This window comes from Crotalus tigris, unplaced genomic scaffold (genome assembly GCF_016545835.1).
Source record: "Crotalus tigris isolate CLP2741 ecotype Arizona unplaced genomic scaffold, ASM1654583v1 scf7180000018485.2372832, whole genome shotgun sequence".
In the NCBI taxonomy this organism is placed as follows: Eukaryota; Metazoa; Chordata; class Lepidosauria; order Squamata; family Viperidae; genus Crotalus; species Crotalus tigris.
This window is the reverse complement of record NW_024097033.1, coordinates 784061-909134: the sequence shown is the minus strand read 5'-3', so window position 1 is coordinate 909134 and position 125074 is coordinate 784061. Positions and strand designations below refer to the sequence as shown.

At 39.4% G+C, this 125074-nt stretch overlaps 1 protein-coding gene and 1 long non-coding RNA gene across 7 annotated transcripts; one reads left to right on the top strand and one right to left on the bottom strand.

Annotated features, from left to right (window-relative positions):
- Positions 1 to 4211: 4211 nt before the first annotated feature.
- CREB1 (cAMP responsive element binding protein 1) lies at positions 4212 to 54201 on the bottom strand. 6 transcript variants are annotated; one of them, XM_039352880.1, is made up of 9 exons: positions 54070 to 54201; positions 39220 to 39341; positions 36790 to 36936; positions 30511 to 30611; positions 21174 to 21316; positions 20294 to 20344; positions 18964 to 19146; positions 15054 to 15204; positions 4212 to 7975 (listed from the first exon to the last, which is right to left on the bottom strand). In XM_039352880.1, exons 2-9 carry the CDS (start codon positions 39331 to 39333, stop codon positions 7831 to 7833), a joined length of 1035 nt encoding a protein of 344 aa, XP_039208814.1. In that variant the 5' UTR covers positions 39334 to 39341; positions 54070 to 54201; the 3' UTR covers positions 4212 to 7830. The 6 variants fall into 6 exon arrangements, with proteins under 6 accessions (XP_039208814.1, XP_039208813.1, XP_039208817.1 ...); XM_039352879.1 differs by having other exon boundaries at positions 53956 to 54164; XM_039352883.1 differs by lacking the exon at positions 30511 to 30611.
- Positions 54202 to 54299: 98 nt separating this feature from the next.
- LOC120312319 lies at positions 54300 to 59651 on the top strand. Its single transcript, XR_005557858.1, has 2 exons — positions 54300 to 54533; positions 55217 to 59651. It is a non-coding gene; the product is annotated as an uncharacterized LOC120312319 (long non-coding RNA).
- Positions 59652 to 125074: the final 65423 nt, after the last annotated feature.

The following is a 125074-nucleotide window of genomic DNA, read 5'->3' as shown; positions in this document are numbered from 1 at the left end:
ATTGCAGAAGACAGCTTTACCTGGAACAGCTTTGACATCCTCCAGCAAAAATATCTGCCTATCCCAAGTTCTTAGGAAGGACTCGATAGGTGGATAAAAATGCCAAATCCAATTTAAACTATGCAATGAACCATAATAACACAAGTGCCATACCAAAACATCTTGGGCAATACTTACAAAATCTGCACATTGACAAAATTTCCATCTGTCAATTGCAAAAGGCACATTGCTTGTGTCTGCACAATACGTTACAACTTCCTAGGTTCTTGGGAAAAACTTGATGCACGTGAAGCCAACACCAACTAAACAACTGGCAGTTGTGACTCCAGATTGCCAGAAAATAATAATAATTTACGATATAATTTATAAGGAATGAAACTACTCCATCAGCTCAACTGATATTCCTGCCCAAGTCTGGGGAAAGAGCCAGGTCTTCACATCTCTTTGAAACTTCTCCATGAGAGAGTACCATGACCAGCAAGACATACTTTCTGGGTCCCACAAGGTGACATTGCCTCATGGATGGGTTCTGGAGCAGGTCCACTCAGTCTCATCTAGTGGGATAGGCAGAAAAACTATTGGAGATAGGCAGTCTTGCAAAAATCCTGGTTTCCTGCATGCAGGCCTTTAAAGGTACAATTTGCATCTTCAACCGTATTGCTATAGTCCAGTTAGGAAGTGACTTAAGGCATGAGAGGTATGAAGTAGTGCTTCTTGATTTGGAAATAGGCACAACTATAGTGCACAACATATAATTGTGCAAATGCCCTCCTGGATAATTGTCCCTGCTCCCCAAGTATATGCTGTGAATCTAGAACTTTCAGACTGTGCATTAACTCTACCCTTGGGAGCAGGACCTTACTCAAGAGATATCCTTAGAAAATCACTGGATACTGGGACTCTAAACCCTATACTCACTTAGTTTTGTCAGGGCTGAACCAAAGCTGATTCTTTCCCTACCAGACCTGCACAGCATTAATAAAGCACTTCTGTGGCATCGCAGATGATTTTGGCTTATCTAGCACTCCATTTGTAAAGACTTTTGAGCAGCTTACATATAATATGAATGTATTGTCCAAAAAACTATTTTGAGAATGTGGATCTTAAAATCAAATTGCTCTTTTGTGGGATAATAAGCACATTTCTCCAATCTTAAGGACTCCATATGCAGAGGTATTACTTGCACGCAGGGGATTATGGGGTTCATTCTAGAAGGCAAACGTATTTTGAACTGAAATTCAGAGTCCTTTCATAGCACCAAAACACTTAAAAACTGATGAAATATTGTTTTGGGACTGCCTATTTCATAATAAAGATCTATCCAGTGCACAATTTCATGGATTTTTATATTTAGCACAGCACCTTATATTTGTATATTCTAGGTAGACATGGATTCAGTTTTTTGAGCATCCCATAATAATTGTATTATTTTGATTAGAAACATTGTTATTTTTCTTGTGTAATAGAAACAATAAAGATATGGTCCAGACCAAGGGTGTACAAATTCCAACAGGCTGAGATCATATATTTTTGAGGGCTATTATATTACATTTTAAAAAAGCTAAAGAGACATATTCATATGGACTAAAGCTCATGCATACACACATACACATATAATATGCACATACATGCACTCAAAATCTATGCACATTCAAACGAGCGTGGCAAGGAGTCAAAGGGAAGGAAGTGAAATTTGCCGTGGAAAGGATGGTGGGTGCAAGAAAGGATAGCAGCGTGGCAGGGAAAGAACAGGGTGGAAAATCAAGTTAGCGAAAGAAGAAGATAAGAGAGTTAAAAGATGCAATTATGAAATAGCCGAATATGAGCCAAATGTTTGGAGCTCTGCACATAATCTGTGCCAATTGCATTCCTGCTTGAAGAAATACATGCTTAATCTTTTTATATTTTAGTTTCAACTGACTAGTTGACAAACATAGGGGAAGTGATTCCATTTAAATATATTATCCCATCTGAAAAAAGAGACTTCAAAAAGATTTTAAAAGCAGGTTTATGTATCTGCACATAGATGTGTAAAAAGGGTTTTATGACAGTTTATACCACAAACTTTACAGTAAGAAAAAAGCACTTTTATGACAGTATTTCACAAATTCACAAAGATCACTTTAATATACAAAGCAATTACTAGCTTCTGAAACACAAAGCAGTTAGTATGTACATAATGTTAATAAAATGCAATATAACCCAGTACATTAAAAAAAAAAACCAAAAAACAAAATACAACTGGATAAATTACAAAATTAAAACTGGGATATTTCAAAATAATAAGGAATTCTCAATTTAACTTAATCCATTTCTAGTTCATATTTCTCTGCCTAGTAATTTAATTCGCAATAAAAACATTTTAAAAAGTTCGGTACCCTGTTTTTTTGCTGATTGTTTTGGATAAAGAATCAGTTACAGGGAGAATACATTTTATTAAATAAAACTAGCACAGCTGTCCCTCCTCCCACAATATTCTAAAGTAAGTTCACATTCATGTGAACCTGAGATCCAAACAAAACAAGAATAAACTGATCAGAAGTTACACAACTTTCCCATTCCCTGGTGCTCCTCAAATTAGAGCATGAAGCATTCTTGAACAGTAAAATCTTAAATGGAATTAAAGATCTAACGTTTCATTTATTGTTTCACAAATAACCCCATGACCCAAAAATGGAGTGGCACCTGGATAATGTACAACTTATAGAAAGCATTTCAAAAATATCCTTTAGCTTTTGTTATGAACTTTTTCATTACAACCAACTTGTTTTATTTTTGAAGCCTGTTTTTCAGAATGTCAGTAATGCATCTGGCTAAGTCTGAGACTCAGGTAACAATGTGATAACAATACTCCCTTGAAGTACAGCAAATACTTGTTTTGAAACACTTAGGCATGCACCAACATTTTATTTGCTACATGATCAACAGGTCAATTAATAGATGGCATTCAAATTAGGAGACTCCACAGATACATAAGAGTGTTGACGTGCCCTGGGTTCATTGTGGGTTTAAAAGAAAGTACCTGTAAACACTCAATTATGTTCTGTGCATATACAGAACTAAAATGTTCTTGTTGAGAATGCACTACAATTCCAAAAATTCTTGATTTTTTTCAGCCATGTATTCTGAAACATGGTACTGAGATAAGCTGTTATATTCTTTATAATTTAGCATTGCAAAAATAAATTATATATATATATATATATATATATATATATATATATATATATATATATATATATATATATATATATATATATATATATAAAACAATGCTACAGAGTAGCAATGTTAAAATATACAATAACCCTGAAAAAATGGGCAAGTGGATGCAAAAAGATGTATGAGGTTCTTTGCAGATGTAACAATGTATTCATAATAACAATCCTGAATTAACCTCAAGAATTTCTAACTGTAGAGACAAATTTTTAAAAGGCTTGAAATGGCTAGTAGGAACCTGTACCTGCAATACCAAAATACACTTATATTACTTGTTTTGGACTACAGTTGCATTTTTTAAAAATTATATGTGAGTTTGCAATATTTATAATTCAATTCTAATTACTGACCATGTTCATGCTATATTCAAAATGAAAATTGTTATTACAAACCTGTAGACTGCTAAAGTATTCAGCACCATTTCTTTATTTAACAGTCCAAAGGTGGCTGTGCTCAGTACGTTGTACATGTATCAATAGGCATAACATCCGCAAACATGGATTTAAACAACATAAGAAATCTCAAAGTATGTTATAAACACTACATGTGGTAACTAATACAATCCCCTCTTAATTGGCACTGGGAAATATTGTGCTTTTAAAAATATATATCTATTGCTCATTCCCTAGAATTTCTTTCTCTTTCAAATATTCTAACAATTAAATATTAGCCTCTCTTATTGGAATTCCCCTTAACTTGAGATCTCAGTCTTTGGTATTGCCTTGTGCAGATGCCTCTAAAAAATAGCTGTCTCTTAGCAATATCGTGAGAGTCCATTGAGTAATAACATGCAGGCACAGAGATATTAAGCCCACCATAAGCAGGAGCACATTAAAGTCACATCAATACACTCAGATGTATCTGCTGCTGAGCCATTCCTCTGCAGGCTGTTAAGTAGAAAAATGAACATTTGCATCTTTGTGTAAAAAGAATATTCTCACACATTAAAACTATGTCAGGAATAGAAAGCATCTTTCTCATTTAACATGCTATTTTTTTTTTTAAATGTGCAGGAACAAACATTCATCCCTGAAGTATCTTAAATGGTACATATCCACAATAAAACACATATCTGCTGATCACATATTTCAGTTCCTAGTTATAATTATGATGACAGCTCTTCTCTTTTATAAAATTATATAGCTGTCATTGTGTAATTTTATAATTGCTTAATTCTGCAGAACATGGTAGATTCCACAACAGACATACTGTGCAATTACCAAACTTATCTGAGCTTAAGTATGCTTTCAAATTCTAGTTACAATGCTTTCCATTAGTCAAGTATAGGGTAAAATTATGCAAATAAAATATTGAGCAACCCCTCTTTTCTCTTTTGTTCCCTCCATATAACTCAAATGTTTTCCAATTGTTTTTGCCTTAAATGAATAGCTGCCCAACAGACAAAGCACAAAATGAATAACTTGGGAACAAAAGGAACTTTAAGGAGTTGCTATCACTTCATAATTCACCTTCATAACAAATATAAACTGCAGTGAAATAAAGTAACTGAAAATGGATAAGAAAATAACAAAACATATCAATAAGCGCCAGAATAATATAGTTCAAAATTTGGGGGGTGAGGGTGGAAGAGAGAAGAAACAATAAGCATGTATCTGCACACATACATACTATTTTTTTCTGACCTCAATATACTATAATATTCAGCATTCCTGACTTAAAAGCTCTCAGAGCTATAGATTATATACTGTGTATATATATTTTATATATGTACATACTTTATACATAAACCTTTCCAAGAATATCTTTTAGAAGAACACCTCAGACAATATTTGTACTGCCTGAATGTTTTTTTTCTTTTGTAAAATATAGAAACTACTTCAAATCAATTCTATGTATGATGACTATAATGGAACTAGCCCTTTCCATGCCAGTTGTTTTAGTTAAATCTGTCAATAAATTCAACAAAATTTCTGTTGTGCAGCAAAGGGGCCAAGTGTATAATAGAGACTAACTATTCAATAAGTTTATTAACTCAATAAATTAGTAATATACAAATTGAGGGTTGGTTTTTCAGTACTATCCCATTCATTTTGACTGTATCTTGCAAAACACATTGGCACCAACCTGCTCTATACTTGGGATAATTAAAACATAATTCAAAGTATATATGGAATGCCAGATAAATAACTAAATAACTCAGTACAGGATAAATAAAGTGGGCTGAAATGTTGCGTTATTGCTGGTGAAAAATCTCAGAATGTAAATTTTACGTTTACTATAGAACCAGTACAATAGATCCTGTGATACTACAAGTGATCGAGATTTAGCCTTTCAGAGAGCACTTAAAAGCACTAGCCCCACCCCCAATAGCCCACTCAGCTGGTGGCTTATCTGCTAAAATACAATCATACCCAATAATTACAAATGATGCCAAAATAATGGAGAGAGTTATGGTGGTTGCTTTTCCAGTACTTAAGTCTTCAAAACAAATCTTACATTATTGCATAATTTTTATACAGGTTAACCCATTTATGTGATCCCAGCCAGCTTTATGAGATACTTTTTCAAAAATTATCCAAACAAAAAGATACCACATACCATGACAGCAGTGTTACAAAACTGACTTCTGCAAAATCAACGAGTTCATGATTCTACTATATTATTCAGGGAAAAGAAGACAAATTTCACAATGCAGCTACAGATTGTGGATTTCAGCTCTCTATAGCATATATTCCCAAATCATTGCTAAAGTCCTTGTTTTTTAAAGATACAGAGAATGAAAATTTCAGAATAGCAGCACTTAATTATTAATTTATATGCTTTCATTCTGTTTCATCAAATTTATGAAAGATCACAATCCATATATAAATAAGTTACACAGATGTTCAGGTTATCTATTTTCTATGCCAGTAGGAGAATAAACAAGTTTGTCTAGCAAACTAAAAGGAGAGTGAAAAAAATACTCTTTTTCAAATCTAGAATTTTGACGTACTCTATAAACAAAGAAAAAAAGTTTATCTATTCCTATATAAAAAATATTTAATTTTCACGGAAATATGTTTTTAAAAATGATTTAATCCCTATTGTCACACTGTGAAATGCACCTGACAAATTCTCCCTAATATACCCTGGTATTTTATCTTTCAGAACAGCTACTGTGTATTTTAGTAGTGTGTGTGTGCGCGCGCACATGTGTGCACACAAGCTATTAAAATAAAATAAATATACATACACTGAAATAATGACTAGGCTTAGACAATTGTCTCCATGCAATCCCATTCTGGCCCTAATAGATCCTCAGCTCCATTCAACTCCAGGATATGTTTTTTTTTCACCACATAAATTCTAATGGTTTCAAAAGTTTTGCTATGTTCATGGCTGCTGGATTCTTTTATTTGTTCCTGCAAAATCTGATTAAAATCTTTGCATATGGCAATTTTATATATATAATTAAAACCTTAAATTACATGGCAGCCTATTCATATTAGTCAGTTTAAATGAATTGTAGACTGCATTAAATGTGTCCACTGGACAAGTGTAAACAGCATCTGAATATACAATAGGTAGGATTTTAGCAAAAAAAAAATAAATTTTTTAATCATATCCACATTATACATGCAGATGATGTAACAGAGAACGAATTTACTTCTTTTTAAAAATATATCAAAGGAAGTTTTAAGCAAAACAGAAGAGTCAAAAATGTTTCCAGGCAAAGTTTTAAAATTATTACTTGCATGATACAATTAGGACAGCTATAAGTTTTCTTTCCCCAAAGTGTGTATTATGCTAACTATGCTTCTAATTGTTACCTTGGATAATCTTGCTTTTGTATATGGAAAAAGGAAAGAGTAGTGAATGTACTATGATGTTTCCATCTTAAACATATACTACACTACTGCTTCCTACCAGTCCACATCCCAATCAAGTATAAAGTGATAGTTATCATTTGAATTTGGAAGTCTGACTACATAAAGCTTATTAAAACATTATAGAAAATAAGTGATTTTTTTTGTTGTTGTACAAAAATTGGATTAGGTTCATAATTGTCCAACTTGTCTCCTCCTCAATTTCTTCAGCTTCCTCCGATTCCTCTATGGTGAGTATACCTGAAATGCATCTCCTTTGGCATTATCCCACCAAATAGATGTTAACTGTACAATTGCTAACGTATATTTGAAATTATGCAATAACTTGGCAACCACAGCCACTTCAGAGCATCATACCTTGATTATATATATGGCCCATTGAGTATTTCAGGGCAAAAGTCCAGGGTGACTCTCACTAAGGCATTCAGATGAGATTATGCTGACTCTTGAAATTATTGTAAGAAACCTCCAACTCTTGTAACTTCACAAATGAAGATTATTATTTTTTGAAGAGGAAGTTTGCTTTTTTTTCTTCAGAATCAGGGTGTATTGTGATGAAATCAATTTCAGGAGGGGAAGAAGTGAAGGCAGATGTGCAACATTCACAGTTTAATGCCAAGCACAGATGAATCAAATTCCTTAGTTGCTTTCAGATAGTTGTGTATGTAGAAAAAAAAAAAAAAAGAAAAAAAATTCTTAGAAAATAAAAAGTTCATTTTGTCTGTTTGACTATCACCAAACCAGTCTTTTCCCCCATTAACAAACAAAAACCGGGGAATTAAAATTAATCTGATTTGTGGCAATACAGGTCCTTAAGTGCTTTTAATTCTTCAATTAATGTCTTGTTTTGGTTTTCAAGGACAGCTACTCTGTTTTCTAGACATTTGACATATTCTTTTTTCTTCCTGCGGCATTCACGTGCTGCTTCCCTGTGGGCAAAATAAGAGAAAATATTCAGACTTAAGACAATTTTCAACATTCATAGCTGATTTTAACTTCAATAATGTAGTAATTTTAAAGCTAGAGCTTTAAAAAGAGTTCTCCTTCCCATTCATTTAAGCAGTAAGCTACCACATTGAAGGGCTACAAGTTTAGAAACCACCAGGGATCAACAGGCCAAAAAGTATAGTAACACCTATTATCAAATCACTTGTTAGTATGCAATAACTCTAATTCTTAAAGCATTAAAACAATCATATCCTCTGCAAGGCTGAGTACAATTACTTACAAGGTTTTTGTGTCTACATATTGTGCCCCATGACCCCATTAATGTGCATTCTTCTATTCTTGAGCTGGGATTTTCAGCATAAGCTGTGGTGCCCTCCACAAACTAGGTTTACATTTCAGTAGTAAGGTCAGGCAGTACTGCTGCACTTGCACAATTTAATAAGAGATAATTTCAGAGCAGTGGTTGAGATTGATGATTCTCTGCTCTCTATTCTCCTCCCACCATCCCTCTCAGCAAGAAAGCCACACTCTCCTGAATACACAGTGGGGCAAAGTTAGGGTTTCAAGACTTAATTTTTTATTATATATTTAGCTTTAATTTATTATTTATTGGATGCTTCTTCTGACAAGGTTTATTGTTCTTCATGTCCTATAAAACCATTTTACTGATGCTGTTATTAGTCCAGATTATAAAAAGACTATGTCTAGATGGCATCGTCTATGAACGTGTTTACAGGACTCCTCTCCCTCCTCTCAGGAATTTGACTGTTTTGTTTGAGAAAGAGATCAATATATAGTTCGGGCTTTTCTTGTATTCCAAATCTGAGAGACTGGGAGAGAGAGAGATAGATATAGATATATATCAAACATCTCCCTCTCTCCCAGTCTCTCAGATTTGGAATAGCCCAAACTAGAGAGCTCTTAGAATTTAAACAATTGTGTCGGTAATTCACTGCTGCCGATTTCTCTACTTTATCAGAGAATAGTTCTGCTTCCTCTCTGGCCCATAGTAACAGGGGTAAAAATGAGAAATGGAATCAAGGAAGTCTACTTCTATTAAATACAATCATTCTAAATTAAAAATAACTCACTTGTTCTTGAATACTGTACCACTGCTTTCATCGTAATAAAGCTTGATAAGAGAGACTCCAAGGTTTCTGCTTGTAAAACAATCACTCTCAGTCTAGTCAGCTACCAAAGCTCCAATTGGTGCCTCTGGATTTCCCCCCCCCCTTTCTCCCTCCCGAAGCTAATTTTCCTCATAAAGCTCTTTGTCAGGCAAAGAGTGTCTTCTCATATCTCTCATCATTCCACATCTGCGTGTCTCTTACATTCTCCATGTTTTACTATTTCCCCTATGCAAGGGTGCATGCATACATACACACCACTAAGTAACAGTTTAAACTGCTTCTGCTTTGTCAGAATAGAATAATTTGCATTTTCCACTGCCTTGTCTATACAGAAGCACTATCTGGCATCTGAATGCAGCTGCACTTTGATTGTATGGTGACACCAATTGCTATTTCTGATTAATCTTTTCACTCTAGGAAATAAAACCCTTCTATTAAGAAAGCATTTAATTTTAATGTGGACGAGTATAGTGAGGCTGCGTTTTGCCAATGATAGTATTCAATATTTTGATTTCTTAAAACTTGAAGACCAATAGTCACTGCCATTTTGAAAGTATTCGATTTTATTATGAGCTACTAAGTTGATATTGACTTTTAATAATCACATAGAGCAGATAATTTCTTAAGGAAGTATGTTGTCTCCCAGGTGCAGACTAAAAATGTGTCACATAGGTTCACTAAAATAATCCAGCCCACCAATTATTATTCCTTTCTCCACTTTCATGTTAGGATGAATAATACAACTAAGAGCCTGAAATCAATATCAAAGGAGCAACTAGGCAAAAAAAGCAAAGGACCTGGGTGCTCAGATTGCTTTATCATCAGCAATCCCAATGATAAGTCAATGACCAATGAGAGATCAGATGTTTTAGAAGTAAACTGCTGGCTCAAAGAATGGTGAGAACTTTGACTTTCTGAATCATGTATACACTACCTACAGCAGTGGTTCTCAACCTTTCTAATGCCGTGACCCCATAATACAGTTCCCCATGTTGTGGTGACCCCCAAGTGGGTGTGGCCACCAATAAGAGGGAGTAGGTCAGCTAGGGAAAAGGGAAAAAAATGGCGGACAACGTGGTTTGGCGACCCCCGTGAAATGGTCGTTCGACCCCAAATGGGGTCCCGACCCACAGGTTGAGAACCACTGACCTACAGGAAAGGCTTCTAGCAAGAGATAGACAAAATTTGGCAAGAATGTGTTTGGGAAGCAAGTGAAGGGCTTTAAACTAAAGGGCTTTAAACTAAAACTGGAGGTGGAAGGAAACAAACCTGTAGGGCTAAACCCAAAGCATATAGGTCAACACAACAAATTAGACAGAAAGGAAGTGGTGAAGAAGGGGCACACAAGTACAACTCAGGATACGCAGGAAACAAAACTAAGGTCAACGATAAAGAGTTCAAATGCCAATATACCAATGCTCATAGTATAGGGAACAGAGAGAGCTTGAAATCCTAGTATATGATCCTTGTATGATATTGTTAACTTCCCAGGGAAAATCCTTGAAAAGATAATCAAGTGGAGAAGTTGTGAACAGCTAGAAATGAACAAAGTGATTATAGTACTAGAAGCCAGTATGGGTTTGTTAAAAATAGATCATGCCAGACAAACCATATATCCTTCTTTGATAAAATGACTAAATTAGTGGATCAGAGAAATGCTGTGGACATAGTATACTTGGACTTCAGTAAGGAATTTGACAACCAAGACCACAGTCTGTTTCTTAGTAAGATAAAAAAATGTGGGAATCCACCACCAAATGGATTTGCAATAGCTGACCAACTGTCCCCAGCACGTAGTCCTTAATGGAACTACATCTACATAGAGTGAAGCATGCAGTAGGGTACCTCAAGGTTCTGTCTTGGGCCCAGTACTTTTCAACATCTTCATGAATGATCTATGAGGGGATAGAAGGGGAACTCATCACATCTGCAGATGACACCAAGCTGGGGGGGAATTGCTATCACTTTGGAACATAGGCTCAAGATCCTGATGGATCTTGACAGATCACTTATATAACAAGATGCAGTTCAATGGTGAGAAAAGCAAGGTCCTGTACTTAGATAGGAAAAACCAAATGCAGAGGTACAAAATAGGTGGTACCTGGCTCAACAGTAGTAACTGAGAGATCAAGGTGTACCAATAGGGGAAATATTTGTAGCCTAGGGGTAAAATGAAAGGTCCTTGATGTTCTCTGAGCTTGGTTGTTTTCTTGCACATTCCATTGCTCAAACTAGGTAGCATCATCAGTAGATCTAGGTGGCCTAATGGACCACCACTTAAGTATGAGCCAACAATGTGGTGCAGCTGCCAAATAAGCCCATGCAATTCTCGTGGACTGCATCAACAGAGGGATAACATCAAGATCATGAGAAGTGATAATAACGCTTTACTGCTGCTCTAGTGAGGCTACAATTGGAATACTGCATACATTTCTGGTCATCAGGATACAAAAAAGTTCTGAAACCTTAGAAAGTGAGCAAAGAAGAGCAACAAAAATGATAAAGGGTCTGGAGGCTAAATTGTATGATGATTGGTTGAAGGAAGCTAGGTTTTCTAACCTATTGAAGAAAAGGATTAAGGGGGACATGATTACCGTCTTCCAGTACTTGAGGGGCTGTCACAGAGCAGAGGGGATTGACTTATTCTCCAAAGCACCAGATGGCAAGGCAAGAAATAATGGATGGAAGCTTGTTAAAAATAAATCGAAGCTAGAAGTAAGGAGAAATTTCCTGACAGTGAGAACAATTAGTCAATGGAATAGCTTGCCTCCTGGAGTTTTGGGTGTTCCATCACTGGAAGTTTTAAAAAATGGACTGGACAACCATTTGATTGGGCTGGTATAAGGTCTCCTGACTCTTGAGGTCCCTTCCAGCTCTAAGTTCTATAGAGGTCTCCATATAGAAAATCTGCCTAAAATCTATAGAAAATCTGCCTCCAACCTGGTCCTTTAAAGGTATACTTCATTTCTTTTTAATATACTGAGACGGATCAAGTCTCTGCTATTGGATATCCCATGCTAAACTTGTACAGATTTTTAAGAGTTAATGACTGCCTTCTTTTTGTAGTGGTTGTCCTACAAATCAACTTTCTTGAAAACAGATGCTCCTATTAAGGTGTCCAGGCCAATAAAGTTCAGGAGGAAACTTCTCTATGCAAGTCATGTATAAACACCAAATAAGTGAGTGCAAGGACTAATGTTTATTAGCATTTCTTTGCTGTGCCTCATCACAATATTGTGAATGAAAGAAGATTTGGGAAATATTAGAGGACCAAGCCTTTTAGATTTTTTTTTTTATCTCTAGATAAAAAAAATTCTGATTTTATTCTGTAATACAGAACTGAGGCTCAGGTATTGATTAGAAATACATGGAATCATGTGCCAATGGCAGGAATTATGAATAATATAGGACATACGTTTACAGTGTGGACAAGCATCAGTGCTCAAATTAATACTGGAAGGATCAGAAGACAAGACAATGTTTCCCCTCCTGCTTAGTTGTATTAGTTGCACTGCACAGGTAGTCCTTGACCTACGACCATAATTGAGCCCAATGTTTTTGTTGCTAAGTGAGACATTTGTTAAGTGAGTTTTACCCCATTTTACGACTTTTCTTACCACGGTTGTTAAGTGAATTGTTGCAGTTGAATTAATAACCGAATTGTTAAGTGAATCTGGTTTCCCCATTGACTTTGTTTGTCAGAAGGTTGCAAAAGTTGTTCACATGATATGAGACTCTGCAAGCAACATAAATATGAACCAGTTGCCAAGCATCCAAATATTGGTCATGAGACCATGAGGATGCTGCAATGATCATAAGTGTGAAAAATGGTCATAAGTCATTTTTTTCAATGACGTAACTTCAAATGGTCACTAAATGAACTGTTGTAAGTTGAGGATTACCTGTACAGAACAGTTGTGCATGCAGATGACTACTAAAAGAGCCAGTTTGAGGAGAGTAACCAGATCTTCCAAGTCATTGTTCTACTGTATTTTAATCCCATATTATGGTAAAGATTAATAACAGTTTTAGCCATTTAAAACTCATTTATATTAAGATATTCTGCAATGAATACTTAACTCAATCCCTTGCATATTAATTCAGATATAAATTTCACTATGTTCAAGGTTTTATCCTCTAATAAGATTAAAACTTCAGTCTCATTTACATTAAAACAGGGGGGGTCAAACTTGCCGTGTCACGTGACATGTCGCGACATATTGCGACTTTTTCCCCCTTGCCAGAGCTGGGGTGTGCGGGGCTTCTGTGTGACACATCCGGTCAGTGGGCCGGCAGTTTGACACCCCTGCATTAAAAGGAAAAAATTAATCTACCCATTTTTCTCCTGCAATAGGTTGTTTATTTTCTGTATTTTTATCTAATAGCAAGTCTGAGAGTTTTCTAAATCAAATGCTCATAAGGTTACTGTTTCAGAAATGCTTCAAAAATTATAAATCAGTTGGTCTGAGGAGTAAAATAAAACATTACTGCATGACAGTTTTCATCACTGTTCAGCTATTTTTTAATATTTTACATTTCATATTTTTTATCTTTGAAAGGAACCTAAGAATTAAGTAATATTGATGTAAAAGTAGTATTAATTAAGAATGGCTGTTTTTCTTCTCTCCTGCTAGTAAGTCACTACTGCTTAGCCTAAGGCAGGCATGTCAAACTCGCGACGTCATGTGACGTTGCACGACGTATCGGAGCTTTTTCGCCATTGCTGGCAATGGGGTGGGCGCAGCTCCGGTATGATGAAACCAGCCCGCGGGCTGCCAGTTTGACACCTCTGGCCTAAGGGCTCTTTTGAGGTATTGAATCATTTATTGAGTCAGCTGCATAATAAAACAAGGTAAGTTATGGCTTAATGATCAACTAACAAAGTGCTGTCACATGCTGTGTTTGCTTTTTTTTCCCCAGCAAGAGGGTTTATCTAACAAATTAAAATTCTCCAACTCTGCTTGTTTATAAGAACTTGCCGCAGAAAAGCCCAATTGTTTGTTTCTTATAGCATATTCCAAACAACAACAACAAAAAATACAAATTCCTTCTTCAGACAATAAACTAAAGTGAGGATGCATAATTAAGGACTACCTTAGTTTTCAAAGAACAGGAGCCATGTATGAGTAGAATATCTAAGGAGCTATATGTTGTACACTGACTATGAAACTTCGCACTGAACAAATATTAAAAGAATCATCTATGGTTTTGGTTGATATATTTGCATGGGGAGCCAACAAATATTTTCTTTGATAAACCATAATTGGACTTATCAAATCATTTATAAGTTGACTGAAAAAGTATCATTCTGCTGTCTTGCTTGAAATGATTTATTTCTAGTTGATATTGCAAAGTTGCTTTGCAAATGATATGGTTTTGACTGTTAGCAAGATTAATTCTGGGCTATGCCAAGGAAAAAATACTGGTCCTGCACTTTCTGGCTCTATTAACCACTGCAACACAACATGGGGATTGCAGATCTTTTTCCCAGTTATACAAGTTTTTCAGATAAAGCTAATTGTTTTTGGTACCGTCACTTCCATCTTATATGGTAAAATTTTCTTTAGAATGGGAGTAAAGAAAGTTGTTGTAGTCCTTGACTTACAACCATTCATTTAGTGACTGTTTGAAGTTACAACGACACTGAAAAAGCGACTTTTGTCTGTTTTTCATACTTACAACTATTGCAGCATCCCCATTATCACTTGATCAAAATTCAGAAGTTTAGCAACTAGTTCATATTTATGACAGTGGCAATGTTCTGGGGTTGCGTGATCACCAATTGCAACCTTCTAACAAGGAAAGTCAACCATGGTATTAACTTAACAACTGTGACAGAACAGTCATAAACTCTCTTTTAGGCTCAATTGTTCTAGGTCAAGAACTACCTGTAAAAATATTTTTGGCTGTTAATGAATAGTATACAAACCTGTTCTTCATTAGACGGACTTCTCTTTTTCGTGCTGCTTCTTCTGCTGGTTGAGTGGGAAGAGCTGGGGAAGATGCCATGACGACACCAGGTGCAATGGTGCTTGTGGGTGCTGTGCGAATTTGGTAGGTCTGAACATCTCCCGAAGCAGCTAGAAAGAGTTACAAAATGTTATATTTGACAGTACTGGAAGACAATTCTTAAAAAAATTTGAAAATCTGTTAATACTATCCATTTAGTTGGCAGTTCTCTTCTTCCCTTAGTGTAACTGGTATGGTTGACTGCAACTCTCACTGCAAAAGTACAAAGTTTCTGCTGTTCTGTATTTATAGAAATAACATACAATTCTCAAGCATTTCTTATTGCACTGAAAATCCTCTTTGACATTTTTCTCCTATCCCTCTTTCTTAGTTACTTTGTTCCCTGATCACTTTCCTTCTGAAACTATTTAAAACAAACTCTCCCCCTTACTGTTCACATTTCAAAATATCCTACCCAAACCACCTTTGAGATTCAAAGGATATTTTCATCTGCATACTGCTTTTTTTGGCTTCTTTTGCCCAATCTTATGCCCCTCTTCCCTCTCTCCAACCCCTTCTCCCACAACCATTGCTCTTGTTCTTTATCTTTTCCCCTCACAATGTATCTGCTATCAAGATTCTACCATTTTTCTGCCTTTACATTTCCCACGTTTTCTCCTAAGGTTTCCTGTCTCTCATATGGTATAGATTCAGATATCTTTTGTAACTCAACAAATATGTTCAACTCAACCTGAGCAATATACTGGGCTTTCCAGGAAGCATACAATAGAATTAGTTTATATTGTACTATGATTAACTATGATTAACAAGCATTATCAAGTGATTGAAATAATATAAATCTCAGATGCACAGAGAAAAAAAGATAATAGAAAATACAAACAAGTCTACTAAGATGTAAATAGACAGATACGATAAATGTATCAATTTACCATATATATATATAAATGATCACCATATTATAGTCTACTGCTGTAATGGTAAACCATAAGATCCATACATATTTTATAAAATTGTGGTTCCTGCTGCCAATGTCTCATTCTTTTAAGTTTTTTTCTTTTTAATAAAGAAAAAGATTATTTATAAAATAAAGATATTTATTTCAAAGACAGGGTACTAAAAAACAACAAAAACAGAAAGATAACCCCTGCCCAAATTACAAACACAACAAAAATAAAAAATAATAAATAATGTCTCAAATATAGAAATCTAATCTCTTCTCAATCAGATTGACCTAGTATTTGTTAACTCTAAAAAAAACCCATTAACTAGCGGCCCAAAGAAATAAGCTTATCTTAACATCTTCATTATTACATTAAATTTGCAGAAACTCCATGGATGACTTCCATTCTCTTATAAACATGTCCATAATATTGTCTCTAAGCCATACAGCTAATTTCACCATCTCTGCCAACTCAATCAGTTCCAGTTGATCATCTTTCATCCATTTTATAATTCTGTTATGATTATTTCTTATATTAATATCTTTTTCACATTTTCCAATTTCCGCAGATAGAAACGGACAGCCATTTGTCTGAAATGATATAGGGTTTCCTGCCTAAGCAGGGGGTTGGACTACATGACTTCCAAGGTCCCTTCCATCATCATCATCATCTCCTCTGTCCCCTTTCCCTCATTTTCTGATAGGCCTCTAAATTCTATTTTTATTTTTTTCTAATGTGGCAATTAATGGCTTGTTAATTCATATCCCAATTATTATATATCTAGAGTTTTCCAATATTGGGCAATTAATTATTTTAGCTACTTTAATTATTCTTATTTTTAAGCTTGAGATATGGTGCTGTAAATAAATGCAGGAAGCCTAATTCTGGGGAACATTCAATTCTTTAAGTGATAGTATCTCCTCAAAACTTTTATATCAAAAAGGTATAGCTTTATCAAGTTTGTTTTTGAGAACCCGTGTAATATTTGGAAGAATAATTTTGATTTACACGTGCCAATCTAACTGAAGTCACGTGCTAGCAATACATAAGCTTTCCACTGCAGTTCTTGCATTGAAACAAAGATTAATCCATCCACTTTTCACAGTTTCTTCCAATTTGCCTTATGTATGTAATTACCAAGATCAATATCCTAAACTTCCTTTAAACCAGTGGTTCTCAACCTGTGGGTCGGGACCCCATTTGGGGTCGAACGACCATTTCACGGGGGTCGCCAAACAACGCAGTCCGCCATTTTTTCCCCCCTTTTCCTTAGCTGTGCTACTCCCTTTTATTCTATTGGCTTTTGAAAGCCAATAGAATAGACTCTCTTGAATAGAGTCTAATTCTATTGGCTTTCAAAAGCCAATAGGAATTGTCCAGGCTGTCTCTGCCCTGCTGAGCCCGCCAAAAGTCCCATTCTGCAAATGGTGCTGCACCAGTTGAGTAGTCCTCGACTTATGACCGGTTGAGTAGTTCTCGACTTACGACCAGTTGGGGGGTCGCGGCATTAAAAAGGTTGAGAACCACTGCTTTAAACTATGTGATGGATTTCCTGTCAGCTGCCATCTCACACTTGCAACCATTCAGTATCAGCTGCCATGAACTCTGGGGGGGTGGGTAGAGGGCGGGGCTAATTGGCAGAGGGGATGCTTCAAGGGAAACGAAAGTTCAATGTATCTTTCAGAGAGTAGCTTCAAAGTCAAGCTGTTGGGAACTGAACGCAACTGCATGCCAAACCTAGGCCTGAAAGTGAGATCTTGTTTGAATTTGATTAGACAGGGGGGACCAGTGATGGGAGGCAACTAAGGGAGGGAAAAGTTAGATTTGGGAATTTTGGTGCACAATCTTCAGTTCTGGCTGTGCACTACTGTAGTTCACTTGACTTCTAGTAAACTATACATTTCTCAACAAATGGAGTTAAGGATCATTCTTAATTAGAGGTTCAAGCTGACATCTAGTGTTCCAATATCTCAGGGGCTGCCACAAAGAAGAGGGTGTCAAGCTATTTTCCAAGGTGCCTGAAGGCAGAACAAGAAGCAATGGGTGAAAACTAAGCAAGGAGAGAAGCAACCTAGAACTAAGGAGAAACTTCCTGACATTTAGAACAATTAACCAGTGGAACAACCTGCCTCCAGAAGCGGTGAATGCTCCAACACTGGAGGTTTTTAAGAAGAGACTGGATAGCCATTTGTCCGAAATGGTATAGGGTTTCCTGCCTGAGCAGAGGGTTGGACTAGATGACCTCCAAGGTCCCTTCCAACTTTACTATTATTATTATTATCTCCTAATTGCAATAATAACTTATAGTTCTGATACTATAGTTGCTCCAAAAACTGTTGCTACTAATAAAACTGAAGAGAATTTGGGGAAATCTGAAATAAAACTTTAAAGAAAAGATTAAAGAGATTATTTGCTAAGAGTTTAGAGGGAGGCAATGTGAACTAGCTCAAATGAAATCTTGGGCTAATTTCACATAAACCCATTTGTAATTTCCAATCCTATTGTGTGAGATATCAGCATAAATTGCTGGTAGAAATTATCTGTCCCATTCCTGCAACTGTCTACTTAAAAGGGACAGAAAACTGTAAGAAACAAGGCAGCAAAGGCATGCAGAGCACGGCCTTCAGAATTCTTTCTAACCTCTTTACCAGGAATGGCCTCCAATAGCTTGTGAATTTATTTCCGTATATGTGCATGTTATGTTTGCATTTCTGTTCTCCCTTAAGTTTACATATTTCTGTCAAGACAGAAAAAATGTGTATGATTATAGCTCTTGCTTGTTTCAGCTCTGTTCCTCATATCCTCAGATTTTATTTGAAGAATAGGAAAGAAAAGTCACTTTAACAATTTCACAAATAAAAAGAATGAATAAATGAATAAATAAAGCATCAACCTTGAGTAAATCATTTAAGAATATCCTTATCCTACCTTGTACTACTACTTGGTTGCTGGGTACCAGAATTTGTTGTCCATCAGTAGTCTGTGCATACTGTAAAATGGTGGTACCCGGCTGGGTTGCAGCTGCATTGGTCATAGTTAGAGTCTGCAGGCCCTGGACACCATCCGTGCCATTGTTTGCTAACTGGATGGCACCTCCCTGGGTGATAGCAACTGGAAACAGGCAAAAGCAGGTAAGCAATTAGGATATTAAGAACACTGTAAATAGTCTGAAAATAAGGTTGTTTAAAACATTTAATGTTATGCTGTTTCCTGTGATGACGTTATGACTCTGAATATATTTTATTCATTACAGCTATTAACACAGACGTTTTCCTGATGCAGCAATTTCGGTAAGTGATAGATAAATCACTACACAAAGCACTGCTGGAAACTATTTTGTCAATGGCATATTTTTCTTAAACCTGTTATGGCAGAACAGCTGAAGCATCTCCCCCAAAAAATCATTAGAAAAGTGTACTAATCTAATTCTGAAGAGATATTGAATTTTGTTCACCATATAGGAAAGTGTAATTTATTATATGCATTTTGCAAGACGTGACTTTTTAAAGATTACAATTTGTTTTCTAATTCATTCAATCAATCAATCCAGATACTAGCATTTAATAACAATATGCATTTATTGTGTGATTCCTTAATTTTTTGGTAATGAAAAGTATATGTACTTTGTTAAATTTGTTGGTGATAATTTTTTGCTGTTGATTAATAAAATTAATAAAGTAATAAAAATTAGCAATTTGTTTCTAATAATGGAGCTCTGTTCATGCCAATGGTCTAGTGTTTAAGGCACCAGGGTAGAAAGCGGGAACGAGTGCGAGTTCAGTTCCCGTCTTAGCCATGAAAGTCACCTGGGTAACCTTGGCCCAGTTATTCTCTCAGCCAAACCCCTCTCAGAGGATTGTTGTGGGAAAAATAGGAGGGGGAAGGTGTGTTGGTTATTTTCGCCGCCTTGAGTCATTTGTAAAAGAAATAAAGATAGGACACTAATAAATAAAATAAACAATGGTTTCCCCTCTATATTTTGTTCTTCTTACATATTTTTTATCAGTTTCATCCTTCATCAGTTGCTTTCTTCTCTGTTGCCGCTGTGTTAGTTTCTTTAGCACTTCACATACAATTATTGTTCTTAATTTTTTTCTGTACTTATTTCTGTATCCACTTTCATGAAGCTCCTCAGTCTGCTACACATCACTCAGACTGCAATAAGAATACCATTCACACATGGTCCCTCATTCAATGCTGCCAGCATCAGTTCCTCAGCTCCACCACATATACACCAATCCATTCATGCAGACAATACCTGCATGCACAGCATTGCCATATTGATGATGGATATCAGCAACACCAGTCCCTAAAAGAAAATTAGGACCACACTGGGGACCAGAGCAAATAATAATCATAAAACTCTATGTCCTTCATCCACCCTCCCAGCCTTGATCGCTGAACATGTAAGGGTGATTTCACATGGCAATGCTTCCGTCATGAGATAAACTAGAACACAAATCATGCTTTCATGCAGTAGCTATTGTTGAGCAAGTATTATATATTATAATCATTCTTAATATGAATTAAATGCAACATTTTACTGCCGTGAAACTTTTCACTTCAACTGAAGATGTAAATTGGTCCTTAAAGCCAAGATCGTATGTGAACAGGTGAAGAGTATTCTATCCTTTACAGTGAAGTGGGCAGTGAATTACCTGCTAGGAAAGTAATGGGACTGAACTATATCCATAGCGTTAAGAAGGACACTAGAAGGCACAGGACATGCTAATTTTCTAAGACATGTTTAATCAAAACAAAACACCTGCATAACAATGCTTAACTAATTTTCATTTGCCCTGCTCCTTTGTTGATATGCCACATTTGTATACTATTGGTTCATTTAATAACAAATGTTTTGTTTTGCCAGCAATCACTGGGTTTATCCTTAAGTAACAGCATGACTGCACAAACATTTCTCTTTGGTTCCCATAATCCTTTGGTATGTTTTCATATATTTTATCAGATGTGACACAATTCGAAATCTGAAAGTACAAATATGGAGCTCTGAACATTTTTCAGAGGGGAAATTATAATTATAATTTCAGAGGGGAAATAAAATGCATTTTTTACAATTTAATTAAGACCTTATATACTTTTCCTTTCCTACTACTGTATAAGAAAGAGATATCACGTACTGTATTGCCCACTGCTTGTTTGATAAATTGGAGTTGGCACGGTGACAGTAGTAATAGCAGGTGCTGTTGCTTCTTCTTCAGATTTTTCTTCCTCAATTCTTGGCACTCCTGGGGCATCTGAGGACAAATCATTCAATATTTTCCTAAAAAAAAAATGTTGGAGAAATCTTAACCAATCCGGGAACTACCATGTTTATAATAATCTGACAGTACATAATCTCCACAGCAGACTTGTGGAGAAACTCGAGAGTATTATGAATCCAACCTAATCATGGTCAATTATATTTTTCTTGGAAATATGGCATGAAAGCAATTGTACTTCTGCTCTTGCAAGAATTCAGATATATGCTGAACCAAAGATAATAATCTGTAATATACTTGTCCTTATCCATGAAATATTAATAGCACTGAAATTTAAACACAAGTATTAGGTACTATGAGAAATGAAAAGATATTGAAAATACTTGTAGCTCGGATTTCAGATTTTGGCTGTGGTTTGCTCTCAGAGCTTGTTTTAATATAATTTCTGAACATTTCATTACCAAACTAAGTAACATATACATAGCCAAAAACTAAGTTTCTTTTGTCCTCCAAATCACCTGCGCACAGCAATTTTAACTATATTTCTCTCCCCTCTCATCCCACCTTTTCAGTACTTGTGTACTTTTATTCTGTACTTCTCACAATTATGTATTACAGCTTTTGAGACAGAATAACCAGAATGCTGCATTATATCTTAAAAGTAATCATATTAGAGATTTGTTAGATTCTGCTAGATTGTGCTTAAGGGCCTCTTTTTAATCATAGTAGCACTACTACTACTACTACTACTACTACTGCTTATAATAATAGTTATATACCAGGAAGGCCTACTGATACTGGAGAGACCAAAATGGCCCATAATGAAGAACTGAAAAGTGGCACGGGAAGAGAAAGTATTATGTGGCCAATACATTAAAAACAACAACAACAACAGGTAAAGCAGATAATAATAAGATCTGGCAATGGCTAAAAACAGGAAAGTTGAAGAAAGAGAGACGGGCTAATTCTGGCTGCACAAGACCAAGCCTTAAGAACAAATGCATACAAAGCTAGAACTTGGAACACAGCAACAGGCAGCAAGTATTTCTTCTGGAAAGAAACTGAAGAAACAGTGGACCACCTGGTTAGCTGCTACAAGAAAATCTCACAGACTACAAACAATGGCATGACAAAATAGCAACAACACTGGATTGGAAGATCTGCAAAATTTAGCACTTGCCTGCAAGCAAGAACTGGTGAGATCATAAAATACAGAAAGTAAAATAAAATGAAGAAGATAAAATGCTTTGGAATTTTAGAATTCAAACAGACAGGTATCTGCCACATAACATGCCAGACTTAACACCTGTCAATAAGAAAGACAAAAAAGTCTGGATAGTGGACACCTTGAGACAGTGGAATAGAAGAGAAGGAAATGGAGAAGATAACAAAATACAAAGACTTGCAAATAAAAATAGAACAATTATAACAAAAGAAAACAAAGATAGTACAAATAGTAATAGGTCCCTTGAGTGCAATCCCAAAACAACTGGAGCATTACTTTAACACCCTCTGCATTGACAAATTCACTAATAGTCAATTGCAAAAGGCAGCTTTACTTGGAACAGCTTACATTCTGCAATAATTATACTTTGAACACTCACCATAAAATGTCAACATTTGCCTATCCCAGATCCTTGGAAAGGACTGAATAGGTGGATAAAAATGCCAAATCCAGTCTGAAAATCTGGCTGACTGTGCAATGAACCATAATTATATTTATATTGCCAAGTCACAAGATTTCATGATTAGAGAAATACTTACTGAACTGATAATAAGTACTAAGAAAATGACTTTTAGTAAGCAGGTTAGGAAGTAAAAACTTAAGGGAATAAGCATGAAACTATGATACCAAAGATAAAATGGCTATGGAGCTACAAGATTTCCAGTGAAAGTGGTTAAAATATGTGAGTGGTAAAGATAAAGACAGGTAAGATTAATCAGAGCTGTAAGCAAGTAATTAAGAGAATTAAGAAATTGAGGGCATTTTATGCTGTCTAAAGAACAGAATTTGGAGATAGAATAGCATTTTCCAGCTACAGATCCAAATTTGCTAGAGAGGTGGTGGTGGTGAGGACCAAACTGGCACTGTCAAGGACTTGCTGACAGACCACAAGCTTAGACTGAATCCTAAGCTTTCTCAGATGTTACTTCCTGTTACTTGTAGAAGTTAAAACGCTACAGGAACTCAATGGAGAATCAATACACTTGTTCCTTTCTATAAGTCTTCCATTTCACCCATTTCATAGCAATTAAAATCTTTGAATTTTATTACAATGAAATGAAAAGCAACTGGTCTGATTTTACCATGTATACATTCTAAGAAAATATAAGAAAAATCTGATCTGAACTACTGAGAAAGGGCATATAGTATCTTTTCAGTTAAAATAAACAATATTTCTTACACAACTGGACAAAACTGACTTTAGTAATCTGATTATTTGGTGATCACTGGTTTTCAATAAAAAAAAAATGCCATGGAATTTTTTTTTTTTACAGACTGTGCTTGAAATAATACAGCAAATAACACTGTTAACACTTTACAATTAATGTGACTGATTGTTTCATACACAAAAAGATGCCTAATCATTATTTCTCCAAATGGGAGACTATTCCAAAGAAAGCATCTTATATATTAATAAACAGAAGAATAAATCTATGCCTTTAAATATGAATGTTACAAATTTATGTCTTCCCACTTTGCTTGCAAACAATTGATTAAAGTAACCAATCATCCTACCATAGTATTTCCCTGAAGAAACTTAGCAGCATATACATGCTATGTAAGGGGCGTTGTCTTACCTGAACGCCTTTTCTCAGCATGGAGATGGATAATCCACCAATGGGTTGAGACTGTATTCCTGCCCAATCAGATCAGTCAGCCAAAGTTGCCACGCCCGTCCTGGACCACGAGATTCCCAGTCTTGACACGAGCGAAGCCATTGACTGACAGCAAGACGTTTTGGCTCAAACTATTTACCCCTAACCATCATGGTCTACAAGGGTGGGTGTGGATTATCCATCTCCTTGCTGAGAAAAGGCGTTCAGGTAAGACAACGCCCCTTCTCCAGCACTGGAGATGGATAATCCACCAATGGGACATACCAAAGCCTATTGTCCCTCGGGGTGGGGAATAGACTGGTCCTGTGTGGAACTTTGGTTTAGCACCTGCTGAAGAACCCTCCTACCAAAGGAGGCCTCTGCAGAGGAGTATTTGTCGATTTTGTAGTGGCGAATAAATGGGGAAGGCAAGGCCCAAGTGGCCACCTTGCAAACTTCCTCAATGGAAGCCTGCGTGGCCCATACTGCTGAGGTGGCAGCATTCCTTGTGGAGTGAGCCATGACATGTCTGGGGACCGGCAAAGCTTCCGCCTGGTATGCCCCAGCGATGCATGCCCTGATCCACCTGTCAATGGTGGGGGAAGAGACCTTCTGGCCCCTAGAGAAGGAGTGAAAGGATATAAAGAGAGCCTCTGAACAGCGGAATTCCGCTGTCCGTGAAATGTAGTACCTTAGCGCCCTGCGGACGTCTCATGTATGCCATTGTCGTTCTAGGGCATGAGTTGGATTTGGACAAAAGTCTGGTAGGACTATTTCTTGTGACCTGTGAAAAAGGGAGTTGACCTTTGGGATGAAGGAAGGGTCTAGTCGCAAGACTACCCTGTCCCTGTGAAAGTAATACAGGTCTTTCCTTGTTGAGAGTGAGGCTAACTCAGATATACGACGAGCCAATGTAATTGCTACCAAGAATGCTACCTTGTGGGTTAGGTAGTGGATGTCACATGTTTTGAGTGGTTCAAACGGTGCTCTGGTGAGAGCTCGCAGTACTCGTGGTAGCTCCCATGAGGGGTACTTGTGTACGGTAGGTGGCCTAATGTTCGCAGCCTCTTTGAGGAAGGAGCGGAGTAGGGGATGTTGGCCCAGGGGTTCACCAGCGTTGCCCGACAGTATTGTTGAGAAGGCGGCGATCTGCCTACGCAGTGTGTTTGGCGCTAGGCCTCTCTCTAGGTCACCTAGTAGGAATTCCAGAATGTTGGGAATTGTGAGCTCTCTGAGGGACAGGCTCCGTTCAGAGCACCATGCCTGAAAGCTTTTCCACATGGTTTCATAAATACGGTTCGTGGAAGGGCGTCTGGAGGCCTGGATAACCCTGATTACTCCCTGTGAACAAAGTCCCCTTTTTAAAATTGACCGTTTAAGTGCCAAACGGCTAGTTGTAGCCATTGTGGCTCTGGGTGTAAGATCATCCCATGGCTGAGTGAGACTTTCTCTGGGGGAATTCGCCAGGGATTCGTGTGAGAGAGGCTTCTCAAGTCTGCGAACCAAGGTCTCCTGGGCCAATATGGGGCCACTAGGATTATCTCAGCTCGTTCCTGGAGAAGTTTGTGTATTACGGCTGGGAGGAGAGGCAGGGGGGGGAAGCGTATAGGAGGCCCCTCGGCCATGGACTCCGTAACGCATCCGTCTGCTCCGCTCCCACAGATGGGAATCGGGAGAAGAAGCGAGTCAGCTGGGCATTGGACGGGGAAGCGAATAGGTCTACCTGAGGAAGGCCGAAGCGGTGGCAGATCTCCTTGAAGATCCTCGGGTGGAGGCGCCATTCTGCGTGATCTACTGTTGACCTACTCAATAGATCTGCCTGGGTGTTTGTTTCCCCTGATATATGGTCGGCCTTTATTGAGGCCAGGTTTTGTTCTGCCCATGTCCCCAGTAGGAGTACTTCGGACCATAGGGAGCGGGAGTGCGTTCCCCCTTGCTGATTTATGTGGGCTTTGGCTGTCATGTTGTCTGTTAGGACTAGTACGTGGCGCCGTGTTAGCCTGCTGTGGAAGTGGATGGATGGCTCGAAGTTCGAGCCAGTTTATGTTGTGACGGAGGTCCACTGTGGACCAGCGGCCCTGTGTCCACCTGGTCCCGAGGTGAGCTCCCCAACCGAACAGGCTTGCACTGGTCGTGAGTACTATTCTGTCCGGCTCCCTGAAATTGGAGCTTTGAATAGGGCTGGCGATAGCCGCCATCTGAGGGAACATCGTACCTGTTGTGGTAACCCTACCCTTCTTTGGGATACTCTGAGCTCCTGCTTCTGGAACGGAAGCATGAACCATTGTAATTCCCGTGAATGCAGTCTGGCCCATGGGACAATTGCTATGGTCGAGATCATTTTCCCTAACAGTTGGGAGAGGCTGACCAGCGTTACCGACTGACGTCGGCGTAACTGTGTTATTGCCTCCCTTATGCTGTTGCGGCGTTCCTGGGAGAGGTATACCTTGCACTCCACTGTGTCTATGATGGCCCCGAGGTATAATATTCTCGTTGACGGAACCAGGTGGCTCTTGAGGAAGTTCACCAAGAAGCCATGATCCTGTAGCAGTCTCACTACTAGTTTGAGGTCCGCCTGGGCGGAGCGGGCGGACAATGACTGGATTAATATATTGTCCAGATAGCACTGAACTCTGACTGGTATGGTCCTTAGATGAGCTGCCAGGACCGCCAGTATCTTGGTGAACACCCTGGGGGCTGATGATAGGCCGAATGGGAGAGCCCTGTATTGGAAGTGACGTCCCCCGTAAGCGAACCGTAAGAACTGGCGGTGGGTCAGAGAGATGGGGATATGTAAGTACACCTCCGTGAGGTCAATAGACGTCAGGAGGTCCCCTTTTCTTACGCTTCCCAGTATGGAACGCAACGTTTGCATCTTGAATTTGCGATATGCCAGATGGAAATTTAGGCCTTTGAGATCTAGAATAGCTCTCCATCCTCCTGATGGTTTGGGAACCACAAACAGTATGGAGTAAAATCCCTGACCTCTCTGGTCCAGTGGTACCGGTTCTATGGCTCGGATACTTAGTAGGTGTTGAACGGCTTCGTTCATGAGTTTCTTCTTTTTTTGATTTCTGGGACAAGGACAGGGGAGGAAACGGTTTGGTGGCTTGGAGAGGAATTCCAGATAGAGCCTGTGGCGTGTGGTGTTTCTGACCCATACGTCCATGGTGGTTTCTTCCCACTGATGGGCAAACTGGGCAAGCCTGTCCCCTATGGGAAGGGTTGAGGAGTCATCTGGAGCGACGAAAGGGACGGTTGTTCCCCCAAAAGAGCCGCCTTCCCTGCGCTTGCTGCTTAGGCCTTGGGTTTTGCCTTTCTGTTTGTCTCTCCTGCCTATCCTGTCTAGCCTGAAAGGGCTGTGCTGGCTGGGAGTAGGTGAATCTGTTTTCTGCGTGAAAGGAATGTTTCCTTCCGAAGTAACCTGGTTGTCTCTCCTGTCTCTTGAGAATGTGTTTAAGGACCTTGCGTTTGTCCTTATTCTCCATTAGATAAGGCGTTAGTGCCTCGCCAAATAATTTGGCTCCCTGCTACGGGGCAGATGCCAGTTTCCATTTGGATTTGGCATCGGCCTGCCAGTGTTTTAACCAAAGCAGGCGTCTGCCCATAATGTTGGACGCTATTGCTCTGGCTGAGAACCTGGCCGCTTGGAGTATTGCGTCTGACGCATACTCCGTGGCTGCAACCATTTTGCTGAATTCCTGTTGGATACGGATGTCCTCTACAGGGACTCGGCCTTGCAATTCACGCAGCCAGCAGAGTGCGGCTCTGCTGAAAAAAGAAGCAGAGGTAGTGGCTCTAGTAGCCCATGTTTTTGCTTGGTGTGTTCTCCGGTAGGTGGACTCGCATTTGCGGTCCTCGGCTTTAAGGGCCTCTGAAAAATCTCCTGATATGGCAGTGTCTGATACTAGGGGCCCTAAGGGCTCGTCTACCGTCGGTATCTCCAACGCCTCCTCCAGTTCCTTAGCTACGTTGTATAGCCTCTTATCGGTCTTACCCGGAAGGGGAAGGGAGGCTGGTGAGGTCCATTGTTTCCGGACAGCGTTTAGGAACAGGGCCGGACAAGGAATGCGGTGTTGAGTGGTTACCTTTTCGGCGAACCTGGGGTCTGCCTCCGCGTCGGGAAGGGCTGGTTCTGCTGGAGTTCCCTGCCTGAGATGAGCCGTGTATTCGGCCTTACGAAGTAGGGTGACAAAAAGAGAAGGCACCTCAGGCAGGTTGTCTTCGTTCTCGGACATTTGAACCTCCTGCGATGTGCCTGGTTGGTCAAGGTAAGAGTCATCGGAAAGGGATGACCCAGAAGGGGAGGATGGGTCTTGTTGGTCCTCCGTTTCCTTCTGATGGCCGGATCTGTGTCTGGCCGCTGCCGGCATGATGCTCTGGGCTCTGGCCTCGAGGGCACGCTCAACCGCTTGCCCTATTAAGGCCGCTAGCCGGTCCTCTGATGGAATAAGAGGGGCCGAATTCATTTGTGTCCCCGCTGTCGTGGGTGTGAATGTGGCCTCTGGAGCTCCTTGTGACCTCTCTGGCGAAGAAGATTGGGATAGGGATGAGAATTCACCTGTCCCGCATCTTGCTGAGGACTGGGATGATTCCCCTGTTGACCAGACCTCCAGAAGGGATGATGAGGCCCCCAGAGGTAACTCAGGGGCTAGGTTCCCATTCTGATTCTTCTCTATTCTGACCTTTTTTTGAGCCCTGGCAAATTCTTTTTCTAGGGCTTGGTGTCTCCTGTTTGCTTGTTTGTCTGCCTTCCTGGACAACTTTTTTGTAGATCTGGCCTTAGAGGCCGTTGTATTGTCGGAAGTCTCTGAACCGGGTGCTCCTGACCTGGAAGGCAGGGCTCCTGTAGAGGGCATGAGAGCTTCCTCCATTCTCCAATAGCGCAGGGTCACGAGAGGGAACCCCAGTAATAGGAGAGTATACCAGCTGAGTAAGGACAGACGCACTACAGGGGGCGCCTGGAATCCAGGTACAGCCTCTGTGTCTAGGCCCAAATTGATGGCTGTGCACGGGACAGGCACACTAATGGGGATGCCTGGAACCCGGCCCGGTCTGCTGCAGATAAGGACAGGCACATGATTTGGGGTGCCTGGAATCCAAGCAATAATAACCCAGATACATACAGGTCCACTGATGGCTTACCTGAGGTCCGGGTGGAGCCAGATAATATTTTTTTAAATTTTTTTTTAATTTTTTAAATTAATTAATTGAATTAATTAAATTAATTATTAGCAATTAATTTTGTTTTAATTGATTGTAGTTGGAGAGACACCAAGTCCTGGAAGAGAAGATGCTATTTTTCTATTTACCTTAATGCTCTCTGCTATCTTGCCTATTCTTCTTAAGCTTTCTCTGGTCGGATTTCTCCTTTCTGTGAGTGACGGGGAAATCCCCCCCCCAAAACAGCTGATGCTGCCTGGAAAAAACTCTCCGCATGCGCAGTAGCTCCTTCTTGCTGTGTGATGCCACGTGCACTAGAACAAAGGGACGCGCGTGCGCTGAGCAGCTCCGACAATGGCGGTCCTTTTAAACTGTCGGAGCTCTCCGGTGAAGACGGAAGGCAAATTCTCCTGTTTTCCCTCTGTCAGCTGTTCCGCGCTAGGGCCTGAGCTTTCCCTGCACTTTGCTCTCTCTCTTCCTGCACCTCCCCCCCCCACAAACACCTCCCAAGCGTGCTTCTGCCGTGGAGCTGCAGCCGCAAGCTCCGTCCGCGCTGCTCAGCTGATCCGGCTGAACGGTAAGGGAAGTGAAGGGAGCTAGCTAAAGGGAGAGGAGTAAGGTAGAGGTAAGATAGGTAAGATAGAGAGGAAGGGAATTCCTTCCTCTCTATCAAGGGAGACTTCCCCCGTGGGGTTGTGAATTTTAGGCTCCCTTGAAATTTTAAAATTTAGAAATTTAGTAGGGGCCAATTAAACAGAATTTAATCCTTGCTACCAACTCTCAGCTACTGGGAATAATCCACCAATGGAGAGAAACTGTACCTGCCTAAGAGCCAAGTTGCACATCTGAATGCTGGGTGAGATCAGTCAAGACTGGGAATCTTGTGGTCCAGGACGGGCGTGGCAACTTTGGCTGACTGATCTGATTGGGCAGGAATACAGTCTCAACCTATTGGTGGATTATCCATCTTCAGTGCTGGAGAACTGAATGCTACACCTTACAGTCCAATTATAGTCCATGCTGCCCAGTCATGATCCATACTCCAGATCTGCCTGCTACTATATTCTAATTCAGGGATCTTCAAACTTGGCCCTTTTATGACTTGCGGACTTCAACTCCCAGAATTAGGAATTAGAAATTCTGGGAGTTGAAGTTCACAAGTCATAAAAGGGCCAAGTTTGAAGACTCTTGTTCTAATTATAGGATGGAACATCTAGCAAATTTTTTTTGTGTTGATCTACCGAATGCAGGTATTACAATATTACATTCATACCTGTAAGAAGGTCGCCTAGAAAGAATTTCCCTTCGCTTCTGGGAGTCAGTGACACTGTCCACAGATTCCTGTGAATCTTCACTTTCTGCAATAGTGGAGATCTAGATATAAAAGCATAGTAATGTTATGCTTTTAAACATTATTAACAAGATACTATTTGAAAATCATAAAAAGATCTTTTATGTATGTTTGCAGAATCAAGAAACAGAGATTGCGTATTAAGCAAGATAATATTATTTATTTAATTTAATGAAAGTTTAAGAAAAATTAAGGAACACAAAAATTAAAATGGAAAAACAATGATCTTTTGGGATATGTATCAGTTAAAACAAAACACAGTATCTCTTATGCAACTGCACAAAAACTGGCTTAAGTAATCTGATTCTTTGGTGATCATATTCCAATGTAGCTGCACTTTAAATAACCCAATCTTTAAAAATATTTGCAGGATTTTAGATTTATTAAAATCCTGTCCTGGTAAATATTAATATCAGAACAAAATAGAAAGAAAATTATTTCTGATGTTATAGTTATAACCAAGAGCTATAGTTATGCTATTTGCCTATTTCACTTATTCACATCTTTAAGAATGAAAGTTCCACAAAATTAATTAAGATCTATCTAATCCAGCATCAGGATTTCAATCATGATCAGCCAGATATTTAAGGAAGGCAACCACAAAGCAATTTGTATAGTTCCTGTTTTATACTTATAAATCAACAAAATGATGGAAACTTATTTAGGAAGATACCAGACTTATATTAAATATTTAGATTTTGCCATTTTGGAGAAGTATATAAGATTTTTATTTTAAACCAAAAGTGAAAACAATTTTCTTACTTAGGACATATGAACTAATTTAAATGACTAACTAGTCCTACACAAATATGGAAATACATTATCTCTTTCTTAAAATAATTTTTATGTAAGTTTTATTTTGTTCTTGTTATAGTGATATATTAACTAGATAAATACAATTAATAGAAGCATGTGTGTATGTAGGTTTAACAATACAAAGATATATTATTGTTAGCAGGAATTAATATGGTTACTATTCTTGCGATGGACTACATATTCTATCACAAACATTTTCAACCTGTTATTTCCTCCAGGGAACATTTTGTATATAAAATGAAGATATGATACAACTTGTTCTTAGTATTTTTAATCTGATTCAGAAAGAAAACTTTATTGAGAAAAACTTTGACAGAGGAGACAAACCATTTTAGCGATGAAGCTCCCAAGTCCCATCTGAGCACATTCTGAAGTAACTTTTTACCCTAACTAGTGTGTACAGTATATAGTCTTCTATTAGAGAAGTCACAATTCAAATTTAAGACAAAATAATAATTAAACTTAAGCAGTATGGATTATCTGTGGAATAATAAAAGAGGACTATCACAAGACATTGTTTAGAACTCACATTCATCCTGCTATTTTCAATTTTTTTTATTGAAAATAAACAGAGAAAAAAACAAAGTTATAGTTTGTTTTTTCCTTACAGATAAGGAAAAAAAAACAACTGTCAGAAAAAATAGACTTACAAATAGTTAAGAAAGTTAAATATTTGGGAATATGCTTAATGGCAAGATGTGCAACAATAAAAGAAGATAATTATATAAAATTACTAAATCAAACAAAATTAGATTTGGAAAAATGGAAAAACTTACAACTATCAGTGTTAGGAAGAATAGCTACTGTGAAAATGAATATTTTACCAAAATTCCTTTTTTTATTTCAAACAGTACCTATAAAAATAGAGAAAAACTTTTTTGATGATTTGAATACACTGATCTCAAAATTTATTTGGCAAGGAAGGACAGCCAGAATTAAACTGAAAACATTATAAGAAGCTAAAAAAAATGGAGGATTTGGACTACCAAATTGGGTCTTACATTACCAAACATGTGCTCTAACATGGTTAAAACTTAGACGGTATGAAAAGAATAAAACCCATAGATGTTTCTAAAACCACTACATAGATGTTTCCAAAACCACTACATAAGAAATGCATTATTATTTGTATAGGGAAAGATAAAACCAAAAATCTATACGAAAATCCCTGGATGGCTATCAACGATGGAAGCATTTGTTCACCCAAACTTAGTTAAATTTGAGAAAATTCTAACATACAAGGATACTCTGAATACAGAAGGGAAATTAAAATCTAAACAAGAGTTAGAATTTCAGGGTACCGACTTATCATGGTGGCCTCGACTGCAAATGCAATCAAAGTATGATAAAGATGTTAAAAGATATGGTTTTTATAAAGACCAGACAATGTTTGATCGGGTATTGCTGACTTCTGATGAAAAACTGATTAAGAAATTGTATAACTTTTTATTGAATCTGAAAATGGAAGACGAACAAGTGAAAGAAACAATGATACTATGGGCAATTCTTTTGGATACAATATAGAATATTGTATTGTAAATATAGGTATTTCTAGATGCTGAAAAAGCTTTTGATCAATTGAATTGGCAATTTATGTTAAGATTAATTGAGAAAATGAACTTTGGAGAAAAAATTTTACAAGCTCTTGGTCTTATTTATCAAAAACAAACGGCACAACTTATTGTTAATGGGGGTTTATCAGAGGTTTTTACAATAGAAAAGGGGACTAGACAGGGATGTCCATTGTCACCATTGCTGTTTGTTTTAACTTTGGAAATATTGTTGATTAAAATTCGAGAATCACAGGAAATAAAAGGAATAGAAGTTAATAAAAAAGAATATAAATTAAGAGCTTTTGCAGATGACTTGGTGGTTACCCTGTCCCAACCTACTTATTCTGTAGTAGAGTTATTACAATTGATATACCAATATGGATGGGTTTCGGGTTTTAAAATTAATAACAATAAGACTAAAATATTACCTAAAAATATGACCAATTTGGATAAGCAGACTTTGGTTAAGTTGACAGATTTTGAGGTTGTTGATAAGGTAAAATATTTGGGGGTTACTTTATCTGTTTCTAATGCAAAATTGTACAAAAATAATTATGAAAGGTTATGGGTCAGGATACAAAGAGATTTGAAAAATTGGGAGAAATTGCAATTATCCCTTTTGGGAAGAATTGCGGTGATTAAAATGAATGTTCTGCCAAAGTTCCTTTTTTTATTTCAAATGATACCTATCTTAAAGAATGAGATTAATTTAAATGAATGGCAGAAAGGTATCAATAAATTTATTTGGGCGGGGAAAAAACCAAGAGTAAAGCTTAAAATAATACAAGACACTTGTGAGACAGGTGGACTCAAGGTACCGAATTTGAAATTGTACTATGATGAGGTGGTTTTAACATTAATTAGTGATTGGGTTAATTTAACAAATGTAGAAATACTCCTCTTGGAGGGTTGGGATTTACTTTTTGGATGGCATGCCTATTTAATTTTTAATAAAAAAGTTGATAGGGTTTTTAAATCTCATATTATAAGGATTTCTTTATTTCGGGTTTGGAGGAAATATTATAGAAGTGATTTTAAAATCCCATTATGGGCTATACCTTGGCATGCGATAGAGGGGATAAGGAGAGGAGTTAAGATGGATGGTGTTTCTTATGCACAATTACTTAGATGGGATGGTAAAAACTGGCAGTTAAAATCTTTGGAAAATCTAGCACAAGAAAATATTATATATTCATGGTTTCAGTACAGACAAATAGTGGACAGATGGAAGTTAGATTGCAATGTGGGTTTACTTAGAGAAGATGAAAATTTTCTTAAACAAGTAAAAGACCAAAGACGAACTCATATTAAGAGAATTTATGGGGTGCTAGTAGAATTGAATTCAGAGGCAGAATTAATTAAAGAATGTATGATCAAATGGGCACAAAATTTTGGTGAACCAGTTCTACTAGATACCTGGGAAATTATTTGGGTGAGGAATGTCAAATTTACACAAGCCCAGAATTTAAGGGAGAATTTTTATAAAATGTTTTACAGATGGCACCTTGATCCACAAAAAATGTCTCGTATCTATCCTGACTTACAGCCCAAATGTTGGAGATGTGGTTGTTTGGATGCTACTTACTATCATATTTGGTGGTCGTGTAAAAATATAAAAGCCTTTTGGATTAAGATATGGTGGAATATTCAAAGAATTTTTAGAAGGAGGGTAAAATTTACCCCACAATTGTTTTTATTAGGTATTGTTACTGACTGTGATATTAAAGAGACCACACTGATGTTAAATTTAATTACAGCCGCAAGGCTGCTAGTAGGGCAATGTTGGAAGAAGGAATCTCTGCCTACTTTGCAAGAGTGGTTTTTTAAAGTTTCTTATTTGGCGGAAATGGCAAAGATTTCGGCTTTCTTGAAGGATCAATCGCAGGAGAAGTATTTTGCGGTATGGAAAAAATGGATAGATTTTATACAATATAAGTTGGATATTAAAAAATACTATTTAGTTTTTCAATAACTTATATTTAAAATTTAAAATATTTTATAGATTTTATTCCTTTTTTATTTTTATTTTTTATTTTTATTATACTTTCTTTTATCTTTTTCTTCTTTCTTTTTCTTTATTCTTTTTTCTTTCAAGTATTATTCTTTTGGTATTTATGTTTTCTTATATATATATTATTGTTAATTATCTTATAGTTTGTTTAATTAATGTATTTAGTATTTAGATTTATTCATGGTTTATATTTTCTTTTAGATTATTTGAAGAAATTTTAATTAAGCCTATGTTCAGCTCTGGGAAGGTCGGGGGAGGGAATGGGAGGGTTGGGGAGGTTTGGGGATGGGTTGTTTTGTTTTTGTAAAATTTTAAAAACTTAATAAATATTTACAATAATAAAAAAAAATATAGAATTAGAGAAATGGCAAAATCTTTTGGAAAAAAACTATAAATTGACAATGGCAACTTCATAAAGAAATGTATATAAAATGTTTTATAGATGGCATCTTCCACCTGTCAGATTAGCAAAAATGTTTAAAAATATGTCCAGTACAGCGGTTCTCAACGTTTGTGTGACGGCGACCCCCGTCACACAAATGTTCTGCGCATGCGCGGCGGCGCCCCCATGTGCAGCGCGCATGCGCGACGCCGCCCCCTGAGGGGAGAAAATGGCGGATCGCCTTCTTTGGCGACCCCCGAAAAATGGTCGATCGACCCCAAATGGGGTCGCGACCCATAGGTTGAGAACCGCTAGTCTAGTAAATGCTGGAAATGTAATCCAAATCCTGGTACATATTATCACCTGTGGTGGACATGTATTAAAGCAAAAATATTTTGGACAAAAAAACATACTTGGTTAGAAAAGATGTTAGGGAAACACATAGATTTTAAACCTGAACTTTTTTTATTAGGCATAATAAATAATAAGCCTAGGACTGAAAATCAGGCTTGTCAGATGCTATATTTTTTTCTATCCTGCTCTATGGAGTAGAGAATTGGTCTCTGACAGAAGGCTACCTGAAGAGACTAGAAGCATTTGAAATGTGGATTTATAGGCGACTGTTACGTATAAGCTGGGTTGACAAGATCAGAAATGAGGAGGTGATAAGCCGCCTGGGAAAGCCAAGGGAAATCATCAAAACAATTAAAAAACGAAAATTAGAATATTTTGGACGTGTGATGCGACACCCAGAAAAATATGGCATACTCCATTTAATCCTCCATGGAAAGATTGAAGGCAAACACGGTCCAGGCAGAAGAAGAACATCATGGCTTCAAAATCTAAGGGACTGGTTTGGACAAAACTTAGCAGCACTTTTTCGTGCGGCTGCTGATAAAAACAGGATCGCCAACATGATCGCCAACGTGCGATAATGGATATGGCACAAGAAGAAGATAATTCCAGAAAAATTTGATAAACAAAGTGTATGTTTAACATTACATGTATTAACAGCAGCGAGAACTGTATTTGCATAGCACTGGAAAAATGAAAAAACACCATTGGATGAAGAGATAATCAAGAAAATACTGGACTGTGCTGAAATGGATAGACTTACATTGAGAATCAAAGAAAAAGAAGACACAGAATATTTTCAAACATGGAACTTATTTTATCAATGGCTGGAAAAATGAAATAGAGAGTAAGAACTTAACTTCTATTACTAAGCAAAAAATTAACCCAAACACGTTGTTCATTAAGCACTAATGAATTATAATAACAGAAAATTAATAAAATACTTTTTTTTAAAAAAAGAAGTCACATTCATAAAACTAAATTGGTACATCATAGGTATATATATGGCTAATATAGCTCAGTATAAAGCAATTTTCCAGTAGTTCTATGTTTTTGTGCTAATTTTAAAAATACCTTCAATTTACCTGAACTGTCTGGACTTGCGGAGACTGAATAACCGATGGCTGAGCAGCTTGAATAACACCATGGACTTGAACTGTCTGTCCATTAGGCAACTGCACTAAGGTCACAGTGGGAGCAGATGATGTTGCATGAGCTGCAGGCATGGATACCTAATGAAAGAGTGACACATTTTAAAAACATTTAATGTCAATGTAAGAATAGGAAACTCCCAGTTGGCAGACCATTTGCAACTCCTAAATGACTCTTGTGTGGCTTGCCACAGGTTCCCAGATCTCACCAGCTGCCTATCTTGCACCAACCCTTGTTTCTACCAAAGTTCCTAAGTTAACATTCTATTCCAGTTATATAGTCAGACTTCGTTCAGCAGATATATTTGGATACAATATTTGAATCACTTGGATAAAATTAGCTATGATTAGCTTTTGTAAGAAATCTAGAAATATGTACCTACAATCAGTTATGTAGGCTTTCCTTTGATGCAATTAATATCATTAACTTTATGTAGCTAGATCTATAAAATTATGAAATTTCCAATATGCAAAAAATTACTACCTATTTGTGACATGCTACAGGGATCCTGCAGGAATTGTGAATGTGCACATTGTTCATGATGAATCAGAAGTCATCATTTTAGTTTTTCGTCAGACAGAAACATCCAAGGATGTGAATATTCTTTTGCTTTGTACAGACTTAGTACTAATAAAGCTAATTGCAAACCAGTGAATATTTTATTTTCAAATCCCTAAAAATCTACTATATTTTTCATATAAGTGTTCACTATTAGGTTGTGCAATGTACTTTTGAACAATTTACTATTCTTACATTTGAAGCATTTGCTAGTCATACTCAGTGAGAAGTTATGATCAGTTGATCATATAAAGTGCTATGAAAATATTAGTAATGGTTATTAGAATCAGAATATTTCTCTAACAGAAGGTACAGTAAGTCTAGCAGTTATATAATACTCTCTGCATTTTCCCACTCTAAATTTTCCTTCTATCCCTTGCTAGTCCAATCTATCCCTTGCTAGTCCAATCTATCCCTTGCTAGTCCAATTATACAGGTAGTCCTCAATCTACGACAATTGAGCCCAAAATTTATGTTGTTAAATGAGAAATTTGTTAAGTAAATTTTTGCTCTTTTACAATTTTTCTTGCCACATTTGTTAAGTAAATCATTGCAGTTGTTAAATTAGTAACACAATTGTTAAGTGAATCTAGTTTCCCTATTGACTTTGCTTATCAGGAATTCTCAAAAAGTGATCACATGACTCCAGGACACTGCATCCGTCATAAATGTGAATCAGTTGTCAAGCATCTGAATATAAATCATGTGACCCTGGGGATGCTACAACAGTCATAAGTCTAAAAAATGGTCATAAGTTGCTTTTTTCAGTGCCACTATAACTTCGAACGGTCACTAAACAAACTGTTGTTTAAATTGAGGACTACCTGTATAGGCAAATTTATATAGGTGAATATTGTTCTCGTTGATACAACTATTAAGAAAATAATTATTTTTTGTCTATTCACAATATATTGAAAGGCTGTGTTTGACTTACTGCAATTAATGGGATTTTAAAAGCCTTTAATTGTTTCAATTAAAATACAATATTACAATTCTAAATATTTAAAAAAATAAGGGATGGGTTTTTTTTTGCTTTTTGCTTTGAATGGGAGCCACAAAATTAACTTAATAATTATTACCAAGGCTACTTCTTGAATCTACAATGTGTCATTAAACACTACAGGGCAACTAGCATATTTTTTATTGTACCTGACTTTAAAAAAAAAAGAAAGAATGCAAGTATTCTGTAAAGCAAATTGCCAGTCTCCATGCTCATCTTTATTTCCAAAACTACCTCTTAGTATCAAATAGACCCCATAAAATGGTGAATAGCTTTAATCTGAAATATGCCTACAGAGTTGGAAAAGAATAAAACTATGTAGAAGTAAGGATTACATAGGTTGGCAGAGTGTATTTTGGTATAGTCATGCTTTACACAGATGCATAAAACATTACAAGTTAAAACATTCTCAGATTTATGTGACCATTTTGGACATTTTGAGTTTAAAATATCCTTATGTCTTTTTCCAAAGGAACAAAATAGGGACTTTTACATTATTTTAAGAGTTTTAAGGTTCTAAAATTGACTTATTAAATTTACTGTTTAAAATATTTTTAAAAATATATTAAATAGCTGATGCTATTTTCTACTGATTCTAAAAAAGTATATAAAATGTGTGTAAAATAACTTTAGTGCTTTAAAATGTATTATTTCACTATGGCAGGAATTTTGTAAATGAGTGTCCTTACCACTAGCCTCCTTTGAAAATGCCATAAAAATGTCACAAAATTTCCAATTTGTTCATCAACCCATAAAGTTGCAGATTCCACAGATGGGAAATAAATCAGTCTGTACAAATTTGTACCTGGGCCAATGTTGCAATTTGTGGTTGTGTCTGTACAGTCATCTGTTGATTTTCTGCCTCTGTAACAGTTGCATCTCCACTCTGTTGGTTCTCTGCACCAGATTCCATGGTCATTTAGTTATCTATAATGATCATGATCATCATCATTCACATGTAACAAATAAAAAATATTTATTATAAAAATAATAAACAGATATTTATTAGTTATTATTTTGTTATATTAAAATTTTTCTTCATTTACACAGAAGTAGTCTTGATTTTATGATTGATCGTTTAATGACGTTCAAGCTTACGATGGCCTAAGAAAGGATGCTTTACAGCCTGTAAAGTACTTCTGACCATCGTAAACGGTTGCACCAACCTTTCTCCCCAAATCACATGGTTGTCATCAGGGTTTAACAATCTGTTCACACTTAAGAAGGTAAGTGTCTTGCGATCACTTGACTGTCGTTTTTAATCTTCTCTACCACTTGTCTAGAGCACTCTCTTTGGTTATAGAGGCTGGTTGACGAAAGCTGAACTCGTTCAGTGGGGTGGAGAAACCAACTTAGATCCTAAAGATCTAACTCCATTCCTGCACCCTGCTGAAAACATTCCCTTTCACACTTGGGAGGGGAGCTGATGTACTTTCTGATGATTTATGCTCAGTTTCTGCACCCCATGGAAGGAATTCCCTTCTGTGATAAAGAAGAGCTGATATCCTTCGATAGACAGTTCTTTCAACCAACCCTAGAAATGAGAGGGAGAGAATCTAAAGTGTTTCAGCTCAAGCAGTGAGGCAGCACAGTAACATAAAGGGCGGGGAAGACTACGCATGAGTGTCTCTCCCTCAGGATTTCAGCAGGGAAGATTTTCAGCTCTTGAGCAGAGCCTCCTAAAGTTTCCCTCTGCCAGAGACATCCTGGACTACAGTTTGCTTAATGAACCATGCAATCACTTAAAGACCACAGAGAGGAGTGCGGGGATTGCAGTAATTGAACAAAGCAGTCATGTGAATAGTCACATGTCTCACTTAATGACTGCTTTGCTTAGCAACCAAGACTCCAGTCTCAGTTGTGGCTAAGCGAGGACTGCTTTTGATCATAAATTAATTACTGCAGCTCTGCACACAATTGGATTTAACACTACACAAATAATACACAACTTTGCATTTATTTAGGAGTAAATTCAAATAAAATCAACCGCATGTATTTCCTACAGAAAACCTTATGCAAAGTAACTGATAGAACTTGGCTCCCTGTCCTGCTCCTCCCTTGGCAACCTCCCAATCAGAGTCCTTGGAAGATCAGAGGACTGACTGAGTTAAGTCAGACATGATGCAGGGTGAGAAGGAAGAATCAATTATTTCCAGAAGTTGTCTCTGATGATTTTTCTAATCTTGCTTATATGAGTTATTTTCTATGTTATATGTTTTATCGAAGAGAAGACTTAGCATAACAAGCAATCAAATTAAAGATAGAAGTAGCATAAAAATAAATTATGGAATAATAATTGTGATAAAGGTTTTTGCCAAAAAAGTTGCAACAAAATCTCAACCAAGAGTCATGCTAAGATTTGAAGGGTCTAGTAATTAAAAATATTAAAATTATCCTTTTCTCTTGATGTGGATTTTTAACAGTAATTCTCCTCCAAACAATAACCTAGCTTATGTTAAAACTTGCTATTATTAAAATTTAGAGATTCTACCTTGCATGACAATATGAGCATTCTGGGTTCTGGTTGCACAAGTGACATTTTGGCCAATACACGCCCATATTGGCCACTTCTGTTATAGTTAAGCAGGAAAAACTACATGTGGCACAGCTTCAACTAAAGCTGGCAATCCATTTTACAAAAAACATTATGGAAAACCTTGAGTCTATCATGAAGAGTGAAGGAAACAAATATCTACGGGTTTACCTAGTGCCAACTGTGTATAAAACACTCCTTACTTAAAATGTAAGGAGTAAATGACAGCACATGAATTAAAAAAAGAAATGAAAAATACTTGTATGTTTGGGGAACTAAGAGAAGGAGGAAGATTGTAACAGATATTAACAAACCCAATTTGATCTTGTGATGTATAGTTGATTAGTACATGCAGGGAAGTAAACCTATAAAGGTAGTCCTTGACTTATAACAGTTCATTTGGTAACTGTTCAAAGTTACAACGGCACTGAAAAAGATGATTTATTACTGTTTTTCACCTTACAACCATTGCAGCATCCTCATGATCAAAATTCAGATGCTTAGCAACTAGTTCATATTTATGATGGTTGCAGTGTCCTGGAGTCATGTGATCAGCTTTTGAGACCTCCTGACAAGCAAAATCAATGAGGAATCCAGATTCACTTAACAACCATGTTACTAACTTAACGCAATGATTCATTTAATTGTAACAAGAAAGTTGTAAAATGGGGCAAAACTCACTTAACAAATGTTTCAATTAGCAACATAAATTTTAGGCTCAGTTGTGGTTGTAACCTGAGGACTACCTATAGTGTAATAATGAATGACAGAGCTATAATATAGGTCAGGAAATAGGAATTGTTATTTAGAATGTTATAGCATATGTGAAAATAGAATTAATTGATTGGTGATAGCTGCATATTATACTTCAGTGAAAGGTCATGATGGGAGAAGTTGAGGTGGGTTTGGGGGAAAGTTCTGAACAATTATAACCCAAAGGAAATAATGATTCTGTGACATGAATGGATAAAGACAAGAAAGCAAAGAAGTGACAGGGCCATTTGGGGAGCCTACAGCAAATGAAGATGGTGTTCTGCTTCATGAGTGCTTGCTTATAGTAAGGGCATATCTCAAATTAAATGGAAAAAATGAGAAAAGCTCCTTGAAAGAAGCATAAAATGAAAGAGGCTGCAGAGAAGAAAAAATGCATGTAACAAGATTGATTGCTGCATAGTTAAAAATAATGTAATCAAAGCAACAGTTAAAATTAAGAGACAAATGAAATGCAGAATGATTTTAATGGAAATATGAAATTGTTACAGACATGAGACAAGAGGGATAACAAGACGCCCTTGGAATTATTGAAATTTTAAGGTGATAAAATGATCAGGGATGAAGCTGATGTGAAGGAATGTTGGAGAAACTATTTGGAAATTTGTATAAGAATGTATTGTATCATAGTTATATGATAAAATGATGAAACAAAAATCAATGCTATAAATACTAGTACTGAAGGAAAAAATAACCAATAACCAATGCTGTTAAGAATGTTGAAAAAGGGCAAGAATGCAGGTGCACAAAATCTCAAAATGAAAGAACTGTAAAGTTGGAATAGACCCAAATATCAACTAGTTCAACCTTTTGCAATTTGTGGAGAAAACTAAACTATCTGTGAGAGATGGCACTTTTAAAAAAACCCTCCAAAAATGAAGAATCTACAACTACCATAGGCAGACTTTTTCACAGCTGTTCAGATCTTATTAACAGTAACATTTTCCTTGTATTTGAATTTAAAACTTTATAGCTGCAACTTATAAGCAATATTACTGGTTTTAGTTTCTATGGCAATGGAAAATAGTTTCTTGCTATCTTCTCTACAAGTCCCTTTTATATTACTGAACACAAATACCATGTCTCCCCTTAGTCTTCTTTTCTCTAGATGAAACATCCCAAGTTCCTTTAATCTGTCCCCACAATAGGGCTTATTCTCAATTTTTTTGTATTAAATTTTCTTCTGAACCTATATTATCTAACAATATCTGTTTGGAAATGTGGTGCCCAGAATCATTTATAATATTCCATATGAAAGGAGGGGTGTTCTGATGCACCCCAGAACTGTTAGCAGATGTTGCACAATATGCCTCTTTTTTAGCTTGCTGTCGATGATGGCCAAGTTCTTCTCTGATGTTGTGCCCCAAGCCACCTTGACAGAATTGTTAAGTAATATTTTGTACACTTGCACATCAAATCACAATGCTTTGAAATGGTTACGTTTCAAAGATCAAATGCAAACAAAAAATTTCCATTTGGATGCCAAGGAAAACTATAATTTGCATAGACAACATTGAAATGAAGCTAAAATTCCGGATCGGGTCACTAACTTTATTATCACTGTAGTAGTAATATAATCCAAGCTGCAATACATTCACTGATCATAGATTATGTCTAGGCCCCAATTTAGTATATATCCACAATAATTAAATAAGTAAGATTAATAATTAATCATCCCATAAGCCACCCAGAGTTACCTTGTGATAAGATGAGCTACTAATAAATTTTACAAACAAATAAAATAAATAATACTTCATGTTTCAGATTCCCATCCTCTTTAGAGACAGCTTCTGATCCTCCTATTAAAAACTATTCTTGCAGATTACTGTTCTCTGGGAATTTTAAAGTTGTTAGCCTAACACTTCTTTATATCAATTGTAAATGTACTAAAGAATTGCATTGAAATTATTTTTCACTGTGACAAGTAAAAATTGTGCTTGGCTCATGACGACAAAATCCCCACAGAAGGGATTTAAAGTTTTAATAAGACATTAACCAAGTTTTAAAACACATTTTGGAGCTGAACTTAGCCTGTTCAAATTTTATTTATATAATAGATAGGGAATGTTCCAGCTTTGGAGATAGCCAGAATTCAGCAGCATAGGATATGGTTTATTTTCAGAATACACCATTTAATCTATGCAAGATTAAAATGATCAATTAGTTGGCTTTTATAATAAGCAGTATAGTACTGGATTATAGAAACAAAGTACAACTCTGCATAATTTTTTCTCCCTTTACAATTTCTGACATAATTTTAGTCATAATAGATAAGCTGAATTACCATTTAACTGCCATGATACAGTGTAGTTTTTGCCTTAGTTTCTACCAGGAGAAAGCATTTGTCTACAGATCAGACTAATTTGAGAGAGAGAGAGATCAATTCTTCAAGTGATCACTCTTTGGTCAACTTCCACAAAATTTACACTAGCGACTATAATCAGGGAACCAACCAAGAATTTACACTTGATGTGCAAGACTCAGATCAGCATGGGTTCCACAAAGTAGTCTTCCAGAATGACCCTATTTAGTGTGTTCAAATCAAAGCGATTAGCCAATTTCGTTAAATAAGAAATTGTAAAGCTGCAAGTCCCATCTTTGGCTGAACAGGAAAGAAAGACAAATTTTCCATTACAACTCAGGAAGAAAACTGATGAGAGTTTAAAATTCAATCATTAATGTTCCTTGCCATCACTGAGAGCCTTCTCCAATTAAAAAACATAGCAAAATTAAATTCAGAAAGAAGTGCAATTTTATTTAGAAACTTTGTCTTAGTTACACATACACAAAATAATCTCACAACATATTCCGTACCAGTATGATATAGATGCTAGACTGAGATTCAGTTTCAAGTCTACTTCAGCCATGTTTAAGTTTACTTTAGTCAAGCACTCTCTTTAAAGCCAATCTACTCAAAGGCTTCTTATGAAGAAAAATTGGAGAGAATAATACACATATAAGCTACCCTGAGTTCTGGTGGAAAGACAAAATATAAATGAAGGAAATAAACATAAATGCTTACACAGTATTTTATAAATGCAACTGGGAATATAGGTCATGGAACAAACCTGCAAACTTTAAATGATCTATCAACTTTCAAATTACTACTATACTTGAACTAATTTTCATTTTCTTTAAAACTATTTTACTACAACCTGACCACATTAAGAAAATACGTCTGCTTTTCCAATTATCAGTGAATAATGCTGTGGACTGAAGATTAAACAATACTCTATGCCTAAAACCTCAATACTGTAACAATGAAAGCCATCTTGACTTTTGATGCAGTAATTGTCTCTCAGAGTTTAATGAAAACACAGCCAAGATCATCTAATGACATTCTTGGCTTAGTTAACATTACAGATAGTCCTCGACTTACAACAGTTCATTTAGTGACACTTCAAAGTTACAATGGCACTGAAAAGTGATTTATGACCATTTTTCACTTACAATTGTTGTGGCATCCCCTTGATCATGTGATCAAAGTTCAGCTGCTTGGCAACTGACTCCTATATATGACAGCTGCAGTGTCCTGTGATCACCTTTTGCCTCCTTCTGACAAGCAAACTCAATGGGGAAGCCAGATTCACTTAACAACCATGTTACTAACTTAACAAGTACACTGATTCACTTAACAACAGTGGCAAGAAAGGTCGTAAAAATGGGCAAAACAAATGTCTCACTTAGCAACAGACATTTTGGGCTCAATTGTAGTTTAAGTTAAAAAATTACCTGTATTAATGTTACCTATAGGTACATGAAACAGGCCTATCCATATATACTGGCTCTAACATGAATTATTGGATAATAATACACTATATTACTTTTTCAGTTTATGTTCATTAGACATGCAAATCAACAGAATGTGCAATACCTTCTTATAAAAAACAAAACTCATGGTGACAAAATCCCTACAGAAGGGATTTAAAGTTTTAATAAGATATTAACTAATTTTTAAAACACATTTGAACATATAGCCTGTTCAAATTTTATTTACATAATAGACGGAATATTCCAGCCTTGGAGATAGACCAGAATTCAGTAACATAGGATATGGTTTATTTTCAGAATTCACCATTTACCTATGCAGATTAAAATGATCAATTAATTGGCTTTTATAATAAGCAGTACAGTATTGGATTATAGAAACAAAGTACGAGTCTGCGTAAGATTTTTGTTTACAGTATTCAGCCAGCTTTTTCTCAGCACGCTTCTATGCTATGAAGAGAATTGGATTTGATTATTCTGAGCACAGACTGTATTTTTATATATGTTAAACAAAACTGACTTTTGCGGTATGTGCAAAAGAATCATTGAAATACTTGCTCAATTAAGCAAGCCTGCAGAACACTGACAGAGAAAGTCAGCATTAAACTGTATCTGTTTTACCAAGAAATTGGGGAGAGGAGGATGAAAACTTGGGATGTTTCTCTCCCATCAAGGACATAAAAATGTTCAGTCTCCTGAATAGTTTATTTCTTAAAAAAAAAAAAGCTAAGACTTATTTAAAATTATTTGGTAAATTTAAATCTTCAAGATGAAATGAATTGTACCTTAATGTACTGATGTCTGATAGCTGAACTCTTATAGATTCTTTGAGAAATTCTACAACTGGCAAAGTGCCAAATGATCAAGAGAGCAGACTTCCCAGTCTTTGAAAAAGTGTGTTTGTATGTGTATGGGGGAGAGAAGTACTGTACTGTATTTCTAGCAAAGCAGACAACAGTTAGCTTAACCCCAATATATGGGAAAATTTCAGAATATATACCTTGAAAGAACTGCAGTAATAACAGAATTCAGCAGTTGAGAACAAATTGAGCCAGATGAAATTTATCTTTTGATTAATTTTCTTTTATGTGTGCGTGCATGTATTCACACATGCTTTCAAGTCATTGTTGATTCCTGATGACTGCCAGTCTCTGCAGTTTTCTTGGCAAGATTTTCAGAAGTGATTTGCCACTGTCTAGGGCTGAGTGAGAGTGACTGGCCTAAGGTCACCCAGTTAATTTTGTTCCTAAGGAAGGCTAGCAGTCACATCTCCTGGTTTCTATTCTGGTGTCTTCAATCATAGAACCAGTTTCTTTAACAGACTGCAGGTGTGCAATAGGCATAATGTATCTTGACATCACCACAGCACTTGACAAAGCAGCCCGTAACAGTACCAGCTTTTAGCAAGTTTGTTAAGTTTGGAGTGGCATGATTAGGTGGATATATAGCTGGCTTAAAAACATACCCAAAGAATACTCATCAGTGGTTCTTCAAATTAGAGATAGAAATGAAAGATCAGTCTCTGCTGTTAAATGTTTTTATTAATGACTTTAATGAAGAGGCTGATGGAATCCTCATCAATTTTGCACTAATACATAATTGGATGGTGTAGCCCATGACCAAGAAGAAAAAAAGTATCCTTAGAATTATCTTGATAGGTTGGGGAAAAAAAGCTGAAAACAGAATGAAATTTAATAGTATAAACATAAATGAACATTTCTTCACTTAGCAAACAAAAATAAAATGCAAGATATAAGATGGAGAATACCCATTCTATACAGTATGCAACTCTAATCTCAAAAGAAAAAGGCACAAACATTTAAAAAATGTGGTACAAATCTATTAAAATACAGTCTTAACTATTTACAAATGTTGAAGGTAGTGATTCAAGTTCATAGTCTATAATCCACAGATGGTTTTTTAAAAAGGATTTTAAAACTTGCATAATTTTATTTCTATATAAACTTATGATATTCTAAATGTAGTGACTACATTCATTTTACATAATCTAGATATAAGGATATAACTAGCTCAATAAATGATGCCTACACTGTATTAATAGTTTTATTTATGATGCAATACCGTCCCAAACTACAGGCTCCTGATGATGCACAATTTTATCAGTCACTGAATCAATATAGGGTTTTCTGTGAAAATGAAAATTTGATCATCTAGAAAACAAAATATTAATAATTTTTAAAAACATGGGCATGTTATTTTGGGGTGCTATATTGTATTTCTCTGAAAATGAACAGATTTTAAAAAAATACTATCTTTATCAAATTAGCAGAATTATATTTGTAATTTCATTAGAGCAATTTACAATTGTAAATGGCCCGTGGTAAATTCTTTAACAACACCAATGTAATAGCATAGGATTAATTACACTATTAATAATAAATATATTACCCATTAATAATAAATATATTACCAAAACAATTTTACTTCCAAAGGAAAATTGTTTGTGTATTCCTTAGCTTTCTATTTCACAGCCTCTATGCTCTAGTACAGAATTGCCCCAACATTATGTATGGAACCCACTCTCCTACAGTTCTAGGTCATTAAGACTTAGCTATTTTCACACGCCTGGGGTTAACATGTTTGTGGAGCCCTTTGTTTAGATGGCTATGTTTTGTTGTGTTTTAATGTATATCTGATATACTGTAACCTTTTTTCAAGAATGCAGAAAGTTAATCTAATAAATATTTTAGCTTTAATTTTAATGGAAGATAATTGCCTTATATTTGCAAACAAAGCACCTGAAGGCAGAACAAACAATGGATTGAAACTAATCAAGGAGAGAACCAACCTAGAACTAAGGAAAAAAATCCTGATGGTAAGACGAATGACCTGCCTCCAGAAGTTGTAGTGCTCCAGCACTGGAGGTTTTTTAAGAAGAGATTGAACTACTTAACTGAAATGGTATAGGGTTTCCTGCTTGAGCAGGGGGCTGAACTAAAAGATCTCCAAGGTTCCTTCTAATTCTGTTATATTAAAATATGGGTATCCAACCTTTTGACTTGACTGGGTAGCACTGAGTGAAGAGAAATTGTCTCGGAACATATATAAAATATTTAATTTGTATAAATCACTTGTTAAAATTTTATGATTTTGTGGGGCAGCATTATTAGATGTCCAAGATTACATGCAGCCTGTGGGTCACAGGTTGGACACCCCTGTATTAAAATACGACATACCTTATTTGGGCGAAAATAAAATTAAAGTTGAGCCTGGACTAAATACACCATTTATCTGCATTTACATCCAGATAAACATCCATTGATTTCATTGCGTTCTTCTTAAAAAAAAATGCAATTTTAAGTTTTTGCATACACATGGTTTCAATGGGCCGCATATAGACCAATGTTTTTATGGAGGCTAGTCTTCCAAAGTTCAGCCTTACTTTCAAGTGATTTGCGTAAGTTTGCAGATTGAGACATGTAACTAGGACACCATAACTGCAGCATAACTGTAAACCTGCATGAATCAGAGAGGAACTCTATGGTTCTTACAATCTTGACAGATGAGTAATGGCAGACATATTTCTCTTAAATTAAGCTATTTGCATTACTTGCTATATGCTAAATAAATATATATTTGCATTACCAATTTTCTTCTGTGTAAAGCTGCAAGTGCTGGGTATGTTCTGGATTGGTGATTCTTAAGTTTGCTGGACTGAATGCTTATAATGGAGACACCTGAGGAGTTCTGTGCACATTTTTAGGAGTTACAGGCTTGGTTCTAACTTTATACAATGTGCTTAAATCAAAATGCATTTATGATTTTGTTTTGCCTTATTTTTTTACGTGACTCTAATCACTTTGCTAATAAACTACCATTTACAGTTAAGCAAATGCACCCAGGCATAAGATCATAAGGCAGACAAGACTTTCTGCTATGATTAGTGAAGTTAAAATGAGATCTTTAGCAGAGACCCATCACTGACAGGCATTAAAATTGTGGGAAAACTTTCCCCACACATTTCCCATCAACTCAAGCCTGAGCCACAAGAGCTGTTAGTTTAAAGTTTCACTTTGCATTTTATGACAAAATCATGATATAGGTTGTGTATTTTCACTGTGTGCAGGACTATTTGTCTGCTATACTATGAAGAACCAATTTGTAGTAGTGATTAAGGCACCAAGCTAGAAATTGGGAGATCCTGCCTTCTAGTCCTACTTTATGCACAAAACCAGTCATTCTTTCTTTGGGCCAGTCATTCTTTCTCAGCCCCAGAAAAAAGCAATGACAAACCACTTTAAAAAAAAAAAAAAAAGTTGCCAAACTGCAGGTACCAGTTCAGGCAGTTGCCAGGAGTCAAGATTGACCTGAAGGCATGAACCAACCCCCCCCCCCCAAAAACCCATGAAGTAATTGGTAGTTAGTTTGGAGATAAATATTAAAGAGAACAAAGTGTGAAAATCATTTGTTTGTCAGCACATGCAGGGTAAAAAGGAGTAACTGGTTTGGGACAGCTTTATGAATTGATTCACATATTGTGCAAGACATTGTCTGTTTGGTGCTTGTTTAGTAATATATGAATCCAGCTATTGATGCATAAACCATGATTTGTGACTTGGTATGATACAAAAGAAGAGTCAACTGTGGTTCATTGAGACAATGGCTTAACAGAAGTCCAGTTGATGATAACTGTTTATCTTCAAATATGATGCTGACACAGGTAAATATATTCCAGAAATTTTGAAATTGGATTAAAAGCTAATTTTCTATAGAATCCACAAGTACATCACACAAATTGTCATACTTTTGATTTTATATTGGATGAACAGCAAATAGATGGAAATATACAAAATCTGGATTTCATAGTTGAGGTTGGGATTCAAGTTGAAATAACAGATCTTAAATAAGGCAATTAAAAGGTATAATATCAATCTTTCCAATGTTAGGCTTGTAACATATGGCTGAAGTACATTTAATTCTTCTGAAATTTTTTTACATATAATGTAGCAATTAGAAATATCCTAATTTTTTTTTTAAAAATGAACATGGAAAAAATTCTGAATTCATTTGAAAACTACAGTAGCCTATTACAGCCTACAGAAAACTAAAGCACTGCAACATTCATTCAGATCTATTTTAAGGCTACTAAATCAGGGTGCAAAAATCTGAATGAGTAGTAGTTGGTAGTAACAACTGGCTGGATGTTTTTGGGCCAGTCCCTCTCTCTTAACCCACCCTATCTCATGGGGTTGTTATTGTGGGGAAAATAGGAGGAAGAAGTATTAGGTGTGCTTATCACCTTTGAATTATTTATCAATAATAAAGGATGGGGGAAAAAATCAAACAAACAAGATACCAAAAGTCTTGCTCCTGTACTTTTGTAGCGTATTTGCAACCAGGTTTATTAGCCCTATTATATTTCCCAAGTTTTTCTTTATGCCAATAATATTTTCAGAGGCATTTTTATGAAGTAAACTTGGCTGTTTAGGCCCTGCAGCATACGCAATCCAATGGAAAGCTCTCCTTACAAGCAACATCTCTTGGAAAGATGAATATTACACACTTTTCTTTAAAATATTCATCTTCTGATGATATTCATATGTAACAGATTATGCAAAAAAGTGTATTTTAACAAAGATGTTTGATCTTTGACTAATATATGGAATTATACAGCTAACAGGTTTACATAAGCTTCTTTTTTATCTCTCTTTAAGAAGCAAACTGAAAAGTTTTATTCGAAGTACAATAGGTGAAAAGCAGTCAATAAATGCATCCCAGATTATTGTGCTTACATTATGAAATACTATCCTACTAATCAAAAGAATCAGGATGAGTGATCTAAATTCTAAAAGATACAGCAATGCAATATAACCCTCAATATATGAAAAAATCCAGAACTTTTTGAATGACTTAAAGCGACCAAACATTTTCCTTTTAGCACTGCAAGGATTTCAGCTTCTACAGTTATGAAGTTTCTCCCATTTATATCTGAGTGAGAAACTTATGACCTCTAAATGTTGCAAAACTACAATCCCCACATCTCTGTGTAGATCAGTGCTACCTGCATACTATCTGCAATAGATAATATATTTGCACTATGCTACATGGAAAAGAATATATGCTTAGAATCTAAAGAGATGACTTTGGGTCATTTCTCTCTCAGCCTAAACTCACATCACAGGGTTGTTGTGTGTAAATAAGCAGCAACAGCATGTACACCTCTCAAGTTAACAAAAAATAAAGATGGGATATAATCAAATAAACTGCTTTAAATCTTGATACAGTAATCCTGATTTTTTTTCAATAACATGAAGTGTTGAAGAACAGTTGAACAGAAAGACATAATTATTAGGGAAGTAAAAAAAAAAGGAATGTGAGCACCTGTGTGTCTTATGTTTCAGCACTTTTAGGCCCAATTTTTATTTTCTGTTAAAGCGTGTAGCTGCCAATTACAGATAGATGACTAAGAATACAATCTGTGAAATCTAACTAAATCAGCTAGCATCAACAAGGACACCCAGTTTACACTAATCTGATTAACTGATGCAAGCCTCTGGTTTTGAGAGAGCCTCTAATCCCCATGAGCACTTTTTCAGAGGTTTGGAAGGGGTCATTCCAGTCTGCACAAGCTGAATAATGTTTTGAAGAATTCAAATTTGTAGTTTTAATATCCAATCTATGTGGGTGTGATAGTTAAATAATGAATTGAAACATATGTTATAGACCAGTGGTTCTCAACCTTTCTAATGCCGCGACCCCATAATACAGTTCCCCATGTTGTGGTGACCCCAACCACTCATACATCACTGGGTGCCAGGAGTGTGGCCAATGAAAAGGGGGGGGGGAAATGGCAGACAGCCTTGTTTGGCGACCCCTGTGAAATGGTTGTTCGACCCCCACAGGTTGAGAACCACTGTTATAGATTAATCTGAAAGTGGAAAAAAATCTCTGCATTTTAAGTGTAAAACTCCCTTACATGCTGTCTCAACTTTTTGAGTACTAACTATATTTCTCTGAAAGCTAACAAACAAGATAGTATATAAATTACATGTTCTTAGGCCTTAGAATATTTTAATTGTGCTGGCAGATTTGGACTGCAAAAGTACAGATAACTACAAGACAGAAGCCCAAATATTGCCTATTGTCATATGTCAATATCATTTGAGGTTTTGCAGCAATTCCAGTAGCTCTAATTCTAGGGTTTCTTTATATTATGTTTAGCACAATATATTGTATCATTACACAAATTATATTACTCCTAATAAATAATTACTTCTTTTAATATAACTCTTATCTTTACTGTGGTCATAATTACTATGCTAGACAGATGTACAAAAAGTGAAACTGGAGAAAAAGCTGATACAAGTTTGTTTCAGATAGGCTCAGCCTTTCACAATATATATAGAGAGAGCCGAGAGGGAAAACAATTTGTTCTAGAATGTAGGTTTGATCCAAAGAACTTTATTACAAAGGGACTCTGAAGGGTTTTTAATCTCCGTGCACATTTTGGGCAGTCATAAAGATTAAAATTTTGAATTAAAAACATCGGGCTATGTGGAACTCTAGAAACAGAGGAAGAACGGCAGAGACTGCAGATCTAACTTGACCAGGCTGTCCCAACCCCGTCCACACTGCCAAGGAACTCCCTGCAGGAGGGGCGGGAAAATCCAAGCGGGTTTTGGGGCTGGGCCGCCAAACTTTCTTACCTAGGGCTAGGTGGCCAAGTTGCGTTGGGGGAGGAAGTTGGAGGGTAAGAGAAGCTGGAAAAAAAACGGGGTTGAGTGCCAGGGCAAACCCCTGCTCCCGAGTCACCACTGCAGCCGAAAGAGATACCCGCGGCCGAAGTTAAACCAGCCGAGGCTAGGCAGGGCCGCGTGAGGCGGCGGTCAACGCCAGGACTCGGAGCCTTCTCACCGCCGGAGAAGAGGAAGGGGCCTCCCGCGCCGCCACGCCAACATGAAGAAGACGGCCGGGAGCGATCGCCCAGGGCCGGTTCTCCCTGCAGGCGCGGAGGTCAAGAGGGCGGCGGTGGCGGGAGAGCAGCGTTCCCGCTACTGCCTCCTCCCCGGAACCCTGGACGGCCGCCGAATCGTCCCCTCCCCGTGGAGAAAGCGTTGCGGCGGCGGCGCCGTTCCCTCCGCTGCCCGCTCGCCGTCTCCATCCGCCATTATTCTTTGTTCCTCGCGCGGGCCGGCGGCGGCTGGGCTCGGCGGGAGAGGAGCGGCTGAGGGGAAAGAGGCGCCTCCATTTTAAATTAAGGCCACCCCGAGGCGGAGGGGGAGACGACCCGGCGCTGCTGGGGTCGCCAGGCCGAAGCTCGGCTCTCCTTCCTTCTCTCTCGCTCTCCCCGACTACCGTCTCCCCCCCGCCCCGAAGCAACCCCGCCTCAACGGCCGCGCCGCTGCTGGTACTGGTGGTGGCGGCGGCCCTGTGGCTGCCGCCCCTCCCTGTTTTTCTTCTCGGGCTGTTAGTCGCCTTCCTTCCTTCTCTTTGCTTTTCTCCTCTTACCGGCTACAGGCTGCTCCGTCACTGCTTTCGTTCGCGCCTAGGCTCTCGCCGCAGTTTTATTCTCTCCCCCACGTAACACACCGCGTCAAACTACACCTCCGCCGCGTCACTCACATAACACACACACGCTCTCTCAGGCTCTCCCAGCCCCGGCGACAGGCAGGCAGCAGCGGCCGACTGAGAGGGAGAGAGAGGAGCCAGCCAGGGAGCAAGCGCCGCAGAGCATGCCTCGGCTCTCCTCCGCCCCCGCCCCGCGCACGCCCCCTCCCTCCTCTCTGTGCACGGAAAGAACCGAACGGCCCCCACGGAAATGCCCGAAGGGGCTGAGCGGCCGCGGCGGAAAAGAACGACCGGCAGACTGCCCGCGGAGGGTGGGGTGGGGGGTAACTCCTGCTGTTACAGCGGAAACGATCGGCAGACATTTTAGTTGCTCAGCCTGACCGAGAAAGCGCAGATCCACGTTCATGATCCAAGAGAAGGGCAGGGCTACGAGGAAGAGCACGCCTCTCGGGCTGCTTGCTTTCTTGGCAGAGAGGAATGGCCCTCGCTTTGCCCAGTAACCCTCCGCCACTTCCGCGGTAAGGGAAACGGAGGTTGTGTGTTAATGCCAGGGGCGCAAATTTCCGAAAGGAAACGAGTACGGCGAATACTGTAAGGGAGCGGCAGGAAGAGCAAAGCCGGGGAGAATCTAGGGTAGAAAGCCAGGCGGGCGGAGGGAGATCGCGATTCTGCCTGGATGGAAATTGGCTGCTTTTGCAAAAGCGCGCCAGGACTTGGAAATGCAAACAGCGACAGAATGCTTGAACGATTTTTTTTTAAAAAAGAAAGATGGTGAGGAAATAGAAAAGATTTTTGATAGGGGGAAAAACGTGTTTGTCTATGGTAGCAAAGAATCAGGTGTCTGGAAGCAACTGTTCCATTTTAATTTTATAAAATGCACCTTTAAAATTTTTATTTTAAAAATGATTACATATTTAGCAAAATGTGCTGGAAAAAGTGCTAATCCATTTCCCTTATTCTTGAATCTGGCCGAAATTAAGACAAAACCCTACTGACCAGTTCAAAAAAAGTATCTCATTGAGAAATTGGGCTTGCACCGATTTCCACCATGAGTGAGTTTCAGAAGGCATTTTTTTGTGATCCCACAATGATTCCTGAAAAAGAATAACTTGTTTTTCCATACGTACCAAACAAGTTATCATTCCATAATAATAAAATTTCATTTCATACAAATAATAAAAATTCATTGCATATGTTGCAGATATTTCCTGCAAGGTATTGAAATGTAGGAGAACAAACCCATCAGGATAAGATTCAGCAGTCCATCTGCATTTGAAAGACAAAAGCCACTCTTGAAGACAGCAATCTGGACAGAGAGGACTGCAAATTGAACAACAGAGGGACACCTATCTGTCTCCTGTTTACAACAGTCCTTTCTGTATTTCCTAAAAGGTTCCACACCCATTTGCACTATTCAGGTGACCTTGAGGGCACAGATAAACTTCCAAGTGGCCTCAACAATTCTCAGAATGCTAGCAACCAGATAACCACAAGGAATATAAATCCTTCCATTTCTCAACATTCAGTCAGAACTGAAGAAGCTTTTTGGATATGAAGCAAAACGTCTTCAAGGAAAATAAAATCCAGTTGCCTCTTAAAAAACACCTTTGGGACAACTACCAGTATGACCTGGATGACTGAGAATCTCCATAAACATGAAGAGTGAGTCTTTGGGGAAGGATATTCCACAAAGCAGGTACAGAAGCAGCAGGTGCAATCCTCCATCCACTTAACCTTTTGAAAATGGACAACCACTAAAATGTCATTTATCTTGAGCAGATTGAATGGTCTGTAGATGCTTCAGAAGAAGTGCTAAGAATGTGGTAAAATATTTTAACATGACTTTCTAGTAATTTTTTGTTTTCAGCCTGCCCCTCTTAAAAAAAACTGAACTTCCCAGTTACTCAGCAGGTTAACCCAGTGGTCTTTCAGTTGCAGTTGCCTGCTTCAATGAAGATTTATTTGGTATTCTGTCACGCTGCTACTTGTTTGTGAGGAACCTCCCTGCCACTTGCATTCTATCACTGCCCCTCTTTCCTCCACTTTCCCATTTGCTCTGTTCTGGTCCAGGGAAGGAGAATGTGAAATGGAATGTATTCTTGCTTTAGGATGCAGAAGGAAATTTTAGAATATTTGATTCACTGAAAAAGGAGTGAATCTGGGAAGTTGTGAGAAGGTGCAACAGATGACCCATGCTCCATGAATTGTACATCACTTTCATCAGAAATTTCTACATGAGCTTAATCCCCACGATCTTTCACAATTATCAATAGACAATGATACAGAGGATTCTCTTATTTCCAGTATAGGGTGATGTGCACAGGAGATTTTCCAATTCTGGCCAATCCTACATGGCAAGATTTACTTCTTGACCTCAGGGATTTGCCCAGCAAGGTGGAGAAGTAAGTCTGATAGGAGAGGTGATAGGGGTATGGACATAAGTTTGAGGAAACAATGCAAGTATGTTTAATTAAAAGCAACTTAGCCCTGAGGAAAAAGAGAGAGAGAAAAAAGTGAAGATTTTTTTTTTTTTGGTATAAGGAAAGACAGAGATAAATTGTTATCAGGTTGACAATCTGTTTTATCTAAGATGTACACCAACCATGACCTCAATAATCTTTAAAAAGGGAAAATTATAGCCTGGGATTTAAGGATGTCTTCTTAGGGAAGGGGCAAACCATAGCTTCTTTCAAAACTGCTCTCATCAATCTCTACCATAGTGAAGTGTTGATTTTGTTGCCATGTATTTTGAGAGCCAGGAAAGTCTGCAGAGTAATCTGACTGCCAACAGTTGCTAGTTCATTTAGTTCATGCTAACCTAGACATTGGTGTCTGAATATAGGTCTTTTTAACATTCATATTTTATTGTATTTTTAAAATCTAGGTGAAATGTTAATATATATTATAAGTCCGTAACAAGTCCATATGGTAAATAAATATAGTGAAGTGTAACTATGTGCTGGATCTCCTTCCCAAGGAGCCTTGGGGAGGAGGGTAAAATCAAGCCTACAAATAATTGGAGACAACCAAAAGAATATCCTGCTACTTCATCAGAATTCATAAGGCAAAAGCATTTCCAGTTAAATTGGCGAGATGCATACAGTACGTCTCACCACAAGTAGATTCTTTCATGCATAGTCAAGAATAAATCTGAGTTCTCTTTTATTCTAATACCTTGTCTCATATTCCATGAGGACAGTACTAAAATGTTATATAATGTTAATGTAATATAAAGTTTAAAATACAGTTACATATAAAGCAAATGTATAAATACATACTACTACAGAATAATTACATTCATTAGTATCCAGTAAGAAGAGATAATCACTTCCCCAAATTAAATTGTCACGAGGTTAGCTAAATGTACATTATAGAATGTTATACATCTATATGTATTGCACTAACCTGCCCACCCCCAAAAAACCTAACCATTCTTACTACCATTGCTCATATCTGAATTGATGGGATCTCCAATTAAAACTCCCTATCTTCAAGCACTGTTCTATCATTACCTCTTTAGAAATCCATACACACCTTGAAATGTGTGGTATTAGGTTTAGAACAACAAATGAAATGGTTGGGTCAGGGAGTGGGAGGAAGTTAGGAAGGGAAATCTTTATGAGGCATCCACAGTTATTGTATCATCCTCTGTAATTTTCTCTACTTCTTCATCTTTTCCATCTCATCTTTATTGAAATTCCAATTTGGGCCTCCACAAGTAGCATTTGCAGCCTCTGCCCACCCCCCATTTCTCCCAAAAGTTTTGATCTTGCACTTTCTGTACCTTTTTCTTCCTATTCCATTTCACTCCTTAATTTGCATCTTTTCCATCTGCTATATATCCATTCTTATTTTTTTGTATGAATTACAGATCAGTCAAATAATGGTCAAGTTTACTTGACCAGGAATCTGCCACTACTTCCTAAAACTATTTCAGTTTGATTGTTTCCAGCTATTTTGCATTCCCATAATCATTACATCTCTCAATCTTCTTGTTCCAGGAGTCCTGCCTCATGTGGTTGAAATTATCTAGCACTTTACAGACTGTCAGCCACAGAGAGTAGGAAGCATGGCAGTAAGTTATACCTCTAGCCAAAAGCAAGGGGACGCATGCAGTGCACACACACACTAAGCAGACAGATGATTCAGCCAATGTCAAGCATGTCATTAAGGGAGGCTGCCAAGAGGAAGCTTTGGCTTGATGGAAGATCAGAATGGGAACAACCTGTTGAGGAATTCCTCTGTGTCTCGTTTCTGCCTGGGCTGTTAGTTTGATTACTCGTAGGAGGAAATAAGACTGCATTGAGAGAGGGAGAAGGGTTCACTCCCCATTGTTTTACCACAAGGCTTCAATTTTTGTTATACCTAGAGGATCAAACTGACTGTTTACTGTGAATAAACCATGCCTGTTTACTGATGTGCAGTCCTACCATCAGAATTAGTCCATCAGTCATCAGATGTTTTGAGATTTTCCTGGATTTTGGGGAGATGAGTTTCTGCCTGTCCTCTTAATCTCTTATTGTTTTCCCCTTCAGTCACTTGGCAGGAGGATTCCCCAAAAATGTTTCTGCAGACCAATTCTAAAAAAGAAAGAGGCTAAAAAGTAACCGACTATTAAAAATAAAATGAAAGAGCTGGGCTCTAAGAATGACATGAGGAACTTCCCACTCTGAGTCATAAAGAACAGCAAAGTGCTTTTCTTCCAGTCAGCTATAGACTTAAACTGGATGTAAACCGAAGGCCTTTTTATTTGCGAAGCCTTGTAACAGCCGTAGTTTTCCAAAACGTAGTTTTTGTTCAGAAGAAAAACAGTTTAGGTCTGTTTAGATATGAACTGCCTCATACATTTGGTACAGTATTTACTATAGAGGAGCTGTTCTTCCTATCCTCCAGTTCCCCAAAGAGATGAGAGATCAGTGATCTTAATCTTAATTTTAATCCTAACCTATTTGCCACTTGAGATCTATCTAGCCCAGGGGTGGGCAGCTATGGCCCCTTTATGACCTTTATGACCATGCTGGCTCGAGAAAACTGGGAGTTGAAGTCCACTGGGTATATAGGGGGCATAGTTGCCTACCCCTGATTTAGGCTATGATAAATTTCATAATCTGATAAGATTTTCCAATACAGTCTAGATCATAATCTTGCAGTCTATTTTGCAGTGCTTATGGATAAAATCTGATTTTCAGGTTCCTGTTAAATGTATGCACTTTTTAAAACAAAGTGCTATAAGTAAGTAAAGCTGGTGCCATCACAACTGGCAAGCACACTGAACTCAATTGCACGAGGAAGCTATTGTTGTCTAGAAGATTTATTATAAAAATGGTTAGAGAAACATAGATTTTTGGAAGAAAAGACATTAGGAGGACAAGTGGGGACATGTGTGGGTGAAGCAGGGGATATGTTAGGGTAGATCTCACCTTTACAGAAGATCTATTATTGACAGACAAAACACAATTGTTTCTTGCAAATTTCTATTGTATGTACAGAGCAGAAAAATCATTCTTTTGTTTATATATCACAGCACCATTCTTTTGTAAATGTTTACCTTTATTCTATTTTTAATTATTTTAAAACTCCTTAGAAATATGATTGTTTATGCTCCTGTGTAAAATAAAGTCTGAAAAGAAACAGCAGCAAGACTCTTTTTGTATTTACTGCTTCCCCTTCATCTGCTGGGTAAAGATAAAATATTGTCACAGCTAGATCAAGACATATAGGAAGAACTGGATAAGAAAGCATACTTGGGACACCTACTGGATGTATTTAAGGAGACCACAAGTAAAAGGAAATCGTGTCTTTCCCCTGCTGTCAGAGAATAATAAATCCATAATATAGTATCACCAGATGGCAGTATACACAGGACGTAGCATATTTATCTTCTACAGCAAATTCACATCCTTCATTTTGTTTAATTACAGCAGTAGACCAGGGCAGTCCTGGTAGAATGAACATTATGCAACATTCAGCAGAAACCTAGAACGGGGAATAGTTTATCACCTATGCCATTAGAAGGACAATCCAGCACTGTACATGGTGAAAAAAGTAGGAGAATCCTCAGATGCAGCAGGGAAATTTACTAAATATTTGTACGTGAAATATTGCAGGTTAAAGAGAAAACGTCTGTAAGATAAGGTTTGGCCACACACAAATTTTAACTTTGGTCACAATGTCTAAACATGACACACCATTGTTGTTTTGATGCTTTTAAATCATAATTGATCCCTTATGACTTCTTGGTGACTGTCTAGCTATCTGAACTAGACCCTGGGGTTTTCTTGCCAAGATTTTCAGAAGTGGCTTGTCTTTGCCTGCCTCCTGGGGATGAGAGGGAGTGACTGGCCCAAAGTGACCCAACTAGTGACCTTTGTGCCATGGTAAGACTACAACATAGACTCCCTGTTTCTAGCTTGGTGCCTTAACTCAGCGGTGGGATTTGGCTGGTTCGCACCAGTTCGGTAGCTAATTTTTTATGGACTTCGGTGAACCGGCTAAAGCCCTAGCCCTTTTTCGCAAGGCCCAGAACAGACCACTAGAAGTGCATGGATGCAACTTCTGGAAGTCTGTTCTGAACCTTGCGGGCCTGGGGGAGGCCTCCCAGGCCCAGAACAGCTCACTGGAAGTACATGGATGCTGCTTCTGGAAGTCTGTTCTGAGCCTCAGAAACCCAGGAGAGGCCTCCCAGCCCCCAAAAGAGCCCACCAGAAGGGTGGACACCATTTCTGGAAGCCTGTTCTGGCCCTCAGAGGCCCAAGCTGCAAATGGATTTCTGGAAGCGGCTGTTCTGTCCCCGTCTACGTCCGTCATCCTTACGTCACAAACCCCTCTTAAACAGTAGGCTGGGAAAACCAACCTCTTTTTATTTTGAAAACAGTCCTGATAAGTTTTTTTCCAAAACAAAAACACAGGATACTTTCCTAACATAATTGGTTACAAAAGCAAACAGAGCAGAAGTTTAAACAAGAAATTCATTGATAAAACAAAACAGACCATGATCCTTGGAAGTTCTTTACAAATGGTTGCCTTCAGCAACCAGCACTGCCCACACCTTCCCTTTTTATAAAGCAGTCCCAAGGCGTGGCTTCTCAATGCCTTCTCCTCCTCCCCTAGAGTTGTCGTATTGACTGCTGCTGATCTGCTCTAGCTAATTGCGTCTATGAGCATCAATCATGTCCATCAGGTGTGAATCCTCCATGTCTGACTCATTCTCCCCACACAACTGAGCTTCATCCGGAACACGACTGGAGGGCCCAGGCTCTTCATCAAACCTTGAGTCTTGTAATTCATCAGAGCCTCCCTCTGACCCCGATGGCCCTCCAAATGCCTCCTTCACCTCCTCGGATTCCCCGGACTCAGCTGTTGGGAACACAGGTTAGCACGGAATCACGACACTATCCCGCACCGCAGGGCCCTTCCCCCGGGTCTGCTGATCTGGATGCGGTCGGGATGGGAATTGTTCATGAAAGGCGGTCATCAAGGCAGGAGCATGAATGGTGGTCGCATCCTCCCAGGTGAACTCCTCCGGTCCGTAGCCTTTCCATTCAATCAGGTACTGAAAGCGACCTTTCACCCAATGGGAGTCCTGAATGCTGGCAATCTCGTACTCGGGAGCACTGTCTCCATCACGTTCTGGTGGGGGAGGTTGGGCTCGGCAAAGTGGACATGCCGGTTGCTAAGGGACCAACAGAGACTGGTGAAAGACCGGATGTACCCGTAGGAAATGTGGCAGAGTTAAGTAATAGGCGACCGGATTGATGACAGCCTCGATTGGGAATGGTCCTAAATATCGGTGGTCTAATTTCTTGGCTGGCCCGCTTGACGGTAGGTTCCTGGTGGACAGCCATACCCGATCTCCCACCATTAGTGGAGGCGTATCCCGCCTCGACCGATCAACAAACCTTTTGTAGTTGGCCTTGGCCTTCTCCAACTGTTGCTGCACCAATCGATGGATCGCCTGTAACTCTGCCATGTAGTCATTCGCTGTTGGTACCGGTGAGTCTAGCGGGGAAAGATATCCCACATTGGCCAAGAACGTGTCATCTGCGTGGAGGTGTGCTGCGAATTATTGAATGAGAACTAGCCACCGCCAGATAGTCCGCCAAATTGTTCTGCTGCTGATTGACATAGCAGTGCAGATATTGCTCGATGATCCCGATGACCTTGGACCCTCCATCAGTTTGGGGATGATGTGCAGACGAGAGGCAGATCTTGACATCCAATACCTGCATCAACCCCTGCCAGAAATGGGCTGTGAGCTGGGCCCCTCTATCAGACACAACCCTATTAGGAAGGCTGTGCAGCCAGAACATCTGCTGGGTGAACATATGATCATTGCTGCGAGCAGATGGCAAGCCACGGCATGAGATGAAATGCGCCATCTTGGTCAACATGTCCACCACCATGAACACCATCGTGAATCCAGAATATAGGGGTAAGTCCATGAGGAAGTCCACGGACACAGTCCCCCAGGGTCTTTTAGGTGTCGGCAAGGGCTGCAGTAGTCCGGGCGGGGGCCCCATCGCTGACTTGGCCTGTCTACATGGGATACAGGATGTGACTTAGGCCTGGACGTCGTGTCGGACTCAGGGCCACCAGAAGATATGGGAGACCAAATTCAGGGTCTTGAACAGGCCAAAATGCCCCGCTGCCGGATTGACGTGACACTGGCTGAGGATGAGTCCCCTGAATGGCCCTCCCGGAACATAGAGCCAGTCATGATAGTGGAGGAGTCCATCTATGACTGTCCTTGGGGAATTGGGCCCCACCTCCTCCTTTCACTGAGCCACCCATCCATCCTGCTGCTCGGCCTCCCAAATCTGAGCCCATACATCTATCGGCTCCTGCACCACAGCAAAAGACTCGATGGGGAGCACTGTCCTGGGCAGAAGCTTGTCTTCTGCTCAGGAATATTCGGGCTTCCTGGACAGAGCATCCACTCTTTGGTTGTGACTGCTGGGTATGTACGTTACACGGAAATTCAACCTTGCAAAGAAGAAAGACCACCGGATCTGGCGTTGGTTCAATTTCCGAGCAGTCTGCAATTCTTGTGGTCCGTCTGGACCTCGATTTGATGTTGCGCCCCTTCCAGATGATGCCTCCAGGCCTCGAACGCCACTTTAATGGCCAGTAGCTCCTTCTCCCAGATGGTATAGTTGCATTCCGCCGTATTCAATTTCCGTGAATAGTATGCGCAAGGGAAGAGGGCATCGCCTGGAGTAACACTGCCCCAATGGCAATGTCGGAGGCATCCGCCTCCACGACAAACAGCCGTTGCGGGTCAGGATGCTTCAGGATGGACTCCTTCATGAAGGCTTCCTTCAAAGCCCAGAAAGCCCATTGTTCTGGAGCGCCCACTGAAACCGAGTCTTTTTCTGCAGGAGCTGAGTAAGGGGGGCTGTCATGGTAGCAAACCCGGGGATGAAAGTCCGATAATAGTTGGCGAACCCAAGAAGTTGCTGGACATCCTTCACACGACGTGGGGGTTGCCAACTCTGCAGAGACTTGACCTTATTCGGCTCCATGGTGATGCCCTCAGGAGAAATGCGGTGACCCTGGAACTCGATAGTCATCTGGTAGAACTGGCACTTCTCCAGTTTGGCATACAGCCGATGTTCTCGGAGCCACTGCAGGACCTGACGGAGATGCTGATGGTGCACCTCTCGCGATGGGGAGTAGATCAGGATGTCATCCAAGTAAATCACGGCAAACTGATCTAACAAGTCCCGGAAAATGTCGTTCATAAAATACTGAAACACGGCAGGAGTGTTGGTCAGGCCAAATGGCATCACTGTGTGCTCAAAGTGCCTGTATCGAGTACCAAACAACGTCTTCCACTCATCACCCGACCAAACTCTGACAAGGTTGTAAGCTCCACGCAAGTCCAGTTTTGTGAAGATCTTTGCCTCCCAGAGCTGGTCCAAGAGTTCAGGGATGAGGGGCAGCAGGTATCGGTTGCACACCATGATGGCATTTAATTTCCTGTAATCACAGCAAAGCCGCAATTCACCGGACTTCTTCTTGACAAAGAGCACGGGTACTGGTGAGGATGAGGGCCGAATAAAACCCCGAGCCAAATTCTTGTCCAAAAAGTCCCACAACGCGGCCAACTTGGGGTCTGACATGGAATACAAATGCCCCACTGGGAGAGGCATGTCAGGGACTAAGTCAATGGGGCAGTCATAGGGCCTGTGCGGGGGCAATTGATCCACCTCAGTCTTGCTGAAAACATCAGCATAATCTGCTAGTTCAGAGGGTAAGGAGACTCCCGTGGGCCCCTCTACCTGGCCGGCACAGATTTGGCGGGTGTGATCCACGTACTGTAAGCTTGGGAAGATGACCAAGTTCTGTGACCAATAAATCTGTGGGTCATGCGCCGGGAGCACGCCAATCTGAAGACCACGGGGAAATGCAGGTCTGCGTGATATAGAACTGGATGGCCTCCTCATGTGAACTGATGGCTATACATAACGGTTGCATGGCGGCCTTAATTGGCCCACACAGGAGCACTCGACCATCAATGGTCTCCACTAACATCAGTGGTTCCACCGGGCATTGGGGAATCGCCCATTTGGCCACAAATGCTGTGTCCATAAAGTTTGTAGTGGCCCCAGAGTCAATCAACGCATGGACTGGAATCCCCTTGGGTAACCCGGGGAGAATCAGGCGCGCCTCCAATATCAACCCCCCTGAACGTCACCTGCTCATCTCTGCCATCGATAGGCGAGATCTGGCAGCACCTAACTCTATTGGTTCCTCCCTCTGGATCGGGAACTCATGCATAATGGGGGCAGTACAGGTCTCTGGAGCGGCACAGCAACTCCTTTGCTGCTGCAGCCGAGCGTCGATCCGCAGACAGATGAATGAGCCCATTGAGGTCTGGGGGAACATCAACACAGGCCAGCTCATCCAACATCTCCTCCGACAATCTATCCTGAAAAGCATCCATGAGCGCAGACTCATTCCAGGCTGAATCCTGGCTAAGCAGCCGAAATTCGCTGATATAGCCCTGCAGGGGGCGTCAGCCCTGCCTCAGAGCTTTCAAACGTTGGGTAGCTATCTGGGTCTTGATGGGGTCCTCGTACATCATCTGCATGTAATCACAAAACCCTACAAAGTTGTTCACCAATGGACTAGGTTGGGCTAGCAGGGGTGTGCTCCAACGAGCTGCAGCACCAGAGAGCAGGCTTATCATAAACTCCACTTTATCCCGGTCAGTGGGGAAATTAGCCACTCTCACACTGATAAATAGCTGGCATTGTCCCATGAAAACAGGAAACATGTCTGGATTGCCATCAAATTTGTCCAGCATTGTAACTTGGCATTTTCTCCTGGGTGGTGGAGCAGCAGTGACGTGTACTTGGAGCTGTGGCACTTGGGCTGATAACAAAGCCAGCTGCTGGGAGAGCTGGGCATTCTCAGCATGTAGCTGCTCCATAATAGTAGGAGGTTAGGCTGAAGACAAACTGTTCTGTCCCAGCCTACGTCCGTCCTTGTTACATCACAAGAACAAACCCCTTTTAAACAGTAGGTTGGGAAAACCAACCTCTTTTTATTTTCAAAACAATCCTGATAAGTTTTTCTCCAAAACAAAAACACAGAATACTTTCCTAACAGATAATTGGTTACAAGAGCAGAAGTTTAAACAAGAAATTCATTGATAAAACAAAACAGACCATGATCCTTGGAAGTTCTTTACAAACGGTTGCCTTCAGCAACCAGCACTGCCCACACCTTCCCTTTTTATAAAGCAGTCCCAAGGCGTGGCTTCTCAATGCCTTCTCCTCCTCCCCTGGAGTTGTCGTATTGACTGCTGCTGATCTGCTCTAGTTAATTGCCTGCATCTATGAGCATTAATTACGTCCATCAGGTGTGAATCCTCCAAGTCTGACTCATTCTCCCCACACAGCTGAGCTTCATCCGGAACACGACTGGAGGGCCCAGGCTCTTCATCAAACCTTGAGTCTTGTAATTCATCAGAGCCTCCCTCTGACCCCAATGGCCCTCCAAATGCCTCCTCCACCTCCTCCTCGGATTCCCCGGACTCAGCTGTTGGGAACACAGGCTGGCACGGAATCACGACAGTGGCATCCATGCAGAGAACCAATTGTTCAGGTATTTGAATCCCACTACTGCCTTAACTGTTATATCACATGGGCTCTCTCCCCATTCTAGAGCCTAGCATTGGATAACTGGGACATTGATCTTATCCAGGGACACAGGCAACTGGAAGAAGCCATGAAGATGTCATACGTATCTTCCATTGTTTGCATGATGTCATGTACATGACATATTTTTTACATAATCGTGTGCAAGTCCTATTTTAATGACCCTTGGATTTCATGCTACCTGTTTCTTTGAACTTGCTGCTTCTGTGCCTAGTTGCACTTTAATTTTACAGATTTTGAAAAATAAAACAGCATCTACAAAAATTGTACAGTTAATTCACTTCTGTGAATACAATCATTCTTGTAGCCCAGAATCAGTGAAACCTGTCAAATTTGCCATTACACCACCTCAGCCTTACTTTTCTTGGATGGCATCCTGCCATAAAAAAGGGGGGAGTGGGAATGGGGGAATATAGGGAGGAAGGATGACAGGAAGCAGAAGTGCCAACCAGAGACAAGGGTTGAAAGATCCAAGGACATAGCTCTGGGAACAGAATGCAAACAACCACCAAAGAGGCACCAAACTTCAGAACTGCTATCAAACATCTAGCTGGAATATCAAGATGACCAAGGAGGGAGGATGTGGGAGAAGGGAAAATCATTGGGTTTATGTGGAAATATTCAGATTTGACTTTGCTTATGCTATAAACACTTGGCTTTAGTAAAAGTACACCTTTTGCTACAAATGGAGTCGAGGGTCTTTCTTTCCTAAATGCTCAAGCTGAGAAAAAGCCTGACAGAAACCATAAATATGTTCTTTTTACAAGGAATTTTAAAAGTGTATCACCAAATTAAAAGGAGAAATGCCTGATGTTATGCAAACAAGGCATCTTCTTCCAGTCAAGACATGACTCATGCAGTCCCCACTAGTCTACTTACCTAGTTCTATTAACAGGGAAGCAACGTGATTTAGTATGAAATGATATATCTTGTGTTCCCTTTCTGGAGCTTATAAATCTTGTCTCGGGGAGGAGGGGAAGCTGGCAACTGACTCCAGTGTGGGAGTTTATTGTTTGGGCTTTTTAAAAATCTAATTGGCTAAAGAGATATGACTGTTTCCAGAGAGGAAATAAGATCTTGATTTTTGTTGGGTGTTCCTGATTTTATCCTTTGTTCTGTCCATTTCCTCATGTTGCAACCAGTTTTCATTAAGACTTCCACCTGCCTGGACTTTATTATGATGGGAAATATATAATCTCGAAATGTCCCTCCCTGCACCTTTGCAACTTTTGATTTCTAAGCCTAGAAACTAAGGGAATAATCAAACAGTAATTAGAACGTTGGATTAGGAACGGCGAGAATCAACTTCATTTGTTTGAATTTGTACAGGTAGTCCTTGATTTATGTCTATTCATTTAGCAATCATTCGAAGTTATGACAGCACTGAAAAAAGTGAGTTGTGACCAGACCTCATACAACTGTTGCAGCATCCCCATGACTTGGCAATCTGCATGTGTTTACGGAGGCTGCAACATCGTGGGGTCACTTGATCTCTTATTTATGACCTTCCCAGCCAATTTCCAAGAAGGAAAGTCAATAGGGGGGGAAACCAAATTTGCTTAATAACCACAGTGACTTGCTTTACAACCCCAGCAAGAAAGATTACAAAACTGGCATGATCATATGACTCATTTAACAATTGCATCACTTAATGACAGACGTTCTTGGACCTAATAGTGGACTGTACTGTGATTTGGATTGTGCTAAACTGTCATTTCAAGAGACCTTTCTAGCTATTTAGAAAGAAAAAGAAGAAGAGATTATGTCTCTGAGAAAGCCTTTTAGAATTGAGAGTTTCATTGCCCTCGCTTTTAGCTGATACTATGCTTTAGAGTTAAAAGTAGTCCTTTGGTTACAATCTTTAATTCAGTGACTGTTCAAAGTTACAACAGCACTTAAAGAATGGTGCTTATGACTGGTCCTTGGAGTTCTGGCCATCACAGTGTCCCTGTGGTCACATGACTGCCATGCGAATGCTTGGTTGAACCGTGGTCATATAATCGGGATTTCTGATGTTCCCTTCTGGATTTCCACAAGTAAACTCAATTGGGTCCCCATTTAGTGACCACAATTCGGACCTTGGTTGTTAAGCAAACCAGTCACTAGGTGAAACCATAATTGCCTTTTTAATCTTTTTTCAGTTTTCATTTGTTTTATAGACCTGCAAAGAATTGAACATAAAGTTACTTTTGGATTATTATTGCTAAACAAGAGAGTTGCTGAACAAGGCAAGCCTACCTTATAGTTAAGTAATGCTATCCCTGTCTACTTATAACTAGAGATATATTTTTGTTTTGGCTCCACAGGAGGAGGGGGAAATCACCTATTAGAGCCCCCCTTTCAGGTTGAGGAGTTGGCATCAGGCTTGCCTAAAATTTAGCAGGGCTGAAGGGACTGTCATTTGGAAGATTAGTAGAATCAGTCATTAGTTATGAAACTGAAAAGGATCGCAAAGATCTAGTCCTCTCCTCTTCAATGCACAGACAAAATATGCTCGAGAGAGGACTAGTCCAGATCTTCTTAAAAACCTGCAAAGATGGACCATAGCCTCCAAGGTGTACAGAATTTACCATCCAGATTTTTTTCTTTATATTTAAATGAAACCTAGCTAATTGGAACTTATACCTGTTATTTCTGGTTCTAATTTATGTGGCAAAGCATCTTTCCTATGGGCCCTATTATGTACCTGAACACTTATATCATGTCTCCTTTCAGTCCTCTTTTGTGTAGACTGAATATTTCAGTTTTTTTCAGCCTGTCCTGGTAGGGCATGTCTTTGAGCACCTTTATAATCTTCCTTGAACTATTCTAACCTTCCAATATCCTCCCAGAACTATACACAGCATTCTTGCTGTGGTTTCACTGATGCTGTGTAGAGGAGAATAATTGCTTTATCTATCTTTGGTATGGTTCTTCAGATGCAGCTCAGAACTTCCTTAGCCCCTGTGCTAGCGTCTTCCACTGCTTGTGGGAGAGAGTGTTGGAAAGCTACAGAAAAGGTAAGAGACAGAAGTGCAATGATAACTCAATCACAGTTAGCAAGGAAGTTGGGAAGAAATGATTCAAATAATTTGAAGGAATCAGTGCTCAGTCATTGCAGGGTGCAAATATGGCCGACAGCCTTCGCAGTGTTTATTGCCTTTTATACAGTGTTCCAAATAGCATAAAGTAAGACGGCATCAGCATAGTAATAGCATTTCTATTGGTGAAACCTCTTGCCAATCCTTAAGAATATACCAGCTAGGAGGCCCCAGCCAGGGAGCAGTTTCTACCACACCCTGTTGATGTAACCTAGCTAATATCATGTGAACCAGGTGATATCATGTACCAGTCCGGGATAGTTTCCCACATTACCATGGTGATGTAAATGGATGAGATCATGTAGAGAGAAGAGGCACACAGGCGTCGGAAGGGCAGTTTGTTGCTCACAACCTCTACCTGGCCCCTATCTCTACAATAATTCAAAGAGGTTTCTTCAGTATAAAGAAATAGCTGGAAATTCTTTTTTTAAAAAAATATATTTTATTGGTTTTATAGTTTTAACAAAAAGTGTTTAAGACACACTGTGGTGTTTGGGTAAACAAAGATTCCAACATAAAATCACACAATAACAGCTCAACTTAATACATTTGCTATCATCTCTCTATTTCCCTCAAGTAACATAGCAAATTTAATATATTTCATTTTTATTCTAAATTTCTATTACTACTAAATCTATTTATTAAAACTTTAAATCAATTTCAATTACCATAATCAGATAGTGTTTTACATCAACATATTATCACTTCAAATACCTCTTGCAAATATATTCAAGTTCTTAATCCCTCTCATCCCTTTTTTATTACCAATCTTATTTATTTCTTCTTCCAATAATAACTAGTTTAGTTAAAAAAACAATATTATCATATCTTATCAAATCGTATTATTATACACAAACATCTCTTAAGTAATTAAATATTACACATGTATATAAAGTTTTCTTACTTCTAAATCTAAATCATTATCCTTAACCTTTCAGCCAATAAGTCCATTTTTGTTACTTATAGTAGTCTTTGACTTAATTCATTTCCATTCATTAAAGAAACCAAATTCCATCCAATTAATTATCATACCATATCAAGATGTATTATTATATACAAAAATCTCCTAATTAATTAAGCATTTCAAAATTCCAGTCTAATTCAATCTATTATTCCAAGGAATGCATTTTAAGTCTCTATAAAGCCAAGTTTCTTTTTTCACTCCACATTTAACTTTCATATTTCCATATCAAATTTCCATAAAACAAAAAAGTCATCAAACTAGATTAAACACACATAAATATAATTGTAGATTTCTTACTTCTAAATCTAAATCATTATCCTTAAAACAATCCACAGAACCAACATTGCCTTTTAATCCATTAAACAGTTTTTACTAATTTAATCACGTATGTATATAATTGCATTTTTCCATTTTAGATCATTATCCTTAAAACAATCCATGAAGTCAACATTGCCTTTTACTCCATTAAAGATTTTTAAATTTGTTTTTCAATCTAATTCTGGGTTTCTTTCTATGCCACACAGGCTTCCATAAAAACACTTCCCTTTCAACCAATAAGTCCATTCTCAATGCTTGTAATAATTTTTGAGCAAAAGTACGTCCCTTTCTCTGCAGTAAACGTCTTTTTTTCTCTTTCAACCAATAGATCAGTTCTTATTGCTTGTAGTAGTCTTTGAGAAAGTATAAATCTCTTCCTCTGCAGTAAACGTTTTTTTCTGTTCTCTTTGTGATATAGTTGCTTTGTATTTTGAAGTCTTAGTCTTTGCTTCTTCTGGTTTTCTAAGTTGCTAAAGAGGGGATTGTCAGATGAAATAAATTCCACTTCTATCTCTGTAGAATCCTCTTCTGGTACATTTTGATTTATGACATGATCAGTTGTAACCAGGACATCAGTTTGAGCAAATGTAGTAGAGTTTCTGGATCTTAATTCTAAAGTACAGTTTTAAAATGTAACACAAATTTCTGCAGTGGCCTCATAAATCTTTCCCAATATAAGTGCACAGTTCAGTTGTATCTGAGGTTTCTCCATTTTAATATTCTTAAAAGGAAATCTCTTTTTCTTTTTTGTAGAGGCTTTGTTTAATGTAAAAACATCCATCCCCACAGCATCACAGGTGCACAGCTTATCTTTAATGTTTGAAGTTCATAAAAAAAGTAAGCAAAGTTACAATATTAAATTTTTGTCACTAGATGTCCTCAGTGAGTTAGGAAAGTCTTTTCCAAAAATCAATTCTTTTTTTCTATCTTTTAAGGCATAATATGTATATATATAAAAAAGTAGAAATAATAACGTTCTTAAAAATAAAGGAAAGAGGAAACATTTTCCTTCTTTTTTTTCCTTTTTTTTCCAGTTTATAGCCTTTCAGTGTTTGTAAAATGCCTTTCTTCCCCCCCCCCCCAAAAAAGCAGAAGCCGCCTTTCCAAACCAGGGAAATAATTTCAAAAGCTCTTTACAGGCACACAAACAAAGAAAAAAGCGGAATAGAGAGAAAAATAAGAAAAAATTCTCACCTGGATTTACCACGGGGGCACTAAAAGCTTAGATGTTTTCTGACTTACGGTCTGAAGCGGCAGGGCGATCAGCCACTTTCATGGCTGATCTTCTTCTCCGTCAGCCCTCAGAGATTCATCCGGACAGCTGGAGGAGCCACTGCTCCTCCACAGCCGGACCGCAGACTCCTCGACAGAAGTCACACCCTCCAGGGCGACTTTGGACCCGTATAAGGGTCCACCGATGAAGGGAAACCTAGTCGACGAGACAAGGAGTCTCCCCGTGCGACTAGTGACGCCGCGAACCGGAACCGGAAGTCTGGAAATTCTTTTCATGGTTTCCAAGATGCTGTATTTTCCAATCTTTGCTATTAAAGATACCTTACAGGTGTCTGTGTAATTCTTGCTTCCTTGAACTTGCCCAGCAATCTGGGGTTTAAAACAGTTGACTCATATTCAGGTTTTTGTCTTTCCTTCCATCCAAGACTTTTTCCATCCTGGTGCTTCCCAGCACATATCATCTTTTATGTGTATCGTATATTTCGTGTCATTGCCAAGATTTGATAAGTGTATCATCAGTCCCATTATCCAAGTCATTAAAAATGTTGAACAATGCTGGCTCCGTCATGGATCCTAATGGGATCTCACTTGTTATTATTCTCCAACTTGACACAGTGCTATAAATGCTGATTATCTAAGTGAAATTAGCCACCTAGTTATAGGGTCACCATATTGTAGTGCCATCCAAACTATATTTTAACAGCTTGTCATGTACAATCTTATCAAAAAATTTATGAGGTCAAAGTAGATTATATCCAGAATATTCCAAGTAGTTATCTTGATTTCTGGGGTTTTAATTTCTCAAATTCAGGACTGAATTCTATGTAAAAACCAGAATTGCCTTGCAGTCCCATTGTTTTAAATGTTCTATAAACTTTTTTTGTGCTTGCAAGGTACCTCTTAAACAATTCACATCTTCCGGTTTCTAGCCTGGTGCCTTTAACCGCTACACCAAACTAGCTCTTAAGAGGATCTACTGATCATAAAAAAGGATAAAATGTATAATCAACAAAAACTAGAAGAGGTTCCAAACCTTAGGAACCATAGGAATTTAGACAGTAAATGATACTTAACAAATGAAATAGCAACTGAATTAAAAAGTATGCTGAAGTGAAGAAACAGATACATAGATACATAAATATGAACACATACAAAATCAAGAATCTTCTCATGCAAGATACAGCCACATCAGTAAAGCAGCTAATAATGTAAATCATCCTAAAAAGATAAAATGTGAACCATAGATTGCAAAGAAAAATCTTGGTGGTCTTAGTGGGTCCTGGTTAGTGAAAAGAAGGAAAGAGAAACTTGATCTTAGCTTATGAAGTTTATGAAGCTACTGTTGTATCAAGTACTTCTGACACCACTCTTAGATTCTGTTATTTTGTTCAGGGGAAATAACCATAGCATACTTTTATTGCCTGCACTTTTTCTGGGTACTGTGCTACTGTTGGTATTTTGTTGTGAATGGGATTTATGTGAATTTAATGGGGCTATTAGACTGGATTTATTGCATTTTGTTTCTGTACTTTTATGATTTTAATAATCTTGCGTATCTATTTTAGAAGTGGAATAGTTTGATATAAATGTTTTATATATAAATGAATGCATAAAATAATAAACCCATTTTCTGTTTTATGGTTTTGGATTCATCAATTCAGAATAAAATATTGCAATTCTGAGCAGCTACAATGTGAGCAAGTGAGCTATAGCTATAGATTAGTATGTTAAAAAAAACAAAGCAGAGTGCTATGGGATACAGCAGCAGTTGCTAATTTTTCAAGGTGAGGGAACAGCAAGCAAACACCCTCCTACACAGTTAGCAATTTTTATGTAAAATTAGTTTCCGTGGTGGATTTCTCAGACATTTTATTGCTCTGGGAGCTGTAAATACACAGTGAACCTGAAACACAGTAGCCCAAAATAGAAATGGTACTTTAGCAGGCTCCCGCTTTTAAGTTAATGAACTGCAACACACAGTTGCCCCATAATAGTACTTGAAACATTTATTGTTGCTCAATGTAATAAATCCTTTTGGCCAAATACAAGCAAACTGCATGCTCGATTAGTCAGAGGAAATTGGTCACTTTGTTTAACCCCTGAAGTTCGAAATATGGATCTTGCTGCACAGGGAAGCAGTTAGAATCAAATAGGTAAGTCATTAAAAGGTTTGTGTGTGAGAGAGTGTATGTGTGTGAAGGTATATATCTGTGCATGCATGTATATGTATATGTATATGTATATGTATATGTATATGTGCATGCATATGAATTGGTGGATGGGATCCTGAGATATCTCTGGCCAGTTTGGTAACACTACTTAGAAAGATGCAGAAAAAACACACACAATGCAATAGCTTCCAGCTTCTCTGTGAACAGCTGATACTGGCCTGGTTTGCACATAATGCTTATTCAACATTTGTTTTAACTGGGTCGTTTTGAGCAAGCAAGAGTCAATTTTTTTTGTTTTAAAAAATCTTTTCCTTAAACCTAAATTTAATTTTCCTTACAATACAGTGATAAGAATGTAAAAGAATACATAAAACTTGATTTGATTAAATTATGTAAAAAATTATAAGTAGATGGTAAACAACTAATACATTTTTGTTATATGTGATTAATTTTAACTCAGATATGAAAAAAATGAACACCTGTATTATTCTAATATTGATGAGGGTGCTGGTCAAATTTCTCATTAAAACACTTTCCCAATATATTTCCTACTATGTGGAAATATTTAGATTTTTCTGTTTTGCAAAATCTTGACACTGTGTTTCTGGTTGCAACCAATAAAAAACCTATTAATTCTATATGCTCTAAGGTTTCATTTAGGTCATATGTAAAAGACTTAATCATTTTAGAATGACCCTTTTATTAAAATAGGATAAATCATAATTCGCACAATTAGACCCTAAACTGGCCAAATATAGTTTTTTAATAAGCTGTCAATGTTATAGTAAGTAATATTTACTCAGTTTCTGGTTTGCATTCCACTCCTGCCAATATCCAGAAGAAATGGGCAGAGCAGGGAAAGAGTCAGGATTACTGTAGATCAGGATTATAAAAAAGTATGGTTAAAACAAGATGGATTTATAAATTCATAATACACAAGGTTCAGGTTGTAATTTAATTGTCCTCCCCAAGCAACTTATCTTTTCTTTCTTTACACATCCTTAAATGCTAAAGAAACCACAATATAATCTTTAGCTTGACAGTATATTGTGTGCCTAGATGCTCATGTGACATCATGTGAAGAAAGGAGGAGGAGGAGGAGGAGGAGGAGGAGGAGGAGGAGGAGGAGGAGGAGGAGGAGGAGGAGGAGGAGGAGGAGGAAGAGGAGAGAATATAAGCCCAGGAACAAAGGATGGTATGATTTTTGCCCTCTGATTGCAGCATAGTCACTTTATGACTATACAAAGAAGAGGGAGTCAAGCTATTTTCCAAAGCGCCTGAAGGCAGTACAAGAAGCAACAGGTGGAAACTAACCAAAGAAAGAAGCAACCTAGAACTAAGGAGAAACTTCCTGACAGTTAGAACAATTAACCAGTGGAACAACCTGCCTCCAGAAGCGGTGAATGCACCAACACTGGAAGTTTTTAAGAAGAAACTGGACAGCCATTTGTCCAAAATGGTGTAGGGTTTCCTGCCTAAGCAGGGGGTTGGACTAGATGACCTCCAAAGTCCCTTCCAACATTATTATTATTATTATTATTATTATTATTATTAGTAGTAGTAGTAGTAGTAGTATTAGTATTGTAACATAAACCCACTTATGCTTTTAATCTTCTTAGTAAATATTGCTAGCTTACTCCAGGTAATTCTTGCATATATTAATGGATGACTAATGTTCTAGGGAGTTTGTTGATTCTTTGCACCTAATAAAATGAGGTGGGAAAATGTCCTGGTTACCTTGCAAGGCTGCAGTAGTCTGAGAACTTGTTGTGTCTCCCTGCCCACTATTACCCAAGCCATCAAAGATGAAGACGTTCTCGTCAACATTTCTCTTATCAGAGACTGCTGGGGAGGCCTATGAAATAGTAACAACCACACTATTACTTAGCATCTATTTATATGTTGATTTATGTTCTGCATAAATTCATGCTCTCAATATAGTACAGAGTAATCAGAAACAAAAATAGAATCCTAAACAAATAGAAAAAAAAGACACCGGAAATAATAAAGAATACATGACACAACCAGGTATGAACATCACAATCTGTTGAAATAGCTTATAAAACTGTTACAAGTTATCATGTGGCTTTTTTTTTAAGCCAGAAAAAGATAGATCCTAATTTAATAAGGGTTCCTTGTAGAAAGAACGAGGAGCCATCATTGAGTAGCCTCTTTTTCCCCAGTGCCACCCTTAAGCTTCACTTAGTGAAGTGGCATCCAAAAAAGGACCCCAGGTGATTTTTTTCAGTCAATCATCATTATTAAGCACCTCCTTTAAATGTCATTGGGCAGTAGTGAAGGGGCCAGTCGTAAAGGCAGGCAAGTTCTCCTTGAACTACGTTGAGAAACCATCTTCAGCTTCTCATAAGGAAGAGCCATTACCTCAGTTACAGAAGAAAAGTATCTAGCCTTCCAGTGGCTTCCAGAAGGGGGGGGGGAAGAATCATATGAGGGAGAAAAATGGTAGACAAATGATGTTTATAACATGAAGTGGATCAAAAGCATTGCTCTTCTTTTAAAGATGATCCTGTTAAATCTGAGGATTTTAGGAAGCCTTTGACTCTGTCCTGATGATTTTGCATGCTTGGAAATGATGTACCAGTTTCACTATTTCATTCCACACATGCTTCACCTCTTTTAAAGGAACCAGCCTTGTGACTGTGAAAGATACCAGTGGAAGTTTAAAGTGCAGCCACCCAGATCCCACTGGAGAGCCTTATGCTTATTTGCTTCTCTCTTTAGCTTAACTCATACGGTTGCTACAATAATAAATTAACAAAATCGTAATAACTTAGCAACTGCTATTTTTATATGTCCTTAATGATGGTATCCAACCTTCTTTCAAGATAGCCTATATGGATCTTCCATTTCTGTTTGGATTATATTATTTCATTGCATTTAATGTACTGTATAGTATCAGTGGAAATAACTATTATTGGTAAGACCAATGCAGGATATTACATCAATTTTAGGTATTAAAGAGTCTGCTTTCCCACATAGGTGGCAGATAGTTGACCAGTTCTGCCAGCATTACCAGCTCAAATTCTTATATGGAGGCTGAAAGGAGTAATTGATAAAGGGTTTTTTGCTCAAGATCACGACTTTTTCTGAATCATACTTTAGAAGAAGTGAATAACTAAAGCATGGAGAGGGCATCCACTTTAAATTCTTGTCATTCTGACAAATGATAAGAAATAAAGAAAAGTAGAAGGCTTAATCTTTTCATCAGTTCTTCAAAGTGGAAGGGGCAGTTAACTTCACAATTAGCTTGTCATGGACTATTCATTTATTTATTAACTGTATTTGTATTTTATGCTTCCTCTAAGGAGCTGGGAGGGGGAAGAAGCATGTGTGAGCTTCTCCAACTGTAGTATTGCAACAATAAATTCCTTAATTACCCAAAGAAAGAATTAGGGAGAGGAAAGCTTACCAAAATCTGTAAATTGTCCTAGTCAAATCTCACTACTTCAAAATGTCTTCTAACGATATATGCGATAACAACTTGTGTTGATATAAGGAGGCAAATTGTCTTACTCCTCTCTTTCCTCTTGATTCTGAGCATGGCAGCAATTGTATGAAATATTAGGCTAGCAAATATCGACCACTGGCAGTCTTTGTAAGGGACCCTTGAGTGAATGGGGATGGGTCTACGACAACTCGCTAGAGCTAACACGTCTTGGCCAAGTCACCACAGCCTACTCACCCTGAGACAACTTGCCATGGCCAACTCGTACGGGCCAGCTCACTGGGGGAAAGAGTTACACTAATATTGAAGAAATGGTGAAATAGAATCATTAAAGAAAGGATGCCAAAGGAGAGACAAAATGTGAATGAATAAAAATTAAAATAATTTAAAAATTATTTTAAAGAATTGAATTGTTGAATTCTCCCACAACGAGCTGTTTTGTGGTGAGTTGGCCATGGCGAGTTGACTGTGGCATGTTGGCCATGGTGAGTTAGCTGTGGCGAGTTGTTCCATTCCCGGAATATGAACCTAATGCACCTTTGGGTATGTGTTATATCATCCTCAGCCATCACTCTAAGGAAGATAACGGGATGAATAAGCCCCCAATACAATTGCACCAAGGCAAGTACATCAAGAGCATTGTTATATTATATTAGTCTATTTTTGTTAGGGGAACATTTCCAGTTTACAGCCCATTGCAATATAAAAATGTGTAGAAGTTATAGATAAATCTTGTGACAGGACTAGCACAGAGCAATTAAGTACATAAAATAATGGCTTCCTTTATATGCTATTTTTTTTGCCTTTCACAGCTTTTCCTTTTTTAGCATAAAATGTGTCTTGTGATCCACTACTCCTCTTTTTATGTTCCCGAGATTCATGGGACCAAAACACTGAGCCCATTTTTTTCTTTTCCTTTGAGGGGGATGGTTGGATGGATTTCAGAGGCCAAATACAGAGGCATACAAAGAAGTAGGGCCTCTGGAAAATGATGGAGAAGGTAATTGGAGAAGTGCTTAATATTTATTTTCTACATTCTTAACAACTACTTAGTATGAGTTGACCATTACTATCTCAATCTCATTTGACAAGCTGTTTTACATTGTTTTATATTCTTGTTTGCAATACTGATTGGTGTGGATTTAAATTTGCTACTCCGTTTATCAAAGACAAAAAGATTTTTCAGTAACACCCATAACTTAATTTAAAAGAATCAGAGTGCAGAATGACAAGTTATTGCTCCTTTCCTCTCCAAGGTGAGATAAATCCTTTTTTTTTTTTTGCTGCATAATCTTCAGCAGTTTCAGGAAGGCAGTGATTTTCACTTCATATTCTCAACATCTCAAGAAGATAAAAGTGGAAATAACAAATTATCTGTAAAGTGCTTTTGAGGGCACAGAATGTGAAAACAGTGGTGGTGCGGAAGTGCCCATAATGAAAATAGTATAGGGAATATAGTTCCTTCCTTCCTTCCTTCCTTCCTTCCTTCCTTCCTTCCTTCCTTCCTTCCTTCCTTCCTTCCTTCCTTCCTTCCTTCCTTCCTGATATATAATTAAAAAGTTTTCAGAAGGGAAGAAGGGAATAGGAGGAGAACATCAGGATTTTAATTAAATTTTACTTAGTTTTAGGTAAAGAAGCATGAGAAGAAGAATGAGAATATTCACTTTGTAACCACCCTCTCTTCCTTCTAGACCCAATGAGTGGCTTAAAATTTGATTTTATGTGGGACTGTAGTAGAGAATCCTGAACATTTCTTATCCCTCTCTACCCCAAGTTCTTCCTGATGCTGAAATTTCCAGTCTCATGAAAATGCCCTTGGAACTGGGGAGGGAAGAGGCAGAATAGGTAGTGAATTTTCCCTGCTAATCTTGGATAAAGTGGCCCATTTACATAAAGGCTATGAAAATTCTGGGTAGAATTCTTCAGTCTAGACCTGGTATTTCTAATGCAAGTAATAGTCATTTCAATGGCTTCTTTGGAATAAAATGAAATGCATGGACAGGCAAATTGATGCTTACCAGATATTCTTCATTACTCCCAATTATCTTTACAAACAGGAAAAAGCTATAGGGGTCGTCTTCTTTCTAGCATTATTCCCATGCTATGGCAGGGTCCACTTAAAAGCTCCCTTTTACAACCCTGAAATCCCTTCATTTAATTTAGGGATAGAGTTATGGCGATTGATGGAGCTGAGCATTTACTGGCATTTACTGGCCAGATGCCCTTCCTGACACCACACAGAGTTCACAGCAGATGTTTTTTCTTTGTGCCCTAGGAGAGAAACGTCTGCCGCTACCTAGGATTGAACATTCAACCTTCCGAATGGGAGGTGAATATCTTCACCACTAGGCCACCATGCTGCTCTGGGAAGAAGCTATAGAAATGATAGTCCCAAATTTTTGAAGGGCGCAGGATTGCTACTTTTGTGATTATGTAACAAAAAGGACTATTTTTATGTGGAGAAGAGTTGAAAATGAAATTTAGTGTTTTTCCTGCACTTCTCCTCAATGAACACTAAGGGGCAGACTATGCCTATTGTTTAAAAAGCAATGGATTTATAAGAAATCTGTGCCGGTTGTTCTCAGATGAAGCATTACAGGCTGTTTTTTTTTTAAAGGCTGCTTCAATTTCTTTTCATTCTCCCTTTAGCCAGAACTCAGTTAGAAAACCATTGTTCATATTTTCTGTCTTCTCTCTTGTTACCAGATAGTTTCAATCATTTCATCTAGTTTGTGTTGCTCTACTGATAAAAATTAGAAAGGAAGGAGTCCTAATGTGCAGTATAGTATCTGGGATAAGAATCCAAGATGACGCTTTAAAACATAGCCTGAGAAAATTAAGTCATCAGTTCATTAGAAATGCTTTAAATGTTATTTTCAAAAGAGTTGGCTTTAAGATGGAACTTCCAATCCATTTCTAATCTGAGGGTTGTAATTTAGTAATTCAACAACTGAGTTTGTACATAATAAGTCATGGTTTATTATGGTTTATTGAATACACCATAATTTTCTAGATCTCCCAATTTCCTAGACTATGAATCATGATTTATCAAATAATAATGTAGCTTATCTGGTTTGAGGTCAATATATTGTACAAACATAGCTATTGTCTATCTTATGCCCCTCAAATATTTGTTTATTTATGTATATATCTAGAAAAGCTGAACACATGTTGAACTGATTTGCATCCACAAGGTGCCATTCAAAGATCTGTGATGTCTCAGATAAGCAAATTTAATCTTGTAAGGTCTTGAAAGTTGCTTATGGATGTCAGAATTCTAGCACCAAAGTCATGTTATCTTTTTCCATACTCCATCTCTATGATATCAGCAACCAAGCCAATGCCAATATGAAGTGCTGTGATCTATTTACATATAAATGGGGCCACTATGATACCTGAGCACGTTTGGATGGGATGCTGCTGTTCCAATATATCTTTGTTTTTCTCACTTTTATTTGGGCATTAACTAGTAGCAATTCAAATATCTTTGTAAAACCACTAATTCTTTAAAATAAAAGAAAAAAATTATAAAGACATTTGCACCATAGCCTTGGGCAATAGTTGTAGTAGATTAAAATCTAGAGTCATCAGGAGAACAAAATGTGGTGATTATTAATTTATTAGTAATTCTTAAAGAATTTTTTTGTCATGCTTCAAAGATGCTGTCAGGGATGATCTCATGGCAGGAGCAGGAACCAAAAGAGCATTTTAATGTGACTTAATGCATTTTAGCTTCTTGGAAAACACACCACATAGGAGCATTTGTCTTGAAGGTGCTTTTTCAGAATATAAATGAAGATTGGAAGATGGGTTTAATTAAATCACAAGCTTGAGTCCATTACAAGGATAGACAAACTTCAAAACATTTGTTTTCCCTCCTTATTTTGCTTTAAGAATAACTTACTCAACTAGATATATTGGGATCTATCTCTCTGTCTGTCTGCCTGCCTGCCTGTCTGCCTGTCTATTGATCCACACACATCTATTGATTGATGAAATTGATTGTTTAGATTGATTGGTTACAAATTTCTGCCTGATTTTTTTTTTGAAATAACAAATATGTTAGAACCTTTGTGTCCTATCTTAGAGACCATTGTGACCCTGTGTTTGAAAGGAATATCGCTGGTGCCCTATCCTGAGTCTTATATTTAGTGCTAATAATTATAAAGAATAAAGACCTTGGCACCATGGATTTTGGTATAAAATAGAAGACTACTAATTTTCTTTAGCACTAAGCTTGCAATCAGGATATAATATGAATCCTAAATGTCAAGGAGAACTTTAATTAAGACTCAATGTTGGTTTAACAAGACTAGCTGATGATGCTCCATTTTTAAAAATCTCTAGTGACTTTCATCACTTTTCTGTCTTCTTCTTAAATGGATACCCAACTTAATGCCTTCATTATCGGATAAATATTGTTTATTTGAATATGCAGAATTTATTTTTGATAATGTCCTTCACTGAATCATTCTCCTGAGCATCTTAAATGTGTGTCAGTATACTGCTGCATGTACCATCTGGTTGATGGTATGTGAGCAGAGGTATGCTGACTTACACCTTGCTTAGAATCGTATGAGGATGCTGAGAAAAAAATGGGACTTAATTGTGCTTTTGACAATACGGGCCCAAATGTGCCAAAATTACATGTATGTGATTAGGAATTCTAGGGCTTGGAGACCACACATCTTCAAGCTGCCAGGGTTGAGAAAAATTGTGTAGACAACACTGAACTAAATGGATGAATGGACTGATTTGATTTCAGGCAACTCCCTATGATTTACTTCCTCCTGCAATTCATGGTCAGAAAAACTGGGGTCAACAAAAAAATTCTCAAATAAAAGAGATCATTAAAATTTTGATATTTAATATTAATACATTAGCATTAAATATTATTAAAATTAATGTTTAGGCTATGGACAGATGATTTCAAGGTTGCACAATCTATTTTTGAAAATTTGCTACCAAAAGAATGTAGGATTATTAGTACAAAATTTCAAAACATTTGCATAAACAGTTCTGTCGTTTTTATTTCTCTATTCATTTCTTATACAGTAGATTGGAGTCTACTGACTGCAGGATAATATTTAATACTTAAAAATGCAATAATCAAAGTAAATTTAAAAATTCTGTCATGCAGCAAAAATATACTCATTGTGCAAAAAGTTGTGCCACGCTAATGAAATGATAATTAGTCATGGCAATTAGGTAGGCAATTAACATCAGCTTCTGTTCCCACTGGAAAGACCATGTAAATATCTGGATTAGGCTTCTATCCAATGGCCTCAGGGATTTTATGAAACTTCTTTCTCCAGAATATATGTGGAAAGCAAGTTTGTCCATTTCAGATAATAGAGGTACAACCTTTTTCAAACTCATCCATTCTGAGTCATGAACCTTCTGGCTAAGGGGAAAGGCAATACTTTTTCTAGTGGCACTCTACCTGCCCTCAGCCAGGGGTGGGGCAGAATAAGGAAAGCACAAATATGCAAGAACTACTACCTGGGCAAAAGGGGATGGAACATTTTTTAAGTCCAGGACAGCCAGAAAACATTTGCCTGAGTGGCTTCTGAATGTTTTCTGGCTGTCCTGGACTTAAAAAATGTTCACTGGAGGAGAAGACACATCTGGGAAAGAAATGTCAAACTGAAGATGGCTCTGCTAAAACCACTGCAGAATGAAGAGCCAGTGACTAGATTAGCTCACCATAATTCTTCTCTGGATGAACCCACAAGTGCTCCAGACAGATGTTCCTCACAAGGAGACAGTAAGACAATTGTCTCTGACAGGTGTAGAGCTTTGAGAGGTGAGGGAATAACCATTGTTGAAAGCATGGTTGTCAACTTCAAACAGAACACTGGGTTTGCATACCTCCTTTTCTAATCACTTTTGGTTGTAACTGTTTTCCAGCTGTTAAGAACCTATTAAGATAAGATTTACAGCACTGGGTGAGTTTCTTTCAATCCTAGTGAAAGACGTTTTAAATACAAGTTTAAGAATTTAAACAAATTTCTTGGGAATAAACAGCTTTGGAATAAACTCATTCTGGAAAATTACAAACAGACTAAGAGTCCAGATGGATTTGAAATAACATATTGGAATTAATTGTAAGAATTCTTCCATGGGAAAATACTTTTAAAAAAGTTTCTTAAAAAAATTATAGGATGAGACTTTAACGGATGGATGGACACTAGAGAGAATCAGAACAAACTAAAGATTACAATGAAAGAAGAACACTTAAATTTGACATAAAAATATAGAATGAAGCAAAATGTTTTAACATAGGACATATGGAAGATATATTTGAACAATGGACTCAGAAGCTAATTGACAGACTTGAAAAGTCATTGTAAAATGTATGAAAAAACTGACAGAGAATAAAATGGGATCATTTCTACATAATGTGCACTTTCCTAAACTGCCTTTGATTCATATGTGGAGTCCAGTGTTTTCAATTGGTTTTGCAGTAAGTTCCTATTTACATATAGATACATTCTGCTGAAATTATTTGTCTGTCTGTCTGTCTGTCTGTCTGTCTGTCTGTCTGTCTGTCTGTCTGTCTGTCTGTCTGTCTATCTGTCTATCTATCTATCTATCTATCTATCTATCTATCTATCTATCTATCTATCTATCTATCTATCTATCTATCTATCTATCTATCTATCTATCTATCTGATTTATTTTCCACCCATCTCATGGTTCAGGCAATTCTGAGTCTGAATAGGGTTAATCCCTGGTAGTTGTAGATAAGAATACACATTTAATTGATGTGATGTTTATGTTTTACATACATACTTTGCTAAGCTGAAGTTATAAAATAAGCAGTACTGGATATGCAGCAAGCCTGAATATTTTCAAACTTTACAGGTAGTCCTTGACTTATGACCATAGTTGAACCTAAACTTTTTGTTAGTAGCAGGTGTAAGTGAATCTGGATTTTCCATCGACTTTGCTTGTCAGAAGGTCACAAAAGGTGATCACATGACCCCGGGATACTGCAACCATCATAAAGCGTCTGAATTTTGATCACATGACCATGGCGATACTGCAATGGTCGTAAGTGTGAAAAATGGTCATAAGTCACTTTTTTCAATGCTGTTGTAACTTTGAATGGTCACTAAATGAACTGTTGTAAATTGAGAAATACCTGTACTAGGAATTCAAATATTCTCATTTTTAATATTTCCCAGGGAAGGAATGTAATCTAATTTAACATGAATTTAACAACATCAATTACGTGGTTATTTGAGGATGTTTTTGTTCATTGCTGTAGGCAACTGTAAAAATTCAAATATTTCACATATGGCTGACAAGTCATCAAGCAGCAATGGGTAACAAGTAAAAGGTTAGTAAGTTTAATATTTTTATTATTTTAATGCTTTGTACTGTTTTTATTGTTTTAAAATGTTTTTTAAATTTTAATTCTAATATATGTTTTGAATTGTGAGCCACCCAGTGTCATTTGCAGCAATGGGTGACTATAGAAATCAAATAAGTAAGTAAGTTTAGTACAGTATAAAATTTGTAGCGCTCAATTCACCTTATCAGATCATGAACATGGCTCCATCATTCCAAAATGAACTTTCCTGACTTTCTCACCCCAATTCCTTAAGGTGTGTGTGTTTGTGGACATACGTGTGATGTAAGCTGCATCCTTACAGTCAACAAATCTCATTCACAATTTTCTAGGTTACAAGCTGAACTTTCTAATTCAGGTTCTCCCTTGACCAATCTTAAAATTCAGTAGTACAGGCCATTAAGAACATCTGAATTATAGACAGCTCATACTTACAAATGGGCTGCTTATTACCAAAACAGTGAACCAGACCAAATTTTTATTCTCTGCCTCTTCTTGGTCAGGTTTTGCAGGTGGATTCATTATGTATTCCATGGCATCCTGACATAACCTGATACAAATTGCATTGTGTCAGACAGAAAGATATCATGCTGCTAAGACCGCAGATCCTCATTGTCCTCAGATTGACTTGCTGAGCCAAAATTCAATCTGATCTCCTATTACCCATTAGTGAGATATATTGATTAAGCCTATAGGCTGATAATGCAAACAATAACATTGTTATTGATTAGTGAGATGACAAGAAGATAGCTATTTATGATGATGGGATTTATAAATTCAGTCTTCCTCCAGCTTGTACCACTGGTTGTGTATTGATTACAGCACTTTTCTATAGCTCAGAGATGATCACCTACGTTAAAGCACATAATTGCCTTGATAGCCAGGCTCTCTCTGCCTATGGGCAGTCTTGTAGAAACTGGATAACATAAAGATTGACTGAAGGACAATTCCACTAGACTTTCTTTAGGGAAAAGTTTTGAATTTAATGAAGCCAGGCTTTCTCTTTGGTTCCCTGGAACAGGGCTTTTCAACCTTTTCACCAATTGTACCACTTTTAGGATATGTCACTATTCGAGTACTACCTAGCAAGGTGTCAATAGCTTGATGACCCCCCAAAAAACCTAACCCCCTGTTCAAAGTTGCAATTGCACTGAAATGACTTATGACTATTTTTCACACTTATGACCATTGCAACATGCCCAGGGTCATGTGATTTATATTTGAATGCTTGGCAACTGATTCATATTTATGATAGTCACAATGTTCCAGGGTCATGTGATCCCCTTTTGTAATCTTTCACAAGCAAAGTCAATGGCAGGGCTGCTGGTGGCCAAGTGCTAAGGTGGGACTTCCTTCCCTCCCTCCCTCCTTCCCTGCCTCCCTCTTTCTCATTCCCATTTCCTTCTAAAGAAATAATTTGAACCCCCCCCCTATTTTTCCTCTTCCATATATTCATCAAACAAGGAAGAGCCTCCAGAGACAGAAAAGACAAGCCGCTGAGGGAACTAGCTTAAAAAGGCGCATTCCCCTTTAAGAATTAACTACTGGCTAGAAAGGAAAGTTAAGGAACTTGCAGCCGGCACTTAAGGAAGAAAAAAAATGTAGTAAGTACTGGCAGCCTCCCCAAATGGCTCCATTCATAAATAAAGGAATGCCACAGGCAAAATCCATTCCGGAGAAAAATGCTTCAAAATCCCTTGCAGCAAAACTTATAGCTAACAATAGCAGAGCAATAGAATCTAACATGAGACATCAGCCATCAGCCAAATAGAAATTGCCAAACACTCCTTAAGAACACAAAGCCCACATTGGACAAATCCCAGAACTTCAAAGTCACAAAAGAATCTTTCCACTCTCCATCTCCCTCCCTCCCTCCCTCCCTCCCTCCATGCCTCACCTCCAGCCGATGCTGCCTTTCTTCATTCCTCGTGGAGGGTGCCCTCTCCCCCACTGCATTTCTTGCCTGTTTGTTGCTGTCAGCACAGGTGGCTGCCACAGAAGTTTTAGATCGGCTCATGGCCGGCTCTCCTCTCCCCCCACCCTCCTCCTTCTTTTCCTTCGGTGCAGCTAGAGCTGACTCTGCCTCCTCCCAAGGCTGCCTCTTTTTCTCTCTCTCCCTCTCCCGCCCAAACTGCCTCCTTTTATAGTCTCTCCTGTTTCCGCCCCTCCTCTTCCTTTCTCATCCAGGTGAGCCGGAAGTGAGCCTGGGGCCTTTGCCTCACCCCAGCCACTCTGCAGCTCCTGAGAACTCTCTCACAGTAAGTCCTGCACTGTGCTGGCTTGTTCCCTCCCCCACTACACTTGGCTGGGCAGGGCTGTGTATCACCTGCCATGTACTAATGTACCACAGGTGGTACACGTACCACTGGTTGAAAAGCCCTGTCCTAGAACAGTGGTCCCTTACCTTTGGGGCACCAGGGACCAGTTCCACGGAGAGAGGTTTTTCTGTGGACCAGAGAGTGTGTGGTTTTGTTTTGCTACCTGCATCTTGTGGATGGGGTTCTGCTTGTTTGTGCAGACTGGTTGCTGAAATGCCGCGGCCCGGTATGGTCCATGGTCCGGGGGTTGGGGACCCCTGCCCTAGAACATTTTTGCACCAGATTTCAGTTTAATAAACTGCCTGGCAAAAATCTTATGGAAATCTTAAGGATGGATTGGATCCCAACTAACTAAAATGAATTTAAGCCTCATTGAAATCTATGGGATATATTAGTTATGACTTAATTAAGTGGCAATGATTTCAATAGCAATTATCTTCAGCTAATGCAGGCTTGGATTCCACCTATTGTCATGTTTTGTGTTTTTTCTTAAAAAAAAAGAATAATAAAAACGTGCAGGTAAACTAACAATATCAGTAAAAAAATCCATCATATGAATAGCTATTTATAATCTTAGATGTGGCCATTGAAATTAACTGTTGTACATTTTGTCTGCCTTATCTGCCAGCCTGAATGACCAGCATCTCCTGATGAAGGAAACTTTATATGACAAAGGGCTAAAAAGATGTGAATGTAATAGAGTTAGGTGGGCAAGGAGCAGGCCAAATATAGAGCCTTCCCAGTTTATGCCATACTCCAAACCAGGGGAAATCACTGTCCTTAGTGGTTAGTCTATAACCTTTTGTACAATGTTCCTGAAGCATCTGACAAATTAGTTTAATGCTGAAAGAAATGGAATTCATCTTCTATTCCCCAGCTGGTCCATGGTGCTCAAAAGGTTGGGGACCTCTGTGCTAAATAATTTTTCATTTGCTGAATGTCTATGGAGATTCTCAATCACCCAAAGGTGCTTTTTCCAAAAGGCAACTGGACTTCCGTGGGGTTTTTTCCCTTCTCCTCCAAGAAGTTTCTTCAGTTGTAACTGACTTTTCAAAGAGAACCCCCCCCCCCAAGAAAGTTCAGTTGTCTTTTAGAAAAAGCACATTTGGAACATTTTGATTTGCTGGTAGATTTATGATATTGCATTTTGCTGTATGCCACCCAGAGTCACTTATTTTGTGAGATGGGTGGCTATATAATTTTGATAGATAGATAGATAGATAGATAGATAGATAGATAGATAGATAGATAGATAGATAGATAGATAGATAGATAGAACAAACAAACAAACGATAATAAAAAAAAGTTAGGAACATTTTTACCTGATTAGTCAAAATAACAGGAAAACTGACTGTGTTATCTTTCACATTCTATAAAACTGGAGATTGTGTTGAAGATCCAGCAAGAGATTCTACCTAAAAACATTGAAGCAGGAAGTCTGGTTTATCTCTTTCCAACAAACCACTCTGCAGTTACCTTTCCAAGGCTTTCCAAGACAAGTTGATGGTAAGAATCTAGTTTAGCTGGGCACAATTTCTTTGGACTCACAGACAGGATTTGTCATCCCTGTTGATTTGTTGCAATATCTATGTAAATAAAGAACAGCTTCTATCTATTTTCATAAGAGGAAAGAACATCTCATCTGCTTTTCTCTTTGGGAGCTTACACCACATGTAAGGGGCTATAATGGAAGAAGGCTTTCTGTTCCTGACACAGATGCGTTTCAATGCAAAAGACAGAGGGATGATGATGTATTGGGGCACACATCTTCTCCATATAAGCTCCAGCCTTTGTCAAACCAGTTATTCTAAACTTCTGGCCTTATTGAATGTAGTGCTATTTCTTATTTATGTATTTACAAGAGATATATGTCACCTATCATAGTGACACATAAAAAAAGATAATGGCTTACATCAATGCAGCATTAAAATGCAGCACCAGTTAACAATCAATCAAATGAAAAAGCAGCATGGATCTGAATTCAACATCAGTTTCTCAGATGCTCATTTTGTCGTTTAATGTCAGGCATTCTGAATTTTTACCTAGACCGCTTCTGGATGAACCTTTTAACATTCAGTATGTTTTTGGTATGATGGCTGCTTCATGAAGTTTCCAGATTATGTTTCCAGATCCTTTGGTCTTCAACTCATTTTTTCCCCTGTGTGAATGAAGAGAATGTATTTAGGTAGAAAAAACTGAATTAACCATGCAGGTTTTCAAAGGAGTAACAGATCCATTGTGCTTCGGGCAGAGGATAGTGCCAAATACAGCAAAGGTGTTCATTGGATTTCCCCAGTTTTGTTCCCCAAATATCCTCAGAATAAATGTACACATCTGCAAAGGCATTTTTTCATTTTTTAAAAAATGCAAGAATTCCAGCTGAATTTTTGAACCTAGTTCTGAACCTTTCTTGTTTGCTTCTATGTTCAAAGCACATTTTTCTGTGCCAGTGTAGGAGTAGCCTGTCTACTCGTAAATACACTTTTTTGTCATTTTAAAAAAAGGATATTGTAGTGCATCATCTGCAGAACTTTAGTATTTTGCACCTCTGGAATTCCTATGGAAAAAAGGATAGAATTGTCTGCTGGTGAGCCTAAAAGCAGTTTTAACATAGCATAATTCCCCACCCCACCTATTTCCTATGTATTCTCAATATTTGCCTTGACAAAACGCCTTAATTTTGCCCCTCTAGCATTTCTGAAATAAAAGTTCATTAAAAACGTATGAGTTTCTAATCAGCAATATATTGGTATTTTCACTGGTATAATTCTGGAATTTTAAAGTAAAAATAGAATCACATGAGCATACATACCCAGACTCACTAATATCTTGATTTGTGTATTTTCCTGCAATACTTGAAAGTTGTGTTTCCAAAATTCCAGAGTTAAAGATTTTTTAAAAGCATTCTTGCCAGAAACACACTGGTATCCAATAGAGAAGAGCAGGAACTTCCTCATGTAAGGATTCTGTTGCAGAAAGGACGAGGTGGCCCAGGCATTATCAGCTGCTTGGCTTGATGGCAGGAGGAAGATTTGCTTTCAATGAGTGGGATGGTGGTGTTCTTTGTCCAGGCCAAGAATACCAGATTCTGCATGGGAAGTAGCAAAGTAGAAGAGAAGCTCCTGTGAGGAAGCTACCTGCCTTCCAGTCCTCTAATTGAGGGGGAAAATTTCTGTGGCAGGAATCAGTCCAATCTTTTAAAATTTTCCTCTCCCTCCCTCTCTCTCATCTCTATCTCTCTCATCTATCATCTATCATCTATCATCTGTCACCCTCCATCCATGTGTAGTTTACAACTTTACATGCCATGATAAAATTTTAAAAACTACATGCCATGAAGAACAACAAAAAAGGTCATGAACATTTGGAATTAAAGAGCACACAACTTCCCCTAAACAGAACAACATAACGCTCCAAAATCAGGCAGGGTCTAGTAACCATTCCGTCCCCAGGTCTGGGAGCAAACCCAGGCTTTCCAAGACTTATGAAACACCCTCAGGATGGGAACCTATGGATATCTGGAAAGTGCTGTTAGAGAGGGCAAGCATCACAACAGAGAAGGCACACTTCTTAGGTTCCAAAAGATGATATTGTTTAATTGATGGGATCCAGAATGCACCCACTTTGCCCTTCCTTACTGGCCAGGCAGACACTATTGGGGATAGGTGATCCCTCAAATAACCATTAGCCAAGTTGTTTCCAGATTTGGTTTGAGGAGGAGATAGGGCTTCCAGGAAAGCGTTGCTCCCTAGAATAAAAATCTATGTAAAAATGATCAAGTCCATTAAGAGGGCGTCTGTCGGGCCGTAGCAGAGGCCGTCCGAGATACATGCACACACGAAGCCTCTCCTCCCTAGAACGGTGTCCGAACGGCCCGACATCCAGCTGGTTGGTGCGCATGCGCAGGAGCCGCTCCGACGCTCAGCTGGTCCTGCTGGAGCTGCACATGCGCAAAAGGGCTCCGAACGGCACTGCCCATGCGCAGTTGGGAATTTCAATGGACCTTGCGCAATCCCTGCTTGAGGACACCGGACGGAGGCCGCTTTCATTAATTGACACTATTAGGCTGCCGAAGCATCGGGAAGCGGCCGAAGCGTCGGGAAGCGTTAGGAGGCGGTAGTTGCAGGTTTGGCCAATCGGATGCATGGCCATATAAGGAATGGTGGGTGGTCCGGAAGAGGGTGGTGGTGCATGGGTGGTAGCGTGGGTGTGGGCTAGGCGGGGTCTTTGTAAACTGTATAAAGAAGCCATGAATGTAATGGTTGTCAGTGCTGACTTTAATTCGTCACTTTACTGGAATAAACCTGAATGTTCTTCGTTCCTGACGTGGTGATTTTGTATCAGCTGCTTGTGTAGTCAAGACAAGGCAACAGTAAGTCAGCACTCACAACCATTTGTACTGGTGTGCATCGTGTTATTGTACGCAACTTCCGCAAACACCAGCAGGTCTGCCCAATTAGCTTGCTGGTAAGACACATATATACCGTATTCACGGAACTCCCCGGCGGATAATATCAGATTGGGGGGTTCAGTTTACCGCGCGATTCTGGAAGGGCTTCACCGCCTTGCTAGGGTCGTCGCAGGGGCTTAGCACTGCATACCATCCTGCCACCAATGGAGCCGCGGAACGGGCTAATGCAGCTGTCGAACGGTATTTGAGAAGCTATGTGTCTTACCAGCAAGCTAATTGGACAGACCTGCTGGTGTTTGCGGAAGTTGCATACAATAACGCGATGCACGCCAGTACGGGGTATGCACCATTTAAGGTAGTTTCTGGGAAAGATTTTGTCCCTATACCGGAATGTCGGAATCTGGAGGCACGGTCATATATTCCACAAGAGTGGGCTCAAAGGGTTTCCGGGGCATGGGCGGCTGTAAAAACAGCGTTGGTAGAATATGGGCGAAAAATGAAGGAGCAGGCGGACAAAAAAAGGCAGCCCTGTAAGCCGTTCGTCGTGGGTCAATTTGTTTACTTGTCCACCAAATATCTGAAACTGAAAATTCCATGCAGGAAATTGGGACCTAAATACATTGGCCCATTTAAAATTGTTAAAATCGTTAATCCAGTTACTGTACAGTTGCAATTACCCTGGATGTTGGGGAAAGTGCATCCGGTGTTTCATTGCAGTTTAGTAAAACCAGTCTATATGTATAAGAAGGGAACTGAACCAGGCCCTGTCGCTGACGGTGACTATGAAGTACAGGAAATACTCGACTCCCGTATTAAGAACAGTAAATTGTACTATTTGATTAGGTGGAAAGGCTACCCTTTATCTGAAGCTACATGGGTACGGGTAGATGATGTAAGGGCCCCTCGATTGGTTAAACAATTCCATGTTCGCACTCCCGGGAAACCGAAACCCAGTAGTGCAGCGGGGGTCGGAAAGGTGGGGGCGAAGGAATCGATGTAACATGTCTTCTCTTTTCTTCAGGGGGAGCCTTGGTAAAGGGGGGCAGTATGTCGGACCGTAGCAGAGGCCGTCCGAGATACCTGCACACACGAAGCCTCTCCTCCCTAGAACGGCATCCGAACGGCCCGACATCCAGCTGGTTGGCGCGCATGCGCAGGAGCCACTCCGACGCTCAGCTGGTCCTGCTGGAGCTGCACATGCGCAAAAGGGCTCCGAACGGCACTGCCCATGTGCAGTTGGGAATTTCAACGGACCTTGCGCAATCCCTGCTTGAGGACACCGGACGGAGGCCGCTTTCATTAATTGACACTATTAGGCTGCCGAAGCATCGGGAAGCGGCCGAAGCGTCGGGAAGCGTTAGGAGGCGGTAGTTGCAGATTTGGCCAATCGGATGCATGGCCATATAAGGGGTGGTGGGTGGTCCAGAAGAGGGTGGTGGTGCATGGGTGGTAGCGTGGGTGTGGGCTAGGCGGGGTCTTTGTAAACTGTATAAAGAAGCCATGAATGTAATGGTTGTCAGTGCTGACTTTAATTCGTTACTTTACTGGAATAAACCTGAATGTTCTTCGTTCCTGATGTGGTGATTTTGTATCAGCTGCTTGTGTAGTCAAGACGAGGCAACAGCGTCTTCTTTGAAATTAGATCTATATCAAAAAGCAGTTGCACAAATAATTTTGTGGAAGCAAGTTGAAAGACACCTCTTTAATTTAGATTTAGAATGATGCAGAAATAATCAGAAAAAATAAGACGAAGGATTGGCCAATTAGAGGTTTCTTGATCCTCACAGAAAATCCTCACAGAGATACATGGTTCCTGATCTTCCCAGCAAGGAGATTTCTGTACTGACTACTTGCCAGAAGAATTGGTAATAGAAATCAGAACTAAATAGCTAAAAGTGGCCTCACATGCCAACTTTCCCAGCCAAAGTGCTGTCTTGGCTTGCATAGGCATATCGTGATAACCTAGGAAGTCCTTCAAAGTAGCTATATCAGCTTTCTAGAGCAGTATTTCTCAACCTTGGCAACTTTAAGTCCCATGGACTTCATCTCCCAGAATTCCCCAGTCAGCATGCTGCTTGGAGAATCTCAGAATTGAAGTCCACAAGTTTTAAAGTTACCAAGATTGAGAAACACTGTTCTAAGGGAAGCATTTTGAGAAAGGAAGCTTGGCGCCATTGTGCATTCCAATGCATTTTGTGAAGCACTGTTTTGAATGCTTTGCAGAGCCCTTTTAGCCACATATAGGCCATTGTCACTTCCTAAACTAAAACCATAAAGTTCTCTGGAGAAGCCTCCATGGTTTGCGGCAATCGTTGATATTTTTGTAGGGTGCACTTCAGATTTACAGAGCTTGCAGAACAGAAACACTTTCTCCCAGGCTTAAATTTGCAGATATTGTATTTAAAGGCTTGCAACACATTTTAACTGTTTGAAAAACCAAATCTTGGAGACTTCCGGTGGTTAGCGTCGATGATGGTGGCTACATTGTAGCCGTCCTCCTGGGACAGCATGAGAACCGCGGAGTACAGCAGTCACCAGCTGTCCCGCGGCTCGAAATCTCCCTCCCGGGCGAAGGAAGGGGGGAGAGAACCACCCGAATAGAGGTAGAGCATCTCAAACCCCCCAGGGATTTTTTTTTTGGGGGTAGAAAGAGTGCTCCCTCGGAGTTCTGGTTGCCTCCGCCTCCCAGTTGTCTTTGTTTCCTCTGGGAACAAAGTGAAATGCCGCTACCATCTCCGTGTTTAAAGGAATAGGGTGAGTGATTTTTTTTAATATAAAGCGGACAGAGCTGGATAAAGGATTTGACTTATTGAGTTTTATTTGCTTTTTAGTTTAGGTTGATTTTTTTTCTTTTTGTTTTTTGTCTGTGTGGAGAGTGAAAGTAAGATGGCGATTTGAAAGTTTTTTTCGGGGAAAAAGAAAGTGAGTCAAATGGAACGTTATGGACTATATAGCTTTTTCTTTTTAAACTTTTTCCTTTTTTTCTGAAGGTGGTTTTGTGTTTTTGAAATATCTTTTAAACTCTCCTTTGTTTTTTTAATTCTTTGAGGATTTTTTTTATAAAGTGGAAATAAGAAGAAATTTTTTTTAAAAAAAAAAATGGCTTCAAAAAGGCAAGCAGCTTCTACAGTTCCTAAGGTGGCTTCTTCTCCTGCGATTTTGCCGGTACAACAATCTAAAGCTACACCACCATCTTCTCCTCCTCTGCCAGCAATATCTGTACAAGGTATGAAAGATATAATGGGAAATGCAGTAACTCAAATCAGAGGGGAAATGAAGGAGCTTCTAGATCAGAATAAAACTGAAATTAGAGGGGAAGTGAAGAATCTGTTGGAGCAGAATAACACTATTTTGAGGTAAGATATAGTTATGGCTTTATCAGGACTTGCTTCTGTGGTTGAGAAGCTTGACTCTAGAGTTGAAGAGGTTGAAGATAAGGTTGACATCTTGGAAGATAAGTTTGAAGGCATGGAAAAAAAGATGGAAATTTCACAGGATGACATTGTTATGTCTCAGTACAGAGAGATGGAATATGCTTTAAGAATTAGGGGTCTGAAGAAAGATATGCAGCAAGATCTGAGAGAGATTGTGGTAAATGACTTTGCTGTTATTTTGAATAGGGAGAAAGATGAAATACGCAGAGAGGTTGAAAAATTATTTAGAGTTAATTCCTGGATTGCAAAACAGAGAAATTTACCAAGAGATGTGGTGATTTATTTTGGAAAGAGATCTCTGCGCAATGAAATCATACAAGCCTTTTATAATAAGAGATTCCAGATTGCTGCTCAAGATGTTATTATTTTAAAGGAGATCCCATCTAAAATTCTAAGAAAGAGAAAAGATTTTGCTTTCTTATCTAATGAACTTAAAAAAAGAATGATGCCATTCAGATGGGAGATTCCGATGGGTATTGTTCTGAGCCATGCGGGGACGCGTTATAGACTTAATACAGTCACTAAAGCAAAGGAGTTTTACAGTTCGGTCCTGGGAGCAGGCTCACCATCATCTATGATGCAGAAAGTTCTGGATGGTAAAGAGGTTGAACAGCAGTCTGAAGGACCAGGTGTGATGGCGCTTGGAGAGTTACAGTCGGAGTGGTCCCGACAAGCAGAGATTAAAGAGCAAAGAATGACCCGTGCAGCGCATAGACGCAAGGAAAAAGAACAACAGAGAAAAGAGGTTAAAGAATCTCTTCAAGAAAGTGCTTCGTTGCCGGTGGGAGGAGCAAGACCTAAGAGTTCTGCGGCACATTCTTCAATGGCAGATCTCCAAGCAGTCTTCTCCAGGCTTCTGCTTAAGGGAGATGGTAAAGCTCCTGACTTGGAATGTTAACGGCCTTAATTCCCCTCAGAAGAGAAAAAAAATCTTTTATTATTTAAAGCAACATAATAATGATATTATCTGTTTGCAGGAAACACATATTATAGCTGAAGATCAAAAATATTTAGTCAATGCTCGTTTGGGATCTCATTTTGTATCTTCTGCTCCTGGGAAAAAAGGGGGCGTAGTTATTTATGTCAAGCAAAACTTATCAGCCTGTTTGGTAGAATCTGATCTTCAAGGGAGATATGTTATGATTGAAATTGGTTTATATGGTAAGAAAATACTTATAGTGGGATTGTACGCACCAAACCAACAACAGGAACAATTTTATAGATTGTTACATCAGAAATTAACTTTGTTGGACTATAGATCCGTGATATTAATGGGTGATTGGAATGGTGTGTCAGATACACAAAGAGACAAAAAAGGATCTTCTACTTTTTTTAAACAGGCTAAATTACCTAAAGCTATTTTTGATTTGAAAGAGGACTGGGAACTACGAGACTACTGGCGTGAACGCAATCAGGAGGAGAGAGACTTTACTTTCTTTTCAGATAGACATCAATCCTTTTCAAGAATTGACTTTTTTTTATTACAACTGATTTATATTCTAGGGTAAAGAATGTTAAAATTTTTCCTAGGACATTGACGGATCATAGTCCAGTCTGGATGGAGTTGGTTGATGAAAGAGAGGAGAGGAGATTGTGGAGGATGAATGAAAATTTATTTAGACAAGAAAAGAATGTTCAAAAATTAAAGGAGCACTTAAAGGATTATTTTGTTTTAAATATGTACAAGGGAACTTCAATGTCAATGGTATGGGATGCAGGTAAAGCCTTTATGCGTGGGATTTTGATACAAATGAATAATGCTCATAGACAAAAGTAGATTCAGAAACGTAAGGATTTGGAAGATGAGATTAAATCAAAAGAAAAAATTTTGATCTCAAATCCCACAGATGAAAAGGTTAAAGAATCTATAAAATTGTTTAAAACACAATTTAATATGTTGATGGCTGATCAAACTGCAACTAACTTATTGTATATGAAACAAAATACATTCTGCAATGCGAATAAACCAGGGAGGTGGTTGGCTTATCAATTAAGAAAGAAACAGAGACAGGGAATTATAGATAAAATAAATTATAATGGTAAATTAGTATATCATAAGGACTTGATTAAGAAATCTTTTTTAGATTATTATCAAAAATTATATAAGAGTACTAAAATACAGGCTTTAGATATAGATAATTATTTAAATGAAGCCAACTTCCCTAAATTAACAGAAGATCAGAAACAAGAAATTAATGGATTAGTTACTAGTGAGGAAATTCAGACAGTGATTAAAGAATTAAAATTAGGTAAAGCACCTGGTACGGATGGTTTGACATCTATTTATTATAAAACTTTGGTACAAGAGATGATTCAACCTTTAAGAGAGCTTTTTAACAATATATTACAGGGTTCAGAGATTCCCCCGTCATGGGGTAGAGCTTTTATATCTTTAATCCCAAAAGAAGATCAAGATCTTACTTTACCAAAGAATTACAGACCTATATCTCTTTTAAATGTAGATTATAAGATTTTTGCAAAATTTTTGGCTAATAGGCTTATGAGGGTTTTGCATCAGGTTATACATAAGGATCAAACGGGTTTTATAACTGGAAGGTACATGAAGAATAATGTCAGACAAATTATTAATTTATTAGAATACTTAGACAAAAATAATCAAGTTCCTGCAGGATTGATATTTCTAGATGCTGAAAAAGCTTTTGATCAACTGAATTGGCAATTTATGTTAAGATTAATTGAGAAAATGAATTTTGGAGAAAAATTTTTACAAGCTCTTGGTCTTATTTATCAAAAACAAATGGCACAACTTATTGTTAACGGGGGTTTATCAGAGGTTTTTACAATAGAAAAGGGGACTAGACAGGGATGTCCATTGTCACCATTGCTGTTTGTTTTAACTTTGGAAATATTGTTGATTAAAATTCAAGAATCACAGGAAATAAAAGGAATAGAAGTTAATAAAAAAGAATATAAATTAAGAGCTTTTGCAGATGACTTGGTGGTCACCCTGTCCCAACCTACTTATTCTGTAGTAGAGCTATTACAATTGATATACCAATATGGACGGGTTTCGGGTTTTAAAATCAACAACAATAAGACTAAAATTTTACCTAAAAATATGACCAATTTGGATAAGCAGACTTTGGTTAAGTTGACAGACTTTGAGGTTGTTGATAAGGTAAAATATTTGGGGGTTATTTTATCTGTTTCTAATGCAAAATTGTACAAAAATAATTATGAAAGGTTATGGGTCAGGATACAAAGAGATTTGAAAAATTGGGAGAAACTGCAATTATCCCTTTTGGGAAGAATTGCGGTGATTAAAATGAATGTTCTGCCAAAGTTCCTTTTTTTGTTTCAAATGATACCTATCTTAAAGAATGAGATTAATTTAAATGAATGGCAGAAAGGTATCAATAAGTTTATTTGGGCGGGCAAAAAACCAAGAGTAAAACTTAAAATAATACAAGACATTCGTGAGAGAGGTGGACTCAAGGTACCGAATTTGAAATTGTACTATGATGCGGTGGTTTTAACATTAATTAGTGATTGGGTTAATCTAACAAATGTAGAAATACTCCTCTTGGAGGGTTGGGATTTACTTTTTGGATGGCATGCCTATTTAATTTTTAACAAAAAAGTTGATAGGGTTTTTAAATCTCATATTATAAGGATTTCTCTATTTCGGGTTTGGAGGAAATATTACAGAAGTGATTTTAAAATCCCATTATGGGCTGTACCTTGGCATGCGATAGAGGGGATGAGTTAAGATGGATGGTGTTTCTTACGCACAATTACTTAGATGGGATGGTAAAAACTGGCAGTTAAAATCTTTGGAAAATTTAGCACAAGAAAATATTATATATTCATGGTTTCAGTATAGACAAATAGTGGATAGATGGAAGTTAGATTGTAATGTGGGTTTACTTAGAGAAGATGAAAATTTTCTTAAACAAGTAAAAGATCAAAGACGAACTCATATTAAGAGAATTTATGGGGTGCTAGTAGAATTGGATTCAGAGGCAGAATTAATTAAAGAATGTATGATCAAATGGGCACAAAATTTTGGTGAACCAGTTCTACTAGATACCTGGGAAATTATTTGGGTGAGGAATGTCAAATTTACACAAGCCCAGAATTTAAGGGAGAATTTTTATAAAATGTTTTACAGATGGCACCTTGATCCACAAAAAATGTCTCGTATATATCCTGACTTACAGCCTAAATGTTGGAGATGTGGTTGTTTGGATGCTACCTACTATCATATTTGGTGGTTGTGTAAAAATATAAAAGCCTTTTGGATTAAGATATGGTGGAATATTCAGAGAATTTTTAGAAGGAGGGTAAAATTTACCCCACAATTGTTTTTATTAGGTATTGTTACTGACTGTGATATTAAAGAGACTATATTGATGTTAAATTTAATTACAGCCGCAAGGCTGCTAGTAGGGCAATGTTGGAAGAAGGAATCTCTGCCTACTTTGCAAGAGTGGTTTTTTAAAGTCTCTTACTTGGCGGAAATGGCAAAGATTTCGGCTTTCTTGAAGGATCAATCGCAGGAGAAGTATTTTGCGGTATGGAAAAAATGGATAGATTTTATACAATATAAGTTGGATATTAAAAACTACTATTTAGCTTTTCAATAACTTATATTTAAAATTTAAAATATTTTATAGATTTTATTCTTTTTTTAATTATTTTTATTTTTTATTTTTATTATACTTTCTTTTATCTTTTTCTTCTTTCTTTTTCTTTATTCTTTTTTCTTTCAAGTATTATTCTTTTGGTATTTATGTTTTCTTATATATATATTATTGTTAATTATCTTATAATTTGTTTAATTAATGTATTTAGTATTTAGATTTATTTATGGTTTATACTTTCTTTTAGATTATCTGAAGAAATTTTAATTAAGCCTATGTTCAGCTCTGGGAAGGTCGGGGGAGGGAATGGGAGGGTTGGGGAGGGTTGGGGATGGGTTGTTTTGTTTTTGTAAAATTTTAAAAACTTAATAAATATTTACAATAAAAAAAAAAAAAAGAAAAACCAAATCTTGGAACCCATCCAGTGCAAAATGTTACACAAATTGCACTTAGGCACCTGCGCTTTGGATAAGACTGCTGCACTTTGACTGAGATGCATACCCCATTCCATAATTACATTTGAAACATTAAAACATTTCTCCTGAAAATGGAGGGATCTATTTGCTTCTGAGCTCACATTGCCTTTAATGAAAATTGTATATTGAAGGGAAACCCCCCCCCACTTAATTTGGAAAACTTTCTTCATTACTTGATCCATCATTCCAATTCTAACTTGGGAGAGAAGAACCGATATGAGATATTGAAAAAGCAAGAGATTGAACATAATTTCCTTTGTGTGTATGTTTGTATGCATCCTATTGTTTGCTTTCTGTAACATAACTTCACATTAAAGGCTTAAATTGACAGAATAGGAGAATTTGGATTAAGTGTTACTCAGTTTGAGAGGATCTAATTTGATTACCATGACTTATGAGACTAAGCAAAAGATGTTCTCTGCCATTTGTTCCCTCAGGTCACTTTCCCTAATTAAGTTGTCTTGGGGACAAATTTAAATAATTCTTAGGAAAAAGGACCAAGCATTTCTCCTGCCTGCTAAATTTATTATGAAGTTTCTGTGTCTAGTTAGAAGATTTTCTTCCCTCAGCCATGCCATCCTTTTTGCTGTAATCAAGTTAATATAGTTTAGCTTGTAGTCATCATGGGCCATAACAAAGCAAAATAGAAATTCAGTGTAAATAAATGTTCAGTGTAAAAAAATATTTATGATTCTAGACCAAAATTTTATACAATACAAAGTACACCAAAATATATGAATAGAACTAGAATATTAACTACACAATAGCATGAACATAATCTATCTTATCCTATATAAATCTAGTGTCAACCATCCCTCTCAGTCATCTAGCAAAGAAAGATTCCTGGCCATTTGTTTTGTTAAGAGTATACTTTAAAGAAGCTTAAATGGTTACAGAAGTAGTGTAAGCTGAATCTGAGATTTTCCAGTACAAACAACACAAAGGAAAATTCCTTCCCCCCCACCAGCCATCCCCCAGTTATCTACATGTGTCCATTCAGGTGCTTGTATATTGTTTAGGAAACAGGTACTCATTTCCCAGTTCTGCATATCATTATTGACCTGACTGTAGCTTCTCACAAGGCTCAGCTGGGCTTCTATCCTTCCCTTCTTCCTTACATTCTAATATTTCCCTCCCCCCTCCCCCCAGTGCTAATGTCAGGTTGACAGCTCATAAAGCTTGGATAGTTGAGATATAGCTATGACATGCTGCCCCATAGGAAACAGGTCTAGCCCTATAAAACAAAATATAATAATAGTTAATAGCACATCATACACAGATGGATCATTTGGGTTTGTTAGGGTACCTAGCATGGAATTGGTGAGTGAGGCGGGGGGAGCGCACATGGGAAGCCTCAACCCACTCTGTCAGAGGGAGGAAAGTCCTTCCATAAAATTAAGTATTGCAACGTTCCCTTATAGCAGTGAGAATCAAAGATTTCCTTGACCTTGAAATGTTCTCCTTTTATTAGGATGGGAAGGGGGTGGTTTTGTGGCAGGACACAAGGGTGAGTCAGGACAGGTTTCAAAAGACTACAATGGAAAACTGGGTGGATGTGTTTAAGATTCTTAGGCAGTTTCAGTTCAACTGTCACTGGATTTATGACCTTAGTAATGGGGAAAGGCCCCACATATTTAGGACCAGGTGTCAATGCTGGTTATGGTTCCAGCTACTGAAACACTTCAGATTGGTCAAAAGGTTTCATGTGAAACACCCCAACAAACCGTAAGATAACCCTTAACATATGCAAATCAGAGGCTGCAAACAAAAGCCCCGTGGCGCGATGAAGGTGAGGGCCAGCACGTGCCGGCCGAGATGGGATCCTGAAGCCTCCGAGCAGAGGGTGCACCACCGGCCTGACTTGCCCGCCCCGTCGGGGAGGTGGAACATGAGCACGCATGCTAGGACCCGAAAGATGGTGAACTATGCCTGGGCAGGGCGAAGCCAGAGGAAACTCGGGTGGAGGTCCGTAGAGGTCCTGACTGCAAATCGGTCGTCCGACCTGGGTATAGGGGTGAAAGACTAATCGAACCATCTAATAGCTGGTTCTCTCCGAAGTTTCCCTCAGGATAGCTGGCGCTCGCGGGCACAAGGCTGCCGCAGTTTTATCCGGTCAAGCGAATGATTAGAGGTCTTGGGGCTGAAATGATCTCAACCTATTCTCAAACTTTAAATGGGTAAGAAGTCCGGCTCGCTGGCGTGGAGCCGGGTGTGGAATGCGAGACACCTAGTGGGCCACTTTTGGTAAGCAGAACTGGCGCTGTGGGATGAACCGAACACTTGGTTAAGGCGCCCGATGCTGATGCTCATCAGACCCCAGAAAAAGTGTTGGTTGATATAGATAGCAGGACGGTGGCCATGGAAGTCGGAATCCGCTAAGGAGTGTGTAACAACTCACCTGCCGAATCAACTAGCCCTGAAAATGGATGGCGCTGGAGCGTCGAGCCCATACCCGGCTGTCTTCATCTTCGAGCACAAGGTGCAGCACATCTCCTGCTTCATCCACAACAGCCAGGACCTTACCTACTTCGCCTACCTGATCAAGGTGCAGCCCGACGACCCCAACTCGCCTGTCGCCTGCCACGTCTTCTGGGCCACCAACCCCAACCAGGTTCCAGATATTATCAGTAGTATAAGACAGGCTTCCTCTAGCCCCACAGAGAGAGGAAACCCCAGCCTGGGGTTCCTACAGCAAGGTGAAATTGAATCATGCCATTTGGACTACAGGGGGCCCCAGCTGTATTTATGCAGTTGATTAATGAGGTCCTACATGATCACTTGTACAAAGGGGTTTTGGTGTATCTTGATGATATCCTGATATACAGCACGAATATGACTGATCACATAAAGCTGGTGAGAGAAGTGTTAAAGAAACTATTGAATGCCAAGCTTTATGCCAAATTGTCGAAATGTGAATTTTGCCAAACCCGATTAGACTATCTTGGCTACAGAATTTCCAACAAGGGTACTGAAATGGGTCCAGCCAAGGTGAAAGCTATAATTGATTGGCAGTCTCCAAAGACTCGCAAACAGCTCCAGAGCTTTTTGGGGTTTGCCAACTTTTATTGTCAATTCATCCCCTCTTTTGCTGAGATTGCCCTACCTCTTACAGAATTTCACCTTGCTGTAGGGGCCCCTGTGCTGACATTTTGTAACAATAAATGACTTTTAGGAAAATTAATGCCTGGAAGTTATTTGAAGTGTTTCATTAGCCGGAACCATAACACCAGGTTTTTTGCAGGGTTGCCGTGACTGCATAGGAATTTTTTTTCCCCAGGGAGGTAGCAGAGAGTGAAGTTCATCCAGTTGAAATATTGAGCCCACCTGACTTGTTTTGGCGATAGTTTTTGGGGAGATGTTAGCACCTCCAAGGTTTTGTGATCAGTCCAGACCTCAAAAGGGACTCTGCTGCTCTCTAGGAATTGCCTCTGGGTGAGAAGGGCCCATCTGAATGATAAATGACAATGCTGATAGAAGGTGGATCACCTCAGAGAAAGAGAACCACACATCACAGGTTTCGCAGTGGAAAAAGCCGTCTCCCTCTATTGCACCATTCTTACTTCAGAGAGATGACAAAGTTTTATATATAATTACAATCACATGTTCTAAACTGGGCTGGGAGGGGGAGGAATAAGAGAGGGTGTACACTGGTTGGTGAGGACAGACTGAAGAGGTGGGCTGGATGGTGGGAGACAGAAGGAAGGAAGATTAGAGGCCAAGCCTGTGCACCATGGGTGGGAGCAGGTTTGCTCACATGTGATGGAGAAGAAGAGCGATATGGAGCAGGCAGAGTGGCTGGCCAGTAGGAAAGGCTTAGGGCAGGTGGAGAACAAAAAAAGTGGAGCAAACCTAAGAGTGGACAGGAAAGTAAATGGTTGAGCACATTAAAGGGAAAGAAGGAGCTACAGTTCATGCAGGGGAAGGGGGGGGGAGGGACCCATTTTCCAGCCATCTTTCTCATAATCTCTGGGCCTGTTGACTACAGAATGAGAGCTGTTATATATCTATTTGTGCTGAATTTCTTTTACATCCCTACTGATAAGCTTTCAGGGGAGGCTATGATTATTGTTGATAACTGCTATCTGGGAGTTATGGAGACAAATTCTCAGTGCTTCCACAGCATAAGGGCCAGCACTAGTGATTTGATAAATGTGCAAATGTAATGGAGGATAAGTAGATAGCTTTACTGTTTCTTGAAGGGCATCTGGGTTGTGCTTAGTCTGCTGTTTCCTTCGTTTTATCCATGTCAGTTTTCCATAGAGCATCATAAGCATAGGAAGACTTGAATAGATATAGAACATAACACTGAATGCTTCTGTACAGAGTTTCAATTATACCCTTTCGTTTATATCAGTTTCCTGTATTTTTTTCCATTTTTCATTTAATATTCAGTCAACATTCAGAACCAACTTAGCTTGCTTTCGTTGACAAGTTTTGAAGGATTCTTCTTTCTTCACTATATTTTTTTTCCTTCTCCATTATGTAGTTTGTTTGGTTCAGGCAGAAGAGGAGTCACAATTTAAATCTTGATTTTTATTAATGGAATGAGCTGTCCTCAGTTCCATCTAAGATATTTAGATAAATATCCTGGAGATATTTAAAAATAGCTTCTCAGTATAAACTAGATACTGTTCTATCTAAACAACAAGACGGTTCATGCTATCCTTGGTATAATTTTATATTTCTTCTTATGTGCTCTGTATCTAGCCACACATCCTATTCCATCTTTTTTTTTGTTTGGATGATATTCCATGCCATAAAGAGCCCTTATGAAACTGTGTCGGGGTACTCTATCTAGTTCTAAATATTGGAGGGGGATATCTTCAAACCTTGCTTTATGCTGATGCTTTTATGGTCACAGAGCTACAGAAACACAAGAAGACTGAATATGTGTTGGAGAAGAAATGGTGATGAAATCTATTTAAATCTATTTAATCTTTGACTACCAATCATGTTTTATGCAGATTTCTGTACAAGTATATATTGAAATGGTGATAAAGGACCTTGGGGAAACAACTTGAAAATCCCAACCCTGCACCCATCCCAAATCCAATCTCTTCTTGTCCTTTTCAAGATTCTATAAGGCCCGTGACACTGCAGGGACAATCCAATTGTCAATTATAAGATTCTCATTTTTGCTGCTCAGCTCAATCTTTAAAATGGTCTTGAGCCTTTCAGTAAATCCCTTTATAGGATATTCTTGCACCTGTATGTGGTAGGTTTTTCATTAACTGAGCATCAGTGTGATATCTGAATAGTTGTCCTGGGACAAACTTCATGAATCATGGGGCCATCTATCCAAGTGCTCTTATCATCAGTCTGCAATGCAGTATTTCATATCTGGCAGGCCTGACTTTGTCTGAGATGGTAGTGCAGAACATTCTGGCTTCTTCTGTAATTTCGTTCCTTATGTGCTCTGTACAGGGATTGCCTCAAACTGATTATATACAAAACAGGGGACTCTCTTTATCCTAACCTAGCTCTTTTCTTTATCCATAATCCATCTATCCATGGAAATTCAGGGCTGGAAACAAGAGTTTTGTGGCATAAATATGCCAATCTTTAAATTCTGCCTGGTTGTTTCTGTTATTATATTCTTGCCAAGGGCATCCCTCTGATATTATGAAAGCCCGGAAGAATCCAGCTACACCATCAAAGGTTCAGACATAATGAAGAAGTTCAGTGCCCAAGATTATTCCTGAATTGGACTAAAAATAATCTGAAAGCTCTGTAACAGAGGAAAGTGTGTATATGCTATCTGGCTAATGAAATCTTTTATTTGCACTTCAAATATAAATAATATTTCCATTTACTTTGTAGAGGAGTTATTGTAGGTTTGTAGTAGGGGGCTACACTAAATGAATGCTTCTGCATTTCCAGAGACCTGTTGATTGAACTGTAGCTGTGCTTTGAGGCCAAAGGCATGCATGTTCAATTAAAATTGAGTGAATAACAGATAGTTGGTTGCTTTGCTAGTAGCTATATTGTTCTGTGGCAAAACATTAAACACTTTTACTGCCCCACCATTAAAAGACGGGAAAGGATGAATGCTTTGGGATAAGATGAGGCTCTCTTTTCAGCACAATAAGTGACGTTTCCCATGTGGGAAAAATATTATTTGCCAGAACTGCTAAAGATCTTTGCTTTGTTTGATTTCATTGGCACTTTCATTGAATTAAAGTTTTATTATCCCTCACTTCCCATGTTTTCTATTGGCAGCGTTTAATGGGAGATATTTTTTTTACAGTTCTCACCCATGATAACTACAAACTGCTGGTACAATTGTAGAAGCTGCTAGAATGAACTACAGTGTTCAGAGCATGGCTTGAGTTTTAAAAACATTTTTAGCATCCAGTGAGTATTTTCTAGAAACCTAGCTTGGCCTAGCCTAGTGGTTAAGCATCAGGTTAGAAATTGTGAGAGCATGAGTTCTAGCCCCACCTTAGGCACAAAACCAGCTGGATGATCTTGGACTAGTCACTCTCTTTCAACCTTAACAAGGCAATGGCAAACCACTTCTGAAAAACCTTGCCAGGAAAACTACAGGGACATGTTCTGATAGCCTTCGATAATGAGTTGAAATAAATGGGAGAAGGGGAAAAAAAGTAACTCCATTATTGGGATCAACTGCCAACCACTGAAGCAAGAAGTAGGTTACATTTTGCAAAAGTAAATTGCAAATCTTCTAAACGGACGAAGTATTAGTGATGAGAAGTTTAATTACCCTGAAACCTGCTGATAGAGCACATATCTCCCCATAGGTTTGATCTCTGGCATTTCCAAGTAGGACTGGAAAAACTCCTGCCTGAAATGGTGCCAGTGTTGACAATCTGAATGTTGACTAATTGACTGCCAGTATGAGACAACTTTATATGTTCCAAACGTAGTCATAAAATTGGCATCCTGCTATTTATATTATACAAACTGTTAAATATGTTTGAAAAAAACACAATCTCCCTCTATTTTTAGGCATCAAGGGAGAAAGGGCGTCCATGGAGAAATGTTTCTCTAAATGCATGAACATTTTCATTATCACAGATGAGGTGATTTTTTTCTGTCAGATATATGACAGTAGGAGGGAGAATTTGAACAATGACCCTGCATGGGTTGCTTTAAAAATAGTTCCTCTTGAAACTTCAGTTGGAATGGTTCCCTTAGGAGCTTTCAGAAATGAACATTCATATATCACTGGAGTCCTTAAAAAAAAAAATTAAAACTCTGCTAGCCAATCTCCTTCACCATTGGCAATGAGGAAATAACAATATATATGGAGATGAATGCCTGCCTTTTTTCTCTCATCACACCAAAGAGTTATGAAATCAATAACTAAGCAAATTAGAACAGGCCAGGAAACAGCAACAAACCATGTGATTGATTTCCACATAAGTGAAATTGTGCAGGAGCCACATTGGTGGTACAGAAACTCATCAGCCCTTTTCCAAAAGGGGACTTTGCTGACTGCTGGGACAGAATTTCTCCTTAGACCATCATTTGGACTGAATACCTAAAAAAAATAAATAAAAAAATGAAAGAATAAGGCTGTAAATACACCCCTGGAGACTCAAAGTGTTGCAACAACAATATTTGTACTAAAATTATCATAACCTTCAACATTGCACCTCTGAAATTTAGAATGGTAAAACACTCAAAAAAGCACTATAATGATTATTGGTAGCTTTGCTGGATCAGACTATCACTAGAAAACATGGAGTAGATGAGCCTCTATCACTAAAGGAAGAGATCAGTTTTGTGGGGAGGGAGGGTCTTCAGATAGTAGTGCCAGAAAATGTAAGCTTGGCATAAATTTACAGCTTCTATTGGTGTAAAGTTATTACTTTGTCTATAATGCACCATAAGAATCCTGCATCACACAAGATTCCATATAGATATCTGTTGTGTCCTGAGCCTGTGAAGGCAGGCTTGGGACGTTGCAACGGTCCCGGGCAGTTGCAAGCTGTCCGGGACCAGACTGGCTGTCGCCAGCACTCGCGCACATGCGCGAAGTGCTGGTGTGCCAAATGTTGCCATTTGGCCCAGGGATCGCCTTTAAAAGGAGCAGAGGAACTTGGGCGTTGTCAGCGTTGTAACCAGCATGCTGTATACCAATAAAGAGGCTCCTGAGAACTACCAACTGCTTCATGCGTTATTTACCATTCGCTGAGGACTCAACACTGGCGACGAAGGTGGGATGCCTTACAACGATTGCAGACAAGTTGTAAGCTTACCCTGGAGTCCTGAGGAGCAGGAAACGGCGTTAAACTCAGCAGCTGCCTACCAATTCAGCAAGCGTTGGGGGTAAGCCGGCTGATAGACCCTTCCTGTACTACTGAAAGATGGCAAAAGTAGGTAGACTTTCCAAATTCGATGTCACGCATCCGGAAAGATGGAAGTCTTACGTGGCCAGAGTGGAAAACTATCTTAAGGTCAATCAAGTGAGAGAAGATAGCTTAAAAGCCGCCACCCTGCTGTGCGTTTGCGGTCAAGATGCATTTGAGATCGCCGAAAACCTAGTAGCACCTGCACCTCTAGAATCCTACACAGACTTAAAGAAATTGCTAAAGGAACACTTCCAGCCCAAGTTGTCTGTCATCGCTTGGTGCCACACTTTTGAACAGAGGGACCAACGGCCCGGCGAATCAGCTAAAGAGTACATTGCTGCATTGAGAAAAGCCGCTAAACCCTGCGAGTTTAAAGACTTAGAAGAAAGGCTGAGAGACAGATTTGTATGTGGACTGAGACATAGAGAATTGCAGCAGAGACTTTTCGCTAAAGAAGACTTATCATTCCAAGATGCCTTGAGAGAGGTTACTGCAGAAGAGGCAGCAGGTGGCGCAATCAAGAACATGAGGCCGATCAGAAGTACTCCAGAAGCTGTGTCCGTGCACCAGGAAGGAGTCCGAGGGAGCTCAGAAGAGGATCCTGATGAAGAAGTAGACCGTCTCTACCCAACAAAAGAAGGGAAGCGGAAGGAAGGCAAGGAAAGTTCTTCAGCTATCCCCAAGTGCTTCGGATGTGGAGGTCGTTACAAGAGGACCGACTGCAGATTTCGCTCTGCTATCTGTAGAGCATGCGGAAAGCAAGGCCACATTGCAACTGTGTGTCTGGGCCATCAGAAGGTACAACCCCGAGAAGAATTGCGCCTGAAAGGTACCAGGGTCCCCAGCCAAAACAGCGTGGGTTTCTGTGCATCGCGAAGAAGCATCTATAGGACAGGCACACACAAGCCCATTAAGAAAAAACTGTCACTTAAAGTGAAGTTACAAGGGGTTCCATTGGTCATGGAACTGGACACTGGGTCTGCACTTTCAATCATTTCCATACATACATTCAGAAAGATTTGTTCTGGCAGTGGATTTCAGGCCAAGCTTAGGCCTTCTAACATTGTGTTAACAGACTTTCAAAACTCCAGAGTGTGTGTTAAGGGGGAGGCCACCCTTAACGTACAGTATAAGGATTTTGAAGGTCCATTAGATGTATTGGTAGTAGGGGGTGAGCGAACGAGTCTCATAGGACTCGATTGGTTTGAGGCCTTGGGAATACAAGTTACAGGGCTCAATAGTTTGCAAACAGTAGACCTACAGGAAGTCTGCAAAGAATGTGCAGATGTCTTCAGCCCACAGCTGGGCACATACAAAGGCCCCCCTGTGTCTTTAAAACTAGACCCCACTGTCACTCCTATTAGAATAAAAGCAAGAAGGGTCCCTTTTGCTCTAAAAGGGAAAATTGACACTGAATTGGACAAATTGATTCAGCAAGGAGTCTTAGAACCTGTTGACTCCAGTCCTTGGGAGACCCCCATAGTCACGCCTCTTAAGGCTAATGGGGACATTCGCATCTGTGCAGATTACAAATGCACTCTGAATAAGGCATTGCAGCAACATGCCTATCCTGTACCTGTGGTCAGTCATATTCTGGCCTCCCTCAAGGGGGGGTGTTTTTGCAAAGCTTGACTTAGCTCAGGTGTATCAACAGTTGCCTGTTGATGCTGCTGCTGCTGTAACTCAAACCATTGTAACCCACAGGCGAGCATTCAAGGTAAAGAGGCTACAATTTGGAGTAAATGTGGCTCCTGGAATTTTCCAAAGCATAATGGAAAACACACTACGGGGTATACCAGGGGTTTGCCCTTATTTTGATGATGTCTTAATCGCTGGAGACTCTACACACAACTTAGCTGAGAGATTAAGGGCTATTCTGCTGAGGTTCCGGAAAACGGGCCTCAAACTCAAGAAGGACAAATGTAAAATTGGGGTGCCTTCTACAGATTTTCTGGGATTCAAAATCGATGCTACTGGGATTCACCCTGCTGAGTCCAAATTAAAAGCTATAGTGCATGCTCCTAGGCCAAAGTCCAAGGCCGAGATACAGGCCTTTCTGGGCCTTTTGAACTTCTACAACTCCTTCCTTCCAAACAAGGCTAATATAGCCGAACCACTTCATAGGCTCCTGGACAAACAGGCAGTGTAGCAGTGGTCACAAAAACATGAAGCAAGTTTCAATGAGGTTAAGGCCTTACTCACTTCTAACAGTGTGCTTGCACATTTCAATGAGTCCCTTCCTGTGTGCATTGCTTGTGATGCTTCTCCTTATGGGGTGGGAGCAGTACTAAGCCACCTCAGACCGGATGGAACTCAGGTTCCTGTTGCATATTACTCCAGAACCTTGTCTTCTGCAGAGCGAAATTATGCTCAAATAGACAGGGAGGCTTTAGCTGTTGTTGCTGGAATCAAAAAGTTCCATGATTTCTTGTATGGCAGACATTTCACGGTCTTCACTGACCATAAGCCTTTGTTGGGGCTGTTTACCACACATAAACAAACCCCCCAAATCATCTCCCCCAGAATGCTGAGATGGTCAATCTTTCTGTCAGCCTATGATTTTTCTTTAATTCACAAACCTGGGAAGGAATTGGGCCATGCTGATGGCCTCAGTAGATTACCCCTGCCAGTAGTAGAGGCTGATCCTGCACTAACAATCGACATCCTTTCAATTCAGGCCTTGCCTGAGTCTCCTTTAGACGCCAGGGATGTGGCTGCTGAATCAGCCACAGATCTCACACTCTCTCGTGTCCTGTCTTGGGTTTTATCTGGGTGGCCAGAGAGCTGTCCAGGTGCTGAGTTTCAGAGTTTCTGGCTTAAAAGGAACGAGTTATCCACTTTCCAGGGTTGTCTGCTGTGGGGCAGCAGAGTTGCCATTCCTACTTCAATGAAGACTAGGGTCTCAGGTTCCCTCCACGAGGGTCATCCTGGCATTGTACGTATGAAGGCGCTTGCGCGCAGCCATTTGTGGTGGCCTGGGTTAGACAAGGACATTGAAGCTAAGGTGCATGCATGCCACCTTTGTCAACGTTCACGCCCAGAAATGCCCCAGGCTCCTGTGCATAGATGGGAGGAAACACAGTCTCCATGGTCTAGGGTGCACATTGATTACGCTGGGCCCTTTCAGGGTCAATTCTTCTTGGTCCTGGTTGATAGCCATTCGAAATGGCTTGAGGTTGTACCTGTCTCTTCCACCACCACTGCAAAGACTATTCAAGTACTGAGGGGGATTTTTGCTGCACATGGGCTTCCTGATGTTTTAGTGTCTGACAATGGCCCTCAATTCACTTCCTCCGAATTCCAAGCTTTCTTACAGGCCAACATGATTCGTCATGCCACCTCTGCACCCTTCTACCCTTCCACCAACGGTATGGCTGAACGCATGGTACGCATCACCAAGGATGCTTTAAAGAGACTGACATATGGAGACTGGCATCACAGGTTGGCTGACTTCCTCCTTTCCTACCTCACTACACCTTCCACTTCTACCGGGAGGAGCCCAGCTAAACTTCGTTGGGGGCGCAAACTAACTACTAAGCTTGACCGGTTGCACCCAGACAGACTGCCTTCTAAATTCACACAACCCAGGGCACCTAGGCAACTGCTAGTGGGTGCCCCGGTTTGGACCCGTAATTACGGGCCTGGTCACTTGTGGGTCCCTGCTAGAGTATCCAAGGTCACAGGTCCTTTGTCCTACGAGGTTTCCCTGGATGATGGTCATGTCCTGCAACGACACATCGACCAGCTATGCACAAGACGGGACTCTCCTACTGAGACTCCTGGATCTTTTCCAAGGGGGGAGGGAGACCTCTATGGGCAAGGGGAAGGGTGTGGGCTGCAGCCTGTAACCAACGGGGAAGTTACAGATGGCCCATCCCAAGATTCCGCGAGTGCTCCAAACAGGAATTCGTGGGGACTAACCAGAACACAGGCACCAGTGCCTACTCCAGCCAGGGAGTTACCCCGGGGGCATAATCACTACACACCAGCACCATTCAGTACTCCAGTCAGGGAGAATAACCGGGAGCATCCAAACAACTCACACCCTGCAAGAGAGCTGGCACACATTCCGTCTAGTTGGCCCAACGCTGCCACTGTTCCTAGGAAGGGGCAAGCACATAGGGAGGTGGTCGAGGAACTGAATCCCGATTACAACACCTCTGGCATCATTCAGGGGGCAATTGAGTTTTGGGACAGTACCGAGAATCCAGAGAGCCTGCAACTAGGCAGGACAACCAGGTTAAGTAGAGAACAAAGTCCTGGCCTGACGAGCCCGGTGGGCAAGCAAGCAGGCCAGGCGTTGGAGCACAGTCCACAGGGACCACCAGGGTTAAACAAAGGGGACAAACATATAGCTTCCTCCGGGCAAGGGGTACTTGGAGGGTACCAGGAAATTCGGAGGTCACAGAGAGCTAGAAGATCTCCTAAATATCTAGAAGATTTTGTAACTCTGCTAGCAAAGCAGAATTAATAAGAGGGTATTCCTGTACAAATGGGAATAATGAACACTGGGGGATGGAAGCCAAAATTGATAACTTGGTACATGGAGCTAGTGTGGCTCCCACGCTCGTGTTGAGGTCACGTGTCACTATTTATGTGGTTGTAGTTTTAGCTGGGGGGGAGGGGTGTTGTGTCCTGAGCCTGTGAAGGCAGGCTCGGGATGTTGCAACGGTCCCAGGCAGTTGCAAGCTGCCGGGGACCAGACTGGCTGTTGCCAGCACTCGCGCGCATGCGCGAAGTGCTGGCGCGCTAAATGTTGCCATTTGGCCTGGGAATCGCCTTTAAAAGGAGCAGAGGAACTTGGGCGTTTTGGCGTTGTAACCAGCATGCTGTATACCAATAAAGAGGCTCCTGAGAACTACCAACTGCTTCATATGTTATTTACCATTCGCTGAGGACTCAACAATATCAATATGGAGAAAAAGTGTAAAGCACTTATGTTTTCTATTTACAGCATCCTTATATCATAAATAACTTTAGAATTTAATTGATAGTGGCAATTTCTAAAAAGCCACAAAAGTAGTGGAAGAAAATGGAGGCATATTTCAAAAATAGTTATACAGTGTGCACAAACTAAGTGTCTGTCATTTCTAGGTATTCGCTCAGGCCTCCAGTAATAACAGTCATGTCTGCTGCTTGGATTTATTAACTTACAATTCTTGATGGCTATAAATAGAATAAAATAGGATAGGATAGGATAGGATAGGATAGGATAGGATAGGATAGGATAAGATAAGATAGGATAGCATAGGATAGAGCTGGAAGGGATCTTAGAGGTCTTCTTGTCCAGCCCCCTTGCTCAAACAGGAGATCCTATATCATCTCAGACAAGTGACTGGCCAGTCTTTTCTTAAAAACCTCCAGTGATGGAGCACCCACGATTTCTGAAGGAAAGCTGTTCCACTTGTTAATTGTCCTCACTGTTAGAAAGTTTCTCCTTAATTCCAGGTTGCTTCTCTCTTTGATCAGTTTCCAACAATTGTTTCTTTTCCTGCCCTCTGGTGCTTTGGAGAATAATTTGACCCCCTCTTCTTTGTTGCAGCCCCTCAAATACTGGAATACTGCTATCATGTCATCCCTGTTTCTTTTTTTCTTTAGATTAGCCAAATCCAAGTCCTGCATCTGTTCTTCATATGTTTTAATTTCCTCTGGTGCCAAACCTCTTCTTTATTTGGTCTTATCATATAGTATAGCAACCCCAATGCTGTCTCTTGAAATAGATAAAACCAACTCAAATATTTTATTGGAAATCCTTTTGCCTTCCTTACCACATCATCAAATGTGGGTGCAGGAACTCAAGGTCAAAATTGCTGGTTGTATATAACATTTAGAAAACATACAATGTTTTCTGTCTTTATACTCTCCCTGAACTATTAAATTTTTAAAAGTCAGCTGTGTTCTAAGTTCATACTCTCAAACCTGAATGCCTTTTCTTCTTTTAATTCCCTGCCTGCATTTCTAAAATGGTGTAGGCATACTTCACTGTGTGCGATTCAGTTGGAGGTATCTGAAGTGTTGTGTAGATAACTGTAATCAAGATCCTGAGACAAAGTATAGCATCCTTTTCTGTTCCAATTTGTAGCCACAATCATTGTAATGAGTCTGTGTAGAATGAGCTGAAAGCATTTGCATCTTTTGCAGATATTTCCTTAATAGTTAATAAAGGGGAGTGACTAACGAAAGCAGCCATAAAATTGCTTAGGATCTTCACTGAGATTTTCTAAGCTTTGTTAAGTGTTGTTTCCCCCTTAGGTCATGGGCTCATAGCTAGAAAAAATTAGATTCTTCCACTTCATGCCCTTGGTCTTGATGACACAGTGGCTTTCTAGAATCACATCTAGGATTTATACTGTGAGCTCAGGTATAAATGCTCCATAGTCAAATAATAGCAGCAGCTATATATCTCACCACAAAGACTCGCTGGGATTCCTTGCAGAGCCAGGACCATTTCACACAAGATCAGTTTCCTAACAGGCAGGTATAAAGGGTATGTGTATTATGGGTTTTATATTGTGGAATTTTTATATTGTGGAATTTGTTTATATTGTGTAACCTGCCTGAAGTCACTGTGTGTAAAATTGAGTGACTATATAAATGTGTTTAATAAATAAATAGTAGAATCCTAGATAGGATTCTAGCTGTAGCTGGCCAAGTTTATGCAGTGGTATTTTGATTATTTGTGGCAAAACAGGTCTAGCTGCAATTTTTTCTTACATATATACACTGCAAAACAAATGTCTACAAATTTGTAGTTTTAAAAAAACTATAGTTTTCTACAGTCTTCCACCAAAGAGTTTCTTCAAAAAGATTTGACCTTTTAAAAATAATATTTGTGCTTGCTTAGAACAGAAAAACCTGTTTTTTTTATGAAGAATACTCATAGGTGAGATGGGTGACAAAACTGGGTGTTAAAAACAAAGGAATAAGTAAGAGAAGGAAATAACAGATGCTACTGAAAGTAAGCCAAATGTATATTCCTTGGAAGAAAGACTGTGCAGTCCTAATAAATTTTAATCCTTAACAGAGCTTCTCTCCCTCTCTCCCTCCCTCCCTCCCTCCTTCCCTCCCTCCCTCCCTCCCTCCCTCCCTCCCTCTTCTCTCTCTCTCCTGATTCCATTCTCTCATCTCCTATTTATACATGTTTATTCATCTCTTTTCCATCCTATTCATTTCCCCTTCTTTTTTGCAATTTCTGTTGAAAAAAGTGAGAGAAATGTGTGCTAGCCTGGGGAGGGGGTTATGTATTTCATGTGTGAGAGTGTTTTTTATGGACGATACAGGATGATTAGTCATATATATTGATAGGGAAATCAATTCACTAATCAATTACTTTTATAACTTGAGTACCTTATTTCATAGGCAATTACATTTAATCAGTAGTTGTTAATTGTAAAGTACACTTCACTGTACAGTACAATAGTAACTACTGTATATATCATAGCCCTGCTCTTCCTGGATTTTAACTTCTCGCACAGTCAGCCAGATGTTCAGACTGGGTTTGGCATTTTTGTCTATCTATCTAGTCCTTGCCAAGGACCTGGATTATGATGATGATGATCATCATCATCATCGTTGTGTCCTGAGCCTGCAAAAGCAGACTCGGGACGTTGCATTGGTCCTGGGCATTCCAAAAGCTGCCCAGGACCAGACAGAGCGGCACCGGCCTTGTGCGCATGCACAAGGCACAAAAACACTCTGTTCCTATTGGTTGACACTGTCCAGGCTTCTGGCCATATAAAAAGGCCTGCGTGCCTTTTGCTTTTGCTTGGTTGTTGTAGAAGGAGAATAAAGTGTTTGTTCAGCATTGCCATGTGTCTTCATCATTCGCATGCGAACAAAGTATATAACACTGGCGACGAGGATGGGATCCTTTGCAAGCTGAAACAAAAGATTTAAGGACTTACCCAGGAAGTCCTGAAGAGGGGAAGATGGCGTCTGAATCAGCGTCCCAGCCTGCCAGTACAGCATCGCTGGAGGGTGAGCTCGGCTAAAGGACTCTTTCCCCAAACAGCAGCTTGCAGAGGAAGCGAGTGGTGAAGATCATAAAGTTTACGATGTTGAAGATTGGCCGCTTGACTGATTTCGATGTCTCCCACCCAGAGAGATGGAATTCTTACGTAGCATGGGTGGAGAACTACTTCAGAGCAAATCAGATTAGAGAAGATGGCCTGAAGGCAGCAACTCTTTTGTGTGCCTGTGGACAAGAAGCTTTTGATATCGCAGAAAATCTGGTGGCCTGCACCTCTGGAGTCAGTAACATATGCTGACTTGAAGAAGAGCTGAGGTGGCGCAGCAGTTAGAGTGCAGTACTGCAGGCACTTTAGCTGACTGTGTTCAGCAGGTCAGCGGTTCAAATCTCACCGGCTCAAGGTTGACTCAACCTTCCATCCTTCCGGGGTAGGTAAAATGAGGACCCAGATTGTTGGGGGCAATGTAAATATATATATACATTGCTTACTGGTGTACACCGCTTAGAGAGTGCTTGCACTTAAAGTGGTATATAAGTCTCATAAATAAATAAATAAATAAAATGTTGAAGGAACATTTCCAGCTGAAGTTATCCATCATTGCTTGGAGGCACGCATTCGAGCAGAGAGACCAGAGGCCGGGTGAATCTGCTGCGGACTTTATTGCGGCCTTAGGGCAAGCAGCCAGACCTTGTGAGTTCAAGGATCTGGAAGAGGGGCTGCGAGATTGTTTTGTCTGTGGTTTAAGGAGCAGAGACTTACAACAAAAGATTTTTGCAAAAGAAGATGTCTCCTTCCAACATGCATTGCGAGAGGTGGCAGCTGAGGAAGCAGCAGGCAGGGCTGTGAAGGCCTTGCACCTTGCCAGGAATCCTCCAGACACAGCTACCGTCCATCAAGAGGACGCTCAAGAAGGATCAGAAGTGGATCATGAAGAGGAGGTCGACAGACTTCACCAGCCAGCTGAGAGGAGGCAGAAGGGATGTCCAGTCAAGGCCCTAGCATCTCTTCAATGCTTCGGGTGTGGAGGACGCCACAAGCGAGCTGACTGCAGGTTTCGCTCCGCCATTTGCAGGGTGTGTGACAGGCAGGGCCACATTGCATCCATCTGTTTGGGTTGCCAGAAGGTTCAACCTCGGGAAGAATTGTTTCAGAAAGCTACCAGGGTCCCCAGCCAAAACAGGGTGGGTTTCTGTGCATCGCGCAGGAGCATTCTAAGAACAGGGACACACAATCCCCTTAAGAAGCAACTTTCCATTAACATAAGGTTGCAAGGGGTTCCCTTATTGAGAAAGTTGGACACAGTGTCCGCTCTTTCCATTATTTCAATCAATACTTTTAAAAGGATTTGCAGCAGTAGTGGCCTTCGAGTTAAACTCAGGCCATCGAATCTAATACTCACTGATTTTCAAAATTCTATGGTGTGTGTTAAGGGAAAAGCCACCCTTAGGGTACAGTATAAGGATTTTGAAGGTTCCCTAGATGTGGTGGTTGTTGGGGGTGAACGTATGAGTCTTATTGGACTCGATTGGTTCGAGGCTCTGGGAATCCAGGTAACTGGGCTGCACAGCTTGCAAACGCTGGGCCTTGCAGAGGTTTGCAAGGAGTTTGCAGATGTGTTTAGTTCAGAGCTAGGATCCTACAAGGGGCCTCCCATTTCGCTGTGGTTAGACCCAACCTTCACACCCATCAGGGTTAAGCCTAGGAGGGTACCTTTTGCCCTCAAAGGTAAGATTGATGCTGAGCTGGACAAATTGCTCCAGCAGGGCATTCTAGAACCTGTGGATTCTAGTCCATGAGAAACCCCCATAGTAATGCCTCTAAAGGCTAATGGGGACATACGTATATGTACAGATTATAAGTGCACACTGAATAAGGCGCTGCAACAGCACACTTATCCAATGTGGTAAGTCACATTCTGGCCTCCCTCAAGGGGGTGGGGTGCATTTTTGCGAAGCTTGAACCTGTTGATGAGGCAGCTGCAGAGGTCCAGACTATTGTAACTGACAGGGGGGCCTTCAAGGTCAAGAGACTGCAATTTGGGGTAAATGTAGCCCCTGGCATATTCCAAAGTGTCATGGGGAGCATACTTCAAGGTATTCCTGGGGTCTGTCCCTACTTTGATGATGTCCTCATTGCTGGGGAGTTATCTCAAAATTTAGCAGAAAGATTAAGGCAGTGGTTCTCAACCTGTGGGTTGGGACCCCATTTGGGGTCGAACGACCATTTCACGGGGGTCGCCAAACAACGCAGTCCGCCATTTTTTTCCCCTTTTCCTTAGCTGTGCTACTCCCTTTTATTCTATTGGCTTTTGAAAGCCAATAGAATAGACTCTCTTGAATAGAGTCTAATTCTATTGGCTTTCAAAAGCCAATAGGAATTGTCCAGGCTGTCTCTGCCCTGCGGACCCCGCCGAAAGTCCCATTCTGCAAATGGTGCTGCACCAGTTGAGTAGTCCTCGACTTACGACCGGTTGGGGGTCGCGGCATTAAAAAGGTTGAGAACCACTGGATTAAGGGCTGTCTTGCTTCGTTTTCGAAAAGCAGGCCTTAAGCTAAAGCAGGATAAATGCAAGATAGGAGTCACTTCCACTGACTTCTTAGGTTTCAGGATTGATGTCCAAGGCATTCACCCTGCTGAAGCTAAACTACAAGCTATTCAACAGGCCCCAAGCCCCAAGTCCAAGAGTGAGCTGCAAGCCTTCTTGGGGCTCTTAAATTTTTACCATGCATTTCTCCCATACAAAGCTGCAGTGGCAGAGCCGTTACATAGGCTCTTAGACAAGCAGGCTCCTTGGCAGTGGGCTAAAGTCAATGACAAGAGTTTCAATGAAGTTAAGGCTTGCTCATTTCTAATGCTGTTTTAGCGCATTTCAATGAGCAACTGCCTGTTTGCATCGCATGTAATGCATCTCCTTATGGGGTGGGAGCCGTACTTAGCCATCTGAAGGCTGATGGGACACAAGTCCCTGTGCCTATTATTCAAGGACTCTGTCATCTGCAGAGTGGAATTACGCTCAGATTGACAGAGAAGCCTTGGCCATAGTGGCTGGCATAAAGAAATCTCATGATTTCTTATATGGCCTCCATTTCATGGTCTGTACTGACTATAAGCCTCTGCTGGGTTTTTTTACCACTAACAAACAGACCCCACATATCATTTCTCCTCGTATGCTGAGATGGTCCATCTTCCTGTCAGCATATGACTACACATTAGTTCACAAACCAGGAAAAGAAATGGGTCATGCAGATGGCCTGAGCAGATTACCCCTGAACCAATTAGAGCCAGATCCTGCTCCAGCCATTAATATTCTTTCCATTCAGGAGTTGCCTGGGTCTCCCCTCAATGATAGGGACGTGGCTGCAGAAACTGCCACTGATCACATGCTTACATGCGTGCTGACATGGGTGTTGTCAGGATGGCCTGACAAATGCCCAGATACTGAGTTCCAAAGCTTCTGGCACAAGAAGCATGAGTTTTCCACTTTCAAGGGTTGCCTGTTATGGGGTAGCAGGGTAGTGATCCAAGCCTCATTAAGGTGTAGAATCTTGATCTTTCTGCATGAGAAACATCCTGCTATAGTCAGGATGAAAGCGCTTGCGTGCAGCCATCTTTGGTGGCCTGGGCTTGATAAAGCCATTGAGGCCCAGGTGCACAGGTGCCAAGTGTTCCAACAGTCTCGGCCTGAAATGCCTCAGGCCCCAGTACATAGGTGGGAGGAAACTCAAACCCCATGGTCTAGGGTGCATATAGATTATGCTGGGCCCTTTCAGGGGCAATTCTTTCTGGTTGTTGTTGATAGCCATTCCAAGTGGCTAGAGGTTGTTCCTGTTTCCTCCACTACTACTGCCAAGACCATCCAGGTGTTGAGAGGAATTTTTGCATCACACGGTCTTCCAGATGTTCTGGTTTCAGATAATGGCCCTCAATTTACCTCTTCTGAGTTCCAGGCTTTTCTTCAGGCCAACCTGATCCGGCATGCAACATCGGCTCCCTTCCATCCATCCTCCAATGGACTGGCAGAGAGAATGGTGTGCACCACCAAAGATGCTCTCAAGAAACTGACTCCCAAAAGGAAGTCACCAGCAAAGGGGGTTGCCATGGAGGCGACTCCTGACTCTGGCACCTCGAGCACATGCTTGGGGGCCACAGAGTACTGGGGCACTTTCACTACCCAGCCCTCTCCATCGGCTGGCCTTGGGCTCATGGGACAGTGTTCCCAAGAGGGGTCCATTCTGGACTCGGGGACTTCCACCCCTCCAAGGTATGCTGGCTTGGACAGAAGGTCCAGCCAGCCAGCAGCTGGGCGGGTCAACCGGGTATTTGGGGCAGCAAAGTCCTGGCCTGCCTAGCCTGGTAGGTGAGCAGGTAGGCCAGGCACCCTCACCAAGGTCACCTGGGGATTTAAGGCAGTAACGTCCTGGCTTGCCTAGCCTGGTAGGTGAGCAGGTGGGCCAGGCAATCTCTCCAGACCTTAGAAGGTCACAGCGGGCCAAGTGCCCACCCAAACATCTGAGAGACTTTATGAGGTTGCTGTCAAATCATGAGGGACCTGCTCATGAGGCCCCTGAATAAGGGGAGTAACTCGTGGGTAGATTATTTTGTATTATTTTTGATTTTGGATACATTTATTTGTATTAATAGATACTGAAGGGGGTTTGCCTGAGGGCAGACTCGAGATTCCACACTCTTTGCATTTGAATAATGCAACTGTATGTCACTCTTCCCAATGCACGACGTACATGTGTGTACGTGAAGTATGTTCCATCTAGGGGGGAGGGGTGTTATGTCCTGAACCTGCAAAAGCAGGCTCGGGACATTGCATTGGTCCTGGGCATTCCAAAAGCTGCCCAGGACCAGACAGAGCGGCGCCGGCCTTGTGCGCATGCGCAAGGCACAAAAACGCTCTGTTCCTATTGGTTGTCTGGGCTTCTGGCCATATAAAAAGGCCTGCATGCCTTTTACTTTTGCTTGGTTGTTGTAGAAGGAGAATAAAGTGTTTGTTCAGCATCACCATGTGTCTTCATCATTTGCACGCGAACAAAGTATACAACGATCATCATCATCCAGTTTCAGCCCATGTCTTATCTGAAGAATCATCTTTTCTCAGTCATATCTATCCAACCAGCAGAGTGGGGATGCAAGAATGCTGCAGGTCCCCTTTCCTACGGTAGTCCATCTAGTGGGACCAAGAAAAAGCATCTTCTCCATGGTGGCTTCCTCCCTGTGGAACGTCATCCCTGCAGAAATAAAATAAAATGACCCCCATTGTGATACTCTTTTGCAAGGCCCTGAAAACATGGTTCTGCCAACAGGCCTTAAGACCCCAGAGAGATATGAGACACTCCAAGTGCTTGTCTGATTATTGTTACTAGGGAGAGTGGGGGGTTATTGCTTTACATTGGGGTTTTATCCTTATAAGCTACCCAGAGTCATTGAAAGTGAGTTGGGCACCCATATATATTTTCATATACATACATACATACATACATACATACATACACACACACATACATACACACATATATATATACATATATATCTACATATACATATATATATGTAGGTCTTTGGTTATATATATATATATATATATATATATATATATATATATATATATATGTTTTCTGAGGTTTTCGTGAGTGTTTGTATGTAGGTCTTTGGTTATTCGGGTTTTCTCCCGCGTAAAATTGGAAGTGTCTTGGCGACGTTTCGACGAAGTCCCATTCGTCATCTTCAGGCTGGTGTTTTCAGATTTGTGCTTCGAGGAGAAATGTGTGGTCTTAGCTGTTTCTTCCTTTTAACTGCCAGTGAGGGTATGAACTGATTGGGTGGGAGCTTGGCTGTGTTCTGATTGGGTGGAGGTGTGTTCTGATTGGAGGTGTGTTCTGATTGGAGGTGTGTTCTGATTCATACCTCCACTGGCAATTAAAAGGAAGAAACAGCTAAGACCACATATTGCTTCTCGAAGCACGAAGCTGAAAACACCAGCCTGAAGATGACGAATGGGACTTTGTCGAAACGTCTCCAAGACACTTCCAATTTTACGCGGAAGAAAACCCGAATAACCAAAGACCTACATATTCACACACACACACACACACACACAGAGAGAGAGAGAGAGAGAGAGAGAGAGAGAGAGAGAGAGAGAGAGAGAGAAAATCTGCCAAGATCCTTAACTAGTGATTATAGTAATGTCCAGGTCCTGTAGACTGAGAAATCCAGACTTCTCTAATTTGAAAAGGCTAACTTCAGAGGTGAATTTCTTTTATTGAGCGTAGATTAATTTGACTCGCCATTACTGAAATATAGTTGCACTTCTGAAAATATGACAATTTATTAATAAAAATTCCAAGGCATCTTTTTCCCTTTTTTTGTACGATTTAACAGTAATCTCAAAAACAAGATATTTTTATCCAGAAAAGTTGTGATGTTTATAACTGAAAAAAAAACCCCCAATGTATGTCAGTCTTCATAAAGACATACATAAGGGCTAAAAGACGGGGAGCAAATGTCTCCCACATTCTATATCACCCTTCAGTGCAGATGTAAGTATAAAATGCTCCACAAGTCCTGTAATTGAGAAAATCCATCAAATAGCCTGACAACTGCTCTACCATTTCAAGAAGCGATAAAAGTTGAATTTATTTCACTTTTGGAAAGGGGGCAGTATCACCTTCTGGTGGCTTTAATGAAATACCATAAAACTCAGAAATGGTTGTTGTAAAGTAATGAAAAGGTATTCTGAAGTAGATGTTTTGAGGAAACATTCACTGAAGAGGAAATGGAGTACTCCACTTCAGGCCTGCCCACTGAAGAAACGATCCCCCTAACCCCAAGCAGGGCTTGAAACCCAGAGGTGCAAACTGTTGATCAGAACCAGAGTAGTAAATGAAGATTCATCCATCAAGGCAATGACTCTGATACCACTCTAGTCCCCAGTGACCACTCATCTAGAAGACTGATTAGCCTTGGACGAGGATTCTTCACTGATGGCTGAACGAAGAGACACATTTCCCCAGTTCCAAGGGGCCATGAAAGGGCATTTATAAAGCAGGGATGGAAATGCACACGGAGGCAACTTTGCTTGTCCACCTGCAAGCACATTCTCCCTTGCTGGATTCAAGGAATGATATATATTTTTTGAGGTTTTTGCGGGTGTTTGTATGTAGGTCTTTAGTTATTCGGGTTTTTTCCTGCGTAAAATTGGAAATGTCTTGGCGATGTTTCGACGAAATCCCATTCGTCATCTTCAGGCTGGTGTTTTCAGCTTCGTGCTTCTAGGAGCAATGTGTGATCGTAGCTGTTTCTTCCTTTTAACTGCCAGTGAGGGTATGAACTGATTGGGTGGGAGCTTGGCTGTGTTCTGATTGGGTGGAGGTGTGTTCTGATTGCTTAGGGGCTTGGCTGTGCTCTGATTGCATGGGGGGGTTGGTTGTGCTCTGATTGGCTGGGGGAGTGTTCTGTTTGGGTGGGGGCTTTGTTGTGCTCAGGTTAGTCTGAGTTGCAGGATGATTTGAGATGATGAGCTGCGTTGCTATTGTTTGGCTTCGCGTTCGTGGTCGTGCCTTATCTTCATGGTGGGTGTCAGTTTGCTTCATGTATGGATTGGAGGGGTTTAAAGTGGCTAATGATGCAGCTGTGGTCTGGCTTCTGGTTTGTGGTCGTGCCTCATCATCGGTGTGGGTTTGGGTTTGCTTTTTGCATGGATGTGTGGTGATGACATCCTGTGTGGTTTTCGTGAGTGTGGGTCTGGTGTCATACTTTGTGTTAGGGATTCGTTTGTCAATAAGGACGGGTTTCCAAATGGCTGGTAGGCGGGAAGTATCATCTCGTTTATTCATGCTGTGTGGGCATTTTTCTATCTCGATGGCTTCTCTGATTATTCTGTTATTAAAGTGTTCAGTTTTGGTGATAGTTCTGGTCTTTTTAAAGTCAATTTCATGTCCTGTGGCTTTAAGGTGTTGGACCAGGGAAGAAGTTGGTTCCTCTTTTTTGACTGAGTTCTTGTGTTCTTCAATGCGTGCACTTATTCTTCTGTTGGTTTGTCCGATGTATGTGGTGGGGCAAGTTGTGCATGGGATTTCATATACTCCTTCATTTTATAACTCGATTTTGTCTTTGGGGTTTCTTAGGATGGTGGATATTTTTCTGTTTGTGCAGAATGCTGTCTTGATGTTGTGTTTGTGGAGGATCTTGCTGATTCTGTCTGTGGTGCCTTTTATGTATGGGAGGAGGGCTTTGCTGTTTTCTTGTTCTCTGTCTTGGATTTTAGTGGGGGTTTCTTTTTGGATTAGGTTGGTAATCTTATTTCTTTGGAATCCGTTGGATGTTAGTACATTAGTGAAAGTGTGTAGTTCAGTTTTTAGGTGTTGTTCGTCAGCTAAGCGTTTTGTTCTGGAGATGAGTGTCTTGGCTACGGAATTGATGTCACCACCACACATCCACGCAAAAAGCAAACCAGTGGAGTAAAAGACAGTTTGCCTGATGCAGAACAACTCAGTGCAATAAGGATTAACACAATCAATGGGCCGATGACGCACTCAAGGAGCCAGGTGCAGAGGCAGGAGGCTATATGAGCTGCCTTCCCAATCTGCTATTCTGACTCTGATGACGCCGGCAGTTTTTTGGCCGGACGAAAGCTTAGTAACTCTTCTCAACCACAGGCTTATTTATATTAAACAGGCTGGTTTATTATATCCTGGTGTTCGTTTTTTCTTTTATTTGTTCATATATATATATGTAGGTCTTTGGTTGTTCGGGTTTTCTCCGAACAAC

Coding starts and splice junctions, on each gene's coding strand:
- CREB1 (XM_039352880.1), bottom strand. CDS start 39,333: ATGACCATGGAATCTGGTGCAGAGAACCAACAGAGTGGAGATGCAACT. Junction 36,937..39,219: donor AAATTGCAACATTGGCCCAG/GTACAAATTTGT, acceptor CTCTTTCATTAG/GTATCCATGCCTGCAGCTCA. Junction 15,205..18,963: donor CAACCAAGTAGTAGTACAAG/GTAGGATAAGGA, acceptor AACTCTTTCTAG/CTGCTTCGGGAGATGTTCAG.